General features: G+C 43.9%; 1 protein-coding gene across 10 annotated transcripts; it reads left to right on the top strand.

Moving 5' to 3' along the window:
* The first annotated feature begins 3383 nt into the window (after positions 1-3383).
* On the top strand, positions 3384-113731 carry LOC115090397 (inter-alpha-trypsin inhibitor heavy chain H3-like). 10 transcript variants are annotated; one of them, XM_029599429.1, is made up of 22 exons: positions 3387-3636; positions 5745-5885; positions 13174-13191; positions 13728-13894; positions 19671-19775; positions 26542-26704; positions 29797-29907; positions 32493-32621; positions 35529-35645; positions 35853-36021; positions 53295-53420; positions 60729-60916; positions 65279-65464; positions 69341-69468; positions 72676-72833; positions 80285-80329; positions 95597-95629; positions 96499-96612; positions 103344-103548; positions 106689-106861; positions 108947-109058; positions 112308-113731. In XM_029599429.1, the coding sequence occupies exons 2-22, from the start codon at positions 5796-5798 to the stop codon at positions 112447-112449; spliced, it is 2679 nt and encodes an 892-aa protein (XP_029455289.1). In that variant the 5' UTR covers positions 3387-3636; positions 5745-5795; the 3' UTR covers positions 112450-113731. The 10 variants fall into 10 exon arrangements, with proteins under 10 accessions (XP_029455294.1, XP_029455291.1, XP_029455292.1 ...); XM_029599427.1 differs by having other exon boundaries at positions 5779-5885; XM_029599430.1 differs by having other exon boundaries at positions 3387-3632.
* The last annotated feature ends 19742 nt before the right edge of the window (positions 113732-133473 follow it).

The raw sequence follows: 133473 nt of genomic DNA on the forward strand, positions 1-133473 counted from the left end.
TTGTTTATTTACTTATCAAAAAATATTTATGTTGTGCCTATAACAAATAAATGTGGGCAGTACCTTACCCACTTCTGGCACTTCCAGCATTGCTCTGTCTGCTATACTGGTTATATAATGACCTGAGGAAGAAGGCTTTTAAGGCTCAGGCTAAGCTTGGGGTTAGCTTCTATCTACCTTATAAATGGGCCCTGACCGACGGCCCGCAAATGCGCAGTAGAGCGCAGCTCTACTGCGCATGTGCGGGCAAGGACGTCGGTCTTAGCCAGCGTAAAAAAAAAAAACAACATGGTGGTGTCGGGGGGCAGCGGCAGCGGCGATGGCGGCGTCCGGTGGCAGCGTCGTCGGGGGGCAGCGGCAATGGCGGCGTCGGGTGGCAGCAGCGGCGGCGGGTGGCAGAGGCGGCAGCGGGCGGCGGCGGCAGCGAGGGAGGAGAGAGAGAGGGAGGGACTGACTGAGAGGGGAGGAGAGAGAGGGAGTGGGACTGAGTGAGAGGGAGGGAGTGGGACTGAGTGAGGGGGGACTGAGGGAGGGGGGGAGGGAGGGGGACAGAGAGGGAGGGAGGGAGTGGGACTGACTGAGTGAGAGAGAGGGAGGGAGGGAGTGGGACTGAGTGAGAGGGAGTGAGTGAGGGGGGGAGGGAGTGAGTGGGACTGAGTGAGAGGGAGGGAGTGGGAGAGAGGGAGGGAAGGAGTGGGACTGAGGGAGAGTGAGTGGGACTGAGTGTGAGTGAGAGGGAGGGAGAGAGGGGGGAGTGAGTGAGAGGGAGGGTGGGGAGGAGTTGGTGAGTGTGAGGGAGGGAGGTAGGGGGTGGTGAAGAGTGAGGGGAGAGAGAATGAGGGGGAGGTGAGAGACAGAGGGATATAGCCCGTTTTAACGGGCTTAACGGCTTGTTGTCTTATAAGCCTGCTGTGGTTTGGCAGCCATATCTCAAAGTGACTGTGGTGTGATTGATGCCCCTATTCTGTCTTTGCTGCAGGAGATTCTGGATACGGTTGCAGGGCATGATAAGGGGATGGAACAGCTCCCCTATGAGCAAAGGCTAAAGAGGTTAGGGCTGTTCAGTTTGGAGAAGAGACTACTGAAGGGGATATGATAGAAGTCTACAAAATCATGAAAGGACTTGAATAGGTGAATGTAAATTGGTTATTTACTCTCTCAGATAACAGAAGGACTAGAGGGCACTCCATGAAGTTAGCATGTAGCTCATTTAAAACAAATTGAAGAAAATTATTTTTCACTCAATACATACTTAAGCTCTGGAATTCATTGCCAGAGGATGTGGTTATGGCAGTTAGTGTAACTGAGTTTATGGATAAGTTCCTAGAGGAAAAATCCATAAACTGCTATTAATTAATAAGCAATAGTAGCTTGAGATATATTTAATGTTTGGGTACTTACCAGGTACTTGTGACTTGGATGCTGGATTTGATGGACCCTTGGTCTGACTCAGTATGGCATATTTTTATATTCCTAATCCTGCCTCTCCTCTCTCTGGCAGAGTACAGAGAATGGGAAGGGACAGAGCAGTGCAAGGAAATACAATTCTGCTGCCTAATCTAGCCTGTCTCCTCCTTTCTTATTACTACCATTGCTCTCCTCCTTCTCTTGGCTGGAATCAGCTACAGAGTTGAAGGTATGAATTAGGGATGAGCAGCATCATGAGAGTGGGAGTTGGAGTGGTGGGTTGAGATGAGGGAATGATGGGGATTATTATGGCAGGGCAGAGGATTGTGGGAAAGGAGATGGATAAATTGGACTGGGGGAGCAAGGGGGAATAATTTTGGAGTGAAGGGATTGGCTGAGGGCATATAAGAATATGTGTGAGAGAGGAGACTGGCCTTCTTCCCACTGTAATTTGGATCCTCCCTCCCTCCCTCCCTTCATTTTGGATTCTATCCCCCAGATCCTGGAACCTCCATTCCACCCCCAACTTCTGATTCAGGATCCTTCCTCCTCTGATCCCTTCCTACTCCTTTATCCCCTTCCTCAATCTCTGAACCTCCCTCTCTCTCCCTCCTTTTCCCATGCAAAATTCATAGTTCTCCCCTATCTCCATTCCTCTCTCCTTCTTACCCCCAATCCCAGTCCTCCCTCTCCTTCTCCTCTTCCCACCCCAGAGATCTCCTCCCTGCAATGATATTTTTCCACATCCAATAAAGTCAACATATATTTTCCAGGCACAAGCAAGTTTGGGAAACTACTTTGTGTTTATAATGTAAAATAAAAGATGGAAATGTTTTCCAACGTGTTTCAGAATTGTCTTAATAATACTTGCTGCAGAATCCATCCCTGAGCTGCTGCAGGAAACTGTGGGGGGAGGGGGGGGGCTGTAGCTTAGGAAACAGAAACTGATCCCTCTCTCTCTCTGATGTGTCCACTCTCTGAGCTGGCTCCTCTGTCTTTTTGCAAAATTGACTCAAAAAATCTCTAACTGTCCACGATGTCCATGGGAAAAACTGAACTAGCAAGTACAAATCACTTTGGCACTGGAACAGCGCCCATTGATCAGAGTCAGCAGTGTCCTGAAGAACCCAGAGCATGCTCACTACTAGCCCTGATAAAATGAATTCTGTGCACATCAGATGATTTCTGTCCTGATGCAAACACACATTACAGGCAATAGCACAGTGCATGGAGACTCCCTGTACCTGTATTTGGGGGGGGGGGCAGAGTCCCAGAAGTAGCATGTTAAGGTCTGGCTTCCTCAATTCTTCTAAGCCATTTCCTGGTCCATATTAAAACACAGCAGTGGATCTTCTATGATGCAAGAAGAGGTGAAGGTCTTGATAGAGGTTAAGTGGAGATCAGCAATTTACACCCCCTCTCATATGTTTCTATGTAACTGTAGGGTCCTGTGATATGCACGAATGCAGTTTGCAGCACAGCATCTCGCAGGATTTTGTGCCAGTGTCTTCTGACTGCACAGAACAGCTGTGCAAACACTCTCGTCCGAAAGTGAGGAATGAACTGGTTCTAGGAATCCTCCGTATCCTATAAAGCACTGGGAGTCAGAGCTGCTTCTAAACAAGTCAAAAACAAACCAGAACTGAAAATCCTGGAGGCAAATGACAACAAGAGGAAGGATGGATGTAATGTGACTCACAACCAATGAGCAAAGCCTTACAATCTTGTTTTCTAAAGATATTTAATTCCTTTTTTGCAAGGACAAGGAAATACAGTTCCTTCTACAGAACCAAAAGCCTCATTCCAGTAGAAGGGGGTTGGAGGTTATAACATGACTGCCAGGGAAAGTAGAATTTAAGCTATCTGCGAATCTCATTTCCAAGCATCCAAACTCCAAATCTGGTTTCCATCCAGAAGCTGTTGTGAAACTATAGCAAAGGGCGCGCAGAGACAGGATTTCCCGGACAACTGTTTATAAAAAAAAAAAAATCTTGTGAAACATTTTAGATGATTTGAAGCTGTTTACTGATTTGGCACACAGCAGCCTTGGTAACATAAAAAAGTAAAAGCTCACAAATAAAGAAAGTCAAGGGGTCTGTCGGACATTTTGTGGAAGCTGTACTAGCTGAACAGGGCTCTACTGTTTATGGATCTGTTCTCCTCAATGCTTAAGGCAGCCAATTACATCTGATCCATTGAAACATCTGCAATTAGCGTTATATGCTGTAAGTAAGTATTTCTTTTTCATTTTCTTCTTGTTTTTCAAATCTTCAAATGAATAATTCCTAGTTTGGATTCTAGTCTACAGCCTCAGTCCTCAGCTGATAGACTCATCACATATAATGCCATGGTCCCATTATGTCTCTTCTGGCTTTCGTTATAGCCTATAACAGGGATGGGCAATTCTGGTTCTCGAGTTCTACCAATCACTCAGGTTTTTAGGATATATCTAATGAATATGCATGAGAAAGGTTTGCATGCGCACTGCCTCAATTGTATGAAAATATATCTCATGCATATTCAATAGGAATGTCCTGGAAACCTGATTGGTTGGTGGTCCTCAAGGACTGGAATTGCCTACCCCTACCCTGAAATGAGGTTTGAGACCTTTAAACCACACTGGGTCAGATATACTAAGTTGCTTCGAAATCTTGTTGCAAAGAAGGAAAAGTGATTCCAATTGAAAGCAAAATGTTTTATTCACATACCAAGGATGAACATTCCTTCTTGGAGCTGAAGTACTAGTATGTGAGGAAAACATTTTGCTGTTAATAATCTTGGTATGCCTGGCTTTTGTTTCTTTGTGCTTTGATGTGCTGACATTGGGGAATCTGCGCCTAACATTACACTTGCTTCTTTGTATTTGTCTGGAGAATGTGCCACTGGATCTTTTGGTTTTTTTCTCCAGTTTTAAGTATATAGGAAATTATATTGCACCTAGGCCAAAATGCTTATGTTAGTACAGAAAAGAACAGACTGGAGCGAGAGCTGACATTTTACTGTTAATTGTTGATGGCACTTGCACATGTCTCTTTGAGAGTCAAGGATTGTTCTCTAATTGACAAGGACTGAGTACTGGAATGATGAAGCCACGGTGTGCGTGGCAAAGATTTCACTCACGGTCAGTTCTCCTGGCATTCCAGAGGCACGGCTCTTGGCTGAAGAAGAAACCCCTCTGAGACTGATGCCATCAACCCAGCAGTTCCATAAGTCTGTGGACAGAAAGTAAACTAGGCAAACTAGATGGGCCTTACGGTCCCTATCCACCATCATATTCTGTTTCTGTGCATGGCACTGGAGTTGACCAGCCATGCCATTCCTGATTAAGTGCCAGTGCACTACTTCAATTTGGACCCTACATTTTGGATTGGGTTTCTAAATCTGTACACCTCCCAGCCATCACTGGAAAACTATAATAAGGGCTACTTTGGGCCAAAGAGGGTCATTGCCTCATGCCTCTTTGAACCACATTGAACCACTGACTAACATTTTGATGACTCAAAGCAACTAAGTTATATTTTTTTTATAAATAAATGTGAAGGTATAACCCTGTTAACAAACAGGGTCTTTTAGCTTTTGTCTTTTTGGGATGATTAATTACTTACACTCTGAAAAAGCAAAAGTGAGAAATCGGGATAGAAGCAGAGGTAACGAATAAACTGAAAATGTGTCATGATGTTTTTTGACAAGGCTGGTGGGGAATGAAATACCTTTTTTTTTTTTACATGGCTATTATTTGCACAAATACCTATTAAAGGGAAACTGTCAGGCTTGATAAAATAGGAATGACTGTTCTTTGTTTGCAACTGTGGAACAGAAGCAAAGATATGCAAAGTAAACCAACAATATTGGTCCAAAATTATGAGCCAGTTCTAGACATAGAGACTGGTAGCAGATGCAGACTAACTACAAGATGCATCTGGCCTGCCCGTGTTCTGTTCCTGCTTCATTCTGGTTTCAAACCTCACTCCCCCACCACCATAAATAATCCTTTGTGTTTGTTTCATGACTTCTTGAGATCTAAAACTGTTTTTGCCACCATCACATATATCCCTTTCTGCGAGGAGCTACCATTTGAGTTTTGTTACTTTTATATCAAGAACTTAAATAGTTTTTCAAAATGATTCCCTTTTTAAGTCTCATGGTTAATTTTCCAATCTTTCTATCCCATTCAATAATATTTGGTGATGTTATTTAGGGTCTGATTTACTAAGCTTTATTTCTATAGACACAGAATGGTAAAAAAAAAAGCCTTAGTTATTCAGGCCTTTGATTTGCGGTTGCTATTCATCGGGAGATCATAAATCTCCATTTTTCTTTTGCTTGTACATTACCAGGATTATTCTGAGCTTACACTTCTCATTGTGCCAGGTCAACCTTTCAAGATCATGAAACTATTCATGCTGTGGTTTCTGCTGATTTTGTATCCAGCACTTGTAGCTGCTGACTTCGTGATCTCAGATGCTAAGAAGCTGGAGGTAAGATTACTTAGATCAGACAGAACTGTGTATCCTTGGTCTACAGTGCAGTATTTTATTTTCACAGTTCACAAAGGAAGCAGTAATATTCACCCTCTGTCATTTAAATTTAAAACCACATTGCTGTCCTTAGTTTTCATATTCTTTAAGGTATTCATTTCCCTGTAATTCTCTTAAACCCCTGGGGGCAGCCATATTAACAAGAATTTGACATTACCTCACAGTCATTAGATTTGATTGATCCATGATAACTTTACATTTGCAAAAATCTGTAATTCTTTGGTTTGGGAGAACGGTGCTTGGAAACTTGCCTGAGTTAAGTATAGAATAGATAATGTGACCGTTTTGTTAGGACAAGAAACTTGTCATCTTAGGGTCTTATTAGATTCAATATTTACATTTAAGTATCACACAGGCCGATTCAGTAAACTGCACGGGAGAACCTGCGCTCCGAGGCGAGCACCCACTCTCCCAACGAGCGCCTAGGCCACTCTCCTAGGCGCGCAATTCAGTATTCAAATGAGGGCCCGCGCTAATAAGGAGGCCTAGGGACATTAGCGCGTCCCTAGCGCATCCTTATTGGCGGAAGCAGCGGCTGTCAGCAGGTTTGACAGCCGACGCTTAATTTTACCGGCATCGGTTGTCGAACCTGCTGACAGCCACGGGTTCGGAAAACAGACACCGGCAAAATTGAGCATCCATTTTCCAACCTGCGGGCTGCGGGCAGATTTTTTTTTTTTATTTTTGGGGCCTCTGACTTAATATGACTATGATATTAATATCACTATGATATTAAGTCGGAGGGTGTACTTTTTCTGCTTTTCTGTACACTTTCCCAGTGCCGGCTGAAATTAACTCCTGCCTTTGGCAGGAGTTAATGTCTGAGAGTAAAATGTGCGGCTTGGCTGCACATTTTACTTTTTGTATCAAGCGTGACTAACTAATAGGCTCATCAACATGCATTTGCATGTTGAGCACACTATTAGTTCCACGCGCTAATAGTGTGCTCAACATGCATTTGCATGTTGAGCACACTATTAGTTCCACGCGCTATTACCCCTTACTGTATAAGGGGTAATAATAGCGCGTGGAAAACGTGCATCCAAACGGGGGCTAACGTTGCGCTCGGCCTGAGCGCACCATCCTGAATTGGCCTGATATTAAGGTGATAGCTGGCTATTCAGAATCGCCACAAAGTACATAAAGAGTCAGACATTCTCCATTAAGAAGGGCGTGAAGACAGCCACAGCCATGAATAAAATATGAACAGCAAAAATAAACACCAGGGCTGCAAAGCTAGAAGAAGCTGGCACCTCCCCCTCCCCTTTTTCCTCCACATCCTCAAAAGGGAGAAAAGGAGCCAAAAATCTTCAAAACTCTTGAAGGAATTGGACTATCCCATCTCCAAAAAATGTCCTGGGATATGACAGTTAAAAAGCTGCATTTCTGCATAGAATGGAAATAAAGGTCAGAATGCAAGTTGCAGGTGGTACCTGTTTATTGGACCAGAAGAATACATTTGCGATTGTCTTTATAAGCCTGCACTAGCCTGGTAAAGGAAGCACAGTAATTAAAAGCTACTCACAAATATTTTGTGTTGGTCCAATAAGAAGGGTCACCTACAATCTGTTTCCTGACCTTTATTTTGACATACCCAAGACTAAGCACTAGCCACACTACCTAATGCATACAGTGGCAGATTGTGCTGAAAAGCAGAGTTAGAGACGTACTGTGCTGATCTGTGTACAAATAAATAATGCTAACCTATTAAGTATTGTAAATTCTTTACAGACTATGAGCAAGGAGAGGTAATTCAACCGTGCAAGAGAGGCAAAACCATGAGATAGCTATGGAAATGCCTCCCCATAGTGAGGATAAAACCTCACTGTGTATTTTGTTTAAAATGAAGTTACATTAACTCTTCATATGGTTGCTTTGCATGGACGGCAAGTTATAGAACCTTTGTGAGTTTAACAATTGCAGCGCTATGAAAGCAGCTGATCGTGACGTGCGTCACCTCTGATTGGTTCTCCTCCATTCGCGAGCAGGGTGTAACGATCCAAAACCAAATATCCCAGCTTAATTATGGAATGGCCCCTGGAAGTCTCTTTAATGGATGCTCAAATAAATGTGTGTGTGTGTGTGTTTAATATGATAGGTATTAAGTTCACGTAAATAATATGCATTTCTGCCAGTTCCTGAAAGCCAGTTTGACCCTCTGACCACCTAGCAAAGAGCACCTTACAGAACTCAAGCACCCCCAGCAAAAGGTTAATACATTCTAGAAAAAGGGAAACGTCTTGAATAAATAGCTTTTTAAAAAAAAAATGTTTTTCACTAGTTGGGGAGCTATGAGCCCGAAGAGCCCTCAGTCAGCGTGAGAAATGGGAATCCGTGCTGAGAGTCCAGTCGGCTCTGCTAAAAGGTTTCTCCCATTCTGTGCCTCAGGCAAAAATCCTTAGTGGAAGCTGCGGCGGGCTCTGCTTCACTCGCTCCGTTTCACTTAGAAATACCAAGCTACGGTATGGCAGTCTCATGATTATAGACAGCTCGGCGGCCCGGCACGGCTGCACAGCACCTCCCGCCACTACTCCGCTGGTTTACATCGCGCTCACGTAGGCAGTGGCTGACGTTACTGACGCTCTTGTCAAGCGTTCGGCAGCCTACGTAAAAATGAGCTGGCGGGCTCAGTGCGGTTTCCAAGTGCCGCAGCTCTGAAACCGCCATTTCAGCTGGTACTGAGTCTGACTGGCAGCCTTCTCGGCTGCCTCAACAGAGACCCCGATGACTAAATCACCATAGAAAGTGAATTACCCTTTCACCTCTGGGTGACGATCTCTTTAGAAGAGGTTGGGGGGAAACACTGTCTGGTCAGTTTGGGGAAACAACACTGCTATTGTGGCTTGCCCTTTAACTGCTCTGTAGATAAATGGGAGGACAAAATGATTCCAACGGCTGCTAACCTAGCCCTTTCCTGAGCATAATCAAAAACACGTAAGCATTGACTTGCAGAGCAAATTGTACGAGTATTGTTTTCCCCCAAAAGCCCAATGATTGTAAAGCATGCTATCAGTTGGTTTAAATCCGGGCTCACTACCACCCTTGGGCAGGGCTGCCCTCAGGGGATGCAGGTTGGGGGCAATGAGAGCCTGAGGGGGAGGGGGGATCCTTGCGCTACCTTGGTAGCCCTGCTCCCTGATATCTAACTCCTTGGGGGAGCTTCTGAGCGGCAGGAGCAGTGTAGAGAGACATCTAGATTGGGTCAGAAGGTACAGTGATCCCTTCCTCTTAAATCTGAAGGGGAGCCTGGCTGGGGCTGAAATATCCTGGGTCCTGCACCTTCCGACCGTCAACCCCCCCCCCCCCAAACACACACCCAAAATAGGGTCAGCTCCAGCCTCAGGATGCAGTTCTGGTCCGAAAGGACAGATTTGGTGAATAAGACATGATTTGTCTCAATATACAGGAATTCCAATTAAAAAAAACGAATTTATGAGAAGGAAGTGCACTAATCTTGGATGAGTTAAAAAAAACTCTATTGGATGCGACCTCTGCATGACATACATGGGCACATTTACTCTTGCTAGGGAGCAGGTGTAACTGCGAACATGTACATTTACACACAGGGACGGTAAACAGCCGCGCGGGGGTACATATACATGCGTATGCTGGCTTGCATGAGTGGACTTAGCCATTTTATAACATATGCGCAATTTTATATGAACACATGCATGTGCGTGCAAATGCTGGCTTTACCGTGTAAGTTGGGGATTTTATTAGATATGCGCACCGACACAATTACCAGTTTTCCCAGTCCATTCCCAGTTCACCCAGGTAAAGGATAGGACTTCCTAACCCCCCTAGTTAATATGCTTCCCTTTTACACTTTTAGCCCAATCCTTAAAACCCCGCTAACTAGCCTCGCTTTTTTTTTTGTTTCAGTATTTTCATGCCATCCATAGCAGAAGTAAAGTTATGTGGTAGGAGACCCTGGCGCGCTTGTGTGCATAAAATGTATGCGCGCATTTCATGTTATTTACTTTATTTATTTAACGTTTTTTATACACCGATAACAGTTTGCACATCGTATCGGTGTACATTTAACTCAAAACATGGTAGGCAGAGCCTTTACATAGAACAGTAACTATAACAATTAAAGTTGCAAGGCATTACAAGAGCAAAGGTATTGCGAAAGAGAGAGTAAACAATAATTATAATAGTTGTGAACTAATGTACAGTATATTTACAAGAAAGCAAATTTTCAAGAAAGTCAAACAGTCATCTGGACAAATGGATTTCATACATTATGTGGAGGGAGTAGAGGGAGGGTAGGCTTGTTGAAAGAGCCAAGTTTTTAGTTTCTTTTTGAATTTTGGTGTGGATGTTTCAGTGCGGAGATCTGGGGGGAGAGAGTTCCAAAGAGTGGGGGCGGCGAGGGAGAAGGCTCTGTTCATTGTATGAATTAGCTTGTATGGTTTGATAGAGGGGGGAACGGAGTGTTCCTTGGGGGGCAGGACGTGTGGATCTAGTGGAGGTGCGAGGAAGGAGTGAGGGGCAGAGCCACTTGAAGTTTTCATTAGTGATACTTTTGTGAATGAGGGATAGAGTTTTGAAGAGGATACGTGATTGGATAGGTAGCCAGTGGAGACCCAGACTGCCCATGCCCCATCCAGACCCACCCACGCCCTGCTCTTTTTTTTTTGGTCTTTCCCATTTGCATACTTGGATGCTTCTTAAAATCCACACAGCATGCTCTGGCCCGAGATATTCACGTATCTCCCAGCTTTGGCACGCATAGGGGGGCCGGATTTTAAAAGGGTTACGCGCGCCGGGCCTATTTTAAAAAGGCCCGGCGACGCGCGTAAAGCCCCGGGATGCCTGTAAGTCCCAGGGCTTGCACAAAGGGGCGGGGAGGGGGCAGGGCATGGGCGGTCCGGGGCAGGGCAGGGTCAGGGTCAGAGGATCGCTCACCAGCTGTTGGCCGGCGCGTGCATCTTGCGCCCGCCCAGAGGCAGGCGCAAAAGGTAAAACAATAATTTTGGTGGGGGGGGGGGGGGGGGGGGGGGGGGGAGAGAGTAGGGCTGGTGGGGGGGAAGGTTAGGGGAAGGGGTGGGAAGGTCAGGTTAGGGGGAAGGAAAGTTCCCTCACGCGCTGGGTAGTACGCGCACATGTACGCCTGCGTACAACCTTTTAAAATCTACCCCAGGGCTTTTAAAATTCACCTGATAGCTTGGAAAATTGAAAATATGCATGTAAATGGTTTCCCGTCCAATTCTGCCCCCGAATACCTCTTTGCAGTGCGTGTAAAAGTGCGCACAAATTCACTTTTGTGCGCACTTTTACATGTACAGCCCCTTGGGTAAATTTCAAAAGCCAATTGATGTACATAAACCTGGGTTTTATACATGTTAATCCTTTTGAAAATCAGGACCTATGTGTTTTATGTTTTTCTTTTCCTTTCTTTTTTGATTTTTTTTTGTCATTTTTTGATATTTTGGGCTAGATCCATGTTTATTAGGAAAAAGTCTTTTTTTTCATTTTATGGTTAGAACTCTTATGTTTTATGGGAAAACATGATTTCTGTTTTTCTCTTTTATATATCTAATCTATCTATACCAGTGGTATTCTCTCACACCCCTCAAGTGCTGCCAACAGTTTGGGTTTTCACTTCAGGATATTCTTAATGAATATGCATAAGATAAATTTACATAAAATGGAAGCCCTGTGCATACATATCTACATCATGCACCTGTTTATGGCCCTTAAGGGCTGGGAGTGAATATCACTGATCTATATTGTAGATAGATAGATAGATATACCTATCCTGCAAATTTGGTTGCTATAGGTTCAATGGTTTGAGGGATAATGTATACACAAAGAGAGTAATTTTCAGAAGGATTTACCAATTTAAAACTGGGTTTTACACATGTAAATGCACTTTACCCAAGCAAGTGAGCTTTTGAAAATTGCTGCACTACGTGCCATTGAAGTGTCCATAATATTTACTCACATTAAGTGCACTTATGCTGGTAAATGGCTTTTGAAAATTGCTACGAATGTATGTTACATTTACATGCATAACTCCTTTGAAAATTCACCTGATAGCGAATACATAAGCAGTTTTTTGTTGCCGAAAGAAAGATAAATGTCTGATTTTTTAATAATAGTCATGAAAATAAATTTAGTGTTAATTAGAAGGAAATATACTTTCTATGCAACAAATTTCAGTTGTATTAAAGATCCTTATTCAAAAAAAGGCTTTTTCCATTCTGTGGTTAAGAAAGAGAATATGTATTAACAGGTAGATTTTAAAAGACCCATACACGTAGGTATTAACATATTCTTCATATGACTATGTCTGCATGGATATCTTACGTGCTGGGGAGAGTGAGAGCTGCCTTATAGGGCTCAGCCTGACATTCAATATATATGCACCATTGTAAGGGGGCACTTTGATTCGGGGTGAGTTTTCGGGAGGTGGGTTGGGGTTTGCGGGGTGATATTACAGAAACATTCAGAGGTATCCATTGTAAAGTTGACATCATTAAAGAATTTTAGTCCTTATAAGCAATGGAAATTCTAAGAAGAGAAGTTGATTTCTTTGTACACTGAGGTCTCTGCTAGCTGCATGGTACAAATCAACTCCTTTTCATGGCTTATAAGATCTAAAATTCTTTCATGATGTCAATTTTACAAGAAATACCTCTGAATGTTTCTGTAACACCACCCCCCAAACTCCAACCCACCTCCCGAAAACTCACCCAAATCAAAGAGCCCCCTTAACAATGGTGCATATATTGAGTGTCAGGCTGAGCCCTACAAAGAGGTTCTCTTTCCCCCTTCCCCTCCCCCCCCCCCCAATGCCCACCAGACTCCCACACCCACCGAGGAGTTGTAGCAAAGTTAAGCCTGCACCACATGCCCACTGGCTGAGGAAAATTAGGGGTTACACACATCAGTGCCGTCCCCACCTCTGGAGCACTCATTCCCTGCCTCTGTTCCACTTACGTTTTCTGGTCATAAATACATTCATGTTGCTGCATCCTTCCCGGCTTTTTAAAATTTGCATAGCTCCTGCATGGCCCACTTACACACATATGTGGCTATTTTTGCGTGAGCAAGGCTTTTAAAATCTACCTCTAAGGACATAAATCATGTCACTGTCTTACATCATTGTCACAAAATACTATGACAAGTTGACATGGTAACAAAACATGTTGCAACGGTAGTGGGCCATCATCTGCAGGACCAAACCCCATTTAATTAATGCTGTTTTGTTTATTTTCAGGGAAATGCCAACAAGGGAGTAAGTTGAATAATTTCATTACAAAGTTACTCTCCTTTCATTTCTCTTTGGCCCTCTAGCTTCTTTTCCTTCATTTATTTTTTCTGTTTTCAGCTTCTCTTTCTCTCTTCTCCACTACTGAGGACAGAGTCACAATTCATGCACAAATATCTGTAACAACAAAGTCCCTGCACCCAAACTCTCATCATTTCAATTCCACTTATGTCTTCTGTTCTACCTCACTCAAGTCTTCAGCCTCACTAGCAAATGTGCATTTACCATTCAGTTCTTTTTCCACTAGCTCTCTTTTTACCCCTTCTTCTGTAATGTCTTCCATCTTTCTATATTTTGTAACAGAGTAAGCATGGGAGATGCCATGTTCCTCAGAGAACCAAGAGATGTATTATCTCACTGTTTACAAGTACCTGTGATTATTATGAATACTATTATTCTCTTCTCGTGCCTACCCTCCTTTCTGGCTTCCACTGCATCTCTCACCACACATTTCCAGTTCAATAAATGTTGGTTAATCTTAATTCATACTTTTTGTCCCCTAGCTTAGAGAAAATATAAAAATTTACAGCTTCAGAATCGACTCCCAAGTCACTTCTAGATTTGCCCACAATGTCATCACCAGTTCGGGCGTCAATCATGCAAACATCTCCAAGGAGGTCTTTTTTGAGGTGGAACTTCCAAAGACAGCCTTCATCACTAATTTCAGCATGTGAGTTTTACATGTCCAGTTATATGAGTTTACAGAATTTGTCTTTAAAGCAATGAACCTATCTTACAAATAGACAGACAACCATGCATCATTAAAGAGTGGGTTTGCTTCCATTTGTATCCTCACTTGTATTTTTTGCCTTTTATAAAATTTAATTCAGAAGACTTCTTTAGTATAAATCATGGTTTCCTTGTTCTTCTACACATCAAGTCCTTAAGGAGTCAATTTTCAACAAATGCTTAGTCCAAAATTAGGTTTCAAACTTAGGTAAATTTTGAGTTGAACCCTACTCTAAATTTTCAGCTGAAAATTCACCTATATTTAGCCCTGAAATTCATTTGCTTAGATCTAGGATCCTAATAGGGTCATTTATCAAAATGCTATAAGGTGTTTTCGCATGCGTTAAGGGCTTAACGCATGCGAAAAGCACCGTTAACGCATGTGAAAACGCCTTTAACGCATGTGATAGCAATGCAAATCAGAAAAAGGAGAAAGAGAGAGGAGAGAGAGAGAAACTAGCCATAATGCTCTCACCCTAGATATGTATTTATATCTCTTTGGAAGGCCAACCTAGGAACTCGAGGTGAGGTTTAGGTATTAGTGTAGGGGGTTAGGGGCCACTTTGACATTCAAAGTGAGACGTACGAACAGAACAGTGCTCTCTTGTGAAGATTTGATGACCTTCGGAGTGAGGAAACTCACACAAAGATGAGATTTGTACAATGTTCTCTCAATCTAGCTTGATGGACTCTCTACCTGGGTAACATCAAGCTAGGTTGAGAGAACATTGCACAAATCTCATCTTTGAGTGAGTTTCCTCACTCCGAAGGTCATCAAATCTGCACAAGAGAGCACTGTTCTGTTCGTACGTCTCACTTTGAATGTCAAAGTGGCCCCTAACCCCCTACACTAATACCTAAACCTCACCTTGAGTTACTAGGTGGGCCTTTCATAGAAATATAAATACCTATCTAGGGTGCGGCATTATGGCTTCTCTCTCTCTCTCTTTCTCTCTCGCTCTCTCTCTCTCTCTCCCCCCCCCCATGGCTATTGATAGTAAACATGGTCCCCCCCAGTGGTTGTATGTAGGAAATACTACAATTCTGGCACTTATATCAAAGTTATTGCAATTTGCAGTAACAACTCTCCGCATAGGTAGGTATTAGCACAAATTGCAATAAACTGCCTATTACCATAAAACACACCCCTTTTTCTATCGCATGTGATATTTCAGATTGCTGTTTCTCCAGAGAACAGCAATCTCACCGCTTCTCATCCAACCAACCCACCAACCACTCAAGTGAGAGATTTAGGTGTGATAATTGACAACAGGCTGAACTTCAAAGCCTCCATCAACAGAACGACCAAAGACTGCTTCCACAAACTCCAAGTTTTAAAAAGGATAAGACCTCTCTTCCACGCCCAAGATTTCAGAACTATCCTCCAAGCAATTATTTTCTCAAAGTTAGATTACTGTAACGCTATCCTACTTGGTCTCCCTTCCTCTTACACCAAACCGCTCCAAATGGTACAAAACACAGCAGCCGTTTACTAACAAACACCAGGAAAAGAGACCATATTTTCCCAATTCTAAAAGAACTTCATGGGCTACCAATTCACTTCAGAATCATCTACAAATCCATCTCCTTGATATACAAAATCATCCATCAACACACCACAATTGACCTACAATTTCCTCTCCGCTTACACAACTCCACAAGACCTACCAGAGACGCATACAGAGGATCCCTCCATATACCCCCTACTAAAACCACTAGTCACATTACCTTAAGAGATCGAGCCCTCTCCACAGCTGACCCACCGTTATGGAACTCCATCCCTCCCGATCTCAGACAGGAGCCTTGCCTCCTAACCTTTAGAAAAAGATTCAAGACTTGGCTGTTTATGCAAGCTTTCCCGGACTTAAATTAATGCATCTCGCCATCAACATATCCAACACAGCAGCTGTACCTCATCTCCTTGTATATAATTTAGTCTCTGCTAAACTCTCTTTATTTCCTCTGATCCCAGTTCAATAATCCTTGTTAATTGTAACTGCTTTCTTCGACACGTTATTTCTGTTTTGATGTATTTATTGCACCCCTGTTTATTTGTAAACCAGCATGATGTGATCGCTTCATGAATGCCGGTATATAAAAACCTTAAATAAATTAAATTTAGTGCATTTTGATAAATCCAGGCCTAAGTTAGGTGCCTAGTACTGAAAATCAGAGTTAAGTGCCTAACATTTCTCTTCACGCCATACCCACCCACGTTTTAGAAATCTAAATTTAGGGTCTCAGCCCTAGTCAATTTTCAAAGGAACCAATTTAGATCCATAAATCCCAACGTTAAGCACCTAACTATTTGGAAACTGACCCCTTTATCTCCAAAATTAAAAAGTTTGTTGGCATCCAAAGCCAAAGATGATGGTAATTTAATTATCAGAATTGATATAAGAAATGCCACATTTGCAAAGAGAAACTAAGAAAAATGTATAAAAATTACCAACTTAATTTTCTTTCAGTAGCGACTACAACTATTAACAATTGATTGAGACACACTGAGATCCATATTCAGCTGCAGGCTATCTGGATAAGTTAACTGGATAAACTTGCCCGGTTAACTTAAACCAGATATTTAGCAGCCAAGCCACACTGATGAATATAAATCCAAAGTTATCTAGGATAATCAGAGGTGGTCAGCGTGGTGCGATTTTTAAATCTCACTGTTTGTCCATCTGAGTCCCAAACTTAGCTGGACAAACCATTTCAATATGAATGTCATTCTGTCTTCTTACTAAACTGGATCTAGTGCTCTTATTTCAGCTATATGGCCAAAATCCAATGATGAATCTGGTGGTTTGAGATCTTGGAGTTTGGTTGGACTTGGGTCTCCTATGCAGCCACAAATATTAGCAATTACAAAGCGTACTTTCTGTCATCTCTGGACTATTTTTCAGATTACATCCTTCCTTTTCCCCAAATAATTTGAGGATACTGGTGCAGGCCTCAGTGTTAACTAGGCTTGATTAGCATATCCTCTGAATTTTCACACTTATCCTATCCCAATGATTCTAACCATAAAATGGACTGCACCTGGCCTTCATTCTCTCCTACTGATGTAGACATGATATCTCGCATTCTTCATAAGACAAAAATTTCTTTTTCTCTATTTAATCCTTGCCACAGACTTTTACCTAAAAGAACTCACTACACCAATATACAATTTTCTTGTTAATTTAATAAACCAGTCACTCAGTACCGGTACTTACTTATCCTGATCACTTTAAAATGACTTCCATATTACCAATCCAAAAAAAGAAAAACAAAAATTTATCTAATTTAAATAATTTACGCCCCATCACATCTTTCACCACATTAGCCAAAGTAATAGAATCTATCGTTCTTCATTAGCTAAACAATTATCTTTATAACAATGAGTTGTTACACCCAAATCAGCATGGCTTTCGAAAAAGTCATAGCACCGAGAACTTACTATTATCATCCTTTGACACTTTACTGAGAGGCTTCAACTCTAATACAGATTATATATTGGTGCTCTTAGACATCTCGGCGGTCTTCAACACCATGGATCATTCCATACTATTATCAACAGTATAGTCAATTGGTATCTCAGATACGGTTCTTAGCTGCTTCAAATCTTTTCTCACCAATCGTCAATGCCAAATACACATCGGCTTGTTTTCTTCCACTCAATACTCTATTTGTTATGCCTGTTGGTCGCAGACGGCTGCGACCGCTGTTGCTCACTTCCTTCTTTGCAGCTTTGACTCCATGGGGAAGACTTGTGACTCCGCCAGCTATCGCCGGCCTGCCTACCGTTCCCGGGCCTCCTTGGATGCCTCAGATGCTACCGACCACCATCTTGCCCTTGGAATCCCCTAGGCCTGTGCGCGCATGCACAGGCCAGTCTTAAGCACGTCATGGCGGGAACCTTGGGGCCGTCCCCTCCAGATGATGTCAGCCCTCCAGGATACTTAAGCTGGCTGGTCCTGCCTACCTACGACTTGGCAACGAGTTCCCTCATTGCTGAATCCACTTCGCTCACTACGGGCTTCCCATTCCTGTTCCTGCTACTTTGGCGTGAGACACTCTGGGTACCCGCTCCTCGGGGGCCCTTCCTCATCTCTCGCTATCTGCTCCTCAGAGGGCCTTCTGCCTTGGACTACTGCTTGCCCCATTCCCCAGGGCTTCTCCTGGAACCTTCGCTACTATGAGTACCTCTGCTCCACGGACCACTACCGTACCATCTGTAGAGAGTAACCCTCATTGGTGTACCCTCGACTACTGCAATGGTTGGTTTACATCATAATACTATTGCCCCCTGCAGGTAATCCAGAATGTGGCAGCTCGCATCTTCACTGCCAAATTGCACAGGGACCACATTTCCCAAGTACTCTACTTGTTACATTGGTTACTTGTTAAATACCGAATAAAATCCAAAATTCTTTTCACTATCCATAGCATCTTAAATGATGATACTTCAACTTGGCTTAGATCACAACTCCGAATCTATAAAACCCACTAGAAGCTTACGCTCAGCCAATAAAAACCTTTTATAAGTACGTACCATTAAAATTTCCTGACGTGATATCACGAGACAATGTGCATTTTCTGTCGTTGGCCCTCAACTCTGAAATTCAGTCCCAGACGACATAAGACATCTTGAAAACAAGATGTCTTATGAATTTAAAAAGAGTTTAAAAACTTACCTTTTTAAATGCGCATTTAACATCGATGAGACTACCTAAACCTTCATCCTGCCCAGACGCTTTCTTTTCCTTTTAGTTTGTCTTCTCCTACTCTCTCCTTTTAATGAATGTATTTTTCTTAATTTTGTTATTTTTAATTTTTATATTTGTGACATTTTACTATGTATATTTACTCTGTAAACTGTTTTGATTACACCCTTGTATAAAAAATGGGATATAAAACATTTTAAATAAATTAAATAAAATTAATATAGTTTGTTTGAGATTGCTGAAGAAGTTACTGAAGAAATTGCATCTCGTACAGAATACTGCAGTAAGGTTGATAGGTAGTCTAAAAGTGAGGTTCTGTGATTGCTTCAAGAACTACATTGGCTATCAGTAGATTCTCAAATTCAATGTAAGATTCTATTCATACTTCATAGAGCATTGCATGATATGGCTATCATCTATTTATTGAAAGGCTAATTATATGGGCTCCAACCAGGCCTTTGTGTTCCTATCAAATGGGTCTGTTGTGTGTGCCCAGTGTTTATGAGGTCAAGCTGGAAATGGCCAGATCTAGAGTTTCCTCATTTGTTGCTCCTAAACTTTGGAATACTCTTCCCTCAGATATTAGATTAATTGGGGATTATTTAAAATTCCATAAACAACTCAAGGCTAATTATTTTCTAAAGTATTTGGTTATGGGTACTGGCCTCTGGTGGGTGATAATGGTGGGACTTGACATAGTGTTAGAGTTTACTGAATTTATTGAAGTATATTAGAATTGTATTATTTTAAATTATTATTTTGGCTTTTTACTATGTCTTTATTTTGTAGTTGTATGTATTTTGGATGTGAATTATATTTTGACTAATGTTGTTTCTATTTAATTGTAAATTGCAATGAGCATTCCAATTAATTGTGATTCATAATTCTAATGAATAAATAGAACTGAGCAAATAAAATTAAAATGCATTAAGATAGCCACCTTGGAATGTATAGGCAGACTTATTGAATCATGGAACATATCTGATTCTAACTTGAATTCTTCATTAATAGGACCATCGATGGGAAAACATATGTGGGCACTGTAAAGGAAAAAGAAATTGCACAAAAACAATATCAAGAAGCAGTTCGACAGGGAAAAAGTGCAGGAATCGTCAAGTAGGTGCCATCTTTTGATAGTGGTAACACTGATTTGAAGTATATTTTTTGTATGTTCTTAATAGTGATAGTAGATCTCTTACAACCCAGTTCAAATCCAAGAGCCACTGTACCTGAAAACTGGAGGGTAGCCAACATAACACCAATTTTTTAAAAAAGATCCAGGGATGATCCAGAAAATTATAGACCAGTGAGCCTGATGTCAATGCCAGGCAAAATGGTAAAAACTATTCTTATAAAGAAAATCATTGGCCATATAGATAGACATAACTAAATGGAAAGCATCAACATGGTTTTAAAAGGGAAGTCCTATCTTACCAATCTATTACATTTTTTGAAGATACAAATACATGTGGATAAAGATGAGCAAATTAATATAATGAATTTGAATTTTTAGAACACACTTGAGAAAATCTCTCACAAGAGACTTCTCAAGAAATTAAAAAGTCATGGGATAGTTGGCAATAACCTGTTATGGATTGGTAACTGGTTAAAAGACAGGAAACAGAGACTAGGACTAAATGGCCAATTTTCCAAATGGACAAAGGTCATTAATGGAGTGCCCCAGGAATCTGTACTGCAACCTTTGCTATTTAACATGTTCATAAATGATCTGAAAAAATGTAAACATCAGTGAAGTGAGTAGATTTACATGTGATGGGGCTTTGCCAGTCACTAGAATTTGAGCGGAGGAGTAGCCTAGTGGTCAGAGCAGCATGCTGGGAAGCCAGGGTTCAAATCCCACTGCTGCTCTTTGTGACCTTGAGCAAGTAATTTTACACTCCATTGCTTCAAGTACAAGCTTAGTTTGTGAGCCCTCTGGGGACAGGGAAAATACCTACTGTACCTGGATGTAATTCACCTTGAGCTATAATGAAAAGGCATGCGCTAAATACACTAAATATAATAGAATTGCTCCCATGTAACATTTTTCTGTCATGAGGTATGGGAAGGGTTTTGAATATTTTTGAATCCTCCCATCACCAAAACCCCACCTTTTGGGGGGAAAGACTTCTGGGGGAATATAATTCCTTGGAGCATGCTCATTCTTTAGTGGGTTGGAGAGAGTGAGAAGGCGACTGGAGAGTAGGAAGGAGAAGCTAGAGATCATCCCTGGGTCTCAAGCAACTGACTAGCAGATGGAACTTGGCTGTACGATCTTAATTGATTCCTCATCCTTGAAGGGCTGGATCTACCATTGGGGCTTTTTGGATTTTAGAACTGAAGGAGAGATTTTCTGATACAGACTGGTTCAGCCTTGATGGAAGGATGTCCCTCTGATATCTTGAAGATCTTTTTGCTAGGGATGTGCAGAAGGAAAAGATATATTGCTATTCGGTATTCGTTGCACCGGGACCCAAATCCATTACATCCGTTTTCATAGGGGGAAACCCGATTCGTCCATTAGTTGCATTTAGTATTCGTTTTTCCATTAAAGTTGGAAAAACAAAAAAAAAAATATCCCAACCCTTTAAATTTAATTAACTACAACTCCCCACCCTCCTGACCCCCCCAAAACTTGCCAAAAGTCCCTGGTGGTCCAGTGGGAGTCCAGGAGCGATCTCCTACACTCGGGCCGTCGGCCGTCAGTATTCAAAATGGCACCGATAGCCTTTGCCCTTACTATGTCACAGGGGCTACCGGTGCCATTGGTCGGTCCCTGTCACATGGTAGGAGCACAAGATGGTGCCGGCCGTCCATTGCGCCTACCATGTGACAGGGACCGACCAATGGCACTGGTAGCCCCTGTGACATAGTAAGGTCAAAGGCTATCGGCGCCATTTTGAATACTGGCAGCTGACGGCCCGAGTGCAGGAGATCGCTCCCAGACCCCCGCTGGACCACCAGGGACTTTTGGCAAGTCTTGGGAGGGTCAGGAGGGTGGAGGTTTTAGTTAGTTTTTTTTATATTCTCTCCTTAAGATGCACAAAAAATTTTGTAATGATATGTTGCATTCGTGGGGGCTTGCCATGCGTTTTGCGGACCCACGAATGCAACGAAAAGGACCTATCCGTTGCGGATTGTGCATACGTTCCAAATGAATGCACATCCCTACTTTTTGCCTGATCTAAAGAAGAAGCAAGTGTGAAAAGAAGTGTTTTTGGGAGACTTGTACTAGAGATATCTGAGAAGAAAGGTTGGACTCTTGTATTAGAGACATCTAGATATATTGTTTGGTTTTTGGATTACAAGTTAAGAATTTTGACCCAAGTTTGGGATTTTTTTGTATTTTTCTCCCTTTTTGCACTTGAGAATTTTTTTTCCAATGTGACTAGCTTAAGCTGCAGCTGTCTTTTAGGTACCCATCTCTACTTGGGGAGGGTATTCTGGCTATGGATGAAGGTGCAAGGGAAAGGAGAGGGTTATGAAAATCTAAAATGGACAATGAAACCATTGTTTTCATTGCAGTGATTTATTTGATGCTGATTTTGATTTTTGTGATTTTGGCCTGGATACCTTTCTTTAAGTTGCAGTAAAGAAGACTTTATTTTGAAAACTTTGCATGGTTTCTTCTCCTTTTACTCAATGCTTTAGTTGAATGGATGGACACTGGTGTGAATTTTTAATTTTACCCTGTGCGATCCTTTTGGCTTCCTTGCTCTTATACTGGACACTCTTGCACCTGGTAGTGATCATCGAGCTAGAGTGTGAGCCTTTGATTGTTGTTGTGACTGACTGTGCTAGAGGCCTGAAAGACTTTCTTTCTCTCCATTCGGACTTGGACCCAGATCCGTTGTAGCCCTGGATGTGGCTAAACCACCCAAATGGGGGACCGGATACATGCATATGACACAAAATTATTCAAAGTTGTTAAGACTGCAGTGAATTGTAAGGAATTGCAGAATAACCTTGTGGGACTAAGAGACCCAGCATCTAAATGGAGGATGACATTTAATGTGGACAAGTACAATGTGATACACATAGGGAAAAATAATTCCAACAACAGGAATCATTAGAAATCACCCATGAAATCCTTAGCTTAGTGTGTAGCGGTACTCATAAAAGCAAATAGAATATTAGGGAATGTTTACAAAGGAATGAAAAATAATATAATACCTTGAGTACTTTGTGCAGTTTTGATTGCCCCATCTCAAAAGAGACATAGCTTCAGCTTGGAAAAGAGATGACTGAGAAGAGGATAGGATAGAAATGTATAAAATCACGATTGAATTGGAATGGGTAAACAGGGAATGGCAATTTACTCTTTCAAATAATATTAAAACAAGGAGACACTTCCTGAAACTAGCAACCACAGGTTTAAAGTAAATCAGAGAGAGTACTTTTTCACTCATTGTACAGGTAGCTCACCAGCTTGCCCCTGCTATCTTACTGACATTACATCCATGGAATCTGGGAAGCCGACAGTGATATGCGGACCAAACATTTCTGCAGGGCGTTGCTCCAGCGTTGTGAGATTAATGGGACAGTCACAGCCACCTCCTATGTCTTTCTGATGGTCATAGATCTTACTGAAATTTCTTAGATGCTCTGTTTAATGTCCTGATGGAAATATTTCATGTGTGTTACTGCTATGTAGAGGCGCACAGGGAACTTTTTTTTTTTTTCATTTTCGTATCTCGATTTGTTTAGTGTTTATTTCAGTTTTTTCTTTAATGAACCGAAATAAATTTCAAATTAAAAAAAACCCCAAACGAAAAAGAAACTGCTCCCCACAGCTTCCCCCAACAGGAGTGAGGGCCTTATTGAGACGGCCCTAGGAGGGGTAGAGTTCATGTTAATGTGCTGTCAGCTCTCACTACTTTTTTTGGTTGACTTTCCAAAACAGAAGTCAATGAAAGTCCCCATATTGCCCCTCCCGAATTCAGGTTTTTTTTCTTGACTTTTGTTTCATTGTTGGCCTCCCAGAGTCCACATACAGCGTTACTAATACACCAGGGGGTAAGCTGCTGAGTTACCTGCATTAAAAGAACACAAGTTAGGAACATCCAGCAAGAGTCCACTAATGATCCTTTGCAGGGTTATTTTTCAGGTTGCAAACTATCAAGCCTGTAATTTACAGGTCTGGTAGCAAGAGAAACCTATGTCTAGGTTGGGAGCCTAATGGGTATGGCAACATTTAGGCGGGTGTTTTGTCAAGATTTTCATTTTGTTTAAAAACAAATGTACATTGTGTTGGGTGTGACTTTGAGACTGCTGCCATCCAATGCTATTTGTTTCTAAAAGCACTCCTTTGGTGCTAGAAGTGTCTCCAAAAAAGCACACTGTAGTTCTTTTGGACCAGTTCTAGAATGTGGCTGTTTTCTTCTAGAATTAAACATATAACCCTGCTACTACAGTTCATGGTCCAGCCTCCAGTTCCTCCTCTTTCTCTTCCTCAACAGACTTAAGAGGCGTGTGCTTTTGAGAATCCCTATCTCTTTTATGTCTCCTCCCTTGTCCTTCTCCCACCCTTTCCTCCCCCTCTTGTGCTGTCCTGTGTTCTTCCACCTGGTGTCTGTTGGGACTACCTGGGTTATGTGGGATCTTTCTTCCACCCTTCTGACCTGACTGCTCTACCTCCACCCCTGCCCCACTTCTAGCCCCTCATTCTGTGCCTCTGCCTTCATTGTAGTTGGCATCCTTCCTGTAGCTTCTCCTCTCCTCCTGATATAACCACTCCTCTCCTTACTGGCAGAAACTCAGTTACAGAAACAAGCACTCACTTAGTCACCCACTCACATACAGAGCAGAACAAGGGACAAACATAGGAAAGGTAATATCAGGATTGGAAATCTAACTTTCAAACCTATTCATGGTATAGCATTTGCATGCATAAGCAGAGGCATGGAAATGTATCCTACTATTTTATAAACCATGTAGTGGGAACTGCACAGTTTATAAAATATAGTGTAGTTCTGCTCTGAAAGTTCATGTATAAGTTTGAGTATGTGCAAATATTTTCAATGCATGAAAATGCTTACTTTCTCTACCTATTTCATAAACATACATGTGGCCCCCACTTGGCCACTAGAAGGCATACTGGTAATGGGAAGGAATTGGACCTATCTGTAAGAATAGGAATCTTCCTGCAAGAGGAAGGTCAAATGGAGTACAGAGGAGTTCTGAAGGGTCTGCTATACTTTAACATAAAGGAAGTTCACTAGGAGGGCAAGTGGTGTGAGAGCTGTTGCTTTGAGTGACAAGTTGGTTCATCCCCCAAAAGGGGACTGGGCTAAAGGATGGTATAAAATATGCTTCCCATGAGGCACAGAAGAAGACATAGTTTTGCAGGAGTTTGGAGATTAAGTAACCAGTCTCATTCAAAAGTGTATCTTCAGAACAATAGAAACTTGTATTCTCATTTCTGGGGTTTCCAGTAGTCAACAGAAAAAAAAACCCAGTGAAAATCACCAACAATAGATGACTTCACAGGCATTGCACAGAAGAGATCAGCAGCACAAAAGAAAAAAAAAATCACACATTTACAGTTTCTCTTCTTAAATTATTCCTCCATGAGGTTAATCTGTCTGTTATACATTTTAGAAGCTTGGTCAGTTCCTCAAACGATGATATTCAGTTCTTACATCCCCCCCCCACCCCCCCCAAAAAAAAAGTTTTTCTCAGTAAGGGCTCTGGATCAAGTAATCAGATGGCTTAAGATGCATTGGTTCCTCCCAGTACTGCACAGGAGTTTGCTACAGACCAAATGAAAGCATGGTCTTTCTGTAACACAAGCTGCTCATTCAGGGATCACCAGAAATGAGCCTTCCAGAGAAGGAGAGAGCTTCCCCTCCCCCAACTCCATTCCTGTCAGAACCTTCTTCAAACCCACAAGCGCCAGCTTATATTGAAACAGGACACACGCCCCCTAGAGGTCCCCTCTCATATTTTTATTTAAGGTGGAAGACAAGAACCATATTGTACTCTCTTTCAAAATGACCCAACTGCCCATTTAACCAAAGGTCGAGGTTAAGTGAGATTGTTTAAGAAGCAAATTTGTGGTGGCAAGGACCTGATGTAGGGCCTGGGCCACACTTAAGGTTTTCTGTTTACTATCCTTTTACAGTCTGGACAGCTGAAGACTGGGCTGCAGTGCTGTAAATATAGGAAGCCTATTCCCTTCCCAACCATCAGAGTGGGTGATGGCCTCCAGCTTGAAGACAAATGGAGAATGGGGGTGGGCACAAATTCAGAGTGAATACTCTCCATCGTCATCATTTCCATGCAAGCTCTGAGTTCCCAGCATTTCTTGTATTGCACTCTGGAAATCCAAAGAAATCTAATGCCAGGAACAGGGACAGTAATTTTAAAGCCATTTCCGTGGATAAAACAGTGCTGTTCCAGAGGAAATGGGCTTTTAAAAATTGCCCACCCTATATGTGGGTAAAATAGCATGTATACGGCCCACATGCATGTACTTGTACCTGCAGCGTGAAGGGGTCTTGTGGGAGGCATTACAGTTTTTCATTTGCAAAAGCATGTGCATACGTTAGCGGGTATAAACGGATGCATGTACTTGTGGTGAAATTATTTTCAAAGAGAAAGTGCATGCATATTAGTGTTAAGTCTGTGGTTAAAAAGTACCTGCAGACTTTACACCAATACAAACAGTTAAAAAAAATTATCCCCTAAAGTACTGAGGCAGAGGAAACCCAAGCCAGTGGAAGGACAGGAAGACAGATAAGTTACTCTGTGGTCTTGCCTCTTCTTTTTCTCAGGCTTGGTTCTAGTAAATTTCATGTTTTCTGAAGAAAAAAAAAAAAAGATACTTATAACTTCCTAACTTCCCAGTTTCTTTTTACTCTACGATCTGATTTGATTTCAGGGCTTCTGGACGAAAAATGGAAACGTTTAAAGTTTCAGTGAATATTGCTTCAGCAAGCAAAGTTACCTTTGAGCTGACTTATGAGGAACTGTTAAAACGAAAACTTGGAATGTATGAGATGTTCATTCGAGTGAAACCCAATCAGCTTGTTGATCACTTTCAGGTAACTGAAACAACTTCTTTGTGCTTGCAGTGTGTAATATCTCTGTATACAGTGTCTGCTTTATCTGTAGTAGACTGCATGTCAGAAGGGACAAGCTGAAGCAAATCCTGTGCCTCGCTCCCTGCACTTGCAATTCTAATATTTCCACGATATGCGTGCAAGGATGGCTCATATGCACATGAGATGGGACTGGTTGCTTTACTTCAGAATATCGAAAGATTCAACTTCATTTAACTTAATCTGCATCTGCAATACATTTTATACTATAGAAGACCTGTTTGTTCAAAAATGCTAATTTTTATACTTGGAAACCAGTCTCAAATCTGTTCAAAGCCAGAGTATTTTTTAAAATGACGATAGCACTGGACTGTTCTATTGGCAGCAGATTTTGGAGCCATTAAGGAGGGTCGAAGTCTAGTAGAGCTGCAGTGGGAGCAGCAGTTGCTAACATGAGGTTTTGCATCTTCCTGTGGATGGATTAGTGAGTGCTGAGATTTCAATGTGATCAGTCACTCAGGGGATGATAGTCCTGAATGATTGGTTTAGGGTTCTCTAGTTAGGCAGCCAATCAGATGGGTACAGTGGTTTGCGGGTGAAACAGCACTAACAGTAATGAATGAACAGTCCTTTCTGTGACAGAATATAACCTCCTTGCTGAACCATAAAATAATTTTAGAGCACTCTTCCATCGTGCTTGCCAACTGAGCTGACTTTATGGACAAAGAAACATAAGGTTTCTCAACAACCTGTATATAGCAGTAAAACTAATAGTTTCAAAGTCACAAGGACACTCCTTAGCATGGACTACCCCAGCTTCTCCTTCCTCCAATAGGAGCATAAGGGAAATTCCAGCATATGATTGAGACCCTGTCCCAAGGAGCTTAGTTTGCTCTTTCTCAGCAAACTGTTTGGGGTTAAACTGTTGCTCCCCTCTATGCCAACTGGATTAGATTTTCAGGACAGGCTGATCCGGTCCTGATTTTACCCCACTGCCTGCAGGGACTTGTTTTCTTGCTTTTCTAGGGAAGTCAGAACTACAAGTCCCAGTATGCAAGGGAATAAATTCAGGACTGGATCAGCCTCTTCTGAAAATCTGGAGCCGGTTGGCGGTCCTAGGGAAAACAGTAATTGTTTCATACTTATTGGTGCTGATCCAGGAGAAATCCTTTTGGAGGGCGATTCCACTTTGGGTGCGTTGCTAATAGCGCCCTTAGTACTTCCATTATCTACAGATAGAGCAGTGTAGGTTAGAGAAAGGGGAGGAGCCATTCGGTACAGCCCCTCCCTCTAAAGGGTGCTGGGATTGCTAGACCCCTGTAAGTTACCAAAAGCAGCTCTCTCCTGAGAGCTCTGGAGGCATTGCGGTTTAGTTGTTGAGCTGGGAGGAAGCTCTGGTTGATTTCTGGGGCCTACCCTTAGACTCAGGTTCTTCTTGACTGCAGTTCCTTGGGTGAGTCGAGGGAACATCCCTTTCAGTCCACTAACTGGCTGGCTGCTTTGTTCTTGGGTTATTTTTGAAGAGTTTTCTTTGTAAGATTCCTGTGTGCTGCTTGGGGTGAGGGCACGGGAGACCCTCTCCCTAGAGGGTCCAGGATAGGGAAGATCTGCCCTGCTTTGACCTTCAAAGTAAGCAGAGGAATGGTGGTGACCCACTGCAGTGCCTTCTGGTGTTTGAACTAAGGTTGTGGGTCAGAGACATTTTGGTTAGAAGATCTGGGAAGAAGAGTTTTGCTGCCACTTCTTCCTTTCCTGAGAGTTGCGAGTTCCAGGGGATCTCTTTTCAACTTGGGGTTTGAATATTGTGAGTGAGATTGAGAGGGACTGAGGAGAACTGTGAGTAAAACCAAATTAGAGTTACGTCTGAGGACCCCCCAATTTGGGTCTTCACCTCTAGGAGAGAGATATTTGGGAGTCTGTGCAGAGACTGTGAAATAGATTTTTGGCCAGCTGGAGGGGGTTTTCCCTGCCCACTGGGAACCTCATTAATTCAAGCAGTGAATGGTGAGTGTTTCCCTTGCTCCTGGATCAAGAAAAAGAATGAACTGTAAAAGTCACCTGTGGAATCCAAAGGAATTGATTTGAATTGTGCCGTTATTTCACCTGATTACCCATCAGTAAAGACTTTCATGTTGGACACAGAAAATAAAGTCTCCAGTGTATTGTTCCTGGCATGTACAGCTTCTACAGGCGTGGTGACAAGTGGACCTGTCCCAGGGAAAAGAAAGCACAATCAGGACCCTCTGTCACATCCGGGCCTTGAAAGGGTCATTTCCTTCCCCTTTATCAACCTAGAATCCAGACCCTGGGGACAGGGTCAGAAATAGCCAGGAGTGGTTCCAGCCCCTAAGAGTCTGAAATTCTTTTATGGCCCCATTTGTGTCTTGAGTACACCAGGGATGGGGGTTACCCACGGGGCTCCCTAGGAGCAATAGTAGGCCCAGTTTGGAAGCCGGCTGGGGTTCACCTGCTCTAGATTTTTTTTTCTCATTTTAGCAGGTCCTCTACTACAGTTCCTTCCTCTGTCAGCATCTCTCTGTACCTCTAGAGCAGGAATGCCAAATTGTAATCTTGAAGGACCACAAACCAATCTAATTTTCAGGATTAACCTAATGATAACACAATGTATATTTACATATGATTGAGTCAGCAGATGCAAATGTAGCTCATGCATATTCATTAACGCTATCCTGAAAACCAGTCTGGTTTTCGGCCCTTGAGGTTTCAGGTTCACTGGGACATACCATATTGCCCTGGAGCTACATTATCAGGCCATAATGGTTCAGTGGACAGGAAGCAGGCAAGCCCACTTATGGCTCATAACATGCAACTTCATTTGAATGCTACCGAGATGTAAAAATAATTGAAAACATATTCACAAGTGTTAGTTTTTGCCCCACAAATGTGACAAGATAACACTGATTATGAGTCATTTTAATTAGAATGTAAAATCCCTGTCAGCAGAAGATATTTTGAGTTTCATATACACCTATAGTGCACCCCCCCCCACACATACACACACAATTTAAGTCAGGTCATCAGATTCGTGCAACTATGTCTATTTGGCAGTTAATAGGGAGTTTTCAATTTTTCAGATCAATGTCAATATATTTGAGACACAAGGCATCACGTCTTTGGATGCAGAGGGAACATTTATGACAAATGAGTTAATGCAAACCCTGGATGTATCATTCTCTGGCAATACGGTGAGTAAAGCGAAATCATTTTGATGAGGATGTCCAAACTATGACCTAGATTTATCATTTTGCTATAAATTTTGCAAGAATCGAGCCTGCAATTAAAAAAAGGGGCATGGTTAGGGTAATTTTTGAGGTACCACAATGTGCTAGGCTTTTACCACGATTTGGGCTGCTGGAGAGAGAGAGAGAGAGATAAGGCTAGGTTGAGAGTACAATGTACAAATCTCAACTTTGTGTACCTTTCATCACTCCAAATCACACATAATCTTCACTGATGTCTCCTGTGTTGTTCATACTTCTGACTGCATGTAAAACTATCCCCCCAAAACCTAGACCACCACCAAAACCTCACCTTGACTTACTAGTTGCCCCTCCTACAGTGATATAAAAAGTTGACTCGTATGTAGGCCTCCCCAGAGGCGCTTTCTTTCTCTCTCTCAACGCCTGTGTTAAAGCCCTAAAATAATTTGAAAAATTACCCTGTATATGATTTAACTAAGATAAATGAAGAGAACAATTAAAGCTCTTTAACTTGCATAACCATTGGCTTTTGAATGATCGAATCCAGCAGCTGCGGATGCTGTGTGTAGCAAAGATGGGTCAGCTCTGCCTTGGGCAGTACCACATCACTATTAAATAGTTAAGAAGTATCAGATATTTCTTTTGCTCGTTTCATACTTCCCCTTTGAAAACTGCCCTGGGAGAAAAAAGTACTCACAAAGATTTGCACCTGTACTTCCCCCCTTGAAAATAATGTTCGTAGATTTGAAAACGCAATCAGTTTCTCCCCTGACCTAAGCTTGCACTCATCCGGGCAAGAGCTGGGCAATGTTCAGAGAGCCAATTTACCCAGTTAAATTGCTTTTGGAAGCTGCCTGTCACAAACTTGATTCATGCATGAGTGTTTACATAAGAAGATTAACAAATTAGCTTACATTAGACAGCAAAACTCCTCCCTCTGAAATGTTGTCAATCAATTTCCGATAACCTGTAACTCTTACCAGCTCCTCCATACCTGATTAGAAGCCTTAGACTTTAAATGCAACCCCAGCTCAGAGTGCTTGCTGAAGTATGCTAGGGCCACAGTAAATCTCAGGCCTAAATCCCTCTTGCAGTGCTTTTGCCCCAGGATGTGGGTTTTGTCTAATGGGGAGGAGGGGGGGGAAGGCTATTCTTTAAGATTCAAGGCGAGTAGGTGGAATCCCTTCCCTGTGTGTAACTAGCAGCTCTTCAGGATAGGTACACTGAAAAGAACAGGCTGGACTCACTGGTAGGGTGTTCCAAATTAAAAGTTTATTTTGATTGGTTCAAAATAATGAATTTGCATCAACAAAACTGTTCCCATTTACATCCATGTGCAGTCTGTTCTCTTGGATCAACTATCTTTTTTTTTTTTCCTCTCGGTAGAACCAGATCTGGTTCCTGAGATTTGCTTACCCTCCATGAAGTGGAAAGATAAGTGTCCTTGGTAGGCACAAACAGACATCAGCTGTTCACACGAGGACACCACCACCCTCCAACCCCCCCTAATCCTGTCAACAAATAAGAAATGTTTATCTCCCACCCCTCCTTTCAGTAAAATCCAGTCCCAGCAGGTTACCCCTTTTCCCACCCCGAATGATTAAAAAAAAAAAAAAGTTGGTGTATAGGGTACCCCGGACCCTCCAAGTCCAAGAAAACCTTGTTGGGGGTCTAATGGTGACCACCGCTACCCCCTGAAGCCCCCTCCTGCACCCCATTACCTCCAAAATAAGATTAGTATCCAACGGAGGAGTCCGGCACACTTTTCCAAAAGGGTGCTGACCTGACCTTGCCCCTGTCACATGATTAGGGCAAGGTCTGGGCACCAGACCACAGTCACATGGCTGAGGTCTGGTGCCCAGACCTTGCCCCAGTTATTGAAAGGGGGATGGGGGATACACATTTTTATATGTTGGCAGAGTTGGGGGGAGGGAGCCGTTGTCAAGTGAACAGCTGATTTCTATTTTTTACTTTGGATGTCAGTTTTGACTTCCCCCTTACATCTTTATACTCTTTTTTGCTGTGGTTTTTAATGTTTTCCTGCCCCTTTACATCTAGCGCAGGAGTACTGGGACCCTCATTAGGGTCTTGATGATCCCTCTTTAGATTACCATTTTCTCAGGAGGTGTAGTTAAATTAATATGACTGACAACTTTCTAAGTCATCTACATCCATTTATTTACATCAAATTAAATATGCATGAGCTGCAAGCAAATCCCATGCAAAGCAGGTCATTAGAATAGGGGTGGGAACATTGACAAAAATTTGTAAATTATCGCAATTATCACACGATATCACCGCAGTAGGGCCGTATCAAATAACATACAGCGTATATCACGCCATATATGCTGTTCAACGCACATTATAGCCCTACCATGGCTTGATGTATCACTCTATTAGAGACCTAAATTTTGGCACTGAGCATCCTTTGGATATTGGACTCCTTTTGTAAACACTAAAGTCCTCTGCCATTCCCTAATCTCAAAAATCTGTTTTACTGTTGCATGCCTGCATGCGTCTACCCTAGGACCCCCCCATAAAAGATCTAACCTCACATCCTCACTCTGCAGGGCCACGTTTCATTCAAACCAACAGTTGATGACCAACGCAGTTGCCCAGAGTGTCCCACTACTCGGCTAGATGGAGAATTAATTATTAAATATGATGTGGAGAGAGCACATTCAGCAGGAGATATACAGGTATGGAACCATGGGCTCTTAAGAAGTAATGGCAGTTTATAACAATATACAGTGAGTTAAAAAAAAATGGGGGTGTACCGAATTTACTAACTTTAAAAGGTGTGTCCAAAAATGTAACAGTAATAACATTTGAAAAACTCTGTTTTAAAAAAATTGGAGGCAGTTGGGATTTTTTTTTTTTTTTTTTGCTTTTTATTACTTTTAAGTTTTTGGACTCAGCTTTTAGAATTAGCAAATTTGTTACTTAGACACTTTTTGTACCTATTTTCAATCATAAGTGTGTGGATTGTTTTTGCTTCTATTTCTGGTGTATGCAATTGTATTGATATAGAAAGCAATGGAACAAAACAAAAATGCTACACGTATTGAAACAGGTGTCACACACAGTGAATTAATGGATCTAGTCAGCTGAGTACATCAAAATGCAAGACATTGAGCCTAAAACGTAAGAGAAGACAAGGTCCGATTGATTGGTAGCCCCTAATGTTTTCACAGATCCTAAATCAGCTTCCTCAGGACTGTGGTTTCAAATTTGTTGAAAAAAAATATGCTGCCTTCCCTCTTCTGCCAACAAGGAGGGAAATTTGGTAACTACTTGCACAGACTACTTTTCACCTGCAGATCTTAGCCCAGATTTTTTAAACAGATTTACAGGCGTAGGGACACTTTGAAAATGTGTGGATTCATGGGGTACGTGCATAGAAAGACTTGCGCAAAACTATATCTGCTCGAAATAAAAATAAAAAGTATATATATAAATCTTAAATCTTTTTCCCGCCCTAACTCCACTCTGCCCCCCTCCGAAAAGCCAACTTCAATTGTGAGTAAAAGCATGCATGAAACTGAGTTTTGTGCATACTTTTATGTGCAGAACTCCCAGGTAGATTTTTAAAGCATGATTTATGCACCTAAAACAGGGTTTTATGTATGTAAGGTGCTTCAGCCCCATATGCCACACACACCTTGAAGATAAAATATAACTTTCAAGCTATTCATCTTTGCATTTGAGTGGGTGCCATGGGCCAGGAACTCTGGGAATGTGCACCCCACTGTTAGGAAAGGGAAGAGCTCCTGGTATTTACGACTCTTGGTTATAAAGATCAGGGCTGGATATCAGATGACGGTGCCTATAGACAGAGGATTTAACTGAAGGGCTTCCCTCCTTCTTCTCCCCCTGGAAAGCAGAGTGCAACAGGGGGAAATCCCAGTTTTTGGACTCTTTCAGAATGTAATGCCTTAGACACGTGCTTATCTTGCCCATGCCTAAACCCTGCCTTGATAGAGACCATGAACTTATTTGAAGCCTTTTTGTACCTTGAGACCTTAATGCTGTGCAAGATGATCAGACAAAGATTTACTGTCCAAGATGCATGGAACTTGTAGAAGTGGAGGGGCATAGGCTGAACATACTTTACAGCCAGATTTAATAAGGCTTTGGAATAATTGGTCATGGAAACTAGAGATGTGTATCGTGTGATCGATCGTCTTAACGATCGATTTCGGCTGGGGGGGGGAGGGAATCGGATCGTCGCGGTTTTGTTTTTTAAAATATCGTGTAAATCGGGGGAGGGCGGGAAAACCGGCACACTAAAACATCCCTAAAACCCACCCCGACCCTTTAAAATAAATCCCCCACCCTCCCGAACCCCCCCAAAATGTCTTAAATTACCTGGGGTCCAGTGGGGGGGTCCCGTTGTGATCTTCCACTCTCAGGCCACGAGTGCGTTGATAGAAAATGGCGCCGGCGCTACCTTTGCCCTGTCATATGACAGGGCAAAGGTAGCGCCGGCGCCATTTTGGTTCCTGTCCCCGATGTCACGAGCGTAGAAGATCTCTCCCGGACCCCCTGGACCCCCAGGGACTTTTGGCCAGCTTGGGGGGGGGCCTCCTGACTCCCACAAGACTTGCCAAAAGTCCAGCGGGGGTCCGGGAATGACCTCCTGCACTCGAATCGTGTTGCCGTAATGAAAAATGGCGCTTTGCCATACTGCAATATGGCCGGCGTCATTTTGCAAAATGGCGCCGGCCATTTTGCAAAATGGGAGTTAACAGGGAGTTAGCGCGCACTAACTAAAAATCGATTTTTCGCGAAAAAAAAGACCCGAACCGAAAAAAACCAACATTTTCCATGGCGGCCGAAAAATGAAGAACGACACGAACACAAAAAACGATGCACATCTCTAGTGTTTGGCACTAGTAATCATAGCAAAAGTCCACGGGTAAGTGTGCATCAATTATTGCCCCAGGAAAAAAATATCCATAGAGAATTGCGCCTGATTTTTTTCTGCGGGTACTCTTTCAGATCAAAATAATGCACTTAGCTTTGGAAATCCAAAATGATACAAGTTGTTGCCTCCCCTGACTTAGCTCCACTCACCAGTGCAGTTAAGACTATGCACGTTATAGAACAATGATTGCAATTGTACCCCTGTGGAGGGCAGGCAATTTTCAAAGAGCCCGTTTCTGAAGGTAAAACATTGTTTCACCCAGGTCATGGGCTTTGCAAATTGCCCTCTAAAAGGACATGGGAGCCTCATAAAACTGGCCACCTTTGGGAACAAAAGGCATATCGCCAAGTGTCAAAAATGACATCCTACTGGTCCATTCCATCAATGCTGTCACGCACGAGATCACAAACTGGGCAAGGACCATTAGGAGGCCAGTGGGCGTGATGTCATTAGTCACCTCTCGAAAGCACCAGCTGACCTTTGGTGGGCGCAGGAAGAGTGTGAAAAATCTCAAAACCGACTCCGAACTGAAACCCTGCTATTTTTTTTAAGAGGCTAGCTGCCTTTCCTTAGCACGTGAAGTTGAACTTTTGGAATGCAGCTCCATGACTAGCCGATGGCGCGCTGTGGCAATAATCTCTTGTTCCTATGAGAAAATAATCCTTATTCTGTTTGGCAGGTTGTCAATGGATACTTTGTGCATTTTTTTGCGCCTGAGAACTTGCCACGGGTGCCTAAGACGGTAGTGTTTGTGATTGACATTAGTGGATCCATGATGGGACGCAAAATTCAGCAGGTACTGTAACCTGGCTCTGCATTTTCCCTTTATTGCACTGCTGTTTTCAGGAGTATTCTTTCCACTGCTTGCATGTGGCTTGTAGGAAGAAAATCTATTTTTTTTTCATCTGCAAGTGTTAGCTCTCTGTAGCAGAAACTTTGGACCCATGTGATCTCCCTCACTTTGAAAAATGCTGCTTAGCACTGAGCATCTCTATTTTTTCAGACCAAAGAAGCACTTTTGAAAATATCAGAGGATATTTCTGAAGATGATTATTTTGATTTCATAATATTCAATTCCAATATTAAGCTTTGGAAGAAATCATTGGTCAAAGCCACAAAAAAGAACATAGCAGCATCTAAAGCCTTTGTTTCTGAATTAAATGCAGCTGGAGGTAAGTGGAACAGCGTCGGACAGTCTAAAACATTATTATCAATATTACTGTTATTTCAGTACTTCTATGACCCACATGGGATTGAAAGTCAACTAGCAACAACTGGAAGTAACAAGGAGAGAGAAATTAGAACTAGGCTTAAATCGGTTTGAGGAAGGAGGGAGATCTCATAGGAGTAGCATCGGATATCTATGTGTGGCTGTGCATAGCGGAAGGAAACTGAGAAACTGCCACGAGCAGTACGTGCTGCAGCGTTACTGTCAACAGCTTATTTTCTAGCTGGGGGCTTTAAGACCTGAGCCTTCAGTCTTCTGAATCCAAACCCGGGACCTTACCACTGAGCTGAAGGAACAGCTTCCCTAGCTTTCAGGCTAGTAGACTAAAGTGTACCCAACTTTGTGTACAGGTTGGGTGCTAGCATGCGCTATTTTGATACTGGGAATTCTATGCAAGTAAGCCCAGTAACAAATTTACATGCATACTCTCCTAATTTTAAACTATGCCTCACTGAGGTGAAGTACTTTTTTTTTTAATTTGCAAAATTGAATTTGTGAAGTATTTTTATTTTTTTTTGTATAAACAATTTTTATTGGCAAACTAGAATTACACTCATCTAGAACTTACACAATCAAAGGTAATACAATATCAATGTAACACGTGTATGACAAAGATATAGCTTTGAGACCAAATAATTGGACTTAATTACAGCCAAACGTTTTGTTAAAAAAAAGTGATAATGACAATGATAATAATAATGATAATGGTAAACCCCCCTCCCCTCCCCCATCACAACCGAATGTACATCATGGGGAAGCAGGGAGCGATAATTGAGAAAGAAAGAAAGGAGTCAAGATACCAGTTACAGAACACATAGTTCATAGCACATAGGGCGTACAAAGACAAAGGCAGGCCCAGGGTATGGAACAATGAGACTCAAGCACCCAGATTAAGCTTCAAGAGTGTAGTAAACCCGGGGTCAGCTAAGATAATGGAATTGGGTAGCATCAGTAAGTAAATAGACTTTATGTGTAACCAGGAGGACCAGAAAAACAAACAGCAAACAACCGATCAAATCAAACCAATCCCAGCTAGGAGACGTTATCAATTAGGCTTGTTCATCTAACCATAGTTTGTATGGGCTCCATGTTCTTGTTCTGTGGAAAGCGGGTAGTCGATCTTGGTGTACTGCAGCGAGCCTGCCCTGTTGGTAATACGAATAAAGGCGTTGCTGTATGCTGGCCAAGGGAGGTGCTTGGATGTGTTTCCAATCGAGCACTATTTCAGCCCTAGTTGCAATAAAAACGTGTAAAGCCAATCTTTGCATGTCTTAAGTTCTGGGATTGGGAGACCCAGAAGGATATGCCAAGGCTTGACAGTCATAGTCAGACCCAGAATCTGAAATAACCACTGAAACACCGATTGCCAGCATAATTGGATCTTGGGGCACATCCACCAAATATGGTAATAACTACCCGATACCCCACATCCCCTCCAACAAAGGGCCGATATAGCGGGTATAAACCTGTGAAGTGCTACTGGAGTGTAGTGCCAACGATAAAGCAACTTGTAGCAATTTTCTTGCAGCCCAGCAGAAATGGAACATTTGTGTGCCATGATGTGTATCATCTCCCATTCCTGATCATCCCGAGGCGACTGAAAGTCGGTATTCCATTGCGTTCGGTATTTCTGTATTCCCGAGTGTCTACCATTAATAAGGGAATACATTTTTGATATATCTCCTCTATGCGTGGATGTGTGCTGACAGAACATTTCAAACAGGGTACCCCGTGTCCTAATACTTCCGGCCCTGAGTCCCTTATGAACAAAATGGTAAATTTTAGCATATAAGAGGAAGTCTGTATCTACAAGGGGGTAGGCAGTACAGAGTTGATCTTTAGTGAGAAGATTGTTCTGCTGAACAATGTGTCCCAGTCGGTGGATACCAGCCGCCATCCCCAGTTGCGTGGACTTGGAACGATTGGAGGATGAGACAATCATATTAGTAAAGATGTGGGTCATTAAGGAATACTGTTCAGACCCTACTAGTGTTGCCCTCCATTTTTGCCAAACTTTTAGCGTGGTTCTCATCGCAAAGGGGAGACAGCGCACATTTCCCCAGGAAGGTTGGGGTTGCCAGAAAATCGCTGTTATCGGGAAATTCCCCATTAGTGCCTGTTCTAAGCAGACCCATTGTGGAATGTCATACGTGCGGTGAAGGGCTACCATCGCTCGGAGTTGTGCGGCACAGTAATACCAAGCCAAGTTGGGTAGTTGTAATCCCCCTCTGTTCTTAGGCTGATACAAGGTAGTCCTAGTGACCCGCGGGGGCCTTTTACTCCAAATAAACCCGCATAACATTTGCTGCCATTGCTTTAATATAAGTGAAGGTATGAGAATAGGAATTGTAGTAAAGAAGTATAAAAAACAAGGAAGAATGTTCATCTTTACTATGGCCAATCTCCCTAGCCAAGAGTGAGTATGTTCCAGCCACTTTTCCAAGTTTGCCTGTATGGCGGTTATCAGGGGCTTGTAATTCAAATCAAATAATTGATTTGAGTGAGACCCCAATCTAACCCCTAGGTATTTAAGCAAAGTATCAGCCCACTTGAAATGAAATTTCTGGTTTAAAGCACACACCACCGATGGGGATAGGGTCAGACTGATAATTTTGGATTTCTCAAAATTAACTTTCATACCAGATATGGCCGAGAACTGTCCCAATTCTTCCACAACTCCTGTCAATGAGGAATCAGGATCTGTAAGAGTGAGCATAACATCATCTGCAAATAATGAAATTTTATAGTGAGCATCACCCATAGCTACACCCTGTATGTTAGTCGCTCCCCTTATGCGTATGGCAAAAGGCTCTAAAAAGAGAGCAAACAATAGGGGAGATAAGGGACAGCCTTGTCTAGTCCCCCACCCGATTGCAAATGGGTTCCTGTAGCTACCATTTACTTTGACTCTAGCGGATGGTTGTTCATACAACTTATGTATCCATCCTAAGAATGATTTCCCAAATCCCATAATTTGTAACGTCTGGAAGAGGAATGGCCAGTGGACCAGGTCAAATGCCTTTTCAACATCCAGGGCCAATAAAACAGTGGGAGTGCCAGTCTGGTGAACGAGGTCCATTATGTCCACTATTCTTCGAACATTGTCGGGCGCTAAGTGCCCTGGAACAAAACCCACCTGGTCATTATGGATCAAACCTGGCAGAACCCCATTCAGCCTAGCCGCCAAAATCCTAGCCAAAATTTTTAGGTCTATATTGATTAAGGATATTGGCCTATAGGAACTGCACCTAGAGGGGTCTGTCCCTGGTTTAGCCAATACAGTGATACCTGCTGTATTAGAGTCTATTGTAAAGGAAGTCCCATTCAATAAGGAGTTAAATGCATCAGTCAATTGTTCCTTGAGAGATGATGCAAATTTTCGATAATAAGTACCTGTATAGCCATCCATCCCTGGCACCTTCCCCAGTTTTAAGTTTTTTTTATGGCTGCCAGCACTTTTTGAGGTTCAATGGCCCTATCTAGAAACCCAGTTTGAGCAGATGTAAGTGTAGGCAACTGTATGGACTGCAAATAATCAGAAATATCCCCCTCCACTATGGAAGCATCCGGTGAGTATAATTGGGAGTAAAAATTAGTAAAGGAGTTACGTATATCCTCTGGCGTGGTAACCAACTGCCCACTCTGATCATAAATTTTGGCTACTACTGTTTGGGCCTGAGCTGCCCTCAGCTGCCTCGCCAGGTATCTCCCCGCCTTATTGCCCCTTCAAAGAATTGCTGTTTTAGCAGAGTCAAGTGGTGACTAATTGCTGCATCATCCAGGGATCGCAACTGGTCTCTGACCTTCAATATTTTTTGATAAGTCACAGCAGATTGCTGTGACTTATTGTTGCTATGGTTGTTGATAATTCCAACACCCATAGTTTACGTTAGTGTTCCCGTTCCTTATTACAATATGCCGCTCGGGCAGTACAGGAACCCCGTATTACTGCCTTTGAGCATTCCCAAATCGTCAAGGGAGACATGTCCTCCATCTGGTTTTCTCTAAAATAATCTTTTAGTTGATTCTCCACCTGAGTGACAAAGGTGGAGGCCTTAAGTAGGTGGTCATTAAGTCTCCAAGGGCGATACCTTGACCCCTTATCCCCAAAGCAGCACTCCATCCATACTGGTGCATGATCAGACCATATAATTTGATCAATATCCACCCCTCAGACCCTAAGCTGAAATGATGAGGATACAAAGAAATAATCAATTCTGGAGTAGGTGCAGTGTGGATTGGAATAAAATGTGTAGGAGCGAGAATGCGAGTGTCTTTGTTTCCATACATCTACAACACTCCAGTCATCCATAAAGGTCTGCCACCTCCGCCGCACCTGAGGAACTGAAATGACACCAGAACTAGAATCCATAGACGGGTCTAACACAAAATTGAAGTCTCCACCCAGGATAAGATCCCCTTCCAAATGTTGTTATTAAGATTAGTAATAAAGGGGAGATGTTGAGTGTTGGGAAAGTATACATTAAGCAGTGTAAGAATTTGCTTGCCTACCTTGATTTTAAGGAGAATGAATCTACCTTGAGGATCATAAACATATGATAATTCCTCATAAACAATTGTCGAGGAAAATAATATCCCCACCCCAGCATATCTGTTATCCTTTGTACTAGCAGCCCAGTGAGAATTAGGGAATTGAAGGAAAGCCAGTAGATTCTCGTGGTGTTTCCGGACATGTGTCTCTTGAACAAATACAATGCTGGCCCTTTGCCTTTGGAATTCCCTCTTGAAATCAATCGTTTTCTTGGAGTGTTGAGCCCTTTAACATTTAGTGAAAATATTGTAGATGCCATTTACCCTAGTGTAGTTTTTAACCAGTGCTAGTGCCCATACTCTGATCCCAGGCTATGAAATCTTTTCATTGTACCCCCCAGGGATCAAGTATCCGCAACCGCTCCCATGCACCCTGAGATTCCCACTTCTATCCCCAATATAAACAAAGAATAATAATGACATCCGGTGTGTCCCCTGTACATCCTATTGTATCCCTGAAACCTCCTACATGATACTTCTCTCCTGGGAGCCTGGAACATTCCACATACAACGGAGCGTCTCCACCCCCATTTTCTCCCGAGCTTGCACAGAAAATTATTGAGAATTACATAAACACTGAAAACCCGTCATAACAATAACACTGTTTATCGCACAACTTTCAATGATTTCAATTTTAACTGAAGAGAGCAAACCGTCTTTGGAACGAACACTCAGTCCTAGTGTTTGCTATCGCAGCTTTATCCCAGCTGCACGTGGAAGTAAATCCACATAGAAGTGAATGTTCTATCATCCCTGCTCTGGAGTTGTTGATCGGCTGGGGTCCGGCTGTCATCAGAGCCTCTTACCGCCCTTGCCTGCCTGTTGCCAATGAGGTGCTGCGTCAGGCTTCTGTGCCCGCCATTTTGGGAGCGTGAAAGGAAACTGGCAGTTGCACTTGATTGAAGGCCTTGACTGCCTCCATAAGATTTGCAATTTTGTACGTGATGCCTTGTATTTGAAAATTTAACCCAAATGGGTAGGTCCATCTATATTTTACGTCCTTCTCCCGTAAGACCGCTGTGACCTCCCGGAGCTCATAGCGCTTCTTAAGTGTAATCGCCAAATCTTGATAGATAGAAAGTCTATGATTGCGCCATGTGATTTCCTTCTGCCTTCTAGTGATGTTGTAAATTTGTTCCTTGAGAGGGTAACTAGTAAAGCACAGAACAATGTCCCGGGGGCGCTGGTCATTTCTTGGGCCCAAAGCGCGGTGCGCCCGCTCGAAACGCACTTCAGGTAAAATGGTGTCCGACGTCGTAATGTCTGCACCGCTCTGCGATAATAAGAAGGAGCATATTTGGGCCGCCACCTCGTGCACGTCTGTGAACTCGGGAAGCTCCGGGACTCCCCTTATGCGCAAGTTGTTCCGTCTACTCCGATTCTCAAGGTCCTCTACTTTGGCTTGCAGTGCTTGTATTTCGGAGGATGAAGCTATGTGCCGAGTGGTTAGGTTGTTAATAGCCTCTCCTTGGCCCTCTATGCGGATTTCCCCCTCGTCCACCCGATGCCCAAGTGCTGCTAGATCGTCTTTTATTTCTGCTACCGATGCCATAATGTCCAGCTTATACTGTTTTAAATCGGTTCTCAGATCGGGCCGGGCCTCACCTCTCGTGAGCAGGTTCGCTATAGCCGGGCTTCCCATGTTCGCCAGGTCCTCCGTGTTACCGGCTAGAGCCGCGGCCTCTTCTTTATCTGGGCCCCGAGGATCGTCGCATCTTGGCCCAGCTCTGTATGATTTTTCCCATAGGAAAACTGGCGAAGTCCGTGGTTTTCCATTTTGAGGTCATCGGGATTGTCGGTAGAATAAATCCGTGCGCTATGTCGGTTATATCAGCCAAGATTTGGGGTTGTTACTGCAAATCACCGGGTTTTAAGGCTCGGGAGGAACGTTGCTGAGCAATTATATGTCTGTCCGCATCGGATGCCAACAGCGTCCCCCAGAATTTGTGAAGCATTTTAAGCACAAACGAGCTGCTTTGCATAACTTTGCTTTGCAGTCACTTCTTAGCAATGAATTTGCATTTAACTTCACTTAAAAGAAAAACTACATGAGAAAAAAAATAGATATTTGCAGTAAAATACGCAAATTGTTTATTTATGTATATATATATATATATATATATATATACACACACTAGCTGTACCCGGCCACGCGTTGCTGTGGCTCAGTCTGGTTAAATGGAAAAGAAAGAAAAGAGAAAGTGCACATTTCGAATATGGTTAATTTCACAATGCTTGTGGGTATACAATATTTTTTGTTGTTCCACTGTCTGTGCAGATATAGAGATTATCTGGTTTGCTGACTCTAGAACACGCAACATATAATTGACCATGTGAGAAGCAACCCGTGTCTAGATGTAAACCGCATAAATCTAGAAATGAGAAAGAATGAAAAAAGAAAAAACATAAACTATACTCACTAAATGAACGGTATGGTAAACAACACAGCTCAATTCCAACGCAATGTCACACGAAATAAATCAAAATGAAAATAAATCGAAATCTATGAAAATTCAATTTAACAATGCAATCGGAAACATTGAAAAGGAATTGTAAAATATTTAGTCCAAGCCATTAAGCCCGTTAAAAAGGGCGAGATTTTTGTCCCCTCTCCTCCCATGTCTTTGCTTTGCTCTGCTCCTCCCCCCCTCCCCCCCAGCACCACAAAGGGCCAGAGGCGGCAGCGGTGGTAGGAGCTGCAGCGGTGGCAGAGGGGGATCTCACGAGGCGTAATGGTCCTGCCATCCCAACTCCCTCCCCCCTTCCCCGGTGGTGGAGGGACAGGCTCAGACCCCTTTCACTCTATCCTTACAGGCCCCAACGCCTTTGCTCTCCCACTCCCCTTTACACTGAACCCCTTCCTCTGTAACCTATAAGTGGAGAGCTGGGGGGGGGGGGTAGAGAATCTCTCTCTCATACAGCTCCCTACATAGGCTTCCTCTCTCTCTTTCACATACACTCCTCCCTCTGTCCCTCACACACGCACGCCCAATCTCTCTCACACACATACACAATCCCTCACATAGTCTCCCTCTCTCTCTCTGGCACTCACACTCGCCTTCAGTGCACATTACCACACTTCTCTCTCATACAGTTAAAACGGGCGAGATTTTTGTCCCCTCCCCACCTAAGTCTTTGCTCTGCACTCGCAAGAGCTTGCAAAGTTCCCACGCCAGTTGTGTCTGGGAGAGAGAGGAAAACACTCCGCCCCCCCCCCCCTCACAAAGGGCAGGCGGCAGGCACTGCAACAGATCTGGGACACGTAGCCTAGCTTACTTTGCTCTTTCTGGCAGACCTGTGCCTTTAAGAAATCTGATCGGGGGCTTGAGAGGGAGGCGGGAGCAGGGCTCTGGCTTTCACTTTTGTCACCGTGCTTTGCTGGGAGTGAGGGTGGAGCGATGCCCATGTAAACTCTTCCCGTGGCAGCTGAGACCCACGGGCGGGCTGACAGCACTGCCTCTCCCCCCCCCCCCCCCCGGCAGTTGCGGGATATTTACTTGGCTTCTCCTTATCAGCGGGACTCAGGGGGCAGGGGAGGAGGGCGAGCTGTTCTCTGTTCAGCTCTTTGTGCTTTGGCTGCTGCAGGCTGCAGCTGCTTGTGATCTCTTGACAGCCGCTTTCTACTGCATTTGCTCTGCTCCGGCTGTCCCAACTCCCTCCCCCCTTCCCCGGTAGTGGACGGACTGGCTCGGCGATTCTTCTACCCTTTCCTCCTCCTGTGTGTAACTGTCCGGCAGTCCCTACTCCCTCCCCCCTTCCCCAGCGGGGGAGGAATGGGCTGAGCCGTTTCTCGGAGCAGCGATTCGTCTGCCCTTTCCTCCTCCCCTCTGTGACACCCAGCACATAGTGCAGAGCTCAATGGTCCGCACCTGCGCTGTAGAGCTGCTCTCTACTGTGCATTTGCAGTCCGTCGGTCAGAGCCCATTTATATTGTAGATAACGTGTGTTGCTTGTACGTCCAACAGATGGCGCTGTTTTTCCAAAAAAGCATGTTTTTACCTGTCACAGGTGTGACATCTATATAATATAGGTATATAAAAACACATGCGTATTCGAATGCAACGTTGTGTCAAAATTTCAAAGCAATCGGTGAAGAATTTTCAGAGATTTAAGATTTTGAACAAACAAACATTTACATTTTTATTTATATAGATTTATTTGTATGTCTCCTAAACCTTGGCCCGAGGCGGCTCACATCAAAACACACACAATAATTTAGTGCATAATACATCATATTAAAACAAACAAAAAAAAAAAAAAAGAATAAAATAAATACAAAGTCATCATTATGCCTGCTAGAATCAGTTCATCATCAGACTCTGCTTATGTAAATGCTTGTGTGAACAAAAATGTTTTATTGCATGACAAACAGCAAATAGTCTGTGTATAATTTTGCAAACATGATTACATGTGTTTACCATTTTATCAAGCTTAACTCATGTTAGTTCATTGACCTCTTTGTTAGCAGCAGATCCTGATGCACTTTCAGCCTGGTTGCTCAAATCCCTCCCGTTATCATCCTGTCCTTATCGCAGGAATTTAAAGCTTTTTAGTGCATCTCATCAAATGCCAGTATGGCCTGGAAAGTAGGCCTGTGTAACGGCATAGGACTGGTAATTCTTAAATAATTTCACAAATAAATCTGTAGTCACACATATTCAGTGTTGCAGCCCCTTGAGGAAGCCAAAACTCAATGAAACAAAGGCCCTTTGTAAGGTGTTTCTGATCCTTTGTAATTAAACAATAGGTTTTTTAAGTCTGCTGATATTTCTAGCCAACTAAATTTCTCAGTCTACTTTGGTTCTGTTCACGGTGGTAACAAGCGTGTACTGTCCTGCAAAGAATTTCTCACTTGTTTATGAACATTTGATTCCATATATTGGTAGACTTGGGCACATTTCATTGCACAGCAAGAAGCTTTCAGAAAGCCCAGTAATATGTGATTGTTGAATATTGGACTCTGTATATGCATTTTGGACTGGGCTGATGCTATCTTTTTTACTGCCCCGTGCGAACAATTACTGTGCTGCCCCTTCCACCTCTCTCTGTTCATCCAGTCTCTGTTCTGGGCCTGCCAAATCAAAGCAGAGCTCCCTCCAGCGATCTAAACTTTAACAACTGACAACTCCCCACACCCCCTGAATCTTCTCCCCTCCACTGGAACCCATGGCCGGTGCAAGAGTAGTAGGTGCCCTAGCCTAGATGAATCTATTTGTCCCCTCCCCCAGTTAAGAATTATGCATTTATAATAACAGATTTTACATGGAAAACAATATTCAAAGTACAGTCTTCTGAAGTTAAAAATATTGCTTATGTGGACACCCCCAGGTCTCCACCAGGTTCCCTAGATTCCTGTTCCGGGTTTTTCCAGCTTAGAGGAGGATACCATTTCTGTGCAGCACCTTCCCTTGAAGGGGGTGGGGGGATGGGGACGATATTGGCTTAGTCGGTCAGTTTGAGAGCTGCTTTCTGAGGAAAGAGGAGTTATTTTTGCTGAGTTAGGGCCTGCCACCCTGACTTGGGACGTTTTTCTGTTGGAGGAGGTTCTGTACAGTGCACTGTGAGGATCTGCCTCCCTATTTGAAGCCAGACATTACTAAGAAGTTTTGGCTGTTTTAAGGATTTCTGACTGGTGTGAAGCCCTGGTCCAGTCCTCGTGAAGGATAAATCCCCTGATCCGGATGCCAGGTTGCTGGAGACCTGTTATCCCTGTCCGGGCAAGGGACGGAGCTGCAGTGACAGTGTCACCCCCAGATTGAGTTTCAGACTTATCAGTATTTTTTTTTCTCCTTTTTGGTTGTGAGGTGGTTTTGATCCACCCCTTCCTCACAGGGAAGCTGGGTTGTGACAGCTGTTTTCCTGATCACATCCGACATTTCCTTCAGAGAAGTCACATCCATAGGGTGTTCGGGAATAAGGAGCAAAGACTTGGAGACTCACCGCTGGATCTTTAGCCTTGGGGTACAGGATACAGGCTTGGGGTGAAGAGGACTGAACTTTAAGGACTCCGGTAGGATGTTTTTGGGATAAAAGGAGATCCCGTCACTTATAGGAGTTCCTTGGCTCACTGGGACAATTTATGCACTCAACACAGAAGTGACAAGCCATCATGCCAGGAACCTGAGAGCAAGGACACATAATATACCAGAGAAAAATCAGAAATCTGTGTAGCCCCAGCTTACTCCTGGGGGAATTCTGCGCACAAAAACTTAAAATTTTACAAAATTCTGCATAATTTATATTGGTCAAAATAACACAATTTACATGACAGTCTAAATTAATACAGAAACAAGTTATTACTTAAAGATGCAGAATTTTAAATATTTTGAGCAGAATTTCCCTAGAAATTCACTGTAAGAGTAACTCTTCCACTCGCTTTCTCTATTCCCATGGCCACTTTGCCCTCTCAGGCCCCAACGCCTCCGCTTGCCAGTATCTCTTCCCTCCACCTCTAGGCTCAACCCCTTCCACTCTATTGCCACTCACAGAGTTTGACCCCATTCTCAGTTCACCCCTCACAAGGCTCCCTCTGTCCCTCCCTCTCTCACACACATGCTCCTTCTCTCTAGTACACATACATACACCCTCATACAGGCTCCCTCACTCTCTCGCGCACACACACATCCCCTCATACAGGGCCCTCTCTCTTGCATATACACCCGCACAAGCTCCCTTTCTCTCTCACACATACATCCTCACACAGGCTACCTATGTCTCTCTCTCACGCATCCCTTCACACAGGCTCTGTCTTACACATACACAATCCCTTCACACAGGCTAGCACCCTCATATACACACGATCCCTTTTTCATACACATGAGCTCCCAATCTCTCACACACATACACTCTCCTTCACAATCTCCTCATATAGGCTCCCTCTCTCTGTCACCCACACTCAAGCATCCCCCCTGTTCTCTCACCTCCCCTGCTCTCTTTCACACCATCCTGCTCACCCCCTGCTCCCTTTCTCTCACACTCCCTCATCCCTGCTCTCTCACACCCTCTCTCCCTCCCCTCCCCCTCCTCTCACACACACACACACACCTCTGTACACACATTCACTCTCACCGAAGCCTTCATCTTCACTGCGAGTGGAGCGTGTCCCGCAGCACACGGGAGTCTTCATTTTTGCCACGAACGGCACGCGCTTTGTTTGCGGCACACCAGGCCTTCATCTTCACTGCGAACAGCACGCCGGGGCCTTCATCTTTGCCGCGAACAGCGCACGCTCCGTTTGCGGCATGCTGGGGTCTCCTCTGCCATTTTCTACGCAGAATTTGGCAATTCTGCGCAGGGGGGCAATGCTGCGCAAATTCTGCACTCCACAGTAGCGCAGAATTCCCCCAGGGCTACCAGCTGTAAGTGATACAGTATCTATTGCTTTGACATTGATTTAACTTCTGATGAAATCAATACATTTTATTTGGATCACCCACAACTGTGCCCAGCCTGTCTGTCCCTGCAGCCCTGCATCATAGAAGCCAAAAGAGTGGTAGTGATACACCCACACACCTAACAGAAAAAAAACACACCACTGCCTGAGGCAAGAATGTCATCCCCACAGAAAAGACCCTCACCTTGGGGACAAGCAGGAGCGGGAAGACAGTTAGGGGAGACAGCCCCAGAAACAAATACTTTTGTATGCCCTTGGAAAAATTCAAATCCATGAAAAAAAAGGGTTACACTTACAACACAACACAAGCACAAGGCACATTTACCTGAGCAAAAATATTGTTTGACACGCCAGCCTTCCTGGAGCAGGTAGTGCGGACATAGAAAAGACTCATATGACCAAAAGAAGAGCTAGGGAAGCACAGTAAGCGCCACTAGCATCTCTTCTAAATGTTAAAACAAAGGAAGAGCGGGGACGAAGACACACATGAACCTGTCACGATGCACCAGCTCCCGCAGGAGAAGGGAGAAGTTGGCGGGATGCGGGCAGCCGGCTCAGTTAGTTACCTTGGCTGCTGCATATAGTGCCAGAGCACCTTCGCTACCGCTGCTGCTCACAACACTCGAAGTGAGTCGAATCCAGTGCTCAGGGCACGCTCTTCCTTTTTTGTTCAGCCTGGGGATAAGAGAGAGGCTTGAAGAACTCAAAGATGGGGAAAATGAGGAGGTGCTATGTGCACTCTGTATGCTGCCCAAAGCAGATCTCAACTCTCCGTGCTCTGCATGCTGCGCATTCATTGCCACACTCTGGAGCTCATGCTGTATCTTGGAAGAGGCACGCATGATTACACATGTTCACAGAAAAGAGTTCCTACAAGTTTAAAAGTCACTTCTGGTGGCTTTTGTTGCTGTAAAGTGCTGAGAGGAGAGAGCCCATGTGCTGGCCTGGATCTGAGCATAAGACCGTGGTGATTTTTCCATAGCACCCCTGATCAGATCTGAAGGCACGCTGGTTGGGAAACACTGATGTATTCACTGCCATGATGTCAACCAGAAACCCTCCAAAAAGACACACTCACTCTCTTTCGCATATACACTCATGCTCACAAATTGATTCCCTCCCCCTCTCACTCATACACACTCTCCCTCACAAGTGCTCTCTCCCTCTCTAACAAAATATGATAATAAAATTTGATATACCACCCTTCTCAAAAAATCTCACACCCGCTCTCTCCCTCTCCTTCACATGCACACTCTCATTCACACCTGCTCTTTCCCTCTCCCTCACATACACACACTCCCTCACTTACACCCACTCTCTCCCTTTCCTTCACATGCACATCCTCACTTACATCCACTCTCTACCTCACATACACAATCTCTCACTCATACTTACTCTCTCCTCTCCCTCACACCTGCTCTCTCTCTCCCTCTCATTCAGACTCACTCACATTTCTCCTCTCCCTCACATAAACACTCTCTCCCTCATACCTGCTCTCTCCCTCTCCATCACATACACACTCTCCCACTCATACTCTCTCCCTCTCCCTCACATACTAACTCTCTCTCTTATCTGACCCACCTAATGTATGGCTCCTGTGGTCCTGCTGGGCAGTGCAAGATCCTTACAATAGCAAAAAATACCCAAGAACACCAGCAAGAAACACACACATACACAGGCTCTCTCATACACACACACACACACACACACACACACACACACACTCACTCATATACACAGTCTCTTTCATACATACACACACACACGAACATACAGGCTGTCAATTTCACACATACATACAGGCTGTTTCATACACACACACAGACCCACAGGCTCTCTCATACACACATACATATAGGCTCTTTCATATACACACACACACATATATGCTCTCTCACAGACACGGACACCCCCTCGGGGCCTTGGCCTCTTCTTCAGCTGCCAGCAGGATGGACTCCGCTGGCAGTCACCGGATCCTCCCTGTTTCTCTTTGGTCACCAAGGGATGGCTCTTTGGTGACCTGCCTGGCCTCTCGATCTTCAGTTGCCAGCAAGATGGGCTCCACTGGTGGCTGCCGGGTCCTCCTTTCTCTTCGGCTGCTGAGGGATGGGATCTGTGGTGGTCTGTCAGGCCTCTTGATCCTCAGCTGCCAGTGGGATGGGTTCTGCTGATGGCTGCCAGATTCTCCGTCTTTCTCTTTGGCTGCCATGGGATGGGCTCCGCAGCAGCCTGACAAGTATTGGAGTGGGCGGCAGCAGGAGTCGTGTTTAAGTGAATGTCAACTCCTGCTACTGTGGGACTGATCTCATGGTAAGAACTGAGAGACTGGCCCGTGGCAGCAGTAGATGACATTTCCTTAAATACAACTCCTGCTGCCGGCTGAGGGGGGATGGGGGAAAGGAGGAGGATGCTGCATGGCCACTGATTGAATCAGGCAGGGGTTTGGTTTATCTCTGCCCGATGAAGACTCTGCAGTTTACTACCACTGCTCCCACTGTTGTGCCACCCAGCGCAATTGCATGGTATGCGCACCTGCTAGTGCCAGGATTGATTTTGGAACATTTTAAAGTTCAATGAAGACTGGATATATATATATATAAAGATTTTTGATTTGATCATTTTCACTTATATGATTATTTAACTAACACTTTTTGTTGTAAATGTGAATTATTTTGGATGAGTAATGTGTTTTTTGGCTCAAGATGATTCTATATTATGAAACAGTCAATGCTATTTGAACCAATTTTTGGAATGATTGAGCCTTTCCAACTCTATTAGCTTTCAGAATAAAAGAGCGTTAAGATAAATGTTACATTGTTTAGTTGAATGCATGTGGAAATATGTGTTATCACAGATCCATTTTTTATTTTTTAAACGATTTAAGAATTTACAGTAGTTATCCATAATATTAGATATGCTAATTATCTTTACATTTGGATAGCTAAAGAATTTTTTGTTTTGTTGTTTACCACTAAGAAATAGGTGCCAATATGGTCTGCCAGAAAGGCATCATTCATGATACTGCAACTTCTCAAGCTGAGGGGCCGATGCAATAATTTTCGCGGAAAGCGGGCACTGACTTTCAGTGTCCGCTTTCTTAACGCACACATGGCGCCCGCAGGGGGGGGGCGCCATGCAATAGACAAATTAGGGGGTCGTGCTAGCCGATAAACTCGGTGTCCATTTTCATTACTGACAGACGGCCGGTTATGAAAACTGATGCCGAGTTTACCGGCGTCGGTCTTCATAACTCGGCGGTCTGCCAAGGTATTTTTTTTTGTACAGAAAAGCAGTTTTTTTTCTGCTTTTCTGTACTTCTTTTACATGCGCTCAGCTATTAACGCCTGCTCCAGTAGTGGAGTGAGTATGCTATGCCGATGATGAGTTCTGGAACCTAATTAGTTTGATATAATCAAAAATCATATAATCCATATTAGGGATGTGCATTTGTTTGCGACGAAATAGGAAATAGAGATGATATTTCATATTTCGTCGCGGTTCGGGACTCGACGAAACGATAAGAAAACCCACGAAATTTTGTGTGGTTTTCTTATCGTTTTTTGAGGGGGAGAAAGGGCACATTAAAAAAAAAAAAAAGAAAAACCCTAAACCTACCCCAACCCTTCAAATTTAATGAATTGTAACCCCCCCAACCTCCTGACCCCCCCCCAAACATTTTAAGATGGCGCCGGCTGTCCATTGCTCCTACCATGTGACAGAGGCTGGCCAATAGCACCGATAACCCCTGTCACACGGTAAGGGCAAAGGGCCATCGGCACCATTTTGATTACTTGCAGCCGACAGCCCGAGAGCTGGAGATTGCTCCCTGGATCCCCGATGGACCACCAGGGAATTTCGGCAAGTTTTGGAGGGGTTGCAATTAATTAAATTTGAAAGGTTGGGGTGGGTTTGGGTTTGGTTTTTTTACTACCCCCCATTGTAATTCAATTTGAAGGGTTTGGGCGGGTTTCGTTCTTCGTTTCAGGGGGCAGACGAAATAAAATTGGCCCGAACTGCCGGAAAACGAAATTTCCTGCCGCGGCCGATAATGAAGGCCGAACCAAAAGGTTCAGCCGAATCACATCTCTAATCCATATAGGGATGTGCATTTGCCAGGTCATTCATTTTGGCCGTGTGTCCATATCGCCTGATCGGCATGTACGTGCATAAAAATGATGGTATGGTCACACTTGGGTGCCTAGCTTCCTGCTAGGTTGGAGTGTGCCATCTTTTATGGGAAGCAAAGTAAGGCTGGGATGGGCCAGCTTTCAATGTGAACCCTGAAGTGTACCCTGATGCAGGGGTGGTTGAGCACCAAAACAATAGCCATGCTGGCCATTACTTGATAACAAGAGCATTGTGGGGATTCCTTTAATTTGAATGGTGACAGAGCTGGCAAAGAAGCACAACTGGAGAACAGAGGAGTATAATCCTTGCAGAGGGTATATTAGATGCACAGCCAGTTAAGTACAGTGGATGGTGTTGCTTACCATTTTGATATTATTATGCAAGTAGTACAAAGAAAACGGTATTTGAATAAAGAGTTGATTTTTATAATAGGAAAGTAGGTGGGAAATGATAAAGGATGAGATTAATTGTGCTCTTGCCTGTAGCCCATTGCGAGCAAGAGACAGATTATGGTATGTTCTAAGCACAAGCATTAACTGATACCAACTAACTTTATTTAGAATATTATCGAGGATGTTGTTTTAATGAAAGAACACCTTTACACATTTTTATGTTTATTTTTTGTTTTATTTTTTTGAACCAGGATCACACTTGTGTCTTCTTTATAGGTTATAAATAATAATAGCATTGTTTAAAATAAAAACATAAAAAAAAAATTTAATAGATTCTCCCAGCTTGAGGTGTTATGTGTTGTGAATGGGGTGAGTGTGCACTTTTTCACTTGGCCATTGGTGCCAAATTGCCAGGCTACTGTCTGGTCACTTCTCTTCTAGCACCATTTGGTTGATATTGGTAACCTCATCAATCAAAAGCTGTTCCTTCTGGACATATAAAACTGTTCCACTTCTAATGTTCTTAACTGCTTGTGAGATGCCAGTGATGGAGAAGACTATTTCTATTGTATAAAAAGCTTTAACATAAAGCATACCTTTAAGGTACTTTTAGTGGCTTAGACTGTCACAGAAATGAAGGGGTGCTGTTACTGATATCAGTGAGGAAACCAAGAGCCTTCCAACAAGTGAATTCTCAGCCTGTCAAAAGATTCATTTTTCTTGCTTTTTTCTGAATGTGCTTTATTCTTTTAGGAACAAATATTAATGAGGCAGTTCTGAGTGCAGTACAATTGCTGGATGAAGGTCATTCTAACAAAACGTTTCCAGCCACAAGTGTCTCAATAATTATACTCTTGACGGATGGCAGCCCAAATGTAGGTAAGTCTGAACTATACGACACAACTTCAGTAACATCTATTGAATTCAGAGAATAAAGTAATATCTAAAAATAACACTGTCAAATATTCATGTGATGGTCCAATGATCCAAGCCTCGCAGCCAGGGCAGGCTCCAGCCCTGTGTGAATTCTTGGCTCTTGTTGCAAATTGTGATAAATTTGGGTCGTTCCATAAATTTCGGGTGGATTTGCCCAGAAGGTTTTCATTTGTATTCCATCTTGAGACCTGCAAACTACAGGGTGAATGAAAAGACCCTGATCACCTACAGTGTTGTAAAGAATGCACAGGTGGACACAGACTTTCCTATCATCCCGTATTTGCAAACATTGAGGGTTGCTAGAAGGAAGAAAACTCCTTTTAAAGCAATTCATAGAACTTAAAAAATACTTAATGTCTGTAGACCAGGGTTTCCCTGAACCTGTCCAAATGTCCCTGCAGTCAGTTGAGTTTTTCAGGATAGCCACGATCAATATGCATGAGATCAATCTGCAGCGTATGCAACTTGATCTCATACATATTCATTGCGGCTGTCTGCAAACCCTGACTGGCTTTGGGAAGCCCTGCTGTAGACCTATGCCAAAGGACCTTTACTATGTTACTGATGGAGCAAGAGGAGACATGTTTCCATTGTGCAGCTCCAGGACTATCCTGCTTTACTGTGCTGTAGGACAAGGCAGTATATGAAAATAAATTCCATAACTTTTCAATTTCAGAGAGAAGTGGTGCTTAGATATCTTATCTGTATGACATTACTTTGTACATGGGAGTATGAAAGAATGAAGCAAGTCAGCGAACTGCAAAATCCATCCATGAATGTGTATTTATATTGAGTGTCAGAGTGTGAAACATGCTGTGCGAAGTTGGCAAACTTATCTTCCCTCGGTGTTGCAAATGTTTAATCAGGGATATTAATAAGGTCATACCCTGACTGTAGAAGTAGAGCTGATTTCAAATGTAGTTGCCATTTATTTCTTCATTTGCATTAAATCTTGGACTCATCATCTTCTCTTTCATGTGTTTCCTCCACCGTGCTACCCAGTCAACCATGGTTCGTTGCTTGAGCCGCAGGTCTCAATATCCTGCTGAACAGTATTGATTCACGTCTTTTAGGGTCTTCATATCAACCTACATTTCCAGTACTTTTCTACTGATGTAGCTATCATCTCTTCTTTCCACCTGTCCAAACTACACCAGTTGTCCTTCTTTCATTTTCTCTGAGATCTCAACCAACTTTTAATCTTTCCCTAACTTCTTCATGGCTGAACTTGTCACCTCAAGCATCCACTGTAGCCCTCCTCATCTTTGTTGCACTCACATCTGTTATTTGTTCTTTCTTTCTTTCTCATGTCCCAGCTATGTAGATTGATACTGAAACTAGTAATTGGAGCCATAGCGACCCTTTGGTGAACGTGGCCTGGGTCATCGGCGGCACCACTAATGGAAGGGCGCACTGCCAGTCAGGAGTGTGAGGTAGTGATGGCTCAGGTGCGCTGGAGAAAGGAGGCGGGTTGTATGCGGCCACATGACCAGCAAGAAACCACGCAGATCAGCAGGCGGAAATGGGGCCTGTTGTGTGTCAGCCCATGTGACTTGACAGGCAGAGCAAGGTGGGTTGGGTGTTAGCGTATGCGGCAGGAAAGAGACCATGCGGATTGGCAAGCAGAGAGGGGGTGTGTGTTTATGCCAGTCCGTGTGGCGGGAAGGAGACGGGTCTTACCTTGGTCCTGGTGGGTGTAAGGAGGAGGATTCTGTGCTGCAGGTAGGAGGCCTGTTAGAGGCTCATGGGGTCTGATCTGGGGGAGGGGAGGGAAGAATGGGATAAGCACTGGTGCCCAACTTTGGGGGGAGGAGAGGGGAAGAGGGAGACAATTGTGTCCAATCTTGCGGGGGGGAGGGAGAGGAGAAAGGGGAGAAGCAGATGAGTGCTGGGGTTCAGCGTGAGGAGGAAGGAAGGAGGAGGTGCTGCCTGGATTCAGATCGGGGAGAGTTTAGGGGGTCCAGCCTTGGGAAGGGGGGGGGGGGGGAAGGCATGGGAAAAGGGGGAGAGTGCTCAGAACTAGCCTTTTAAGAACATAAGAACATAAGAAAATGCCATACTGGGTCAGACCAAGGGTCCATCAAGCCCAGCATCCTGTTTCCAACAGTGGCCAATCCAGGCCATAAGAACCTGGCAAGTACCCAAAAACTAAGTCTATTCCATGTAACCATTGCTAATGGCAGTGGCTATTCTCTAAGTGAACCTAATAGCAGGTAATGGACTTCTCCTCCAAGAACTTATCCAATCCTTTTTTAAACACAGCTATACTACCTGCACGAACCACATTCTCTGGCAACAAATTCCAGAGTTTAATTGTGCGTTGAGTAAAAAAGAACTTTCTCCGATTAGTTTTAAATGTGCCCCATGCTAACTTCATGGAGTGTCCCCTAGTCCTTCTACTATCTGAAAGAGTAAATAACCGATTCACATCTACCCGTTCTAGACCTCTCATGATTTTAAACACCTCTATCATATCCCCCCTCAGTCGTCTCTTCTCCAAGCTGAAAAGTCCTAATCTCTTTAGTCTTTCCTCATAGGGGAGTTGTTCCATTCCCCTTATCATTTTGGTAGCCCTTCTCTGTACATTCTCCATCGCAATTATATCTTTTTTGAGATGCGGCGACCAGAATTGTACACAGTATTCAAGGTGCGGTCTCACCATGGAGCGATACAGAGGCATTATGACATTTTCCGTTTTATTCATCATTCCTTTTCTAATAATTCCCAACATTCTGTTTGCTTTTTTGACTGCCGCAGCACACTGAACCGACGATTTCAATGTGTTATCCACTATGACACCTAGATCTCTTTCTTGGGTTGTAGCACCTAATATGGAACCCAACATCGTGTAATTATAGCATGGGTTATTTTTCCCTATATGCATCACCTTGCACTTTTCCACATTAAATTTCATTAAATTTGGGGAGGGAAGGGGGAGTCTGCTGCTGGAGTCCAGCCTTGGGTGGAGGGAGGGTAAGAAAGTGGAGACTGCCACTGGGGAGGTGCTGGGATCCATCCTGGGGAGGGTGGGGTGAGAAGGGGGAGGTGGAGTAGGAAGGGTGAGCGTGCTGGGGTGCATTCTGGGGAGGGTGCTGGAGTCTGTCCTGGGGTGGATGGGAAGGGGGAGAATGCTGGGGTCTTTCCCTGCGCTAATCCACAGGCGTGTCCGGGTGATCAGTTTCTCAGGTATGCTTCTTGGGATTTCCAGTTCATGCATGGTTCTGTTTCTAATTTGTGGTCCTTTAGTCTGTATGTAGTGAGGGTCTTTCTGTGTTCTGCATGTGTAACAAAGGTGAAGGATTTTGCAAGTACTTAGTTTTCCTAATCTGTAGCAGTCCAGCTTGTTCTGCTTTCCCAGTAGGTGATGTATTAGTATTGTAGGGCCAGTGTAATATTTGCAGTGCTGCCTTCAGAGGAAGGGTTATTGCTGTGTAAATTCGGTCTCTTGGTGCTGTAGTGGCATAGCAGGTTTGTAATAAAGATTCTGAGTGTTTTTGGCAGTATTTTGTGCATCACAATGTGCCTGGTAGAGGAGAGAGTTTGTTTTGCTGTTAATAAGATCTGGAACCTAATTAGTTGAATTATAGGATTTTTTTAAATTATATTAAATAGAAGTGAAAAGGCACTCTCATTGAAGCCGATGCCTTCACCAATAAAGGTTATCAGAAGCACCTGGCTTACAATTTAATCACTGCTTACCAAACATGCTTCATTGACTTTTGAAATGGCTAACTTTTAAAATGTTCTTATATTTCTACTATTGCCCTTTAAAATCAAATGTTTGTCACTTTCAAAAACTACTTATTCAAAATAGTTGATGATAATTTTGATAACTGTCAACATCATAGGATTTATCTTATTAAACCAGAGCTGTATCAATTTCCCCCCAGATTTCCTAACACATAGGGGTAACCCACCAGCTCTTTTGGAAATGAACTCGATTCTAACCTAGACCATGGTTTTGCCAGACTAGGTTTCCTCAAGGAGATCAGCAATAGGGTGCTGATGTTTTCACATAGTATCTTCCTCTTCTTAATGATGTGGGAATCTATTAAGCTGATGAATTTAATTTATTAAATCCTTTATCACTTTGGCAAGCAATGATTAAATTGTAAGCCCAGTGCTCCTGCTAGTCCTTATCAGTGGAAATATTGGCTTCCCAGAGCATGCCTCTTTTTGGTTTTTTATTGAACTATAGGATTTATAAAAATACATTTTAAAACATTTTCCAGAGTCTCCCAGCTCATGGTGGCATGTGATGTGTGCAGGGCGAAGGTGCATTTTTTCACTTCACCATATGCGCCAAATTGCCTGACCATGGATCTGTTAGTAATGAGACCTATTTAGATCATGTTGTGGTAATAGAAACAAACTAGCAGCTGGTGGCAAGGAGAATGGTAATGAGGGAGCTGCACAGCCTTCGCTGAGCGATGGTTGCAGCCCAGGGCAGCAGAGATATAGCTATATTGTGCTTACTGGATGAGCTCCCTATGGTTTAATTTGAGTCTGAGCGAAGATTTTTTTTTTTTTTTTTTTTTATACACAGGCTCCATTTGGAGGGCTTAGTCATGTTATTAATATGTAAGGTAAAGTACAGCACCAGCACAGGGTAGCTGAAAAACTCATAAGCTGTGCTGGATAATGTTCTTCTCTGACATACTGCATTACATATTATTCTATAAAGGACGCAGCTAGGGAGCCACGGCTCTTGGCAGTTTAAACAACATTATACAACATTATACAACAGCAACCCTCTCACTAAATATCCTGCCAAATTTGCAATTAAGCTGCAGTGCTACTGTAAGCAGGACAGCCTGGGCTGACTGCTCTGAAGTGGAGCACACAGAGACGGCAGCACAGAGAGCTGTAAAGCTGCACCTTCCCGCAGGCAATCTTTGCATGGAGTTACTTGCACACTAGTCGCACGCACTCCATGTCAGGGGTGCTCAATACAGTGGCCACTGACCTGTTCCCATGATTCAGGACATCCTCTTGGTAAAAGCCAGAATAGACCGTACCGCATTGTAAAGGCCGATTTTCCTCCGCCCTTCCTCGTCCTTTGCAATTAGATCTATGGTAGGCCAATAACATGGGGACAGAGCACGTACTCCTAGTCTCTGCGCCTGCTCCTTTCCCCACCTTCCCCCTCACCACCCCTCCACTTCTGTGCTCCCGTGTCACAGCGAAAGTGCACACCACTGGGGGAGAGCAGTCAAGGGGACAGGGAGCAAGTGCTTACTGTGCCTTGTCCTGCTGACCTGCCATTACTCTGCTCATAGTTCCCTGTCACAAGAAACTGAGATGAACCTCAAGGAGAGGAGGAGGAGATGGAGAAGAGCCTGGGAATGGGATGATAGAGAGGAACTTGAGGAAGAAGGGAGAGATAGAGAGGAACCCGGAGAGATGTGGATGAGGAAAGATTGAGAAAATCCTAAGAGAAAGCAGGGGATGGATAGAGAGGATTCCAAGGTTAGCGGTAGATGAAGAGGACTCCAGATGAAGAGGGGGAGATGGGCAGGAACCTATAGACACGTGAAGAGGAAAATGAGGAGGAATTTGGGCAAAGGAAGAAGGAATGGAAAGATACTTAAGGGAAGAGATGAGGTTAAATTTAAGGGGAATGGGAGACTGAAAGGTGTCTGAGGAGGAGGAGATTGTGAAGAACCTGGGGCAGGGTAGAGAAAAATGAGAGGATATATTTGGAGAGAAACCTGTGGGGAGCAGAGTGGAAGATGGAGTGGAACTGGAAAGGAGTAGAAGAAAGGCAGGGGGAGAAAAAGCAGGATATGATTTGGTGGCAGGGAAGGATAGGGGAATAATGATTCAACATATCATCTACACCCCCCTTTAAAAAATCCTAGATTTGTCCATGCATATGTATGAAATTCAGTAAAATATATTTTTCCACTTATGACCAGATTGAAAATTGGGACAACTGTGTGTCCTGTTTTTCTTTAAGCAGGACATAGTACAATTTCATTATAAAACAGGACACCTGGCCACTCTAATCCACAACCTGTAGCTGGAGGGCACTGTGAGGTCCTTGCACCTCCCAGAATATAGCGGTTTCTTGCAATAATGGCTCTGGGTTGAACTGTGCATAGTGGGGCAGATTTTTAATATTATGTGTGCGGGGTACATTTGTGCGCGCTACCTGGCGCGCACAAATGTACACCTGATTTTATAACATGCGCGCACTGCCACGCACATGTTATAAAATCTGGGGTTGGCGTGTGCAAGGGGGTGCACACTTGTGCACCTTGTGTGCGCCGAGCCCTAGGGGAGGCCCGATGGCTTTCCCCGTTCCCTCCGAGGTCGCTCTGAAATCGGAGCAACCTCGGAGGGAACTTTCCTTTTGCACCCCCCACCTTCCCCTCCCTTCCCCATCTAACCCACCCCCCTGCCCTATCTAAATCCCCCCCTACCTCTATTGCAGGAGTTACGCCTGCCTCTGGCTGCCAGCGCGCCATCCCCCGGCACAACCGCTGTGCCGGAGGACTCTGGACCGCCGCCAGACCGACCCCGGATCGCCGCCCCACCCCTGGCCCGCCCCTTTTTCAAAGCCCCGGGACATACGCACGTCCCGGGGCCTGCGCGCGCAGGGGTAGGTTTTAAAGGGTTACGCGCGCCTTTGAAAATCTACCCCAGTGTTTTTTGTGTGCAAGTTATTAGCTATGCAAATATAGGTAATGAGCTGATTTTTCATAATTTACACAACTCACTTTCTTTGCACAGATTTTGTGGTGAACTTTGCAATAGTTAAATAATGTGTAAAAAAAAAAAAAAAAGGCAAATCGTGAGCACAAAATTTTGCAAGTGCACCTTAGTACATCAGCTTCTCGATGCGAGTCTTTAACATAACTAACTTCTAATGCATCTGTTTAACTAAAGTAGCTTCTTGTTCTCATGTCTGGATTGTTTTAAAAGTGACCATTTTAATGAGAATAAATGCATATCAGAAGGTATTGCTTATTATTGTAGACCATGCCACAGATTACTATTGTATATTTTCAGCAGCAAACGATATTGTCAGGGTTTTCAGAAGGGCTTAAATAAGAAAGAGATTTGTAAAACTCCATGGCTCACTAAATACATGGATATGAAAGAGTTGATTTAAAAAGAGCCACACCCTCAGTTTCGGAGCCTTTTGGTGTAAAGTTGTAAACAATGCCCACTGCATGTTATGCTTTCAATGTAATTGCCCATTAAGACTGGGGATCACTGTGCTCTATGTGTTTTACTTTTCTGCAGGGGTAACCAATTTAGCTGCTATTCGGGCTAATGTTAAGCAAGCCATCGGTGGACGTTTCACTTTAAGTTTGTACTGCTTGGGTTTTGGTCAAAGCCTTGATTACAATTTCCTGGAAACACTGGCTCTGGAGAATGGGGGCATAGCTCGGCGTATTTACGAGGACTCAGACTCGGCTTTGCAACTTCAGGTAGGGGAAGTGAGGAGTGCAATGCTGTTCACTAAGTCTGGGGGCTTTTACCATACTGTTGTATGGCCGTGTGTTGTTATATGGCTGAACCGCAAAATGACGTTAGCCTCAGGGTTGGCTGGCACCATTTTCAAAAGTGGGACAGGAGTGACTGGGGACCACTTCTGCCACACGTGGCCTTCAGAGACCCCCACGGAACGGGTAAGAGGCATCCAGAGAGGTATAAGGAGGAGAAGCCCTGGGGGGAAGAGTTCAGTTTCTAAATTTTGGTGGTACTCTTTGGTTTTAATAGGGAAAGGGGGTACTCTGTTCTTGAATGTTGTTTCATTTTCTTTGTGTTTTCCTGTTCCTTTTTGAACAGAAAGAAACATCAAAAGAAACCCCACAAAAAAAAAATAATACTTTTTCGTGCACACTTCTACTAATTGAACCCCTTATATCTCTGTTCAACTTGTCCTTGAAGGCAGAAGAGTTTCCCGGGAATTGGGACACAATGAAGAGGCTTGCAACTACAAGCTCATTAGTCTTAATTTCTTTATTGGACAATCTGTCTAAACAATGTTGGCACCTTGAAACAAGTAGATTACAGGACATCAGAGAGCATGGATTTACAATGAAAAGATCCTGTCAGGCAAACTTGACTGAGCTCTTTAATGAGGTGGCAAACGAGGGGGATGAGGGAGGTGCAGTAGATCTTGCCTATCTGCACTGTTCCACATAGGAAACTGGTAAACAAGCTAGATGTTATGGGACTGTGCCAGAAACTTGAAAATTGAGTAAGAAACTGGTTGTGGGACATGATAACATAGAGCATGGTGGTCAGTGAAGGTCACTCTGGAGAAGTAAAGTGACCAGGGGGTTCCCCAGGGCTTGCTGCTAAATTCTTTTCAATATCTTTATCAGTAATATTGCAGAGGGACCTGAGGTAAAATATGCTTGTTTAGATCATAAAAAATGCCTAATAGAGTGGACATGCCAGAAGGGCTGAATATACTGAAAGAGGATGTGAAAAAACTGGAGGAATAGTTGAGGGTTTGGAAAATGAGCTTCAGTGCTAAAAAGTGTAAAATCATGCATTTGGCGAGCAAATATCCATAGCTGTTAGGGATGTGCTATTGTTTTTTCCTTTTGCTTCAATTAGTGCAAACTAAATAAACTTAAACTTTCAAAGATTTATTTTATTTATTTATTTAAAATCTTTTCTATACCGTCGCTAAGTTAAATACCATCGCAACGGTTTACATGTTGGCACAGAAATTAAGGTGATTGAGTGCGTACTATAGTACATTCTAACAGGTGCCGCAAAAGGTTCGGTTACAATATATCAAAAGAACAAGCAATCAATTGAAAAGTGAGGTAGGTCATGCCCAGGTGTGCCTTTATGGTACTAATCACTGGTAACATTCTTATTCTCTGTATTTTACAATTATTGCCCATGTTCCGGTCCGGGGGCTGGTCCGGTGGCCGCGGCCATGCCCCCGGGCTGGAACCACGCCCATGGCCCTGCCCCCAGATGATGCGCCGCCGCGACACGCCCCCAACACGCCCCCCCAGGAAAGCCCTGGGACTTACGCGCATCCTGGGGCTTGCGCGTGCCGCCGAGCCTATTCAACATAGGCTCGGCGCACGCAGGGGGAACTTGGGGCAGGTTTTCTTTGCCCCATACTTTGGATGATTATAAAATAGCATGTATGCAAATATAAGCTACTTATTCACATAAATGTTAATTTTATGTGTGTAATTCCTTTGAAAATTAACTCTCATTAGTATGCACTAAAAATATTGCACACTAAATGTGATTTAGTGTGTGCTAAAACAAAACAAAACAAAAAAAAGCAACATGAAAAAAACAAAATGAAACAGAAAAATACAAAACATTTTTTTTGCTGCACATCCCTACTGCTACTTTTCATTTAGAAGGACAAGAACTGGAAAATGTTAAATAAGAAAGCAACTGAGTAGTAATTGATTTAGAAGATCTAAAGATAACCAATCAATATAATCAAGTTACCCCATAATAAAGCACCAGGGAAATCTAACGGTATGCGTGGTTGCATAAGTGGAGGCATCAGCAGGGAAAAAGATGTCACTATTTCCTCAGTATAAGTCACCAGTGAGGTCCCACTTTGAGTGCTATATTCAGTTCTGGAGACTGTAACTTGGTAAGCACATCAAGAGGCTGGAAGTGATTCAGAGAAGGGCTACAAAAATGATAAAGGTCCTGCAATACCCACTCCTCAAAGAAAGGCTTGAGGCACTGAAAAGCACTGCTGGAAAGAGGGGAAAGGGAGATATGACGGAAGCAGTCTAATATTTGACGGATGCCAATAAATGACACGAAGGAGAAAGTTTCCATGGAAAAGGAATTTCAGAGACCAGGAGTCATGGAGAGAGGAAGGTTAAGAGGAAAAATGAGAAAAATAATGCTTTACGGAGGAGCTGGCAGAGGCCTGGAATAACCTACGAACAAAGATGGCATGAACCAGAACTGTTGGTTGGCCTGGCGACTCGGGTGGCAAAGTCTTACGCGCTGCCACATGGCCGAATCTCAGTTCCGTTCCCAAGCTGGTTTTTCTGCTCCCCGGCACAGCCGGGGCTAGGGGTGCTGTGACGGTGGCAGCGTTCCCAACCCCGTAGGGAGAGGAAGTCATGAGCATTAGCTAAGGATGACGCCGGGTGGCTGGGTTCAGAGCCCATGTGATTGCAAAGGAGGTGAGGGAATAAAATAATGGTCTCCCTCTTCCCCCAGCTAAATCCCAGCCCTGGTTCCGAATGAGCTGGACATACAAAAGAGTAAGGGGACATCTACCAAATTAAAAAAAAAAAAAAAGAAACCAATATTGTGATAGAATTCAAACAAGCCTGGGGCAGCTATAGAGGGCAATAAGGAGCCTTCCTGTGGAGCTTGCAGTGTAAAGTAACTCCTTGTGCAGTTTCCCTTTGAAAATTTGGCTGGTATGTGCTGGAAATTATGCACGGAGACTTAATTATGCAATCTCTGTGCAGCTTTCCCTCCCTGACCTGTCCCAGATGCGTTTTTTAAAGAAGTAAAAGCATACGCTGTGCTTGCAGGAGGGGAGGCAGGTGGCAGAGGAAGGGCAATAATATTAATGCTTTTTTTTTTTTTATTGTGGACATGGGTTTACCAGTGGAAAAACATCTAAGAGTCTAATGCAGGAACAGGTTGCACAACTGTAAACAATCCATGCTACCTTGAGAGAAAAGGTGATAAGAAAAAAAACCAAAGGGCAACGGAAGTGCAAGCTAGCAATACTGCAGGCCATGGCGTGGCCAGGTTGGAACCAGCTGTCTACAAGTCCGCAGAATCCGATCAGGTTTGGTGGTGGCTGGGTATTGTCCAGGAAAGTGAGTGAAAAGGAGAAAACAAGGGGCAGACAAAGAAGATGTAAACTAGTGACACAACAGGTCATGGGGTAACTTGCTTGGCACTAAGCAGACTAACTCCCCGGAAAGCAGCCGAGTGGGTGCAGGCAGGTTGGTGGTGCCCAGGTGCCGTCCAGCAAAGTCAGGGGGACATAGGAGGCCGGATACTCAGGCAACAGCCTCTCCAGCTTTGTTAGCTATTTAGATGATTACAAAGCTTGATGGGAAGACATTGGTGGTGGTGCTGGGAGGGAACGGAGGGGCAGACCTGGGTGTTAGATCAGGCGTAGGAACCTGCCTGCTCATCTACCCAGGTCAGCAGAGAATGGAGGGAGGAGTGATATCCTCCAAGAACTCAAGCTCCTACAGCTGAGGTGGCTGAGGTTATGTCCTTGCAGTTTGGTCAGGAATAACTCGGCAGACTGGAGGGGCCAATTGATCTTTTCCTGCTGTCATCCGTTATTTTTATTTTATTTATTTATTGTTTTTGTTATACCGAGTTTCATGATAGGCATCACATCAACCCGGTTTACAAATAACAAGGAGTGTAAAGCATAACATAACGTAAAAAACAATATTTTCAATAAGAACCTTGAACTTTAAATACAGTGAATCAGAAAAAGGGAGAGGGAAAGTTACAAAAAACAAGGAAAATAAACTTGGGATGGAAGGGGAGAAATTGAACAGCACAATATTTACATTTCAGCCTATTGATACATTAGAATAGCAAGTGAAAAAATAAGACTATGAAACGGTACATAGGTAATCAAATGAATAAATATGACACAGTTGTGAATGGTAATAGTATGATAAATATTCAGCAGGAATTAGTGAGAGAGGGTTTGAGGTTGGTTGATTCGTGTTTACATTCCATTATTGTTTCTATCTATACACATCACAGTGAAAAAATAAAACAGTTCCCTGGGGAATGACACAATTGTGTCACAGTTGTAATCTTTTTTTTTTTTTTTTACACAGGGATTTTATGAAGAGGTTGCCAAACCCCTCCTCTCAGGAATTCAGATGCAGTATCCAGAGGCAGCAGTTTCTGATGTAACCAAGCAGAGTTTTAAGCATTACTACGGCGGCTCTGAAATCGTGGTGGCTGGACGTGTTGTGGACAACAATCTGATAAGTCTGCCATCAGCAGTGACAGCTCAAGGGGTACCTACCACTGTATGAGGGATGCGTTTACATAATTTTAATGAAAAGAGAAGGTGTCTGTGTGCAATGAGCCCCCTCTAGTGGCTAAGACCTGAAACGAGTTAATTCTACCTCTGGCTTTTCAAAGTTTTCCCCCAGTCTTTCTTACCGTTGTGTGTTCATCGTAATTATGTGTTTGTTTGGTTGTACCTTGCCTAGGGTGTTTTATTTTACAGGCTTGGCGAGTTATAAATCAAACAAGGAAATAAATACCTAAACTGATCCTGTTTTCTGTAAGGAGAACAATTTCCAGCCCTGCTAGGGCTGGAAGAGAGTTGCGTCCCATGAAGGAGACTCGAGAAATCCCGATAGTTGTCTGAAGAAAGCCACAAGGCGCACCTTCCAATAAAGGGGGAGATTTTCTAAGTGTCCACATTAGGACAAAGCCTGCAGATATGTTTACCTGTGGACTTTGCACCCATTTTCTAAAAGAAGGCCCACGTACACTTTCTCTCTGAAAGTTGCAGACGTTTCCACCTCTTCTTTTTCTCATGGAAAATGTAACCTTTGTGCATTATTTTCCTCCCTCCAGACCTAAACATGCTCCCCACCCTCCAAACGCCTTCTGTAAATGTGGTTAATGTGCGTATGTTTAGCCACATTTTCAGACAGCTGATCTAAGTGCTGAAATCACTATTTACCTTGGTAAATGGCTTTGAATATTGCCATTAAAGTCCTTTACTTTCACCGCTCTTAAAATCTTCACAAATAAAAATCCATCTCAGGTACATGGAAACCCAAATGCCATTTTGTATACGTCTGCTTCCTTCAGGGGGTAAAGCTGATTCACACACGGGGCCATGGCGGTTTAAGACCTGCTCCAGTAAAGAACTTTTCACCCTTCTTGGGTTGAGCGCCTGTGAGATTCTTCTTTAGCTTAGGTCACTGTTTTTCAAGTCAGTGGTCCTCTTTCTTTCCCTGGGTAAACAGCATTTTACTCCCAGTGATGCATCTGCAGCCCTTCATCCTCGTTTGCTGATTTACAGTATTGTGTTTGCTCTACGGAGGTCATGAAGATGACTAATTGACGTACCTGGGAACTTTTGAGTTGTGGTCACTCTAATATTGCTGTTGATTAGTGGAAGGGTAGGGGAGAAATGATGCATATCAGCTTTCGTTCTTCCCCCTCCCTCCTCTGGGAATGATCCCAGTATTCTTCCTGACCCAAGCATTCTCGTTACTCCCACCCTGTATAAGTCACAGCTCTCTGATTTGTGCACCTTCACTCTACCCTTAACTGAGTGAGTCCCAGGTTCTGTAATTACAGCTGCAGGCTGGTGTGCCTGTTGCAGTCCTCCTCCAATTTCTCTCCACATGCTGCCTGCAGTGGCTGTTCCACACTTGCCCTTCTCTTCCTGTTCTATGCAGGTTTCCTGAATGGGAGTGGCTGGAGCTCTAAAAAGAAACGCCCGAAGATTTCTAGTGTTTCCCTGGAGACTGGGCAATTGATGCAAATTCCCTGAGTCTCCAGGTGAAATCCTGAGCATTCCCTGGTATGCTAATTAAATGTGTGAGGGTAAGAAGCTGTTTATTTGCATAAGGTTGAGCAATTGTTAGTAGAGATGTGAATCGTGTGATCGATCGTCTTAACGATCGATTTCGGCTGGGGGGGGAGGGAATCGGATCGTCGCGGTTTTGTTTTTGTAAATATCGTGTAAATCGTAAATCGGGGGAGGGCGGGAAAACCAGCACACTAAAACATCCCTAAAACCCACCCCGACCCTTTAAAATAAATCCCCCACCCTCCTGAACCCCCCCAAAATGCCTTAAATTACCTGGGGTCCAGAGCGGAGGTCCCGGTGTGATCTTTTACTCTCGGGCCTGCGGTGCGTTGTAGAAATGGCGCCGGCGCTACCTTTGCCCTGTCATATGACAGGACAAAGGTAGCGCCGGCGCCATTTTGTTTTTTGTCCCCAGACGTCAGGAGCGTAGGAGATCGCTCCCGGACCCCCGCTGAACCCCCAGGGACTTTTGGCCAGCTTGGGGGGGCCTCCTGACCCCCACAAGACTTGCCAAAAGCCAGCGGGGGTCCGGGAGCGACCTCCTGCACTCGAATCGTTTTGCCGTACGGCCAGCGCCATTTTGCGCAAAATGGCGCCGGCCGTACGGCAACACAATTCAACTGCAGGAGGTCGTTCCCGGACCCCCGCTGGACCCCCAGGGACTTTTGGCCAGCTTGGGGGGGCCTCCTGATCCCCACAAGACTTGCCAAAAGTCCAGCGGGGGTCCGGGAATGACCTCCTGCAGTCGAATTGTGTTGCCGTACGGCCGGCGCCATTTTGCACCGACGTCAGGAGCGTAGGAGATCGCTCCAGACCCCCGCTGGACTTTTGGCAAGTCTTGTGGGGGTCAGGAGGCCCCCCCAAGCTGGCCAAAAGTCCCTGGGGGTCCAGTGGGGGTCCGGGAGCGATCTCCTACGCTCCTGACGTCGGGGGACAAAAAACAAAATGGCGCCGGCGCTACCTTTGTCCTGTCATATTGACCTGTCATATGACAGGTCAAAGGTAGCGCCGGCGCCATTTCTACAACGCACCGCAGGCCCGAGAGTAAAAGATCACACCGGGACCCCCGCTCTGGACCCCAGGTAATTTAAGGCATTTTGGGGGGGTTCGGGAGGGTGGGGGATTTATTTTAAAGGGTCGGGGTGGGTTTTAGGGTTGTTTTAGTGTGCCGGTTTTTCCGCCCTCCCCTTCCCCTCCCCCTTCCCCCGATTTACGATTTTTGACGATAAATCGGGGGAATTCCTATTGTATCGCGCTTCTAACGATTTTTGACGATTTAAAATATATCGGACGATATTTTAAATCGTCAAAAAACGATTCACATCCCTAATTGTTAGTGAAGGCTGTAGGAGAACAGTGCTACAGATGCTAGTGACCCCCACTTTATGGTAAGGTTTCTGCTTCTGGAGTTAGTAACAGGAGCTAGGCCACAGCACTCTTCAGAAACCCATGTTCAAGGCTCCCTTCTTTTGGGATTCAGTCACATTGCAGAGGTAATGCACTAGGGCCCCAGGAAGGAAAGACCAGCTTTCTTCTAATTTCCTAACAAATATTCCTATATGATAATCCAAAGGAAGGCCAAAAAAAATCCAAACAGATCCACTCATTGTGCATTTCTGCCCGTTACACAGTACTGAAATAAAATAATTCCTTACTGACCATAAATATGGCAACAGTTTAAGTTCATGATTTACTACAGCACGTTTCTCTAAATTGTAGCTACTTCACTGTTTTCCTTTAAAAACTTCTCCAATTTACATTTGCAGTTGGGGCAGTCGCTGATGATGTGCTCCATTGTCTGCTCCTAGACACAGCTAGAGCTTGGGCTAGCTTAGAGTCAGATCAAAACTCAGCTGCAGCACATGAGCCATGATCAGTGCAAAAATGTTTGAGGAGGGCCGGCCCACTCTTGCAGGCCGATGCAGAAAAGTGCCTTCAGTTGAATGCACCTTTTTGCCTGCACCTGAGCGTGCATTTTCTGGGCGCAAAACTTACTCCCGATGCAGCAAGGATTTTTGCGTGCAGAAAATACGCATTCCTTAATGGGAGTACTGCTTAGCGTCCTCACATGGAAATCCCATGCAAGTGAGGGCATTAAGCGAATAAGCGGATGTATGTAGTCCATTACAACATGCAAAATTGTGTGTAGCTGTTTAAGTTCAGTGTAAGCTGAATCAGCACACAAGTGAGCACAGTCCTCTGCTGCCACTCTGATTCTTCTGAAGGCAGTGAGATCTTAACGAATTATCTAAAGTCTGTCGTTTGATATACGTCTCTAAGTGGCTTTTGAATTATACTACATAGAAGTAATAAAGTTAATGAATGTTGTTAACAGGCAACAAGCCATCTCAACTTTAGCCTGGAAGGGAAAGTAGAAGACACACTCCGCCAGCAGTATATATTTGGCAAATACACAGAGAGGCTCTGGGCTTATCTAACCGTTCAGCAGCTACTGGAACAACTGTAAGTTGCAGCAGGAGGACTGGGCATAATGTGGGTGCAATCCATGAACGAACATAGGCAGTTAAGGGTGACAAAACCAAGAACTTATCAAGAAACATAGTCATAGTTAGTTCAGAAACAATCTCTCTGTAGTATAGAATGCATGTATTTGTAAAGTAATACTTTTAATGTTATTGTTTCTTGGTATTCTTTGGTGAGTGCTCATATATCACATGATGTAATGCTGATATTTTAGAGCTCAAAAGAGTGTAGATAAAAGAACATTCTCTTACATGAAATGCATAGGGGTCGAGGTAATTTTGGAAGAGGCAGACTGGAAATTTGGGTACACCAAGATCCATATTCAGCCACTAAGCAGCTTGGCGAGTCAGCCGGATAAACTTATCTGGCTAACTTGGCTAACTTTAGACAGGTCTATGGGCCAACCAGAGTTAGCTGGATAACTTATGCAACTTATGGATAACGTATGCCCTCAGAACACCCCTAACTTATCTGGCTAGATTCTAACCGCGTGACTATTATCCAGTTAGAATTTTGCCGGATATGTGCCCAAATCTTCATTTAGCCGGATAACTTCTGAGTTATTGTTATGTTTTGTAGGGTTTGGGTGGACCCTTGAACACTGTGGCAGCTGACCACGCCCACGGGGGGGGGGAAGTCCCGTGAGAGGCCACAGGTCAGGCTCAGCTCTGGACACACAAACACAGATTATATCTTTTATTTAGACAGTTTGTGAAGCCACCAGAGGTGGCGGTAGTGAGTAGACGATGGAGCCCGGCTGGGCTAGTATTCCTCAGGGCGCTGGAACAGCGGTTCCTCCGGTAGCAGTGCTGTAGTGAAAAGAACTGAGAAAATGAGTACAATAAGACATTCACAGAGTCCCCAGTATGGAGAAGCCCCGAGATAGGAAGAGCTGGCCCTTGAGGAACGAGTACCAGATCCCTGGGAGCAGAGACTCATTGGCAAAGTACTCACGCAGCAGTTCCACGTAGGAGATGGCACTGGCGCTGGAACGGAGGCAGGCCCTCGAGGAGCGAGTACCTGGTTCCAGGGAAACAGCTCTGAGGAGTAGATGGTAGTAGAACTCACAGATGGTGTCTGTAGCGAATTCTTCCAAGTAGAAGATGAGATGGACACAGGCAGTGAGTCAGGGAACATGGGCCCTCGAGGAGCAAGTACCGGTTCCTGGTAGTGACCTGAAAGAAGCAGAGAGGCCCCCGAGGAGCGGGTACCCCGTTAGCAGAAAAGAGTTCAATAGAAGTTGGAGGCAGAGTAGCTGGGTACGGAGAGCGAATCCCATCCGTAGGAAATCCCTTGCTAACTCAACGGCTAGCAATAAACAGCAGGCTTAAATATCCAGGCAGCGTGACGTCATCACAGGGGGACGCCCCTGAGGTTCGCGCCATAGAGGAAATAAGAATGAGGGCCGTGCGTCGCGCGCGCCCTAAGGTACCTGAGGAGCATGGCGGGAAGCAGTGCCAAGCCAGCCTGGGGATGCCAGAGAGGACGGCGGGCAGACACCGTGGCAGCCAGAAGTCCACAGGGAGCAGGAGGAGTCGCAGAAAAATAAAGGTAGGCGGAGTGAAGCCATCTGGCGGCGACGGTTGCAACAGTTATCCGGCTAAAGGCTTCTGAATATGGATCTCGGTATGACCCAAAAACCCCTAGAGTCTCCCTACTACAGGGAGGAAAGTTGACAAATATATTCTTATAACTGAACCCTGACTCTCTGAAAATCACAAGTTATGCACTGTTGATTACTTATCAATGGGGCTCTCAATGTTACTAATATTTATTTGTAACAAAGGTCTCTCACCTGTCTGCTCCACTAGGTAAGAGGCCCCTTTTTGTCATTAGATAATCTAAATAGAGGCCACTAAGAGCACTTCAATCAATGCAACACGTCACTGCTTATTAATCACAACTAATCTATTTGCAGACGTGTTAATAGATAGTCCCTTCAAAATATTAACCTTTCTGGTTTCTGTGTCACTGTTTATCCTATTCCTTATGCTTATTTCAATTTTTTTTTTAATTTAAATGTTGTTTTGCCAGTTTTCTAGTTTTTTGGAACCAGGGCTATGCATCCTTAAATATGACAGCACACTGATAGGCCGAGGCAATAAGGTATGCCCAGCCTAGCGCATGGGTTTACTTGCAGGTGGGTGCACGTTTTAGACCTGCAATAATAGTGTCCAATGCAGCAAGGAAATTAGTTGTCTAAAACGTGCACCCTAACCAAAGCATATTGGATAGTGCCCATTGCATTTAAATTGCATGCAAACAAAGACATTAGCTATTATCACCCTCTACAGGAAAGTGCGCCCAAAGGCTGGGCCTCCAACGCACATTTTTTTACGCCAGAAAATTAACCCCAGCTCTGGAGCTGGAGTAAAGTTTACTCACAGTCAAGGGCTCATGAGAAGCATAACAAATGTGGTCCTCTGTGTTGTGATAGATGTGCCCCTTGTAGGGTAGGGTTGTTTACAGAGCTCAGTATAAGATTTAGTTATTTGGGCTTAGAATAAAAAATAAAAAAATGTATACATGGATTAGAGGCTCGGAGCATAATAATTAGCTAAAGGACACCTTAAAAAACTGTGGGGAATTCCCAAGCAAGCAGTGCAGATTTCTGTAACTAATGTAAGCCAGGCACTTTTACTAGGAACGCACAATTTAGATGTCCTTGTGCCCGATGCAGTATACTTTTGAGTGCCAGAAATGCACATTTCTCCCTAGCGTGCCCTTTTTATATGCCGCTTTGATTTCTCTCTCATTAGAATATTTCATCAGGCCCACAGAGGATATGGATGAGTTAAACAATTGGGCGCGCAATATGAGTGCCTGTTTTTTGTGCTCTTCTTATTGCGTTGGCCTGTGAAAGTAAACAGAGCTCCGTACCTCTCACCCTTGTTTAAGATAATGTAATGTCAGTGCCACTTTCCAGTTCATCAGTTTTCTAGACTGCATGGCTTAGAGACCTCCAGTAGTTCTCCAATGCCTGCAGCAGTCTTGCCTACCATAATGGCATCGACTCCAGTAGGGGGAGGAGGGGAACAGAAGTAGCTGTCAAATAAAGTTAGATCCTTCAGATTATTTTGCTTTAGCATATGGTGCCACAGTATCTGGAAGTGATATATGGTGGCTGCGTATTTCACCATTCTGTACTTCGATCATGAAAAGTTTTACTCTTAGTTTTGTTTACAGTTTTGCAGCTGAAGGGGATGAAAAAGAAAATCTAAAGACCAAAGCAACAGAGCTTTCTCTTAAGTACAATTTTGTGACACCATTGACTTCTCTGGTGGTAACCAAACCTGAAGATGAAGCAAAAAGTACTGCCTTAGTGGCTGATAAACTAACTGAAGGTAGTGTTATATTTATATCCATTATGCCTTTTGAATCATGTGGTAGCCAACTCAAAAGACAATTATATTGAAATGGTTTCCAGAGTATGCAAATAAACCTCATGGAAGACTTAAAACAACCTGTTGGGTGGGCCTTGAGGGCTGAGTTGGAGGCCAAATTAAAAAAAAAAAAAATGGGATCACTGATCTTATCCATTCCTCTGTCTCCAGCTGGGATCCATTGTACCTAACCCTCCCATGCAGATGTTTGTCTAATCTGCTCTAAAATCTTCCAGGGACAGATTCAGCCACCACCTTCCTAAGCAGTGTGTACCTGAATCTAACTAACCTCATACCTAGAGACCAACATCGTAAAGTGTGTCTATTGGCCATTAATGCATATTAATTAGCTCATTTTCAGGGTCTATGCTAATGACACAAATGAGTTTTGCATTAAAGTACTAGTGTTAAAGTTATCACTTTAACATGGATAGTAAAGTTTTTGTATTTATGGATCTATATTCACTTTTGCAAGTTTTAAGTCAAGTTATTTTTCTATGTGCTAATAGATAATGAGCTGTTCTGCATCTCATTAGCATAGGTTTTTATTTTAAAACTCTCATGAGCTAGTTAATATGAGTTAAAAGAACTATTGATACATATAAACCAGATTGTGTGCACCTTTAATGCACACTGCTTGTGAAGTTTTAGCGCATAGGGGCGGATTGTGGGAAACTATCGGCCCGGAGGATTTTTATCCATACTAGCCCATGGGTATACAATTGCACATGCAAAAATGTATACAGTGTCGGGTGAATTTTCAAAGGAGTTGTGTGCGTAAATGTAACATATTATTGTAGCAATTTTCAAAAGCCATTTACATGCATAAAGTGCACTTATGTGGGTAAATTCTATGGACAATTCAATGGCATATATCGTAGCAATTTTCAAAAGTCCACTTACTCGGATAAAGTGCATTTACATGTGTAAAACCCAGTCTTAAGCGTGTAAATGCTTTTGAAAATCAGGCCCTGTATGTATGTATGTATGTATATATATATATATTTATTTATTTATTTTATTTATTTAACATTTTTCTATACCGAACTTCATGACAAGCTTCATATCAGGCCGGTTTACATCAAACTTAGGGGTTAACTTAACAAAAACCATATAACAAGAAGGCCGAAGCGCAGGTACAAATAACAGGGAGAATGAACTTGGAGGCTAGGGTAGCCAGGAAATAAAGGACAGCAAAACTGGAGAATGAACATGAATGAATATACAATTACTGGGTTGGGCATTTAGTCTATTGAGCTAAATGCAAGCACTGTTGCGATGTTATGTTTAGGGGAAGGCTAGGACAAAAAGCCAAGTCTTGAGTTTTTTACGGAAGGTAGTCAGGCAGGGTTCCAGTCTTAGATCAGTCGGCAGGTTGTTCCAGATGATGGGGCCAGCTGTGGAAAGTGCCCGTTCTTTCGTGGAGGTTAGTCGAGTGGATTTAGTTGGGGGAACTTGAAGGGTTCCTTTGTGTGCCGCTCTGATGGGTCTTGCAGATGTGTATAGTTTGAGTGGTAACTGAAGGTCTAAAGGAAGTTGGTTGTGTATGGATTTGTGGATAATGGTGAGTGCTTTGTGCAAAATTCTGTATTTAATAGGTAACCAGTGTAGGTTTCTAAGTATCGGGGTGATGTGAGTTCTCCAGTTAGTGTTGGTTAATATCCTGGCTGCTGAGTTCTGGAGCATCTGTAGTGGTCTAGTGGCAGAGATCGGGAGTCCTAAAAGGAGAGTATTGCAGTAGTCGGTTTTGGAGAATATCGTTGACTGAAGTACTGTTCTGAAGTCCTGGAGGTGGAGGAGGGGTTTGAGTCTTTTCATGACTTGTAGCTTAAAGAAACAATCCTTCGTAATATTGTTGATTGATTTTTTTAGGTTTAAATGGTTATCAATGGTGACTCCTAAATCTCTAACTTGAGTGGTCTGAGGAATAGAGGTTGTCTGATCGTGGCTGGTAGAATGGTCGGTGGAGATGAGAAGAATTTCTGTTTTGGCTGCATTGAGGACCAGGTTCAGGCTGGTGAGTAGGTGGTTGATGGACTTGAGGCAGTTTTCCCAGAAGGAGAGCGTCTTTGGAAGGGATTCTTTTATAGGGATGAGGATCTGAACGTCGTCAGCATATAAATAGTGAGTTAGGTTGAGGTTTGTGAGTAGCTGGCAGAGAGGCAATAGGTAGATATTAAAGAGGGTGAGGGATAGAGAGGAGCTGTGTGTGTATATATATATATATATATACTGTATACATATATATATACTGTATATATATATAGATAGATAGATACACACACCCTTCTTGACCACTTAACTGTAAGTAAATTATGGAAAAAAAGACAAAAAATATAGAAAGTCCCAACATCGTAATATAGTGCAAATTTTAAATACTTAATATATCATATATAAAATTTCAGTAAACATTTTCAATCAGCAAGAAACCTACTAGTCTGAGTACTGTTGCGCTGGAGGTGGACCCTTGGCCTGGTGCAGGATTGGTACGGCCCTCTAGTCGGACCCAGAGAGTGCCTGCCACCAAGAGGCGGAGCACACTAGGAGACAGAGGCTAGCTGGAGCTTCACCAATAACAGTCCGGGGTTTCCGCAGGTTGAGCGCTTGGGTACCCAGACTGGCTGGACTTAGGTGGGCCTCAGATGGTCTCCCGGAGAGGTATCGGAGAGGTGTGCCTACCTCGAGCAAGGGTGCGTGGCTGATGCAGAATGGATGAGCTAGACCTGAACCGGAAGCTCCAGAGACCTCAGGGAGGCAACAGTTCAAGGAGGTCCTCCGGATGAGGCCGGCAGCGCCTGTAGGTCTAGCGGTTGGTTTCCAAGCAGGTTGGCTCAAAGGTCACAGGAGGCCAGAAGAGGGTGTCTGAGTGAAGCTCAAGGGTCAGAGTCAGAGTATCAGTCCAAGAGAGGTCAGCCAAAGTAGGGGTCAATACCAGGATCAGTCTGTGCGAAGCTGAGGCAAGTGAGGGTCGGTTCCATGTGGCAGACAATAGAGTGGTCAGGCAGGCAGTGGTCAGTTCCAGGCGGCAAGCAAAAGAATGGTCAGGCAGGCAGAGGTCAGTACCAAAAGTCAGTCCGGATAGGTACTACCTAGGAAGGATACAGGAATACGGAGATGCTGGGACTGGAGAGACTGGAACAGGAGACACTGGAAACACGGAGGCAAACTAACACACCAACGGTGTCGACCCGATTGCCAAGGCGAGGCTCTGGGGGAAGAGCCTCGCCTTATTTACCAGGGCTATGTGATGTCATCTCCGGGCGCCGCAGACTGAGTTCCCGTGCTGGGCCCTTTAAAGGGAAGCGTGGCCCGTGCACGTGTGCCTAGGGGCGGGGCCAATGCCATGGAGGACGCCGAGCCCCAACGTGAGGAGCGCTGAGAGCTGGAAGGCCCCGACGGGCCTGGGGACGCCTGGGAGCGCCGCAGGCGATTGGAGTTGGCCGCGGATGCCAACGAGGGGGAGCCAGAGCTGGTGGATGGAAGCGTGAGGTGAGCGAGACCGGCCATGGTGCTGGCGCGGCTGGGAAGCATAACAAGTACATTTTCTATTTTCATTGGAAGAGCAGGTGGCAATACAACAATGCTGTGTTCCAGAGTCACCAGCAGCTTGAATTGATAGGCTTAATTCCAGAGTCAGAAATAACTGCTTAACTAGGACATTTCCCTTTACCATTCACCATACAAAAATAAATATTCAAATGATGATGCCACCTCATTAACAGCAATAACACTTCCCTCCAGTACCAGGAACATTATATAATCCAAAATCCTGCAAAAAAGTGCTCCTGCCATACAATAACATACTAACTGTCAGACTCAAATTGTAACAGCTCTGCTTATAAAAAAGAAAAACTGTAAATATAACATCAGACCCTAAAACACCAATACACCTCCTTCTGCTATAGATCCACACACAGAAACTACAGGTTAGCAGAATACTTCACCTTGGTCACACATGCAGAATTAAAAAAAAAGTCAACCATACTAATAAAAAGAATATTTCAAAATAGATAATATTTAGAACATCCAATAATATAAAAAGCTCATTAAAATGTTTATTAATTTTCCAAAAATAACAAAATATTTCAAAGCTGCAGATATCAAATAGCTCAGTCACCCTGAAATTGTCATGGATTAGAAGGGGAGGAGGAGGGCGAATATACTATCTTCTCACAAACACACACACATGTTCATTCTCTCAAACACAATCATACTGTACATGTTCACTCTCAATCTCTCTCATATACACATGTAACGCCCCCTTGACCGCTTAACTTGCGGGGTGTCCCTGTGTCTGGGACTGACCTGGTGGGAGCCCCCTAGGGCAGACTCTGAAGATCATCATGTTCTTGACGCCTGGAAGAAGGTGTTAGTGGGTGGTATTTCCCTCCCTTCACCCCAGGAAAACAAATGGGACTGGGAACAAGGCAGGCAGTATGTACAAATATATACAGGTTTATTAGACTATACAAGCATATACATTTCTACATGACTATGTACATGGCTAATAGGATGCCAAACAGCACACTTATCTACTTGTGGTTAATAGTCTCAGTCTACACAACTATTCTACAAGTTAGCAAGAGCATTTACTATTTGGAATTTTGGGTTGTTGGCCCCCATGGTATACCACCAAATAGAATAGAAGGGACCTCTTGCATTTCCATTTACTCAAGTATTATTATTATCCTCCCCCTTTATCCCAAATCTCACTCATGTGAAAAGATGCAACTGGGCTGGTGAGTAGTGTTGGCCTGGGTAGGGTCTGTTGTATCTAAACATCTCCTTCTGCTCTGCTGAAAGATCTATGCTAATGCTGGGGTCCATGCCCACCTGGGGGACCCAACTCTGCCTCCTGGTCTATTGCTGGGGTACACACCCTCCTGGGTACCCGACTCCACCTCCCTAACTGCCTCTAGGGTTTATGCCCTCCTGGGGGACATGACTCTGCCTCCCAGACTGCTGCTGGGGTCCCCTTGCTCAAGGGGGACCACTCCACCTCTGGATCTGCCACTTGCTCTCCCCGCCTCTTACACACACTAATACACTGGCTCTTTCACAATCTTACACTGGGGTCCACATCCTCCTGGGGAACCGCATTCTGCCTCCCAAACTGCCTCTGGCATCCACACCCTCCTGGGGGACCTGACTCTGCCTTCTGGACTGCCGCTGGGGTCCCCTTGCTCAAGGGGGTCCGCTTGATAGGGGGGCTGCTTGATCTCCAGATCTGCTGCTGGGGTCCCTTCATTAAAGGGGGACCCACTCCACCTCCAGCCCTACTTCAGTTCTCCTCCCTTGGTAGAAAGGTTTTCCCTGGCTTGGGTTTATAGTTCCACTAGGTTCATGGTTGTGTTAGTGTTCAGTGGTTCTGGCCCTTCACAGTCTCAGCTTTCAGTGATTTTAGCTTCTCTAAGCTCATGGCCAGTCATATGCTGTTACCCAGCCTGGATAAGTTACCTTCTCTCAGTCTGGCTTTTGCTTTATCTGTTGTCTGACCCTGTATGGGTCACCTCTCAGCCAAAAAGCCAAGATCCAGGCAGGACCACAGAAAAAGACAATGTGCAAACCCTTCTATTCTGCCTGGCCATTCCTGCTGTTGTCTAGGAGTTCGGTACCCATGTGTCTGAATACTCTTGTTAGTCAAGGTGAAAATCTGTTTGCTTCCTAGGACTGTTTTCCAGTACATTTCTCTCATAAATCTTTTTCCCAGTCATGGTTCTGTAATTTAGGAGTTTGAATCCTCTGATTTTTTTTTTTTTTTTTTGTGATATTTCTTACAAAATTACCAGCAGAAGCCCAGGTGGCTGTGACATGCAAATTCCCTACCTGAATCTCTGTGTCACCTATTCAATGGTCATTTAAGTACCTTCACATTAAGGGGTCTGACACTCTTCAATTTCCTGGGCTAGTGGCTCAAGTTACATAGTTGCATTGTGCTCCCTTTTTTTTCTCTGCTGAAGTTCACTTCAGTAGTCAATACTAGCATGCTCAAACCTCTGTCTCTTGTGTGTGGGGTTTCACACACATACACACACAGGCTCTCTCTTCCTCATACACAGACGCTCTAACACTAACTGGTTCTCTTCTCCTCATACACAGACACAATAACACTCACTGGCTCTCTCCCTCATACGCAGACTCACATGCATTGTTTCTCTCCCCCTCATACACAGATACACACACACACACTGGATCTTTTTTCTTCTCATATACATACACACTCTTACTTGCTCTCCCCCCCCCCCCCCTCTTACACACACTAATACACTGGCTCTTTCGCAATCCAGGCCTCTTCTTCTGCTGCAGGTGCCAGAGGACGTGCGGGGCCTTTGTATTAAGCTACTGCTGGGAGTAGGTCTCTTCTTTAACTACGGGCAGGGGCAACAGTGTCGGCAGCCCTATAGGTCCTTTGTAGTTAAAATTCCTGTGGGAGGCATGTGCCGGCCCCGTCCCACCAAGCTTCTTCTTCAGCCTTGCTGGTTCCTTCTTTCTTCTGCCGTGGGTGGGAAGGCTTTTGCCGTTGGCCCCGTTGGGTTTTTTCGTTGGTCACTGGCAGGAGAGTTAGTGTCAGTAGCTCCTCTGGGCCTTTTTCTCAGCTGCAGTTGGGAGGGTCGGTTCCGACGGCCTTTCTGGGCCTTCTATTGCTTGCTTGAAGACTGTGGGAGCCGGGGAAACTTTCTGCCAGCGCTGCCTTGCAATTTTGCACCATGCCCAGCCCGCAGTTCTACAATTAGGCAAGGGCCAGGCATGGTGCAAAATTGTAAGACAGAGCCGGCAGAAATTGTCCGCAGCTCCCGTGAACAGCTCCTTGGTGCCTGGAATCTGGCGATTGTAAAAATAGGCTGGGCAGGAGCTGTGGGAGACCATGTGACCAGGCCGGCCGGCCCACCGGGGCATGCCCGATCCCCTGATAGGCCAATTTGCCCATGTTAGCACATGTTTGTACATTGGTCTCCTGCAGAACTCTCTTATATCTGACCTAAATCTCCCCTGTTGCAATTTAAGCCATTTCTTCTAGTGCTATGTTCAGTGCAGATGAAAAACAACTGTCACCCTCATTATAATTCCCTTTCCAGTATTTAAAAGTTGTAATCAAATCCCCCCCCTCGGTATTCACTTTTCTAGGCTAAATAAACTCAAATATATTTTCTCTCAAACATAGAGAAAATTAGTTTAAAAAGGCATATTTGATATCATTGAGAATAATGCTAGACTGTAGCGTCAAATGTTTCTAAATGGGTTTGTTTTGTGCTTACCTTGGCAGGAAGGAATTTTATTCTGAAGCCAGGATATGTTGGGTATGATCTCAGTTTCTCAAAAGTGGCGAATAAAAAGTAATGTGTCATGTTAAATTCCACCTACTATGCATACTTCATTATTCACGGAGCCTGCCATTTTTCCCTCTCCCCTAGCACTACGCACTACAGAAGCCGCACCTGAAAAACCCGCAAGACCCAGTATGTATGACTAAAGATGAGAGAAATCTACACAATTTTAAGTTTGCTATACTAGATAAATATCCTGTGTAAACCCAAAATGGTAATTGGAATTGACCCTTTCATCAGCACTTTGCAGTTGGGATAGGATGCTGCCGTTTTTTTTTTACTGTCTACAGGTTTTCCTGTGAGAGGCATCTAAAAGCTAAGTGGAATTTTTTTCTTATTTAAAATATCTGGAGCTAAGTATAACCTTTGTCTATATTTCCATTATTGTGAGCCTTTATTGAGGGAGGGCTGCTTTAATTAAATAAAGAAAAAAGGGCAAAAGACTGTATTGTGGCTTTAATAAAAAAAAAAAAAAAGGCAGAGAAAAAACAAATAACCCCTAACTTTGTAATTAGCCTTGTGTGTAGGGAGGGGCTGATTGTAGCAATCCAATAGCCATAAGACTAGTATCTTCCTGCAAGTCTTTAAGCATATATTGGAATACTGATTGTTATGTTCCACAGTGGAATAGAAAAGCTCCCAATAAGAACATGTGAAAGAGAATTTGTAGTTGCTGATATTCTCAACAGTTAAAAGCCCTCCATCCCTACCTCTCTATTCACCCACCCCTGAGCTTGCTCTTCTTCTACTACTACTACTATGACGACAACAATATTTCTATAGTGCTACTCGACGTATGCAGTCCCTGCTCAATAGAGTTTACAATCTAATCAAGTCAAACATACAAGGCAAGAGACTTGGTGAGTTACATATAGTAAGACAATGGTTAAAATTAGATAGTTAATGAGGAAGAAAATGGAGAATCAGGCTGAACATTTACAAGGAGTCTCAAAAAGTGGGTTTTTATTTGGGATTTAAACAAGGCGAGAGAAGGGAACATAATGTACCAGATCAGGAGGTATATTCCAAGCATATGGTGCAGCCAGGTGGAAAGCACAGAGTCAAGAATTGGCAGTAGAGCAGAAGGACATAGATACGAATGACTTGTCTGATGAGTGGAGTGCACGAGGAGTGGTGAAGAGAGAGATAAGAGAGGAGAGGTAGTGAGGAGCTATAGAGTGAAGGCGCTGTAGGTGAGTAAGAGGAGCTTGAACGGTATGCAGGAACAGATAGGGAACTAATGCAGGGACTTCAGAAGAGGGGTTATATGGGTATAGCGACTTTGGCGAAAGATAAGATGCACAGCTAAATTTAGGAATAGATTGTAGTGGAGATAAATGTGTAAGGGCAATAATAGCATTAAAAATATAGAGTAATAATATTTTTGAACCTTCAATGTATAACGAGGAGAATTTATGAATTTATGTTCAAACAATTTTTATTGGTTTTACAAAAAAAACAGAGTAAAGAGGGTGTTTCCTGAGCCCTCCCAAGGTTAGTCAAACCAACAAACATATACAACTTTTCTCCCCCCCCCCAATTACAAAATCTCCCTCCCCCCCTATTCCTCCCCCCCAACCCATCCCCCCCTGCAATCCTCTATAGTCCACAACATTGAAGACAGACGGAGTGGCCAGGCAAAAAATCCGAATCATCAGGCAGGTCCGCGGGAAAGATAGCAGTCCCCACTCCATCATCCAGCGCCCACTCAATCATTCAGCGCAAGGCTACGCGCCCGGGGAGGCAGCCGTTGAAGGTAGGAATTCCAAATGCTTGAGAATAGGTGACGTCGTCGCGGAGAGCCCCGAGCCGCCATACTCTCCATGGTCATCATGGCATGCAGATGATTCCTCCACCCCCAGAAGGATGGGGGCTCCGGGGAACGCCAAAGCAACAAAATGGTTTTCTTCCCCACCAAACCAGCTTTTTGTAATAACAGGCGCGCACCAGGATCTCGAACTCTTATGGGGGAAACACAGCCAAATAAAAACCACAGGGGTGAGAAAGGCAGGGCCACATCCAATAAATCTGCCATATAGTCCGCTATCTTTCGCCAAAATTTGCGAACCGACGGGCACGTCCAAAAAACATGGGACAGCGTACCCACTGTCCCAGGACAGCGGACACAAGAAGATGAAACAGCTATAGAGGAATTGTACGCCATCTGGGGAGATATGTACGCCCGACTTAAAAATTTAAACTGCATTTCCCTAAAGTACATATTAGCGGAGATCCTGGTGAGGCGCCGAAAACAGTTGCGTAAAATAAGGCTCGTAAGACAAAAGTCCCCATCCCTATTCCACCGCTCCACTAGATAGGAGCATACATCCAACCTAAGCCGGTGCTGCAAGAATTTATAATAACTAGATAGTGAAGGGGCCCTGGTCTGCTCAAAATGAAAAAGACTATCTAGGGTAATGAACAGTGTAAGCTCCTTAGCAGCCGCTGGCAAAGTATTCACATAGTGGCGGACTTGCAGGTATGGAAAAATATGAGTAGCCCCCAGGTGATACAAGTCTCGGAAAACCGAGAACTGCATAAATTCCCCTTCACGAGTCCACAGATGCCCCAAGTGAGTAATATCTTTGGACACCCACACCTTAAACATAACCGACTGAGACCCCGCGGGGAAATCGACATTCCCCCCCAGGGGTAAAAAGTAAGCACATATCGAGGGAACTTGTAGAAGCCTGGTAAGACGTAGCCAAGTAAGCCTAAGAGGCCGAACGAGAGCAGTCTGGGACACAATGGCAGGAAGGCGGCCCGAACTCGCCTGCAGCACATAAGCCGGGGCCAGCGGATGCAAAAGAGCTTGGTCCACCGACAGGGACGCATAATGGGAGGTCCCTAGCAGCCAATTACGTATGAGCCGCAAATTGCAGGCTAAATTGTAACGAGCGAGATCGGGCACACCCAAACCACCCATCCCCCAAGGATTTTGTAGCCACCTTAGAGGAAGTCTAGATTTCCCGCCCCGCCATAAGAACGAGCGCAATGAACGCTCCAAAACGGCCAAATCTTTACGTTTCAATAGCAGAGGTACATTCTGCAAAAGGTAAAGCCATTTCGGCAATATGGTCATTTTGAAAAGCGAGACACGCCCCGTAACCGAGAGGGGCAGGGTCCCCCAGGTTTTCAAAGTGGTTTGGGTCTGATGAAGCAAGCGAGGCACATTGGCCTGGTATACTCGGTCTGGGTTCCCTGGAAGGTAAACTCCCAAATATCGGAGGTCACCGCCCGCCCACTGTAAAGGGAAGGGGCCCAACCAGGTATCCCTCAGAGTGCTAGGGTAAGACAACACCAGAGACTTGGACTTATTAAGCCGAAACCCAGAAAACCTCCCAAAATCCTGAATCAATCGCAGCAAAGGGGGTAAAGACGTGTGAGGGTTAGTGATAAAGACCAAGAGATCGTCAGCAAAGGCAACCTGCTTAAAAATATCATCCCCCATACGAATGCCTCGAATCTCTCGAGACCCATTAATGGCAAGTAACAGGGGCTCTAATTGTAAAAGAAATAAAAGAGGAGAAAGAGGACAGCCCTGTCGAGTACCCCTGCCCACCGGAAAGGGAGCCGACCGCGCCCCATTAGCCAGGATACAAGCTTTTGGCTCACTGTAAAGTAGTTGAATAGCCTGTAGAAAAAAACCGCCAAAACCCAGACGCTTCAATACATAAAACAGATAATCCCACTCCACCCTATCGAACGCTTTTTCGGCGTCGAAGCTGATGGCCAGGTATGAGTGGGACATCCATTGACTCATCGTCATGGCACTTAAAACTTTGCGGATATTATTAAGCGCGTAACGGTGACGGACAAACCCCGCCTGATGTGTCCCCACCAGAGCAGGAAGATAAACAGCCAGTCTGTCCGCCAAGATTTTAGCCAGCAGCTTGTGATCATAGTTAAGTAAAGAAATCGGGCGGTAAGACTCCGGCAATAGGGGATCCTTACCAGCCTTTGGAATCAGAGTAATATGCGCCAAATTTGCATGATCGGGGAAAGAACCTTGGGCCACCAAGGCGGAGAACATCAAAGACAACGGTTTGGACACCTGGTCTGCCAATAATTTAAAAAACTCCGCTGTGAACCCGTCGGGCCCCGGGGCTTTAAAATTTTTTGATCTTTGGATGGCCAAACGTATCTCCGCCTCTGAAATGGGGGCATTCAGCATAGTACATTGATCCCGGGTCAGATGAGGGAGGGACACTAGATCACAAAACTGCTGACAAGCCTCCTGGTTCCACCCATCAGAAGTATAAAGGGAAGCATAAAAATCTCGAAAACATGTTAATATAGAGGGTGTATCTCTGACCACCACAGCTGGGGAGCTACGCAGCGCAGGGATAAATCTACTGACCCCCGAGGACTTAATAAGGTTAGACATCATTCTCCCGGTCTTATTACTGTACTGATAGAGTTTAAATTTATAGTAAAGAAGGCTCTTCTTTGCCCTCTGGTGTAGAAGGGAATTAAGAGCATGCTGTTTGGACAAATAGGACGCTCTTGTCTCCTCGGATTGGGCACGAATCAACTGGGTTCTAGCAAGGCGCACCTGGGCATTAAGAACCATAATGCGACGATTAAGGGTTTTCCGGTGGTGAGAGACATAAGATATGATTTCACCACGCAGCACCGCCTTGGCCGCATTCCAAAATAACACGGGGTTGGACTCATGAAGCAAGTTATTGGCCGTATAGTCTGTCCATTTTGCTAAAAGGAACTCTTTAAATTTCTCGTCCTGGACGAGAAAGTAGGGGTAACGCCAAAGCTTAGGAGAGGTGAAAGGAGATAGGAAACCCATTTCCACCCACACAGGGGCATGGTCTGATATCACAATACTCTCAATTCCCGCCTCGACAACCTTATGAAATGCATGGGTACTCACAAGGAAGTAGTCTATGCGTGAGAAAGAGGAATGTGCCCTGGAGAGATGTGTAAAATCACGCTCAGTGGGATGCAGGTCCCGCCAAACATCCATTAAATGGAGACGCGATTCCAACAGCGCAGGGCCCCTGCCGACTCCCGCATCCCACCGGCGCCCTTGAGAAGCATCCAATTGCGGGTCCCGTATGGTATTAAAGTCACCCCCAAGAATTAAAATATCAGACAAATATGGAATTAAATGGGCATACAAACTGCGATAGAACCCAGGATCATAAGTGTTGGGGGCATACAAATTGCAGAGCACTACCGTTTGATTATAAAGTTCAGTTACCAAAATCAAGTAGCGCCCCTGGGGATCTTTTATTTCCTTGTTTATTACAATGGGGAGTTGCTTACGAAAAAGAATCGCCACGCCCGCTGATTTGGAAGTAGCTGAGGCGTATCTCACCTCCCCCACCCACGTGCGCCTAAGTTTTTCGTGCTCAGCGTCTGTAAGGTGGGTCTCTTGCAAGAAGGCCACCGCCAATGACTGTTTTTTCAAGTGAGAGAGGACTTTGGTGCGTTTAATAGGGGAGTGGAGGCCGCACACATTCCACGAGAGAAATTTAGTGGAATTACTCATTCCACAGAACAGAGTAAAGTATGTCACAATCGGTCAGAGTAATAAGGGCGGCAGAGGCCCTCCCAGCTGGAGCCACCGCCACCAACCACCAGGTACCCATCGAACCAGCCAAGCCATTATGGTTGCGCCTAAAGCCCATCCCATCCGCCCATCCAAACTGATATGTTATCCGGATTGCCCCCCTCCCCCGCTCCCAAAAAACCCAGTCCCCCTCCCCGTCCCTCCCCCTCCCCACACCCCGCCCTTGAATTCCCCCCCCCTCCGATGTTCCCAATATCCCCCCAGCCCCATCTTCCCCTTACCCAGTCCCCATCTAATGTCTCCTGCTAAGGAAGACACGAGGATCCAGTATTGATGAGTCCGGGAACCCACCCTTACGAGAAAGAAATGTGCGGACACAAACCAGCAGTGCACCACAAAAGAGAACTTGAAAATGTAAAGAACAGGCATGTATAACCAAACACAACTACACACAATCATCGCACTGGCACCAGAGGTAAAGCGGTATATCGCAAAAAACAGTAAAGTAGGAAAAAAAAACAAAAAAAACATTGGTACAAGAAACAGTCTCCATCTTCAAAAGGCCCCACAGGAGCGCCGCATCCTCAGCACAAGGAGGGGCACGACTACCAACAATGGTAAAAAAGGGAACTATAGAAGAAAACCCCTCCTGGTCCAGGTAGGCCTCTATGGGCATCAAAAGCACAACCGAAGAAAGAGAGAGAGAAAAAAAGGTCAATGGGCAAACTACACAATGTCAAGAGAGCGAGATCTGTAAAAAAAAACCAGATCAGCCAACTCAAAGGGAGAGAGAAAAATAAATGGAACCTGTAAAAAAAGTCCCAGATGAGTCGGTATACCAAATATGCACTTCCATTGATTCGCGATGGTCCATAGCTGAAGTAGTCCACAAAAAGCCCAGTAGTCCGTCGCAGGGTTAAAGGCCCATGAGCTCCAAGAAAAAGAACAGGAAGGGCAACCCCTCGGTCCCCGCGAAATCAGGGAAATCAAGGAGAACGCGGCTCCACGACCGCCGGGTGCAAAGGCTAATTATTTATTCATAGTGTCCATAAACGCCTGGGCCAGCTCCGGGGTCTCAAATAGATGTACTTTGTCCGCATACCAGATTTTCAGACGTGCAGGGAACATCAAGGAAAATTTTATCCCCTTACTGTGCAAGGTCGTGCAGAGAGGGACAAAACCATGCCTGGCAGCAGAGACGGACGCTGAAAAGTCCTGAAAAACCCGAATTTGGGTACCTTGATAGTGTAAATCCGGCTTGTTTCGCGTAGCCCGCCAAATTTCGGATTTGTGTGCGGAGTTTAATACTTTGGCTATCACCAGTCTGGGCCGCCCGGAGCTCGTGTTTCGCGCCCCAAGCCTGTGGGCTCGCTCAATAACCAGGGAGCCCTTCAAGTGTGGCAGAGCCAGGACATCAGGTAGCCAGTCTGATAACAGCTGGCACAGAGATCTCTCCTCAATGTCCTCTTTAAACCCCATAAACCGGAGGTTATCCCGCCTGGCGCGATTTTCGAGTTCGTCCACCTTTGATTGAAGGGCCTTGATATCTTTATCCCGGGTAGCCATGAGGGAAGCGCACGCGGCTGCCCCATCCTCCAACCCTGAGATCCGCGATTCTGCCTGGTCTAAACGGGGTGGGAGGGCCGCCAGATGCTCTCTTACCTCCCCCAATTGCGAGGTAATTTGGGACCACCGTTCATCCAGTGCTTCACGGATCGCCTCCTTTATTTCCGCGATCGTTAAGGCCGGGGGGGAGGGGGCGAGCGCACTATCACCGACGGCCGCCATTTTGGAATCAGATGTTTTCGGTCGTTCCTTCTCCTTTTTTCCACTCTTGACGGACATCACCACCCCCGATCTGTGCAGCGATCGGGTGCCCAACATGCACTCTGACCCGAGGTGAAATCAAAATCGAATTTGCAGAAAGAAACGCGGTAGGATGTGCCTCGATGGGCAGAGTGGGTCCCGGAGCCAGGAGAAACACGTCTCACCAGCTCAGCTCATCACGTGATCCTCGAGAATTTATGAATTTATTAATTATTCCAGCTATGGTCAATCAGAGTTCATTTTAATCAGAACAAGGACTCATTCCATTTGTCTAATGTTAGAGGTTTTTATTGAAAGTTTTATTAAGATATAATTGATTGATAGGGTGATCATTTTGGTGATTTAGAAAGCTAGAGATAGAGGGGCAGATTTTATAAAACTACGCGTGTGCGTACTTTTGTTCGCGCACCAGGCACAAATAAAAGTACACCGGATTTCAATAGATACGCGCGTATCTGTTAAAATCTGGGGTCGGCACGCGCAGGCTGCCTCCGAGGCCGCTCCGAAATCGGAGCGGCCTCGGAGGGAACTTTCCTTCCACCCCCGGCCCTATCTAAACCCCCCCCTACCTTTGTTGCACAAGTTATGCCTGCTGGGCCGGCTGCCGGCGCACCATGGTCCATTCTGGGGGCTGGTCTGGAGGCCGCAGCCACAACCCCGGAATGCCCCGATGATGCGCCGGCCACGACACGCCCCCAACATGCCCCCCCCCAGGAAAGCCCCGGGACTTACGCGCGTCCCGGGGCTTTGCGCGCGCTGGCAGCCTATGCAAGATAGGCTCGGCACACGCAGGGGGGGGGGGGTTGGGGTAGGTTTTTGGGGGTTACGCGCGTAAACCTTTGAAAATCTACCCCAGAGTTTCTAAAGTAGCACTACAGCTTATTGCCCAGACGCTTGGCACAGATTTCTTTCAGAACAATCGGAAATATCTACCCACAAACTGAAGGTACCTTCAGAGCTCTTAATTAAAAGCTAAAGTTTGTTTTCTCACCAAGCTGGTAAACAGTTGTCGAAGGGGTTAGGTTAGCTTTTCTCTCTGAAGGCATCTGTATCTGTGTTCTTCAATGTGCTGGTCTGGGAGCTCTGCAGCTGTACACATGCATCAGGCAGAGTCTCTGCACTCCAGATATCAAGCTGAAGTGCAAGCAGACTTCTAGTCTCCCGGGGTGTAGTCTGTTGAATGGGGAGCGCTCTTGCATGGCATGCTCTCTGGCAGTCATCAGTATAAAAATGGCATTCAAAGTCATGAGAGGAAATCAGAGTACCAAGGAAATTAGTATATAGGGAGAAGAGAGCCCAGGACAGAATTTTGAGGCACACCAATTGATAGTGAGATGGCAATAGAGAAGGATCTGCCAAAGGAACCATTAAAAGTGTGATGGGAGAGGTAAGGAGAGAATCAGGACATGACAGAGTCCTGAAATCCAAGTGACTACAGAGTATCAAGGAGTAGGTGGTGATCAACAGTGTCAAAAGCAGCAGATAAATCAAGGATGATATGGACTTTGGCTTTAGCCATAAACAGGGCATTGGAGACTTTGGCAAGGGCTGTTTCAGTTGAATGTAGAGGACAAAAACCAGACTGGAGTGGATCAAGAATGGCTTGAAATGCATGAAAGTGAAAACAGTGGTGGTGAACAGCACATTCAAGTAGTTTGGAAACAAAAGGGAAAAGGGATAGATAGGGTTCAGTGAGGGTTTTTTGAGTCGTATGATCACAGCAAGAAGAGTAGCAGTGGAGAGTGATAGATAGAGGATGTGACAGATGAAAAAGATAACTGCACTGGAGATAGAGCTGAGGAACTGGGTTGGACTAGGGTCAGAGAAACAAGTAGTGAGTGTGGAGGAAGAGAGAAGCTGGGCAGTTTCGTCCTCTGTGATTTGAAAGGAAGGAGAGAGTGGTAGAGGTTAGGGGAAGGGTAGAGGAAAGAAGTGGGGGAGAGGGAGGTAAAAGTGACCTGGTTGAATTCAAGACTAATTTTATGAATCTTGTCATGGAAGTAATCAGCCCTAATCTAGGCAGAGAGTTAAGGAGGGGGGGGGGGGGGGGGGGGAGGCAAAGGAAGTCTGAGAAAAGAATTGAGTGTGGCAAAGAGATGGTGAGGGTTGTCAGATGGACATAGTAATCTTGTTTGACAAGTGCAATAGCAGTGCAGAAGATGGTTAGCATGAATTTGAAATGTATGAAGTCTGTACAGTCATGGGAATTTAGCCAGAGACATTCTGCAGAGCAGGCGCAGGAACATAAGTAATGAATTCTAGAGGTGAGCCAAGACTGGGGTTTGGTGCACCTTACAGGATGGATAAGGGGAAGAGCAAGAGTGTCTAAGGCAGAAGAGAGTATAGTGTTGTAAGAAGAAACTGCTTTGTCAATTGACTCAGACAAAGTAGTGGAGGATAGGAGAGATGTAACAGTAGTGGAGAAGAGACAAGATCTTCTCATATAGTCTCACTAGGGTATATCATTACAATAATTAATAATAAGGTACTTTGCAAATCTTTATCATATTTAAGGTGTTCAATATTAAAGCCAATTAACAAAATGATTATTATCCAATGTAATAACTCTGGTGCCTTTGTCTTAAGGCAAACTATCTGAAGACTTAGAGCTTGTCCCATTTGTTTGCAGCTCTCTTCAATGAAAAAGGAGCTGACTTAACTCAAATAAGAAATAGCTAAAATTAGAAAAGCTAAACAGGATTAGCAACCACCAAAAATTCCTCCCCCCACTTTACAACATTCAGAGAACCTGCCCCCACTCCTACAGAAGTTTCAGATCCCCAGGAATAAATGGATCACAGTGGGCTCTGATAGGACAAGATCTGTGACACAGAGACACCCACTCTCTCAAATGATACCAGTACAAAATGCCTTTTCTCTACTGGAACATGAAGATGCACTAGCTATGGTAACTGCAGTGTTACTTAAAGGAAAGAAGATACCCAATGCACAGAAAAGAAACATAACACTATCAAAAAGTTATAAAGAAAGATCCTTGTGCTGGGAGACTCAGTCATTAAAGGCACTCATTTGGGACTTCTTTTTGAGAGGTACAAAATAGTTAAATGCCTTCCAGCATCATCAGCTGGGAGAAATGCAAACCAGGTAGTCAGTGCAATTAATGAAGAAAGTAAGGATCTAAAATCGATGTTATCATCCATCTGGGGACTATTGACCTTGCTAGAAACAGCATCCAAACAGTACAGAGAGATTTCCAGAATCTGGGGAAGCAGGTTGGGCACATGGCTACAACTAATGCATTTTTGGAAATGCTACCTGTTCATTTTAAGGTGAAGGAAACGCTATAGACAACTTCAATAAATGCTCAAAACCTGGTAGAAGGAAGAAGGTTTTGGATATATTGAGGGCTGGGGGTTATGCATGGAAGACTAAAAAGTTACAGGATCCGAGGCAACATGGTATTACCAGTGGAAAGTCATGTCAGATGAATCTGATAGATTTTTTTTTCATTGGGTGACTAGAGAACTGGACCAAGGAAGAGCACTCAATGTGGTTTACTTGGATTTCAGCAAGGCTTTTGATACAGTCCCATATAGGAGGCTCATAAATAAAATGAGAAGCTTGGGAGTAGGTACCAAGGTGGTAGAATGGATTACAAATTGGCTGACTGACAGACATCAGCGAGTAGTAGTAAACGGAACCTATTCTGAAGAAAGAAGAGTGATACGTGGATTTCCTCAAGGATTGGTTCTGGGACCGGTTATGTTCAATATCTTTGTGAGCGATATTGCAGAGGAATTAGAAGATAACATTTGTCTTTTTGCAGATGACACTAAGATCTGCCATAGAGTGGACACACCTGAAGGAGTGGAGAGAATGAGAAGTGACCTAGAAAAACTGGAGAAGTGGTCAAAGTTTGGCAGTTGAGATTCAATGCTGAGAAGTGCAGAGTCATGCATTTGGGGTACAGCAGTCCGAAGGAGTGTATGTGTTGGGAGGCGAAAGACTGTCATGCATGAACTGGGAGAGAGACCTCAGGGTGATAGTGTTTGATGATCTGAAGGTGGAGAAGCAATGTGACAAGGCTGTGGCTAATGCCAGAGGAATGCTGGGCTGCACTGAACGAGCATAACCAGGAGGAAAAAGGAGGTGATAATGCCACTGTAGAGATTCTTGATGAGGTCTCACCTGGAATATTGTGCTCAGTTCTGGAGACCTTATCTCAAAAAAGGATAAGGACAGAATGGAAGTGGTCCAGAGAAAGGCAACCAAAATAGTGTGGGGTCTGTACGGAAAGCCATATGAAATGAGACTGAAGGTCCTTGATATATATTTTATTTTATTTATTTATTTAAGGATTTATATACCGGAGGTTCCTGTATAATATACATATCACCCCGGTTTACAATGAACAGTAACTATCGCTTCAAGTTAGCGGTTTACAATGAACATAGTTAATCCAAGAAACAGAATAAAATATATATATATAACAATGCTAACAGTTAATAAATAACAATTAATAAATGAAAATAAATGCAATAACAATTAATAAATAATTAATAAATAAACAACAATAAATATCAATGAAAAATGGCAATAAAAATGACAATAAATAAAATACAATAGCGGTTGGTAAAATAACATGAGGGTTAATGAGAAAATAACATGGTTAAATAACAAGGTTATGTGAAATATGCTGGGGTGATCGGAAAATATGTGACTGATTTTCTTCCTGCTCTTGGTTCTATGGGAATGCTTGTTTGAATAACCAAGTCTTAAGTTTCTTTTTGAATGTAGCGTGGCATGGTTCAAGGCGAAGGTCAGGAGGAAGCGAGTTCCAGAGTGAAGGGCCCGCTGTGGATAGAGCGCGTTTCCTCAGCGAGGATTTAGCCGGTTGGGTGGTTAGTCTGTTTTGATAAGCGCTTCTGGTGGGTTTTGTAGATGTGTGTAGTTGAATTTGGAATGTTAACTTGAGCGGTGCGATGTTGTGCAAAGCTTTATGTATCATCATTAAGGATTTGAATTGGATTCTGAATTTAATCGGGAGCCAGTGGAGATGAAGAAGGATTGGGGTAATATGATCTCTTTTTTTTTGGCATTTGAGAGGATTCTTGCTGAGGCATTAAGGACCATCTGAAGTGGTTTTGTGGTGCATGCTGGTAGGCCTAGAAGGAGGGAGTTGCAGTAGTCCAGTTTTGGGAGTATGATGGCCTGTAGTACCATGCGGAAGTCTCTGTATAAGAGGAGTGGTTTTAGTTTCTTTAAGGTTTGTAGTTTAAAGAAACATTCTTTTGTAGTGTTATTAACGAATTTGTTGAGGCTGAATCCACTGTCTAGGATGACTCCCAGGTCTTTTATTTGTTGCGAAAAGGTATCTTGGCTTTGGCTAGCATTAAGAGGTGTGGGTGGGACATAGTTTTCCGGTGCTATAATGAGAATTTCAGTTTTGTTTGTGTTTAGGACTAGGTTGAGGCTGGAGAGAAGATTGTTGATAGTTGACAGACAATTATTCCAGTGTGACATAGCTTTGTGTAGTGAGTCTTCTATAGGGATGAGGATTTGTATGTCATCCGCATATAGAAAGTGAGTTAGCTTGAGGTTGGTGAGTAATTGACAGAGCGGGAGAAGATATATATTGAAGAGAGTCGGGGAGAGGGATGATCCTTGCGGTACTCCCCTTTATATATATATATATATATATATATATATATACCTTGGAGGAGAGAAGGGACAGGAGAGATATGATTCAGACCTTCAAATACCCGAAAGGAATTAATGATACTCACAAAAAAAAAAGCTGCAAAACTAGGGGTCATGATATGAAACTCTGAGTGGGTAGACTTAGGAACAATGTCAGGAAATATTTCTTCATGGAAAGGATGGTGGATGCATAGAATACCCTCCCAGAAGAGGAAGTGAATACCTTGGCAACAGGACCTGGCCTCTAGGACGGGCCCCATAATTGGGTCTGGGCTGATGCCTCAGCAACATGACCTGGCTTCTGGGCTGGACCTCAGTGTCAGGCCTGGATCTGGGCCTAGGCCAAGGCCACGGCGATAGGGCTTGACTTCTGGACTGGGCCCTGGCATTGGGCCTAGACTTTTGCCTGTGTCTAGGCTGAGGACTTGGTACTAGAACCTGGCTTCAGACCTGGGCCTAGGCCGAGACCTCCATGAAAGGTCTAGGCCTCAGACCAGGCCACAGTTCCAGACCTAGTCCCCAGGCCAGACGTATTGACAGGACCCTCCCCTCCCAGATAGGATAAGTGGGGGCTTAGGAGGTTCCTGGGCCCAGCAATTTGTGGCAAGTGGTCCAAGGGGATTTTTCCCTTTTATTTCAAAACTAAAGAAAATCTTTTTGGTTTTATTTTGTTTGGTTCTGAAAGCATTATAAAACAAAATAGGAAATGCTTGCAAAGAGATTGGCATACTGGGACCCCCATCCCCCACTGCAAGCATCAGCATAGGCATAGAAAAGGGGAAGACAATAGCCAAATTTGAATCCTGCATTCTCTTTCTTCAGTGACACTGTGTGTAGGGAGACTTTGTCAGGACCGCTATGGACCTCCTCCAGAGTCTCCTGTGGCTTTGGTATCCCCAGGGATAGTTCACCATCTTTCAACTGCTAGATGGTTTCAGTAGTCTTTTGCCCCTATATCTTGGTCTGATAACAGATTTATACGTCAGGCCCACTATGGACTTGCTCCCGAGTTTCCTCTAGTTTCGCCCTGTCCAGGGATAGCAAGTTCACTGTCTTTCGGCTTCTCAATAGCTAGATTAGTCTTTCATTCCTATACCCAGATCTGATGACGGATTTGATTTACACATCAAGACCAGGACTGGTAAATTGGAGACGTTTATTTATTTATTTATTTATTTATTTAATTTGCTTTTATATACCGATATTCAGCAATGCCATCACGTCGGTTTACATATAACAATTTTAACTAAAAAATGGATACAATGTAATAAATATAACAAATGAATGAGCAGCCACTTTTTCTTGGCGCCCTTTGCGCCTCTTTTGGTGTCTTGGGCTTTTCGCACCACTGTTTGTGCTGCTTTGTGCCTCTTGTGGTGCCTCTTGGGGTGTTCCTGCCTCTATTTGTGCTGCTTTTCATCTTTCGCAGCGCCTGAAGCATTTATTCCACTCTTCAGCCACATTGTCCCCTCTCATGACACTCTTTGTGGCACCAGTGCTGCTGCTTCTGCTGCTGCTGCCTGCAAGTTTAATAAAACATGGATGGAAAATCCCAATGTTAGTAGAGCCCATTGCTTCCTCCATAGACTTTAATGGGAGCAAAATAAATGACAGAATGAAAACAAAATGAAATGCAGGAACCTAATTAACTGAATTAAATAGAAGGATTATAGAAAGCAAAGCATATGCATCCAGGTCATGCTCAGACAATCCCCTGAAGCAGAGATTTACCTCGAAACACGGCGCGTCGGGACTGATGGGATTACTACATTTGATAAAAAAAACATAAAGATACGTTGACTTTCATTTTCAATTTTAATTGCATAAAAAACAATCAAAAAATTAAGTACTGGACCGTTGATGATTGAAAAAGCAATGACGATCTGAGGACCGGTAGTGCTTAGTATGATGGCCCTTCTACTTAATTCAGTTAATTAGGTTGCTGCATTATATTTTGTGTTAAAGCAGTGGTCTTGGTGACCTTGGTATTGACTAGAATGAAAAAAAATGACACAGCTTAGCAAATGATATGAACAAAATGATGCAAAATGGAAAATGACTTTATATTAGCAATTATATTTCATGGTTTTGTTTCTATGCATGTTGCTTTGATTTGGTTTGTAGTCAAGAAAGGCAATTTACAAATTTTTCTATTCAATTCAATTATAGTGGATAGATTGAAAACCAAGGAACTAAGGTGGACCTTCAGGGCTAAATTAGGAGCCACATTTTTTTTTTTTTAATGGGTTCACTGATCTTGTCCATCCAGATGTTTGTCAGATCTGCTCTTTAAAAATTCAAGTGACAGATTCCACTACCATCTCCCTTAGTAGCTTGTTCTGGTATGCTGCTTTTAACTCAATAAAATTTGTTTTCCTCAGCACACCAGAGAGTGGGCTCCTCTCCAAGCTTCGGTATGTACCACACAGTTATCACCAAATTTCATGATATTTCACAAGTCCTTCCAGTGCTCAGATATAATGCAGTAGTGGCCATTTTACAGAGATTATTGTTGTCTATTAAATAATCTCCATCATCCACACCTTCAGTATAAGATGTGTTATTACGCCATAGCAAACTCTTCTACCTTAATGCTGTCAGAAGTTGAATTGTTATATCTCCCTTTCCTCCAAAACAAATTTAAAAGCATATTAAATATAATCTTAATATTTTCTTGATTTTGTCTGATGGCATTTTCAATCATCCCCATCCTAGAATACCTTCTGTGGGCAGTATTGTCTGATGTGTTCATGACATGCTCATAAAGATCTGGGCTGGTTTTAGCACTCCCTTCCTGGAACACAGTATTACATCACTGCAATTAAGTTATGCTAAAACCTCCTTTCCTTCAAACTTTGAAGCAATTTAATTATATGTTGGGTACTGGTGGGTCTTTGACTGAAAATGCTTGGGCAACAGGAGCTACGGTGAAGCAGATTGCATCAGATAATCTACAGAGCAATAACAGCACCATTAACCTAACATAGGGGAAAGGGTCAAGTTAGTTCCAGGTACTGCAAAAATACTTTTCTCTGTTATAAAGTATTTCCTTTGTCAATCTTTTATGTCTTCTTTTTTTTTTGCCTCTTTCTTTCTGTTTTTGATATTTTTTTTCAGCTAGAACTGTCTCTTTCTGTCCACTGTCAGTTGTCACTTCTCGGTTTATGTTAGCTATAGTCCCATCACGCACGAGTGCCCTAAATGTATGGTTTAATGGGTGAACTTTATTACTGTTTAATGCTTCGGCTCCTTTCTAATTGTCTGAAATTTGATATTCTTCTAGCTGAAGGAGATCCCCACTTTGTCATTCAGCTACCAAATAAAAACGAAACATTTTGCTTCAACGTGCAGCAGAAGCCAGGTGTAATATTGAACCTGGTGAACGACCCAGTGACAGGTATGCTGCTGGTTAATTACTTTTGCAATGTAGAATAAAAGTGTATATTGTATGTGCAGTGCAGTACAACTCAGATCCTGCCTCTGTCTTGAGTGAGAACTCACCCAGCACGCTGAAATGTATCACAATCGGGGAGGGAGGAATTCTCAGAATTTATCCAGCTCCCAAAAATCGTAAAGAACTTTGATGGGAATCAGAGCACCTACCTTTACAAAACCATTCCTCACTTCACTCCCGCACTCCCATGTATTAGTTATGCTTTTACCATTAGATTATATAATTAGGGAGGTTTTCAGTCCATATACAAAAGAGCACTTTGCCTATGTATCTGTTATCTTCCTTTTCATGTACAATACTGTGTACACTGATGCTGCTCTGTATGTAATAAATAATTATAATGTGAGCCTCTAGCTCCATACATAAAAGCAAATATCAGGCAGTGAGAGGCTCAAATGAAATCCATATTTAAATATGTTGTTTGCTAGAACCAGAAAAGACTTTGGGTTTATTCCAGTTGCCAAGACTATAAGTAGACATATTGGGGCAGATTTTTAAAAGTCCTACGCGCGCCAGGACTATTTTATAAAGGTTCGGCGACACGCGTAAAGCCCTGGGATGCATCTAAGTTCAGGGACTTTACAAAAGGGGCAGTCCAGGGCAGTGCGGGGACGGGGCCAGAGGCCTCCGGCACAGCGGCCATTTGCCGCTGTGTCGGAGGATCGGGTACTGGCAGGCTGCCAGCACGCGCCCAACCTGTGCCTGCCTCCAGGCAGGTGCAAAAGGTGAATTAAACGTTATGCAGCTAAATGAAGATTTGGGCACTTATCTGGCTAAGTTCTCGCTGGAAAATAAGTTAACTGGCTAGAATTTAGCTGGATAAGTTGGGGCGTTCCAGTGATGTAACTCTGGTTGACCCATAGACCTGTCCTAAAGTTAGCCAGATCAACTTATCCAGCTAATTTTAAAATAGCCAGATATATTCAGTGGCGTAGCTACACCGCTGAATATATGGGCTAAGTTAGCCAGATAAGTTGATCTGGCTAACTAGCCAAGTCGCAGAACAGCCGAATATGGACCTCTTAGTTTCAATAAGATACCTAAGAACAACAATGTGCACATACTTTTCAGCTGTGCAAACCAAACTGAAATTCATCCACAAAGGCCCTGCATAGTTTGTGTTTGAAGATCAGGCTGTTGTGCAGTTAAAATTTACTTGCATAATTTCAGTCATTACAAATGAAAGTGTAAAGCTGCGTGCATGCATTTCTGAAAATTAAGGAACTAATTTTCAAAAGGATTTACATGTATAAGTCCTGGTCACGTAAATGGCCTTTTGAAAATTGCCGGAGGGAGTTGTGCATGTAAAAGTGTGTACAAAAGCGATTTTGCATGCATTGCAAAGAGGCATTCTGGGGGCAGAATTAGGGTGATGACAACATTTATGTGCATGCTTTTGATTTTTGAAAGTATATGCTTAAATATTCTTGCACAAAGTTACACCTGGGTGTAATTTTGTGCATGCATGCTCGTTAAGCGCTTGTTAAGCGCACACCCACAAATTTTCACAGTGGGTTTATGCGCATAAAATTCTGAAGGCTGCAGGTAAAAAGTATTCACAGACTTTAGCCCATGCAGGCTGTCTGAAAATTGCTTCACCCAGGACCACTACTGTGCTGACTCCCCCTCCCCCCATTCATTCAGTCTATGTCCTGGGCCAACCAAAAAAAGTCCAGCTCCCTCTAGCAATACAAAATTTAAAAACTGGCAGCTCCCCCAGCCCCCAGGTGTTCACCCTTTCCCACCCACTCCCTGGCCCTCTCCACACACACACACACACACACACACACACACAGTTAAGAGTTATACATTTATAATAACATTTTACATGTAAAAAATCAAAGTACAGTCTTCTGAGGTAAAAATGTCACTTATATTTACATACATTGCTTTGTTGCCATCAGAAATCCCTGCAAAAAGACCCTTGGAACCCATATGATATTAGGCCCAGGGCCGGCATGAGGCATTAGACAGACTAGGCGGTCGCCTAGGGTGCCAGAAGTAGGCAGGGCACTGTCACTAGACATGAAGGCGGTATTTTTTTAACACGAAGGACTTGCGTGTGGAATGCATTGGTCAGCAAGGTAAGGGAGCTCTGACAACACAGGCACTGTGACTCGAGGGGGGAAGAATATGAAGGCATACGACATCCTCATAACATTACCACCTAGGGTGGCTGGACACCCTTGCACTGGCACTGATTAGGCCTATTGTAATATGTGGGATTAACTCTCAAAAAATCCTAAAACACTAATACACTTCCTATTAGGAGAATACCTCACCTCAGTCACACATGTAGAACATAAACAGACCCTCACCCAATACAGAAAAGAGCAACCATAAAGTAGAAATATAAATGTGCATAAAAAAATTGAACTGGAAACCGCAGGAAGCCAGACTCTTTATGCAGTGCAACAATGGAAAAACAGAAACATTAACATTCCTCAAACATCAACAATAAAATCAAGAAATATAATAAATACATAATCATAATAGTAAAAACATTATTTAAATAGTATAAAAAAACAGCTGACAAATAAAAGATCAAATAATTAGAAACATTTACTATTTTTTAAAAAGATTCCAAACACTAATAAAATAGCAGACACATCAAATAACACATGAAAAATAAAACTAAAAAGGATTTTAAAAATTCACACTCTACATATTTGGGAACTTTTGATTTGCAGTCACCCTGAGATTATCGTGGATTGGTGGGAGTGGAGTGCATAAACTTTCTTCTCTTTTCTAATGTATGAAAAGAGGAGAAAGTTTGTGTGCACACATACACATACACAAGCTCTCACACACATACATATACTTCCTCTCAACATGCATAAACATATACTTCCCCATCTTACACATATCCACATTCAGCTCTTCTTTGGTTGGGATACACTAGCAGCCCCATGCCCTCCTCTTCATTTTGGCCACTGACAGGATGGGATCCAACCGCAGCCCCATTCTTTCACACACACTCCCAAAACCCAGGCAGGCTCTCATTTTCTCTCTCTCACACACTCACACAACCCAGGCAGGCTTCTGTTCTCTGTCTTTCACACACACACACACACACACACACACACAGGCATGCTCCCATTCACATCTGCACCTCCCAGGCAGGCTCCCATTCACACACACACACACACACACACACACACACATACCTATTCCTCGCAGGCTCCCATTCACACACTCACCAATCCCAGGCATGCTACCATTCACACTGACACACACACACATGCAGTCTAAGCAGGAATGGCCCATGGGGCCTTTTATTTCTCCTCCGCTGCTGCTGCCATCCTGTGCCTACATCATTGGGGAGAGCAGAAGTTGCTGTAGAATGGGCTCCAGCTCTACGGCTCTCCTCTGTGCCAGCTCTGCAGTATTCAACACTCATGCTGCTAGAACTTCCTGTATGCTTATCTCACAATGCAGGAGATGAGCATACTGGAAGTGCTAGCACCATGAGTGTTAAATACCACAGAGTTGGGCACATGAGGAGGAGCTGTGGAATGGACTTCCTCTTCTCAGTCTCGGCATGCGGGCCTCTTGCTTTTTCTGCTGCCGATGTGATTGGGACCACCGGTGGCCACATGGGCCACTCCCTACGCACACCACCATTTCCCCCAGGTGTGCCGCCCTGTACAATTACACAGTTTGCACACCCAGTGGCACTGGGCCTGCCCTCACATATACACGCGAAGTGTTTCAGCATCTCTCTAAAACATCTTCTGGTGCTTCTCTTTCTAATGCAGTTAAAAGTACACATATACTTTCAGGTGGCTGAAAATCCACTTTTGAATGTAAAACCCCTTTCCTTGGGGGTCACCTTCAGAGGCTGCAGAGGTGGTGGAGGATGCTGTTGCAGCCCCAGAATCAGTCTCTGACCTCCAGGGATCACCAAGTGGGGGACCAGAAGGTTTCTGGGAAGCCCAAGGGGAGACAAAAAAAAAAAAAAGCCAAGATCCACACTGAATTGGTTCCAAAACAAGACTAGAGTTTATTGCTAAAGTTCCAGTAAGATAATGTAAAACTTCTGAAATTATCAAAGAAATGTTTCAAAATACAGTCCAGCAACAGCAAAAAAATAAACAGTCACTCAAGGAGTAATCACTGCTTCCTTCAAAGTAGTTATATATCAGTAAACCACCTTCTCATTTGCCAAGGCACCCAGCCTTAGGGTCCGTGCATCAGACTAGTAACCTTCAGCAATTCATCCACTGTGGGCTTCCCCCATTGACAAGGTCTCTCTTTTCCTTAGGAGAAATCTACTTTCTAGGTGACACACCAATGGTCTTCAGCAAATGCAGGAAAAACAAACAACTATTGGCTTGATTTAGGAGACCACACCCTTCTTCTCTCCATCAACAAGCCCTACTAGTGCCTGTGTAAACATCTTTCATAATCTCCATTCCTGGGAACTTTTGATTTCCTGTCACCCTGAGATTGTCGCAGGGTAGTGGGGGGAAAGGGGGCCAGGTAGCAGCATGTTCACAAACTTTCTATTTCACACACTAGCACACTCAAATGTGCACTCACATTCTCACATATGCTTATTCTCACACACACACACACACACACACACACACACACACACATTCATTTCTCTCTCTCTTCCACAGACATACATGCCACTCACACATGCATACTCACTCTTCTCCCTTTTCCCACACACACTCATTCACTTCTTTCCCTCTTCCACACATTAGGGATGTGTATTTGTTTGCAACAAAATAGGAAATAAAGACAATATTTCCTTTTTCGTTGCGTTTTGGGGGGGGGGCGACGAAACGATAGGAAAACCCACAAAATGTCGTGTGGTTTTCTTATCGTTTTTTTTTGGGGGGGAGAAAGGGCACATTAAAAAAAAAACCAAAACCCACCCCAACCCTTCAAATTTAATTGCAAACCCCCACCCTCCTGACCCCCCAAGACTTGCCCGACCCCCCCCCCCCCCCAAGACTTGCCGAAAGTCCCTAGTGGTCCAGCGGGGTCCCGGGAGCAATCTCCCCCTCTCAGGCCGTCAACTGCCACTAATCAAAATAGCGCCGGTGGCTCTTTGCCCTTACCATGTGACAGGGGCTACTGGTGCCATTGGTCGGCCCCTGTCACATGGTAGGAGCAATGGATGGCCCGTGCCATTTTTTAAGATGGCGCCGGCCGTCCATTGCTCCTACCATGTGACAGAGGCCAGCTAATGGCAGCAATAGCCCCTGTCACATGGCAAGGGCAAAGGGCCATCGGCGCCATTTTGATTACTGGCAGCCAATGGCCCGAGAGCAGGAGATCACTCCTGGGACCCTGGCAAGTTTTTTTTTTTTGGGGGGGTTGTAATTAATTAAATTTGAGGGGTTGGGTTGGGTTTCATTTTTTCATTTCGGGGCAGCCGAAATAAAATCGGCCTGAATCGCGGGAAAACGAAATTTTCCGCGATGGGCCGATAACGAAGGCCGAACCAAAAGTTTCGGCCGAATCACATCTCTACCACACATACATGCACTCTCATGCACACACTCATTTACTTCTCTCCCTCTTCCACACAACACATGCACTCTCATACATGTACATGCATACTCATTCTCTCTTCTCACCTTGATCCCCATTTAGCCACAGGAGCCGCCACTTTCCTCAAGCTCACGAGACAAATATACCACTTCCTCTTCTGCAGTGTCAGGCCTACGCTGCCCTTTTTTAATTTCCTATGCATGGCCTGATGCTGTTGCTCTTCCTGTGTCTGCAATTTCTTTTTCCTTGCAGGGGGTGGGGATGGCAGGGCTCTATGCTCCTGCTTGTCTCGCTCCTGCTGCACAGCCCACACTTCTCCTCATCCTCCTGAAGCATGGGTGCTGATGCTTCTCCTCCTTCGGGCCTATGCTGCTCCAGTCGTTTTTTTTTTCTTCTGGCCTTATGCAGCAGGGCACCTGGAGTTTTCAGGTATTGGCCTGGAGGCCCAGCAATTTGTTCAGAATTCCAAAGTCTCCGGGCCAAATCCAGAGAGTTCCCAGGCATGATAACCTCTTCTTACACCATCCCCTTGGGGAGAATAACACCTTCTACTCTTTGTCCAGCTGCCATCCTTCCCAACCCCTCCTTTATCAGGAAGGATCTTGGACTTTGCAGAGGTTAGCAGTTCCAGAACTCTTGGTCCTGTAAATCAGTTCTGAGAGCAGGAACCCTCCAGAAAACATCAAGGTGACCCTAGCCAAGGTTACATGAAGATTCAGTCATTCTACCCATGGATCTTCTGTTTCTACCTGGATAGATCCTGACTAAGCCATTGAAAAATTTACCTCATAAATGTAAGTGCAAAAGCTCTGGAAATTCATGTGATAGTGTTCTATGATTTTGGGGGTTTACAGTAGAGTTATTCACCTTTAGCTGCTGCATATCTCAAGCAGCATAATTTAAGGGTTCATTCTATGTTCAGACCCTGAAACTTGGAAATCTAGTGCAGGACCATAACATATACCACGTGAGAAATGAAGACAGCAGTAAACCCTTTCTTGGCTGAAAGTCTACTACTGGATGTACAGCAAATTGTTACATATTCTGTACAATCATCTTACCAATTCCATGAGGATACTGTTTAGAGGTTTGCATGTGGAGTGGCTAAAGCAACCAGAAGCAAGTCTTGCTTTAATCTAATTACTTTTTCTTTATGGTTCTGTTAGGCATCACAGTGAATGGAGAGCTTGAAAGTACAATTTATGCCAGCACAGCAAGCACATCCCAAAACACATACATTGGGAAACTGGGGATTGTCAGCAAAAAGCTGGATGTGAAGATGGAAGTGACCCTCCACGTTATTAAAGTCTTTAACGGGCAACAAAAGATGATTTTCCACTGGAAAGAGATGAGGAATCTGACGCAGCAAAGGTAAGGAATACATAAGTAAGGCAGAGCAGCAAATCCTTTATCTAATTGAAACAATAGTTACAAGGATCTTGTGATATAGAAATTATGGTAGCAGTAAAATGGTAAAAATGACAAGAGGCGGGTGGCATGCCTCAATAACATGGTTAACCTATAAGATGCCACCCGCCTCTTGTCAGTTTTGCCACGCCAGATTAACATGGCTATCCCACTGAAGATTTTCACAATAAAATGGTAGTGATCCCATGTATAAGTCATGGGTCTGACACATTTTGGAGTAAAAATTTCAAAGACTTGGGTACCTTTTACATGGGTAAAAACAGAGCCTGCCTCAGAAAGCCATCTCTGGGTAATTCAGGTGGATTTTCACTCATCTGAAAGTGAGCACGTACTGGACTTTCATAGCATGTGTATGGTTTATAGTTTATTGATTTTCCATACTGTCACATCAGCTGTAGCCTTCACAACGGTGTACAGTTTATAATTAAACATAAGAAATACAGTAAACTTATAAAAAGATAACAGCTAAAAAAACATAAGTGTACTTGTACTTTTGGTTGATTAGAAAAAAGGTGTTAGGTTGGGGGGGGAGCAGGGGAAATATATTTTGGGGTTATGATGAAAACTAGATCTATACATTTTGGGGTAGGTTTTAATACGTGCTCACACGTCCATGTCCGGCACGCATGTTATAAAATCAGGTGGCCGCGCGCACATGCGCGCTGGAGTTTATAATCTGTGCGCGCATGTGCGTGTGGAGCGGGCAAGGGGGGGGGTGTAATTTTGCAAGTTTAAGTGGCGACGCAATCGGCAGTTCCCCAGTTCCTTCCCAGTCCACTCCAATTAAGGAGCAGACTGGGAGGGAACTGCCCTAACCTCCTGCCTAACCTTCCTTCCCCTTCCCCTCTCCCCCTTTCCCCCCACCCCCTAAACCCACCCTACTTTACCTTTTTTTTATTTTTTAAGTTGCCGCTCCTCCGGAACAGAAGCAACTTGCATGCACCAGCCGATGGTACAGCGGCAAATGGCCACTGTACCGGCCGCCTCCAGACCCACCTCCCCACCCCTTTATCTGGGCCCAGCACTTCGGCGCATAAAAGGGGTTAAGCACGTGGCCAGGACCCTTTGAAAAAGCACAGCACTCCCGCTTTTTACGTGCGCAATTGATTTAAAATCTGCCCGTTTATATTTTTAAAAAGTGCATGCCACTAACATGCATGCTTTATGCTATTGTTTTAAAATGAATAAAGGTACGCATGTACCTTTAGCCACAGTACCTTGAGGTAATGTGTGTACTTTGTATTATGTGTTTGAAAACTCACTTGTTTTCTGTAGGCATAAAAGTACATATGTACCGGTACTACTGCTGTTAGGGAGTCTATTGAAATTTACTTTTAGGGCATGAATTTTCAAAGCCATATACGTGCATAAAGTCTAGTTTTGTGAGCATAAATGACTCTACTAAAATAACTCGGGGCTCAGCTTGCATAAAAGTACACAAGTAAACCAGTTTCTTGCATACTTGTAAGCAAACTGGCAAGAGAGTTTCAGAGAGGGATGGGAAGGAGCTGGGATGGAGTTTGGATTTAGGCACTTACTTTTGGATTTAAAAAAAATGTGGAGGTAATTTTCAAAAGTATTTTATGAGCATAAATGGACTTTATTCGCATAAATAAGCTTTTGAAAATTGCTACTTATATGCGCAAAACTCTTGAAATTTCACTGAACTTTCCAAAGGTTTTACACCTGAAGGGGCTCTGTTCAAACAAATGGTAATGGAACCCACAAGGCAGGGAGTTTTACTTGACCTAGTGCTCACTAACGGGGATAATGTCTCTAATGTACGGGTGGGTGCCCACCTCAGCACCAGTGATCATCAAACAGTATGGGGCAGATTTTATAATCTGCGTGCACGGGGTACATTTGTGCGCGCTACCCGGCGCGAACAAATGTAACCCCGATTTTATAACATGCGTGCGCTGCCGCGCGCATGTTATAAAATCCGGGGTCAGCGTACGCAAGGGGATGCACACTTGTGCACCTTGCTCGCGCAGAGCCCTAGGGGAGCCCCGATGGCTTTCCCCATTCCCTCCGAGGCCGCTCCGATTTTGGAACTTTCCTAGCGCTCTTCCCACCCGTCAGCCCTACCTACATCCCCCCCTACCTTTATTTCAGGAGTTACACCCGCCTCTGTCTCTGGCAGGCATAACTTGCGTGCGCCAGCCAGCTGCCAGCGCGCCATCCCCCGGCACGGCCGCTGTGTCGGAGGACTCTGTCCCGCCCCCGGACCGGCACCCCGCCCCCAGCCCCGCCCACTTCCCGTCCCTTTTTCAAAGCCCCGGGATATATGCGCATCCCGGGGCTTGTGCACGTCGCCAAGCCTATGCAAAATAGGCTCGGCGCACGCAGGAGCAGGTTTTCGAGGTTACGCGCACAAGTTACACGCGTAACCCTTTGAAAATCTGCCCCTATGGTTTGATATTGCAAATAGGATCCGGAGAAGCGTCACAAAGACCCGAATGTTTGAACTTCAAAAAAACAGACTTTGTCATAATGGGGAAATATCTGGAGGCAGAACCTGAAGACTGGGAGAAAATGGGAGAGGTTGAACAACAGTGGGCCAAACTAAAAGGAGCAATTACAAAAGCAACAAATTTGTATGTTAGAAAAGTAAACAAAAGTAAGAGAAATAAGAATCCAATCTGGTTCACAAAAGAGGTGGCTGATGTAATAAAAGCAAAAAAAGCAACTTTTAAGAAATATAAAGAATCCCAAAAAGTGGAACACAGGGAGGATTATCTGGCGAAACTGAGGGAGATGAAAAAAGTATGCAAGAAAGCAAAAAGTCAGGCAGAGGAAAGGATTGCCAAGGAGGTAAAGTGAGGTGACAAAACATTTTTCAGATATATCAGAGAAAGGAGAAAGGTACATAGTGGTATAGTGAAATTGAAAGGGGATAAGGATCAATGGGATGATGAATTAGCAGAAATATTAAACAAATACTTCGGTTCAGTGTTCACTAAAGAAGACCCTGGAGAAGGACCATCACTTGTTATCAAGACTGTTATTATAACAGGAATGCTGCAGGATATGTTATAATAAATCATAATAATTAGATAATAGTTTAATTACTTTCTTCTTAGTTTCAGTTTATCCATTTTAAAAGGAAAGAGATTAACAGTTTCCATTGGTGATGATGCATCATTTGTGATTGTCCTACACCGTGCCAGGAAGATGCACTTAAAGCATAGAGATTACTTGGGAATATACACACTGGACAGTCATCAACTTTCTGAAAATACCCATGGCTTGCTGGGTAAGAGCAAAATCTATTGTAGTTAATAGAGATCAGTTTTGAAAAGGATCTAGCTGGCTAACTTTTGCACCACATATAGCAGCTAAAAATATGCACATAATTTTAACTGGAATAAAAAAATTCATTTCTAGAGGCATGTTTGAGTCAAGGTAGTAAACTACACGTGGTGCATACTGCATTTTCAAATATATTTGCATAGTTTTATACCCATAGAAAAAAGAAGGGGAGGGTTCAAGATGGCGGACTAGACTAGCTCACAGTTTTGAGATCCCAGATGAGCTTGTGGCTGAATTATTCTTTTATTCATTTTTCATTTTTCTCACCTAATATGGTGAAGAAGAGGATGAGACAACCTCAGGAGTTCTTTGTGCAGCTTTGGTTTCATCCTTCATTTTCAGCAAGTGAAAATGAATATGACAAGTTACTTTATTAAATCATGAAATGTACTATAAGATATCATGGGATCAATATTGAAACACACTGTTACCCGTTTAGACGGATAACAGGGAAGTTATAGAAACATAGAAATGACGGCAGAAAAAGACCAATCGGCCCATCCAGTCTGCCCAGCAAGCTTCCACACTTATCCTCCCATACTTATCTGTTTCACCAACCACCAAGTTCAGGGCCCTTGTTGGTAACTGTTTGATTCAAATTTCCTGCCATCCCCTGCCATTGATGCAGAGAGTAATGTTGGAGTTGTATAAAAGGTGAGCATAAGGCTTAATGGTTAAGGGTAGTAACCGCCGCATCAAGCAAGTTACCCTGATGCTTGTTTACCCAGACTGCACAGATCATTGCCTTGTTGGATGTTGTCTGAATGTAAATCCTGTTTTCCACATTTCACCCTGCTGTTGAAGCAGAGAGCAACCCTGTATATGCATTCAAAGTGATGTATCAGGCTTAATTGATTTCTAAATGGCTTAGCCGCATTTTTAAAATGCTTACCCAGCTAAATTCTAACCGGATATTGATATGGCTTGTGCCTAGCAGAAAAGAAGATAAAGTTTGTTTGAATTAAAAAGAGTAGTAGATTTAGGTGCTAATTTCCCATTGAACTAACCTTGTAAATATCTTATAGTTTACCAGTATATTCATTATGTTTTATGTAATCTTAAGCAGTTGTCAAATTTTTTGAGAGACAAACGCTTCAGTCTTTAAAATTTACTGATTTCTCAGGGTTCATAGGTTCACCGCATTTAATTTAGCAGCAGCATCAACAACAACTTCCTCTAAGGATCTCTTATTTGTAATACAAGGAACCGGTTGCCAAACTTGGAAATCCATGATTCCTCCCAGATGGCTTAGTGGTATTTCATAGGAGTCTAAAATAGGTCTCCTGGAGCCATGGCCTCATGGAGGATATTGGCCAGTGGCTGCAAGGAAGGTGAAAGATTCCCTCACCTTGGTTTCACTCCAACATGAACAATTACTCTCAGGTCAAAGAAGACACATTCCCACTCTATGCACCCACTTATATTGTCCCAGGACACACTCCCCCTAGAGATTCTTTGTCAAAAACTATTTAAAAAAGTTACTCAAAATTCCTTAAACCTCTGCCATAATGGCACAAAACCACAACCTCAAAAAGTAGAGGTTAAATGACATCCCTTGGAATTTCACCATAGAGAACTTTCTAGTGAGGACCTGAGTTAGGGTTCCCGTCAAACAGACAATTTAAAGAATGCCTTTGAATTTGTTTTTTTTTCTAAATTGGAAATTTTGTATACTCTATGGCATACACCCTTCCAATCTTGAAAGAGAATAGACTGCTTGTGTACTAGACTGGGAACGCTTCAAATTCTCAAATCTTGTCCTTCAGGATGGTGATTTTCTACCAGGTCGTCAACCCAGAACTTTTTTAACTTACTTCCTTTTCCCCATTGGGAAAAAGTGGAAGGTGGAAACTGGTGCTGTCCCAGACCCGGTATCATTATTTTCTGTAGAATATCATCATTGAGGATGGACATCTTTCTAGTTTATTAATATTACCTATGCAAACTACAGCTCTTAATAGATTTTACATAATTATTCCTGCCAAATTTACAGAGCAGGTTCAAATAATATACTTTTTCTTTATCCTAGGTCAGTTTTATCATGATATGGAATTTGAAATCTTTGACATTCATCCTACTTCAGATCCAGGAAAAACCGATGCCACACTGGCAATAAAAGGCAACAAGATAGCAGTAACTGGGTAAGACAGAAAAGTTTCCCATTTTAAACATTTTGTTGAGAAGGACGAAGTGCCACAGTTCCTTATTATGCCAGAGCATTATCAAACTGGGGATTTCCAACTCAGAGGTAACTCTTGCTATTGTAAACAATAAAACTGATCACAAAAAGCAGAGGCCTGGGGTGAAGGGAAAATGTTAGCCCCTGCTAATCAATAAGCAAAGCTGAGGATGTGCCTTGAAGGATGCATCCTTCCAGTCTTTGGGATAACCAGAAATCTCAGTCTGGCCAGGGCATGCCATCTGGGGAAGTGAGAACAGCAGAGACTGCAGGGGAGTAAAATATAAAGACCATCCTAACAAAAGAAAATACAAAAACACCTCATTTTTTTAAGCAACAATGACAGCCTTCTAGGGTTAAAAGTCGCTCATTTCCTGCCCATTCATGCCTTCTTCTTCATGCACCCCTCCCAGAAGTATCACCAGGCTAAAGTGCCTGGCAATGCTCACAGGGAAGCTGATTTAAAGGGGCTGCAAGATCGTATAAAAGTTCCTGCTTCCTGTTTAAAAATTCCCCTGTGGTCCATTGGTGAATCTCCTGGCTTCAGCCCATAAATAAAACAAAAAGATTAGCAACGCTTAAGCCACCCCCATGTCTCAACGTTTTCCCTTAGTCAAAAAAAATACCCCCCTTTCTAAATACCCATCCATCACTTCCTGGACCCTCTAGAGCCTTCCCTTAAAATCCCTTATAGTCTAGAGGGAGCATGAGAGATCCCTACTCACTCTTGCTCCACCATCACCAGCTTTCAAAATGGTGCTGGCTGATCCCAAGTGCTCCTTTGCCCCAGATGTGAGGGACAAAGGAGCACCTGGGATATCCTGACACCATTTTGAAAGATGGTACCTGTGCTGCAGGAACAAATGGAAATTGCTCCTGCTCTCTCTAGACCACCAGGAATTTTAGGTATAGCCCCACTTCTAGGGTGTACCATGAAGGTTGGAGATCATACTCAGCCCTGAGGCTAAGACCAAATAAAGTCCTGCAATACCCTTGTGGATTCTCCGATAGGGTGGAACGTAAACCTCCAGGGCCCAAGGCATAAGGTTAAGATCTTGCTGTGGTGTTCTCAATACATTAAAGACCCGATTTTAAAAGGCCTTGCGCGCCGCGTCACTTTAGAAGGGGCCCAGCCACACGCGTAACCCCCGATAAGCGCTGAAGTGCCAGGCCCAAAATAAAAAAAAAAACAAACCATTCAAAAATCTCCAGATGTTTCACAAAAATGCAGGATTCCCACCTTCCAACCAGTGGATTGTGAACTGGACAAATTATGTTTCTCTTCCTAGCTTCTCCTGGAACAGGGGGTGTTTCCTTCCCTGAGCAGGACTGGGGGGAGCCAGGAAAAACAAGAATAAAGTCCCAAAATCCTTAAAACAAGCCAAAACCCTGAGAAACACTTACTGGCCAGCATGTGGATCAGAAAGGTTCCTATTCTGTGTAGCCAGGAGGGTGTGGCCAGCCCTTACAGGAATAGGGGAACAAAGAAAATCAGTCTTTCTCCTTCAAAAGCTGAAACAAAGCCGCACTGATCTCAACATCCAACTGCTCTTGAGCAGGCAGGATCCCACCACTGCCGCAAACCCTCAGGGGATGTTGTAGCAAAGTGCTATGCTCCATTCCCACTTCCTTCACAGGGCCTGTACTAGGCCCAATTCTAGTGGCGATCCCAAGGGGCTCTTTACATAGGGTAAGCCTGGGGAGGGTCTGGGGGACAGTGGGTTGGTATTTGGAAGTAGCGCACGTTTTTGGCTAAGGGGCAGGGCTTGAGGCATGGGGGTGAGCGCTTCAGTGCTGCTAGTTTTTTAGTTATAGGCCGGATGGGAGTATGACATGGGAGAGGTCAGAAGCTTCACCCATAGACCACCAGGAAATTTTTATCTGGTTGGAGGGAACTCTTATAGGGTCTTGCAGTCCCTTTAAAAGATGGCAGCCCCAGATACTCGGGTACCACAGTTTAGTGAATTCTGTGGGAGTTTAGTTGCGGTAAAATGACACGGTAATGTGTCATTTTACTGCAGCTTAGTAAACTGGCCCCTAAATTTAGTCCCAGAGTGATCAAGTGACATGCTCAAGGTCAAAGATGGGAGGTGGAGAAAGGAAAATGTGTTGGAGGCTCAAGAGTTTGCTGTTCTAACTACTGCACTACACTGCCATCAATGGCAGTCCTGACCGGTGCATAGGACCCCTGTTTGTGCTCCCTTTTATTTATAGGGGGGGTAATTTTCAAAGCCATTTCCATGCATAAATCAGTGTTTTATGCACATAAATGGCTTGTTAGAAAATGTGCTGGTCTTTGTGTATAATTTTATGTGCACAAAAAAAGGTGCTCTGGGCGGTATAGTCGAGTGGCGGAGTTTGGATTTTGAAGTGCTGAACAAGTGTGAAAAGCGTAATATAAAAACAATCTACATAAATAATGTGCATGTCCTATCTCCACAGGAGTTTTTCTGTTTGTTCACTGTTGTCCTGCTTTCAGAGTGTCCTGTTTCCACAGCAGCTTTTCTCTTTCCATTTGCTAATGCTATTGTTCTGCATAAACTTTTTTTGTTTACTGTTATGCTGTCTTCTGGTGGTCAGACTACACATTAACTGCTACTGCTTTAATTCACTGTACCTGGCTATAGAGTTTTAGCCTCTGACTTGGAAGCAGGGTGGATGGTTTTTCTCCTGTTTTCATCAACTCTGTCCAGCCTATGAAGCATAATCTTCTTTTTACCTGCCTTTATTGCTGTGGCCCAGGCTGCTCTGGTCGATGTTATCTATAGTTTATGCACGCACAGTAAGACTTTACTTGTTTTACTTTTCAATAAAGTTTGGAGTTGAAGAAGCGGCCTTCTCTGACTGCAAAGCAAAAACTGAGTTAAGCTAGTTGTTTAAATTGCGCATAGGAAATCTGCAGCTGAGACAGAATAGCGCATACTTGTGCAAGCATAAATCTGCTTGCACAAGTTACAGTCTGCCAATTGCAGATGTAAATTTGTGCGAGCACATTTGTGTACATATGGAAGGCTAATTTTCAAAGCAAAAGTATGTGCATACTTTCGCTTTCAAAATTAGTGGAAAGTCTGCAGGTAAAAAGTACTCTCAGACGTTGAAAATTCTCTCATAATTCTTATTCAGTGTATTTTACATACATGCATGTTAAAATGACTCATTGCAAAAAAGTAATTTAAAACTATTCAGAAATGTTCTCTTATTGTTGTTGCAGGAAGTGGCGAAAAAATTTTAGAACAAATTCAAGGGATGGTGTGGCTATTTTCTGTTGGTTTGTGGCCGGGAATGGAAAGGGTTTGATTGATGGAAATGAAAGAGACTACATCGTTTCCAGCTTATTTGGCCATATAAACTGATCACATGCAAGAGCACCTTTTTGGAGACAAAACTCTATATACCATGTTATGTCATGATAGCAGGAAAAAGAAACAGACCAGCACTTCAAATCAGGAAATGACCATTAGTTAATATAATCTGCTTTCCTGCTGTCTTGTGAACCATAAGAGGAAGCCTAAAATGATAGACATGAGCTGAAAGATTATCTCCATGAGCTGATGATCTGTTAAATTTCTTACAGTATATAGCAAACCTATATCAATAATATTTTTATGAAAGGACCTTCATAAGCTGGATCCAGACACTTACTATTTGGTATGAATGGATGGTAACAGTAGTAATCATTGTTCCATCTTTATATCATCGCCAAGCCCTGAAGCAGTCATATGGTATGTTGATATGCTGACAGTGTCAGGCCGAGACTCAATGAAAACACTGATCGACCAAAGAGTGCTTAAGTTAAGCACTAAAATATGTTTGCTTTATATTCAATAGAAAGTTTCTGGGGGCTTGTTATGAATTGGTGACAGCGTAATAAGAGAATTTGGAAATGCCGTTGTTGGATTATGGATAATAAGGCAGCTGACTCATTGATTTTAGTTGCATTTAAAAAAATATAATTAAAAAAGGACATGATAAGGACCCACTGAACCAAGTCAGATCTGATATATGATTAAAACTACTGTGCATTTTGCCAAACTTTATTGGTTGCCACACATTGTTTATGATATCGGCATGGGTTAAAAACTTGGGGGTAGATTTTAAAAGCCCAATGCATGCCAAATCAGGGAGATACGCGCATCTCTTGGGCCGATGCTCTGCGCACGTATTTTAAGAAGCGTCTATGGACGCACGTATCTCTCAATACACACACGAAAGAAAATGTCCAAAACAGGGGCGGGACATGGGCGTGGTGTAAGTGAGGCATGGATGTACTGGGAATTTAAATAGAAACTAGCATGTAAGTATTTATGCACATAAGCGTGTGGCGGGGTCGCCTACTGCATAACTTCTGCTATAGATGGCGTGTAAGTTATAAAACAAACAAAAAAAAAACTAGGCTAGTCAGTGGGGTTTTTAAGGGTTGGGGGAGGTAGGGTAAAAGAGAGGTTAGTTAGCTAGGGGGGTTAGGAAGTTCTATCCTGTAACTAGGCAAAGTGGGAACGAACTGGTTTAACCAGTATATATTAAACCCTCCCCCCACGTACGTGGTAGAAGCGGCACATGCATGCATCCATATAAAATGGCACACACATTTACATGCATGCGGGGCGGGGCGTGGGCAGTCCGGGGCGGTCCGGGGGGGGGGGGGGGCGTGGCGTGGCCTGAGCCTCCGGGCACAGCGGCCATTTGCCGCTGTGCTCGGGATCATGGGCCAGCCATCGGCTGGCGCGTGTAACTTCTTCAACAAAGGTAAGGGGGTTCTAGCTAGGGCTGGGGGGGGGGGGGGTTTAGGTAGGGGAAGGGAGGGGATGGTGCGGGGGGTGGAGGGAACGGAGGCAGGCTGCGCGGCTTGGTGCGCACAAGCTGCACAATTGTGCACCCCCTTGCGTGTGCCGACCCTGGATTTTATAACATGCGCGCGCTATAAAATCAGGCGTAGATTTGTTCGCGCCGGGTTGCGCAAACAAATCTGCGCCCACGCGCAGGTTTTAAAATCTGCCCCAGTGTAGAGTACGTGCATTCCTTTGCAGACCTATGTTGGATGATAATAAATTTAATCCACATGTCCCCTGGCAGTGGAGATGCTTTCTTTTTTGAATTACATTGGTGGATATTTTTCCTTCTTACTGTTTCACCTAATGGTTTGAATGAATCCATCGACTAAGAACATAAGAACATAAGAAAATGCCACACTGGGTCAGACCAAGGGTCCATCAAGCCCAGCATCCTGTTTCCAACAGTGGCCAATCCAGGCCATAAGAACCTGGCAAGTACCCAAACACTAAGTCTATTCCATGTTACCATTGCTAATGGCAGTGGCTATTAGCAATGGTAGAGCAATGGTAGAACACTCTTATATGATTTTTTGAAACTGTGAATTATATAAATATTTCAAATTGCAATAAAATTTTGCTGTATTTTTGTAGGATTATTTTTATGATTGAAACAATCAAGTAATTATTGCTTTATAGTTATCTTTTAGTGCTGTGCATTTTTTGAATAATAAGGATGGTCCAATAACTGTTGTTTATGTGTTGTCCTCTCATTGGTTGCAGAGGGTTATTAGCATTAAACCAAAGAATGTATTAAGTCTGTTTGCTTCAGTCCCATAGACCAGAGCCATCAAGCAGTTTTTGCAGAGTGATATTAGAGACATGGATACTAGATGTTCCCTGATGCAGTACCTCAAAACATGAGTTCATACCGGATTTTAATAGGAAAAGAAGGAATTTCAATATGAGAAGATAAGTACTAAATTTAATGAAAGTTTGAGTTAGTGAAGTTCACTTGGAAGCATTGCACATTGGAAAAATTGCACATTTAAGTACTTAAAACATTCTTTTTAAATTATGGACCAATGATTACAGCTGTTACGATCTATTCATAACCAAATGGTAAGTGTCTGGGTGCGGCTTATGAAGGTCCTTTCACAAAAATATTAATCCTATTGGTTTGGGTATATTTTGAGTTTATTATGGTGATTTCCAAATGTATAGAACTTTGTGGTTTATAGTTAAAATAACCTACAGTATATATAACTAAATGTTCACTTTATGTAAAGTAGGCCCAGCATATGACCTTTCCACTCCCTGCATTCTTTTACTTTATGATTCTTTACAGCTTTGTAAACTATTTACGTATACATTCAGACACTTCCTTAGGAGTTCATTTTGCACTGACCTAAGGAGGGGAGTATAATTCTCAAAAACTAGTCAGAAATGTATTATGTTAGGCCAATAAAAAGGGTATTACCTACAACTCATTTGTTGATCTTTATTTCTAAGTTTACTCTGTGAAGCTAAAACGTTTGGGTTCCAAGCATGTCCCTGTTATATGACATCCAGATTATTTCTTCCCAGTTTTCTAACTAAAATCATTCATTTATTGTTTATTTATGAAGTAAAAAGTGCCTGCATTATTGCAAAGCCATGGGTTTGCATAAATTCATAAAGGGAAAGAATGAGCTCCAGAAAAAAGTGCCTGCATTTACACCTGCTTTTTCTGTTAGTACTTTCTTCTTTGAAAATAATGAGTCCAACTTTCAAACCTATCCTTGATACAGCATTTGTGTGGAAACGTGGATGCACAGAAATTAATGCTAGTATTTTATAAACTATGCAGTGTAGTTCTGCTCCAAAATTCAGCACATATCTTTTAGTACATGCAAATATTTCCAATGTAAGAAAACATATTTTCTCAACATACACGTGAATATTTTATTCATGAAATAATCATAACACCTAGAATAAAATGCAGAGGCATGCATTTTATATAAAGTATGGGGTAGATTTTAAAAGGGTACATGTGGGCGTACATGTGCATGCGCTACCCGTCACGCGCACATATACACTCGATTTTATAACATGCGCGCGCAGGCGCACGCAAGTTATAAAATCAGGGGACAGCGCGCAAGAGGGTGCACAATTGTGCACCTTGTGCCCGCCAAGCCGTGCTGCCTTCCCCCCATTCCGTCCCAGGCTGCTCCGAAATTGGAGCGGCCTAAGAGGGAACTTCCCCCTAACTGACCTTCCTACCCCTTCCCCTAACCTTTCTCGCCCCTACTCTAACCCCCCCATACTTTTATTTTACCTTTTGCACCGGCCGACTGCTGGCACGTGATCCCTGGCACAGCGGCAAATACGGCCTCTGTGCCGGGAGCCTGACCCCGCCCCACCCCGCACTGCCCCGCCCCCATCCTTCCCCTTTAGTAAAGCCCCAGGACTTACACGTGTCCCGGGGCTTTATGCTCGTCACCAGGCCTTTTTAAAATAAGCCCAGCATGCGTAAGGCCGGTTACGCACGTAAATCCTCCTGATTTACGTGCGTAACGTGATTTATGTGCATATCTTTTTCACAGAGAGAGAAAGAGAGAGAGACAAACAGACAGACTAGCTACAAGGCCCTTGTAGTAGTTTGCTATTTATGCTACTATAGGAGGCGTACCTAGGTAGTAGTGTAGGGGTTAGGGGCCACTTTTAAATGCAGAGTGAGACGTACAAACAGAACAGTGCACTCTTATGAAGGTTTGATGTCCTTCGGAGTGAGCAAACTCACACAATGATGGCATTTGTACAATGTTCTCTCAACCTAGCTTGATGGACACTAATATCAATCTAGGTTGAGAGAACATTGTACAAATCTCATCGCTGTGTGAGTTTCCTCACTCCAAAGGACATCAAATCTTCACAAGAGTGCACTGTTCTGTTCGTACGTCTCACTCTGCATGTAAAAGTGGCCCCTAACCCCTACACTACTACCTAAACCTCACCTCGAGTTACTAGGTGGGCCTCCTATAGTAGCATAAATAGCTGCTTACTATGGTGCCACCCTCAGAGGCTCGCTCTCTCTCTCTTTCTCTCTCCCCCCCCCCCTTTCCTCTCCCCTCTTCTTTTCCCAGCCTAAAAATGCTCAAAATGAAACTTGTGAAAACATTGTGTTACGGCCATATCACATGACATTGCACAGATTTATGCAATTGAAAAAATGTAGTTATGGCTTTGGGAAGCCAGCCCACTTTTACGGAAATCCCGACTCCTCCCTTTTAAAAATTTGCATCGCACCATGCGTTATAGTGCTTATTGCATGCGTTAAGGTGTTTTTCGCATGCGAAAATGCCATAATACATGCGAAAATGCCTTAAAATGATTTGATAAATGACCCTGTTAGTTAGAGAGGAATGCAAATGCCAAGTATTCCTTTGAAGGTGACAGAAGAGTCATTTTCACTTTATTGTGAGGGTTATTTACATTCTCTTTGTCCCTGAGATATCCTTCTGTGCCACAATGGGGGGGGGGGGGGGGGGGGGGAAGCCAGTATTGTTGTACTTTCTGAATTGCACTGCCACCAAGTGGTCATTACTAGGCAGGTGACGATATTAGAATTTATTATAATGAACTTTCCATGAAATACTATTTAAATTCAAAAGGATCAATTATAGGCTTTTGCATCAGAGCTTGAGTGAGTGAAACCTGCCTGGAACCAATGAAGAGCAAGGAACTGAATACTAAAGAACCTTTTAAATTAAGTATAAACAGTAATGATGCCTTTGTTTAAGGGAGAAAGAGAGAGCGATAGAGTCATGAGGGAGAACAGAGAGGGTAAGGGAGAGACAGACAGCCATGAGGTAAAATGTTTTATTCTGCAGCTTGACCGGAAACCAGAAATAAAAAGTAGAAAAGGAATCTTCTTTCTTTTGCAGCAGGGAGTTTGCCAATTGTGACGTTTCCGTATTCAGCCAGCTGAAGCAAGTATAATCTTTTGTTGTGGTTATTTTTTGCAAGAGAATTAAAATGATTTTGTTTTAGTTTGAGTTAGATGAACAGTATTAGACTAATTTAGTTCAGGGAAATTTCAGGAGATATTTTGCGATTTTATTTAGAGAGGGAATATTATTTCTTTTGGTGAGATGTTTGGATATTCATCTCTAAGAAGCAAGTTGATCCTGGATCCACATGGGGTGCTGGCAACAAGTCTGCCCCAGCATCAGCAGCTGCTTCATCAATCATTTGGGCAGCAAAGACTTCCATCCAAGGTACTCATATATAATTTGAGATTAAACTGAGAATTTTTGCAAATATTCTGGCCAGAATATAGGTGGGAATATTGAAATTCTTCTTGCATGGAACTGAGATGCAGAGCGGGGTTAGTGGTTTTCTGTTATAAGTTAGAAAACGCTAATTTTCTTAATTTTCCACTGATAATGCATTTTTTCCCTTTTACTATTTGTGTTTCTGTTTTCTATAGGGTGTAAGAATCTAAAGGCCTGATTCTAAATCACACAGCTGAGAGAGGTGGAGTTCATGTGGACCCCTCCATTAGATGCAGGCCCGACTTAACTGGGTGTGCATACTGTGCTTAATCCGCCAGCAGCTGAAGAGGGAGAGAGGCCATGTTTTTATTTGCATGCCCAAGTGCCTGCACACAACCTCCGCTCCCCCTCCCAAGCAGGAAACCAGTGGACCGTGGTGGAGCTCATCCCATCATGGCTGGATAACAACAGGAGGTTCTGTATGTATGTATGTGAAGTTGTATGTGTGTGTGAGTGAGTGCCTGTGTGTGTTTGTGAGAGCATATGTGTGTATGTGTCAGTGTGGGAGCATTTGTGTGTGTCTGAGAGCCTATCTGTTTGTGTGTGCCTGTGTGACAGCCTATGTGCCTGTGAGGGCCTGTGTGCTTGTGTGTATGTTTGTGAATGCTTGTGTGCCTGTGAGAGCCTATGTGTCACAGATAGGCTCTCACAGGCACACACACATACATAATGTATCTGCGAGGGAGAAGGAGCCTGTGTATGTGAGGGAGAGAGTATGTGAGAGAATGAATGTGTTATTGTGCGTGACTGCGTGTGTGTGAGAGGGAAGATAAAATTTGTACAGCCTTACCTCCCCCAATCCACGATGATCTCAGGGTGACTGGAAATCAAAAGATCCCAGTAATGGAGAACAGGAGATTTTAAAATCCTTATTAGTTTTAATTATTGGTTGTAATTTGATGTTTCTGCTCTTTTGAATTATTTAATTTTTGGGAGGAAATAGAACATTCTTTAGTTATTGGATTTTTTATGCTTCAGATGTTTTGAAATGATTGGTGTTTGGGAAATTTTGGATATTCTTATTCATTAACTGGTTTGAAATATTTGTTCTTTTTATGAATATGATTTTACTATTATAACTGATATTTCATATTTCCTGATTTAATGTTTTATGAAGAATGGTAATGTTCCTGTTTTTCCATTGTTGCTCTGCATGCAGAGGCTGGCTTGCTGTGGGTTCCAGTTCAGTTCTTCTCAGCACGTTTCTGTTTATACTTTCTGATCTCTTCATTCTGTATTTGGTGAGGGTCTACTTGTTACTTTCTAAAAGTATGAACGCCATTGCCTTGAGTGAGTCAAAGAGAAAAAAATTTTCAGAAGCCATTTACCTGAGTAAATACAGTACCAATTGCAGACTTACATATGGTTCTTGCCCCAATATACCAGACATGAGACTCAGAGAAAATTTAGAAATTTAGTAAGATGTTTATTATAGGAAATAAATGACTGGCCAATCATAATATAATAATATAATATAAGTGTCTGGGAAGGAGAATACAGGGACAGTAAAAACACTGGACACCTTGAGATTTCTCCTTCCATATGTCACAAGCTTACAAGGCTTATATACATTATTTACAGTTACCTTTGCCAAGTATTGATCATTTCTAAATGCATCAGTCTAGTCTGGCTTCCTTTCTCTAGACCAACTATACCCCAATATCTGTTCTCCTTCTTCCTTCTTTCTTTCGGGTCCAAGTTTCCATTCTATTTTCATCTCCCCATAGTACTTTGCAGGAAGACATCAATCATCTATAGAAACATAGAAATGACGGCAGAAGAAGACCGAATGGCCCATCCAGTCTGCCCAGCAAGCCTCACACATTTTTTCTCTCATTCTTATCTGTTACTCTTAGCTCCTTGTTCTATTCCCCTTCCACCCCCACCATTAATGTAGAGAGCAGTGATGGAGCTGCATGCAAGTGAAATATCTAGCTTGATTAGTTAGGGGTAGTAGGGGCAGTAACCGCCGCGATAAGCAAGCTACACCCATGCTTATTTGTTTTACCTAGACTATGTTGTACAGCTCTTGTTGGTTTTTTTTTTCTTCTCCCCTGCTGTAGAAGCAGAGAGCCATGCTGGATATGCATTGAAAGTGAAGTATCAGGCACATTTGGTTTGGGGTAGTAACCGCCGTAACAAGCCAGCTACTCCTCGCTTTGTGATTGCGAATCCTTTTTTTCTTCACCCCTGTCGTTGAAGCTATGCAGGATATGCGTGAAGCATCAGTTTTTTGTTTTTGTTTTTTTTTTTCCCCTGCCGTTGAAGCAGAGAGCTATGCTGGAAATGCGTGATGTATCAGTCTTTCTCCCATGCCGATGCAGCAGAGAACCATGCTGGATATGCATGGAAAGTGAAGTATCAGGCACATTTGGTTTGGGGTAGTAACCGCCGTAACAAGCCAGCTACTCCCCGCGTTTTGAGTGCGAACCCTTTTTCTTCTCCCTTGCCGTTGTAGCAGAGAGCTCTGCTGGATGTGTGAAGTATCAGTTATTTTTCTCCCCTGTCATTGAAGCAGAGAGCTATGCTGTATATGCATTGAAAGTGAAGTATCAGGCATATTTGGTTTGGGGTAGTAACCGCCGTAACAAGCCAGCTACTCCCCTCTTTGTGAGTGCAAATCCTTTTTTCCATTACCTCTTGCTGTTGAAGCTTAGAGCGATGTAGGAGTCACAGTAAGCATGTGTATGTTTATTTAATAAGGGTATTGTGTCAATAGCCATCATTCTGGCGAGTCACCCACTCTTCATTGGCGGCCTCTTGACTTTATGGATCCGCAGTGTTTATCCCACGCCCCTTTGAAGTCTTTCACAGTTCTGGTCTTCACCACTTCCTCCGGAAGGGCATTCCAGGCATCCACCACCCTCTCCGTGAAGAAATACTTCCTGACATTGGTTCTGAATCTTCCTCCCTGGAGCCTCAAATCGTGACCCCTGGTTCTGCTGATTATTTTCCTACGGAAGAGGTTTGTCGTTGTTTTTGGATCATTAAAACCTTTCAAGTATCTGAAAGTCTGTATCATATCACCTCTGCTCCTCCTCTCCTCCAGGGTGTACATATTTAGATTCTTCAATCTCTCCTCGTACGTCATCCTATGAAGATCCTCCACCTTCCTGGTCGCCCTTCTCTGTACCGCTTCCATCTTGTCTTTGTCTTTTTGTAGATACGGTCTCCAGAACTGAACACAGTACTCCAGGTGAGGCCTCACCAAGGACCTGTACAAGGGAATAATCACTTCCCTTTTCTTACTTGATATTCCTCTCTCTATGCAGCCCAGCATTCTTCTGGCTTTTGCTATCGCCTTGTCGCATTGTTTTGCTGTCTTCACATCATTAGACACTATCACCCCAAGGTCCCTCTCCTGCTCCGTGCACATCAGCCTTTCCCCCCCCATCGAGTACAGTTCATTCGGATTTCCACTCCCCATATGCATGACTTTGCACTTCTTGGCATTGAATCTCAGCTGCCATATCTTCGACCACTCTTCCAGTTTCCTTAGATCCCGTCTCATTCTCTCCACTCCTTCCGGCATGTCCACTCTGTTGCAGATCTTAGTGTCATCCGCAAAAAGACAAACCTTACCTTCTATCCCGTCCGCAATGTCGCTCACAAAGATATTGAACAGGACCGGTCCCAACACCGATCCTTGCGGCACACCACTTAAAACCGCTCTCTCTTCAGAGAAGGCTCCATTTACCATCACACATTGTTTTCTGTCCGTCAACCAATTTGCAATCCAGGTCACCACCTCGGCACTCACTCCCAAGCTTCTCGTTTTATTCACCAGTCTCCTGTGCGGAACCGTATCAAAAGCTTTGCTGAAATCCAAGTAGATGACATCTAGTGCTCTTCCTTGATCCAATTCCTTGGTTACCCAGTCAAAAAAGTCAATCAAATTTGTCTGACAGGATCTTCCCCTGGTGAATCCATGCTGCCTCTGGTCCATCAATTCTCCAGACTGTAGATAGTTCACTATTCTCTCTTTCAGCAGTGACTCCATTACTTTTCCCACCACCGAAGTGAGGCTAACCGGTCTGTAGTTGCCTGCCTCTTCCCTGTTCCCACTCTTGTGAAGCGGGACCACCACCGCTCTTCTCCAATCACTCGGCACCACTCCCGTTTCTAGGGATCTATTGAACAGGTCACTCAGCGGACCCGCCAGAATATCTCTGAGCTCCCTCAATATCCTTGGATGAATCCCATCAGGCCCCATGGCTTTGTCCACTTTCAGGTTCTTTAGTTCTTCCCACACATTTTCTACTGTAAAGGATTTTCATCTATTCCCCTTCCCTCCAGTTTCTTGTTGTTTAGAGATGGTCCTTCTCCAGGGTCTTCTTTAGTGAACACAGAGCTGAAGTATTCGTTTAATATTTCTGCCATTTCTTCGTCTCTCTCTACACATTGATCATTACCACCTTTCAATTTCACTATACCACTTTGGACCTTTCTCTTTTCGCTGATGTATCTGAAAAATGTTTTGTCACCATTTTTTATCTCCTTGGCAATCCTCTCTTCCGCTTGACTCTTTGTCAACTTGATTAATTTCTTTGTCTCCCTCAGTTGATACAAATATTCTTCTTTGTGCTCCTCCCTTTGGGATCCTTTATATTTCTTGAATGCTGTTCTTTTAGCTTTAATTTTGTCAGCCACCTCCATTGAGAACCAGATAGGTTTCAGTTTTCTTTTGCTTTTCTTTACATTTCTAACATATAGAGCAGTTGCCTTGGTGATTGCTCCTTTTAGATTGGTCCACTGCTGATCCACATCTCTCTCGTTCTCCCATCCTTTAAGTTCTTCCTCCAGGTAGTTCCCCATTTCCTCAAAGTCTGTGTTTTTGAACTGTAAAACTCGGGTCTTTGTGGTTCTTTTCCCTATTATTTTAGTGATATTAAACCATACCGTTTGATGATCACTGCTGCTGAGGTGGGCGCCCACCTGGACATCTGAGACATTATCTGCATTAGTGAGCACTAAGTCGAGTATAGCTCCTTCTCTCGTGGGTTCCAACACCATTTGTTTGAACAAAGATACTTGCATGGCATCCACTATCGCTCTACTATTTTTAGTTTCTGCAGATGGGATTTTCCAGTCTACATCTGGCATATTAAAGTCACCCACGATCACCACTTCTCCCTTCTTACCTATCTTATGGATGTCTTTAACCAGATCTCTGTCCAGCTCTTCCTTTTGGTTTGGAGGCCTGTAAACCACTCCAATATAAATGGATGCTCCGTCATCGTTTTTTAGGTCGATCCATAGAGCTTCTTCAATACCCCAACTTCCTTGTAGCTCAGTTGCTTGGATGTTGTTTCTGACATAAAGAGCCACACCTCCCCCTTTTCTATCCTCTCTGTCCTTCCTTAACAAGTTGTAGCCTGGTATTGTTGTATCCCATTCATGAGATTCTGTGAACCATGTTTCTGTGATAGCAACAATGTCCAATTCTGCCTCAGCCATTAGGGCCTGCAGATCTGGGATTTTATTTCCCAAACTATGAGCATTTGTGGTCATAGCCTTCCAGGTACTCTCTTTACGGTTATTGCATTTCCTGGACTCCTTGTGAGATATTTGTTGAGATTTGTTATTCACTTCACTATTTCTTTTTGCGGTAGTGCCACTGTTGACAGAGTTTTCCATCTCAATTAGATTTTTTTTTTGCTTATGGATCTTTAAATACTGCATGCATTGTGTTTTCTCTCTCTTTTCTGGTAATACTGCAATGCTTTTCTCAAGAACTTCTTCAGTTTTTATTTTAGAGAAGGCTTGTTGTTCTTTTTGCATTTGGTACATTGTGTGTCTCCTCATCACTCTTTGCATTTTCCTTTGTAGTTGGTTCTCACCCAGACTACACATATATCATATGTGAGCCATTCCCATGTCCTTCACTTCTTGCTGACTTAGGCCCATATCCTGCAGCTGCTTTCCTTACAGTACATATTTGACATGTGCTGGCACAAACTTAGTAAGGCCTAGTTCAGCAGTCCAACCGTCAGAATTATACCCTTAGTACTAGTAATCTCTAACTTCTCATTCAAATCAGCTACAGAACCTGAGGATTGGAGAGTGGTCAATGTAATACCTAGTTATAAATGGGCTCCAGAAGTGATCCGGGAAACTACAGGCTGGAAAACTTGACAGTGGTACTGGGCAAAATGGTAGAAGCTATTCTGAAGAATAAAATTAGAGATTATATGGATAGACATAGATTAACGGGGCAGAATCAACATGGATTTAGCAAAGGGAAATCATGACTTACAAATTCTGTTAGATATTTTTGAAGGAGTTAATAAATGTGGACAAGAATTACTTGGTTGATATAGTGTATCTGGATTTTCAAAAATTGTTTAACAAATCCCTCGTAGAGGCTCATCAGGAAATTATAAAGTCACGGGATAGGAGACAATGCCTTATTATAAATTTTGAATGTTGGTTCATTGTTATGTTTTAATTATTTTAATTGTAAAATATTTTAATATGTGCTCTGCCTAGCATGGCTGGCCCGATATAGGCAGATAATAAATCTGTATAAATAAAATAAATACATGAAATTGTGGATTGGTAACTAACTATAAGATAGGAAACAGAGAGTTGGACTGCATGGTCAGTCCTCTTAATGGAGAAAGGAAAGAAGTGGAGAGTCTCAGAGATCTGTACTGAGACCAATACTTTTTAAAAAAATATATATTTATAAATGAGCTAGAAAAGGGAGTGATGAGTAAGGTTAACAGATTTGCAGATGGCACAAAATTATTCAAAGTAATTAAGTCACGAGCCGATTGTGAAGAATTTGAAGAGGACTTTGCAAGATTGTGGAATGGGCATTAAAATAGCAGATGAAATTTAATGTGGACAAGTGCAAAGTGATGCATATAGGGAATAATAATCCAAACTATAATTACATGATGCTGAGTTCAGAATTAGGAAAAGGATCTTGGAGTCACTGTGACAATACTTTGAAATCATCAGTGTGCAAAGGTCGGTCAAAAAAAGCAAATATAATGTTAGGTATTATTAGGAAAGGGAATGGAAAATAAAACAGCAGGCATCATAATGCTTCAGTATTGATTTTTGGTGCAACTGCACCTCGAGTATTGTGTGCAGTCCAAGTCATTCCATCGCAGAAAAGTACAGCGGAACTAGATAAGGTACAGAGAAGGGAAACCAACATGATAAAGGGATGGAATGGCTTCTCTATGTGGAAAGGCTAAACAAGTTAGGGCCCTTTAGCCTAGAGAAGAGATGGCTGAGAGGAGATATGATAGAGGTCGGTAAAATATTGAGTGGTATGGAATGGGTAAATAGGGAATTTTCTTTTACCCTTTCAAATAGTACAAGGAGTAGGGGGCAATCCATGAAACCAATCGGCAGTGCTTTTAAAAGAAATCAGTGAAAGTATTTTTTCACTCTGTACACAATTAAACTGTGGAATGTGTTGCCAGAGGATTTGGTGAAAGCATTAGTATAGCTGGGTTTAAAATGAGTCTAGAGAAGTTCCTTGAGGAAAAATCCATAAATCACTATTAGCTATGTAGACATGGACAACCATTAAGAACATAAGAACATGCCATACTGGGTCAGACCAGGGTCCATCAAGCCCAGCATCCTGTTTCCAACAGTGGCCAATCCAGGCCATAAGAACCTGGCAAGTACCCCAAAACTAAGTCTATTCCATGTTTCCGTTGCTAGTAAAAGCAGTAGCTATTTTCTAAGTCAACTTAATTAATAGCAGGTAATGGACTTCTCCTCCAAGAACTTATCCAATCCTTTTTTAAACACAGCTATACTAACTGCACTAACCACATCCTCTGACAACAAATTCCATAATTTAATTGTGCATTGAGTAAAAAAGAACTTTCTCCGATTAGTTTTAAATGTGCCACATGCTAATGTCATGGAGTGCCCCCTAGTCTTTCTATTATCCGAAAGAGTAAATAACCGATTCACATCTAGCCCTGGACTTGATGAACCTTTGGTCTGACCAATTATGGTATTTCTTATGTTTTTATGTTTTCGCTAAAGTTTTCCAAAATCAATGAACCTGCAACATTTTACATTTTTTTTTAAAGGTGTTGCGGTCCCGACCGCCTCCCCCATGTTCGGGGACGGATCCGCTTACCTCCACCCTGGTCCGCGGAGGACCGCGCCAGGCCTCCGGTCCAGTAGGCCGCCAGGTTGCTGCCCCGCCACGTGGAGAACGCCGTCTAGGCCACCAGAAGCTCCGCCCCTCTCGTTGCCTCGCGCGCGCCCAACACCCGGAAGTTCAGGACAGCCCCTTCTCCTGACGTCACGCCTTGGTCCGCATTTAACCGGCGTCCAGTCCGACTAAACGCCTTGCAACAAGGTTCTCTGATTACTAGTTGCCTTCCGTTTCTGTACCTGCTTCAGTGACGTTCTCGTTTGACTTCCTGGTTCTTGACTCCGGCCTGCTTCAGAACTTTGCCTGCCTGTCTGCCGCCTGCCTCGACCCCGGTTTGCTTCAGTACACTGACTGCCGCCTGCCTTGACTCTGGTTTGCTTCAGTACCCTGCCTGCCTGTCTGCCGCCTGCCTCGACCCCGGTTTGCTTCAGTACCCTGCCTGCCTGTCTGCCGCCTGCCTCGACCCCGGTTTGCTTCAGTACCCTGCCTGCCTGTCTGCCGCCTGCCTCGACCCCGGTTTGCTTCAGTACCCTGCCTGCCTGTCTGCCGCCTGCCTCGACCCCGGTTTGCTTCAGTACCCTGCCTGCCTGTCTGCCGCCTGCCTCGACCCCGGTTTGCTTCAGTACCCTGCCTGCCTGTCTGCCGCCCGCCTCAACTCCGGTTTGCTTCAGCTCTTCGCCCGCCTGCCTGCTGCCGGTCCAGGTCCTGCCTTGCTACAGAACTCTGCCCTTTCAGCGGTCTGCCCTGACCTTATCCACAGTGCGTGGCCCAGCCTCGGATCAGTTCTGGACTCTGTTACTCTTTCTCCACTTGACCCGTTCCAGGGCCTGCTCTCTCCTGGCTACCTGACTGTCCTCCTTGATCAGCCTCTGGACTCTCCCTGCACAGCCTAAGCCCCAAGGGCCTGGGTCCCTACGGGCACCTCCCGGGGGGATTCCGGGTCCCGGGTGAAGCCCTACCAGGCATTTGACTCCGCCTCCTGGTCTGCCATACTGTCACCCCTGGCAGCCCGGCCCATGGGTCCACTATCTGACTACCACAGTCCTTGAACGCAACAAAAGGTCCATGAACTCACAGTCAGGCTCTTCATAACTCATTTGCTTAAACACATTTTGACTTGATGGCTCATCACAGAGTTGTTGCTTAATTTAATTTAATACCATATTTGTTTGAAAAATTCTGCTTGCTATCGGCTTGTGCAACTTGTTTGTTTTGTCTTGTTTGTTTTCTTCCATCTGTACTATGGTCTTATTTGTTCCTCTTCACTTTCCCTATCTTTAAATGTAGTATATTTCCCAGACCTGTTGTTATGCACACTGTTAATCATCCACTGGGTTAATGAAATGGAATGCATTTAAAACCTTATTCCTTTTCCCCACCACATAAGGAAATTTAGCTTCACATCTAATGCACTGCCTGTGGAAAAGATCTTTGTAGTCTTTTCCGTAGGCATCTTCAAACATTTCCTATGTTAGTAAAAGTATCATCTCTGCTTAGTTATTTGGTTTATCTTTCAGCATATTCTATCTGTTCCTTAAAGCTATGTTTCTTTTATCCTCTTCTTGACTTTGTATTTCATGTCAGCTTGTTATGAAGGGTGTGCATGGAAACAAATTTCAGTTAAGTTCAGATTTTCAGTTTTGTTTTCTGATTCATTCAATGTGGATCACAAGCTTATTGGTTCATGCGGGACATTCTTTTTATTCGTGTCTACGAAAGCAAATATGGGAAGCAATGCAACCTATTTTTGACTATGGGTCTTTTCTTCAAAGTTTTATGAAACTTACTGGCAGGCACATTAGCAGAGGCAACAGCACACCAAGACACCAAGAGGAAATGAATAACCCAAGGCACCAAAAGAGAGGCATAAGGAGCCACCAGTGGCAACACGGCATAGTGTGAGAGGTATATTTGCAAGCACAGAGGTATGAAGAACCTAAGACATAGAATGAAGGGTAAGACAGCAAAAAGTGTGCAAAACAGTACAGTGCTGAACCAAGAGACCGACAAGGCAGTTAATCAGGCTCTGCAGAAGCAGTAAGAGTGGCAACAAGATCCCAAGATATCCAGAGAAGGGCAGGGAAGAAGAGGGGATTTTTGTTTCCTTAATTATTATTTTTTTATTTTGGGACCAAAACGTCCCAGTGGAACCAAGATAGTGGAAGGGTAGCAGAGGCAGACCGGACAGCAACTAGATTGACAGCAACGTAGCAGGACACTGAACCAGAAGAGGAGCAGGTCGGCAGCAGCAAGAGTGGCAACTGGCAACACGTGTAAGGCGCTGTGGCCAAAAAGTGTGGGCATTGGTTTAGCGTAACTGTGCACTCAGTCCTCCTGCCTCTCACATGGAAATTCAGGGAAATCCTGCAGAGGGTGGTTGAACTTAAAGAACTACTCAGCACCACACCAATAAAGAAAATAACAGAGGGAGCCTAACTGTCAAACCTTTTCATGTTACTGCATATGTGCGCAAAAGTGGATGGGCGGAGATTTATTCTAGTTTTTGAATAAATTGTGTGGCAGTAGCTGTTATAATTTGACTTGAATTGTGGACCCTTGGTCACCACAAGAGATGGCTCCTGGGACTTGCTTCGATAGGCTGGTTACCAGTAGTAACACACACAGGGGCGGATTTTCAGAGCCCTGCTTGCCTAAATCCGCCCAAAACCGGGCGGATTTAGGCGAGCAGGGCCCTGCGCGCCGGTGAGCCTATTTTACATAGGCCTACCGGCGCGCGCAGAGCTCCGGGACTCGCGTAAGTCCCGGGGTTCTCCGAGGGGGGCGTGTTGGGGGCGGGCCCGGGGGCATGGCTACGGCCCAGGGCGGTCCGGGGGCATGGCCGCGCCCTCCGTACCCGCCCCCAGGTCGCGGCCCGGCGCGCAGGAGGCCCGCTCGCGCGCGGGGATTTACTTCTCCCTCCGGGAGGCGTAAATCCCCGGAGAAAGGTAAGGGGGGGGGGGTGTAGACAGGGCCGGGCGGGTGGGTTAGGTAGAGGAAGGGAGGGGAAGGTGAGGGGAGGGCGTTAGAGGATTCCCTCCAAGGCCGCTCCGATTTCGGAGCGGCCTTGGAGGGAACAGGGGTAGGCTGCGCGGCTCGGCGCGCGCCGGCTATACAAAATCGATAGCCTTGCGCGCGCCGATCCAGGTTTTTAGCAGATACGCGCGGCTCCGCGCGTATCTACTAAAATCCAGCGTACTTTTGTTTGCGCCTGGAGCGCAAACAAAAGTAGGCCTATTCGCGGAGTCTGAAAATCCGCCCCACAGAGTATAGAGAGTCTTTATTGTACAGCAAGTGATGAATAAGACCCGAGGAGCGATCGGAGAGTCTCTGCACAGAGGAGGAGTGTCCCAGATGATATAGTCTCGTCAGTACTACGCAGCGTGGGTAACGCGGAGATGTACTCTCACCAAGTTGAGGTAGAAGGTAGATCCGGTAGTGGTCCGCAGAGCAGGGTACGCCATGAATCCACACTGTAGATGGTAGGCCAGAGAAAGATAGATCCGGTAGTGGTCCGCAGAGCGGGGTATGCCGTGAATCCACACTGTAGATGGTGATAGAGAGAGAGAGACAGGCTGGAGAGCAGAGGTACTCACTCTGATAACAGAAGGCAGTTGTAGAGAGGAACCTCCGTGGAGCGGAGGTCCGGGACGTGACAAGGCCTCCGAGGAGCAGGCGTCTGAGCTGGAAACAAGGTAATCCCGAAGGGTAGATTTGGAGTGTGGCAAGGCCCCTGAGGAGCGGGTACCTGAGTCGTCCGAGACAGGAATACAGAGCCACGAGCATCTGTATCGAGGCAAAATCAGCAGGAAGGGAATCCTTGCTAACTCGTAGGAGGAAATGAGAAGAGAGATTATATACACGTAGGCAATGACGCCCCCGAGGTTCCCGCCGTGATGCGCATAAGAGGAGGGCTGGCACGAGCGCCCTAGGTGATTCCAGGATCAAAATGGCGAACACAATCACCCACACTGTCCTAGGGACGCCAGGGAGGTCGGTGTTCGGAGGCGGAGGCAGCCATCTTACCCAGAGTTGATGGATTAGGAAGAAGAGAGGTGAGCAACAGAGGGCGGAGCGACTGACGGGCGCAACAGAAGCTGCACAGTTTATAAGATATTGTGTACTTATGCTCCGAAAGTACAGGTGTATGTTTCAGAATGTGTATATTTTTCCAATGCAATGAAAGGATATACTTTTCCTACTTATTTTACAAACATACACATGTATATTTTAAATGCGTACAAAAATATGTATGCAAAAAAAGGAAAAAGGAATACTAGCGAGACTATTCCTAAATTTAAAGGTGAATTTTAAAAGAGATGCATAAGCATAAAATAGCAGATGCGCATGCAAATAGGGCCAGATTTTCAAAAGGTTAAATGCATAAATGGCCTTACGCGCACCGGGCTTACTTTAAAAAGGCCCGGTGGCGCGCGTAAAGCCCCGGGACACGTGAAAGTCCCAGGGCTTACAAAAAGGAGCGGAGCGGGATGTGGACGCTCCAGGGGCAGGGTGGGGGGCGGGGTCAGGCTCTTGGCACAGTGGCCATATTTGCCGCTATGTTGGGGATTGCGTGCCGGCAGTTGGCTGGCGCGCACAACTTGTGCCTGCCTGGAGGCAGACACAAAAGGTAAAACAAAAATTTTGGGGGCAGTTAGAGTAGGGTTAGGGGGGGGAAAGGTTAGGGGAAGGGGTGGGAAGGTTAGGTTAGGGGGAGAGAACGGAGGAAGGCAGCGCAGCTTGATACGCACAAGGTGCACAATTGTGCACCCCCCTTGCGAGCGCCAACCCCGGATTTTATAACATGCGCGTGACTGCGCGCATGTTATAAAATCGGGCCGGGTAGCACGAGCACGTGTAGGCCATGTCGCTTCTTTTAAAATCTACCCAATAATGCATATTCGCGCAAGTGTTATTTTATAAACCTCACATATACATGCGCAAGTGCGCAAATAAACTTGCTTGTGTTAAAAAGGTGTGGGTTGGGACAGATTATGTAAATGTTTAAAATTAGGAGCGCACATACAGGTGAATGGGCGCATTTTATATAATGAGCGTGCAGTTTGCATGGTTGGTATAAAATTCATGTGCATATGCACTTGTGCCATACACATGCAGATATGAGCGCGTGTGCACTTATTTTAAAGTTTTCGTCCCTGTGAGCAATCAAAATTGACATGCACATTCCCTAGAATCATGCTGTACTACCAGACTCACACTTACTTCAGATGTAACTAGAAGTGACAAATCAACAGTTTAAGTTTTTATGAAAGTCACAAGGAGGGTAATTTTCAGCAGCCCGCATATGGCTAAAGCTTTCCCCACTGCCACTACCTGGGAGCTGAGAGCCACAGGAATGGAGGCTCTTCCCCACCCCCAATTTCTCTCCTCAAATATCAGCAGCTCTACTGGCAATTTAGGGCCTGCAGTAGGTGGGTCCATCCATGAGCAGGCTCAAAAAAATCTGTCACGTCAATCAAAACAGGAGCACTATATTTCTAGAAGTGGAGGGTACCAATATCTAAGGAAGAAACAAATGAAGCGGGGAGGAGGAGGGAGGGGAAGGGAAGGGAGGGAAGGGAAGAGTAAACCAGAGAAATAGGAGGAAAAAAGGGAGGAAAAGGGAAAGTGAAGGAACGGAATAAAGGAAGGGGAAAAGGGGGAGGGGAGGGGAAGAAGGGCACATGAAGAATAAAGGAAAAGGAATTAGTGTCTCTAAATTTCTAAAAAGTGGGAAAACAAAAGTCTCAGCAATGGCACAGGTAAGTTTTAGTTTATCTTTTGGGTTTATATTCTTTAATTTTTTAACATTATTTTTAGTTTTTTAATTAATTTTTCTTTTTACTTTATATTTAAATTTTTTAATTTGTAATGGTTTGTATTTTACAAAGATACAATTGGACTATTTTACTTAATTATTTTTAGCTCCTCTTCTTTTGGCAATACATATTCACAGGATTTCTAATGTTTTAATTGGCTAATTTGTATGTTATTATTTGTCATGTTTTATCCTTATGTTTATGCACCTGTTATTTGATTGTTCTTTCTACTGTATTTTTCTAGATTAAAAGTACAGACCCTGATGCAGGCATTAGAGGAAACATGGTCATGACGGGCATTTTTTAAAATTGTCTTTGTTTTTTATATGGTTTTTGGTTTTAACAATAAAGGCCTGTTATGAGGTCAAGGAAGATAAATGATAATTGGCCAACTTCTCCAAGTGCTGTACCCATTTGACTCTATGTAAATACTGGAAGCATAATGTCACTGAGAAAAGTTAATTCCTTACTAAGAAAATGCTTAAACAGAATAAAGCAAGCTATATTGGGCAAGCATGGGAAGTTGATCAACCTTAAATCATTCTTTTTAATTACATTTTCCAAATTTTCCCCCTGTCTAAGGAGGACACTGTCTTATTTAATGAAAGTTTTAGTCAGGCTCCTTACTGCCACCATTTGGTTCTCCAAGCCCTGAACACTAGAGATTGTGTCCTTCAAATTTTCTTCTTGAGCCTTCATCTGAGATTTAAACTTGTAAGGCTGGCTACACCTTGCTAGTCCTTAAAATGTGAAGTATGTTCCCAAGGGTACATATACAATTTTGAGTGACAGTAAGGATTCATCTCCTACAAGGTGCGTCATTGGGCCACATCAATAAAGGTGACTCCACGAATCACTGGGAAACGTTCATTGATGAAGGGAGCAAGGGAGAGGCAGCAAAGACTGTGGCTCTCCTTAGCTCCAGGAGGGGAAAGGATTATCACTAAACCTTTCTTTTCCATTGGGAGAGATATTCTCTCTCTCAAAGTGGTCGGAGGGAATCCAGGAAGGGTCTCATAGTCTTCAGTGCACTGGAAGGCATTTGTTATTAGATCTCAGGGACAGGACAGTTTGTTTTGGAGGCTGAAGACATCAACCAGGTCTTGCCAAACATTCAAAATGGGAGAAGAAGATGTTCAAGTTCCTGAGGAGTTTAATGTGAGAAATTACCCCATTGGGAACACAAAGAGGACCAAGTTTTCCAACTAATTCACTCAAAAAGCATGAGAAGCTGAATTTGTGTTTTGTGCTATAAACAATTGATATCCTACCAATTGTCTATCCTTATTTTTGTGTTGCCAAAAACTTGTACTTTCATCTTCAGTAAAAGCTACTTTGT

This window comes from Rhinatrema bivittatum, chromosome 4 (genome assembly GCF_901001135.1).
Source record: "Rhinatrema bivittatum chromosome 4, aRhiBiv1.1, whole genome shotgun sequence".
Classification (NCBI taxonomy): domain Eukaryota; kingdom Metazoa; phylum Chordata; class Amphibia; order Gymnophiona; family Rhinatrematidae; genus Rhinatrema; species Rhinatrema bivittatum.

Bases quoted from the DNA above. Each gene is read 5' to 3' on its own strand.
- LOC115090397 (XM_029599429.1), top strand. From the start codon at position 5,796: ATGAAACTATTCATGCTGTGGTTTCTGCTGATTTTGTATCCAGCACTT. The intron at 35,646-35,852 runs GTACTGTAACCT...CTATTTTTTCAG, and splicing joins TGGGACGCAAAATTCAGCAG to ACCAAAGAAGCACTTTTGAA. The intron at 36,022-53,294 runs GTAAGTGGAACA...TTATTCTTTTAG, and splicing joins TGAATTAAATGCAGCTGGAG to GAACAAATATTAATGAGGCA.